General features: G+C 39.8%; 2 protein-coding genes across 4 annotated transcripts; one reads left to right on the top strand and one right to left on the bottom strand.

Moving 5' to 3' along the window:
- Positions 1–60,634: 60,634 nt before the first annotated feature.
- Positions 60,635–66,751, top strand: Abra (actin binding Rho activating protein). The gene is made up of 2 exons (XM_051159532.1): positions 60,635–61,379; positions 66,179–66,751. Exons 1-2 carry the CDS (start codon positions 60,721–60,723, stop codon positions 66,654–66,656), a joined length of 1,137 nt encoding a protein of 378 aa, XP_051015489.1. The 5' UTR covers positions 60,635–60,720; the 3' UTR covers positions 66,657–66,751.
- Positions 66,752–71,232: 4,481 nt separating this feature from the next.
- Positions 71,233–136,481, bottom strand: LOC127201155 (oxidation resistance protein 1). Of its 3 annotated transcripts, XM_051159528.1 has the most exons (15): positions 136,268–136,481; positions 127,793–127,875; positions 124,311–124,418; positions 123,289–123,402; positions 113,589–113,741; positions 109,212–109,396; positions 105,490–106,250; positions 101,366–101,534; positions 98,741–98,903; positions 78,684–78,764; positions 76,826–76,951; positions 75,906–76,058; positions 74,017–74,112; positions 72,302–72,375; positions 71,233–71,613 (listed from the first exon to the last, which is right to left on the bottom strand). In XM_051159528.1, the coding sequence occupies exons 1-15, from the start codon at positions 136,464–136,466 to the stop codon at positions 71,478–71,480; spliced, it is 2,601 nt and encodes an 866-aa protein (XP_051015485.1). In that variant the 5' UTR covers positions 136,467–136,481; the 3' UTR covers positions 71,233–71,477. The 3 variants fall into 3 exon arrangements, with proteins under 3 accessions (XP_051015485.1, XP_051015486.1, XP_051015484.1); XM_051159529.1 differs by lacking the exon at positions 78,684–78,764; XM_051159527.1 differs by lacking the exons at positions 98,741–98,903; positions 101,366–101,534; positions 105,490–106,250; ... (4 more) ...; positions 127,793–127,875; positions 136,268–136,481 and adding an exon at positions 93,487–93,839.
- Positions 136,482–144,179: the final 7,698 nt, after the last annotated feature.

Below are 144,179 nucleotides of genomic sequence, written 5' to 3'. Positions count from 1 at the left end.
TTTGTTCTGTTGACAGTGTCTTCTGCCTCATAGGAGCTTCTCAGCCTCATGAGGTCCCATTTATTAATTGTTGACCTTAAGGCCTGGGCTGTTTGGTGTTCTGTTCAGGAAGTTGTCTCCTGTGCCAATGTGTTCCAGGCTCTTCCCCACTTTTCCTTCTAACAGATTTAGTGTCTTTACAAACTGGGCTCTCTCCCAAGTTCCAATGCTTAGTCTTTTGAAACATAAGTCCACACATACACAGTTCGTTCACTCAGCCTTAATCTGGATGTGGACAAACTGTAGAGTCACATTGTACTTATCTTGTGCATGTAAGCTAAATAGTCTTTACTATACTTTACTATAACCACATCCACAGATGGCACATACACATGCACTGGTAGGTAATATTCCAAAAGAGCTTACTTTCAAAAACTGGAACAATTAATTTTGTCTACATATCAGGTTTCTAGTTTCTAATTTTGACGGCATAAACATTACAGTACAAATATTTGCATTTTAACTGGAATGACTCTGTGGTCTCTTTTTCTGCAAATCATGAAAAATTGTTTAATTTTAAAACCATTTTCAATCTGACCAAACCACTCAGTTTAGAATACTACTGGGTTCATGTTATAGTTCAAAATTCCTTTCATATCTTGGGTTTCTCATTCATTCAGCTCCTAGGGGACTCTATAGACTTATTATTATGGGGATTCTTCAAATGACACAAAGAAGCTCAAATGAGGAATGCAGGGAAATACCCAAATTTTTGTTTTCATGGACTAGAAAGAGGATGTGGCCTGTGCTGTGGAGCTATAGATATATCTTCTCCTCTCCAGTGAGAGTCCAGATCCCCAAGTCCAGTGGCTACAATGAGTGCTGAGTCTGTGAATAAAAGTGCCACATTCTCATTAACCTTTATGTAAGCCAGTTTGAATTCTACTAGGAATTCTTAATGTATGGTTGAAGGAGTTTTAGTCTTACAAATACAGCTAAGATTTGAGCCCCTTTCATTTTACACTGATCTTTTCTACTCATATTTGGCAGATGGAATGGATGGATGGCTGGGGGATGAGAGTGTCACCAAATGAAAGCATGACCTCCCAGAATCCAGCTCAGGATTATCTGAGCCTTATCCCAAGCATATGTCCATCTGTAACTGTAAGTGTCATAGAAATCTTTGAGTTAGAGGGGCAGGCAAATGACTCTGCTGGAGAAAGGAAGTGAGAAATGAACAGCTGAAATGCTTTCACAGGGTTTTTAGTTTTTAGAGCATTTTCAGGAGACAAAAGTATGGCAAAAATCCATGCATTTGGTAAACTGAGGAAAAGTTACTTGAGGGGAAGGGAAAATAGACTGTGCAAGGTTAGGTATATGAGAAAGACCCAATTCTAAATGTCCTCTCTCTCTTTCTCTCTCTCTCTCTCTCTCTCTCTCTCTCTCTCTCTCTCTCTCTCTCTCTCTCTCTCTCATTCTGCCTCTGTCATTTTCTGTGTAGCTGCTTTAAGTAACTTTCCTTTCCTCTCTGTTCTCATGAGTGTTGGTGATAACCTATTCTGTTAAATCTTTCTCTGATTTGTCACTTTTCCTGCCACTTAATAAAACATCTATTATAAACATGGGTACTTCCTACTACAAACTAACTTCACCTTCATTGTTTGGGAGTAAAGGCGTGTACCGCCATGCCAGAACTTAAGCTTTTCTTTACCTAAAACTTGCTCTATACCAGGCTGGCCTTGAACTCAGATCTGTTTGCTTCTGTCTCCTAGATTAAAGGCATGTTTATATTCCAGCCAGATCACACAGACCTAGAAGGTCTTTGGATGTGATCTCTTTCCAGAGCAGCCATGTTCTGAATTAAAGTTCCTCTACACAATATGGCATGAAGACCTAACCATAAGAATCAAAAGTATACAACTTGACTCCAGTCAGGAAAGCAGGTAGGCTAATTGCAGATCTTCATCTCTCCCTCTCCTCCTCCAAATCCAATACCTAAACTCCCTGCCCCCACTGCAGCTCTGGAGCACAGCATCGACTACAGCTTCCCTTTCCTCTGTGCTCCCTACTCCAGTGTATCACACCAACCTCCCTCTCCATAATTTCCCTCTTTTCTCTCACTGCTTTATCCCAGTCCCCAAACCCAGCAGGTAATCCCTGACAACTCAAAGGCAACTCCAGCCAAATAATGGGATAGACTAAATGAAGATCTTGCCCTCTTTCTTCATTTCTCCAAGTCCAAACCCTCCAGTTCCATCCCTTATCTCTTTACCAGACCACCTGCTGTGGCCTTTTCTCACCCTATGTCGTCCCCATTCCCAAGGGACTAAGCAGATCCTAATGAAACACCCTGCTTTCCTTCCCTGTTGTGAATCCCTTAAGGTACACTCTCTCCTAGCTGATTCCAATTTGTTTCAGCTCTCAATACCTAGAAATACAATTTACCAGTAACCACCAGTGGCCACAACTATCAGGATCCCAGAGTAATTGCCTACCAGGGAACACACAGCTACCACACTTTTCTTAGAACAACAGAGGATGAAAGAAATCAAGGGACAAAACAACCACCCAATGAAGACAATGCCTGACATCAGCACCTAGAATTATAATCTACACCAACCCAGATGCCTAGATGCCAGCATAAAAATACAATCAATGACATCCATGACAGTATGTCTCCTCTAGAGCCCAGAAACCCTACTACAGCAAGTTCAAAGAATTTCAACATGGCTGAACCACAAGAAAAATACCTTAAAATAGCCTTTAGGAATCAGATAGAGGTCTTTAAAGAGGAAATAAAAGAAATTCATTAAAGAAATCTATTAAAATTCCCCCTCCCCCCCCAAAAAAAAAACAGGGGAAGGAAATGAATAAAACATCTAAACATCTAGAAGTAGAAATGAAATCAATAAAGAAAACAAAACTGAGGGAAATCTGGAATGAAAACTTATGGAAATTGAACAGGAACCAGAGAGATAAGCCTCATCAACAGAATACAAGAGATGGAAGAGATAATCTCAGGTCTTGAAGACATAATTAAAATAATTGATACCTCAGTCAAAGAAAATGATACATCTAAATAATTCATGATATAAAATATCAAAAAAAATCTAGGACACTATGAAAAGATTAAATCTAAAAATAATAGGACTAGGAGAAGGAGAAAAAAATGCCACCAAAAACATTTTCAACAAAATCATAGAAGAGAATTTCCCTAACCTAAAGAAGGAAATGCCTATCAACATACAAGAAACATACAGAACACTAAATAGACAAGGCCATAAAAGCAAATCCCCTTAGCACATAGTAATCAAAATGCTAAACAAATATACAGAACAAGGAAAGAATATAAAAAGCTGTAGGGAAAAAGATTAAGCAACATATAATGCCTGACCTATAAGCCTACCACCCTACTTTTCAATGGAGACTCTAAAATCCAGAAAGGCCTGGACAGATGCTTTCCCATACCACAATATCGAGCACAACTTTCAATTACAATTAATGGACAAAATAAGACATTCTATAATTTAAACTAAAATGAAAAAAAAACAAACAAAAACAAAAAACAAAAAACAAAAAAGCCAAGGAGGCCAAATAATTTTAGCATAGAATTCTACCAAAGTTTCAAAGAATAGGTAATCCCAATTCACCTCAAATTATTCCACAACATACAAACAGAAAGAACATTACTTACTTTGTTTTATGAGGCCACAGTTACCTCAAAACCCAAGCCACATAAAGACTCAATCAAACAAGAGAACTACAGACCAATTTTCTTTATGAGCACAGATGCAAAAATACTTAATAAAATGCTTGAAAAGCATATCTAAGAATGCATCAAAAACATCCACCACAGTAAAGTAAGTTTCATCACAGAGATGTAGGATTGGTTCAACATATATAAACTGCTAAATGCAATCCAGGATATAAACAAACTGAAAAATGAAAACCACATTATCATCTCAGTAGATGCAGAAAAGGCCCTTGACAAAAATGTAACATCACTTCATGATGAAAATCATGAAAAGATTAGAGATACAATTGACATAGTACCTAATTACAATAGAGGCAGTTTACAGCAAGCCCATAGCCAACCAACATCAATAAGTGTATGCATTATCCTAAAAATTCTACCTGGCAACTCCGACAGCTGATAAACGCTTTCAGCAAAGTAATTGGATACAAGATTAAATCACAAAAATCACTATGCTATCTACAAGTTGAAAAAATGGACTGAGAAAGAAATCAGGAAAACAAACCTTTCACAATATAATATAAAATAATAATATAATATATTATACTATATAAAATATATTAGAGTAATATAAAATATTATTTTAATAATATAACATAAATATATTATATTTAAATAATGTAATGTATAAATAATATAAAATATTATTTTATAATACAAATATAAAATAATATAATATCAGTAATATAAAATATATTAGAGTAACTTAAATAATATAAAATAAATTAAAATAACTCTAACCAAAGAAGCCAAACACTTGTATGATCAAAATCTTCAAAACATTGAAGGAAAAAAATAAGAAGCTATCAGAAGATGGAAGGGTCTCCCATGCTCATTAATCAGCGGATTATTATAGTAAAAATGATATCTTACTAGAAGTAATCTACATATTTAATGCACTCTTCATCAAAATTCCAACACAGTACTTCACAAATATTGAAAGGACAGTTTTCAGCTTCATAGGGAAACACAAAAAACCAAGGATAGCAACACAATCCTGAATAACCAAAGAACTGCTGGATGTATCACCATCCCTGACTGCAAGTTGTACTGTAGAGCTATAGTAATCTAAAAAATGCATAGTATTGGCACAAGGAGAGAAACATAAGTTCATGGAATTGAATGAAGACCTAGACATAAATCCACATACTTATGAATAGCTGATTCTTTATGAAGAACCAAGAAATACACACTGGGGAAAAAACAGCATGACTTCAAGAAATGGTGCTGGTCAGTCTGGATGGTTTAGAAGAACCCAAATAGATGTGTATCACCAGAACAAACTCAGGTCCCAATGGGTCAAAGACCTCAACATGAAACCTAATACACTGACCCTAATAAGAGACAAACTTTAGTATAGCTTTGAACTCACCGGCACAAGAAAAGACTTTCTGAACAGAAGACCATTAGCACAGGCACTGAGATTAACAATTAATAAATGGGTCCTCTCAAACTGAAAAGCTCTGCTCAGGGAAGAAGACTGCCATTCACAAAAAGCTACAGCCTACACAGAGAAAAGATTTTTACCAACCACATATCTAACAGAGTGTTTATATTCAAGATGTATAAATAATTCAGAAAACCAGAGAAGAAGAAAAATAACCCAATTTAAAAATCGGTGCAGGTCAAAGTAGAGAATTCTCAAAAGAGGAAACTCAAGTGGCTGAGAAACATTTAAATTTTCGACACCATAAGTCACCAGGGAAATACAAATCAAAACTACTTTGAGATTTCATCTTACACTTATCAAAATCTAAGATCAATAAAACAAGTGTCAGCTCATGCTACCAAGGATATAGAGTAAAAGAACATTCATTCATTGCTTATGAGAGTGCAAACCACTCCCATTGTACAGCCGCTATGGGAATCAGTTCCTCAGGAAGATGGGAATTGATCTACCTCAGGATCCACCTATACCATATACCTATACCTACACCTACACCTACACCTACACCTATACCTATACCTATACCATATACCTATACCACTTAGACATGATACCCAAAGGAAACTTCATTCTACATCTAAGACACTTTCTCAACCATGTTCATTGCTGTTCTATTCATAATAGTCCAAATTTGGAAACAACCTAGCTATTCCTCAACAGAAGAATGGATAAAGGAAATGTGGTTCATGTGCACAAGGGACTAGTACTAAGCTGATTTTAAAAATAAAATCATGAGCCCAGCCAGACATGGCGACGCACACCTTAAATCTCAGCACTTGGGAGGTAGAGGCACGTGGAATTCTGTGAGTTCGGGGCCAGCCTGAACTACAAAGAGAGTTCAAAGACAGCCAGGGCTATAACACAGAGAAAGCCTGTCTCCAAAAACAAAACAAAACAAAACAAAACAAAACAAAAAAGAAAAGAAAAACAAAACAAAACAAAACAAAAAATGAAGTCATGAAACTTCGCAGGTCAAGGAATGAAACTAAAAAAAACTGTCCTGAGTAAGGCAACCCGAACACAGAGAGACAAATAGTGTATGTTCACTTATAAATGGATCTTAACGGTGAAGTCTACGATAATGAATGTACAGTCCATAGAGGCCCAGAGAGTAGGTATAGAGTAAGGAGAGGCAGATAGATCTCCCTAGGAAATAGAAACTGAATAAACTGCTATGGGTGGATGAGGAGTGGATGGAATGGACCAATTGGGAAGAGTTGTAGAGGGGGAGAGAATATGGGAAGAGACAGCTAAACTTAATGGACTATTGATGGATATTATAGAAGCCTAATATAGTAGAAGCTTCCTAAAATATACATATATGAAGCTGATGTAAATGAAAGTACTAAATAATGATTAAGACAGTCCCAACTGCCCATCTCTTGTCACCAAGTAAAACCTCCAGTACCAGATCTGGTTTACATCTAATTGAGTTGGTGATTAAAAGGGTCCCATGGGAATCCCCAAACAACCCAAGCTATTGCCAAGGTCATGGTTGCTCTCCACAATCTGACAGCAAGGCCCCATTGCTGAAGTCAACAGCTACAGAACTCACTGAACATGGAGACACAGAGTTGGTGCCTAGGCAGAGCTTTCACCCCTATGTTCTAGCAGTTTTGGTACCAGAATGTTCTCTGCATGCTACCAAAAAGGAAACGTAAACATAAGGCACACTCCACAAAATGGAACACATACTCAACCAGCACTTCTTGGGTAGCCAAAAACCTGAGACTAGGTAGCACATGGACCCAAGGTAAAAGTAAGTAGCAATAAAATGACTCTAAATGATATTCTGCCATATTCCTCAGCCATCTTCAGAGATGCTTCTTCCTGCAGCAGATGGGAATAAATTCAGAGATCCGTATCCAGACACTAAGCAGAGAGTTAAGAGACCTTGGAACACTCAGCCTTCAAACAGGATATCTCAATCAAATTCCTCCCCATAGGGCTCAGGGATTCCTGCAGAAGAGGAGGTGGAAAGGGTTTAAGGGCCAGAGGGAATGGAGACGTCCAAGAAAACAGGGTCCTCTGAATCAACAGAGCAAAGTTCATAAGAACCCACAGAGACGGGAGCAGCAAGCCTAGGGCCTGCCCAGGTCTGTACCATGCCCTTTGTGTATGTATTATGACTTCCAGTTTAGTGTTTTGTGGGATTCCTGAGCGTGTGAATGAGTTTGTCTCTGTTTCCTTTCTTTCTTTCTTTCTTTTTTTCTTCTTTCCTTTCTCTCTCTCTCTCTCTCTCTCTCTCTCTCTCTCTCTCTCTCTCTTTTTCTTTCTTGATTTGTATGTGGTGTGTGCATATGTGTGTGTGCCTTCTCATGGGCTTGCTCTTTTCCTCCTGTTTTTTTGTTCTGTCCAATCCTGATGCACTACTTTTGTATTATTTTATGTTACTAAAAAAGGAAAACATTTTATTTTGAAGTAAGAGCCTTCAGTCAAGCAGAGAAAGTGAGAATTCCACCTTATTTGTGTTTTATGTTTTATGCAGAGGATGCTGAACTGTGACAGTTCAGACAGACTGAGACTGGCATCTATTTCTTCTCAACCTCTTCACATCCCCCTCCGCTTCTCCCAGCACCTTTCCCTGAACTGAAGTTACACGTGTCTTTTCCCACCTCCCAGCCTTTCCTACTTCGGCAGTTTTTGTAATGGAATCTTTACTAATGTGTCCAGACACTTCACTATGGATGTTGGGAATAAATATTTGTCATGGGAACTTGGATGTTAAATACAAAAGTTTTGGCAAGAGACCTTTCTGTGCCATAGTAATGGTGTTGAGATTGTGGGAGAGTTGTGATGTTTAGCATAACTCATGTAGTGCACTTAGCACCCTGGCTGGGTTGGAGCAGCTCTCCTTAACTGTCTGTTCACCATTATGTTTTGTCATTACGTTAAAGTTATATTCAAATTACAAAAAAAAAAATTACACAATTATTCTTTGTGAGATCCACATCATGCACCCCAGTCCCACTCATCTCCTCATATCCACGTTTCACCCTTACAACTTCCTCCCAAAATAAAACACACAAACAAACAATAAAACAAAGCATAGAAAATATCTCATCATGAAAGTTGTAGTGTGTCACAGTGTGTCCCACAGTATATTCTTCTATCCACACATCTTTACTCACAAATGTTCTTGCAATGAGTCGTTGGTCTGGCTCAAGATCCCCAGCTTTTGTGACACTGTTAATACTGAATCCTTGTTGTCACTCCTGGTAATCTTGTTGTTGCCCATTGTCATAAAGATTCTGCAGCTTTGGATCAGCAGGATTGGCCCTTTTATGCATCCCAGTCATTCACAGATTATATAGATTTTGCGGTGGGCCAGCTCAGTGCCCTGGATCTGGCCCTGGGTAGTAGCTGAGCTGGTCAGCACACCAAAACTCACTTATCTGCACCATTAGGGCAAGCTCTCCAGCACTGCTCCCATTAGGCCACCCAATAATGACATCTGCGGGAGGCTGGGTCAACTCTCCTGCTCTCATGTCCTCATGGCCTGTTCTCCCCCGCCTATACCTTCAGAGCCAACTCTACTGCATTGCCCAGTCAAAACAAGGGATCCACTCTCCCAAATGCTGCAGCCTGCAAGGGGCTGGGCCAGCTCTCCAGCTCTTGCATCCTCAGGGCTGGCTCACCCATGCCTTCACCGTCAGGGTCAGCTCCCCTGTATTGGCAAGTAAGGTGCAGCACTCTGCTGAGTGTTACAGCCATGAAAGGGCAGAGCCCGCTCTCCCTCTCCCATGGCCTCAGGACAACTCTCTGGATACCACAGGGGGGAAAAGGGAGCACAACAGCCCTGAATCCGTATGTATGCCACTTTATGGCAGACAAGTGGTGGGGCCAGGTCTTCCACCCTCTTACCCTCAGCACCAGGTCTCCTACACCATCTCCACCAGGGCCAGCTCTATTGTGCTGCCCAAGGTGAAAAGCCAGATCTCCTGAGTGATACAGCCAGTGACGGGAAGGTCCAGCTCTTCCTTCTGCTACAGGTTGTGAGGGACAAGGCATCACCCTGTACCCTCGCCACCTTGTGGCAGACACATGGCAGGGCCAGCTCTCCTGCTCTGTAGCTGGCTTTCTTGGGGCTGACTCGCCAGTTCTGCACAGCTCATGGACATTCATGTGATGCTATGTGGCTCCTCAAACCATGAACATCCCCATATTCTCTAGTGGTATATGAGCCATGGACATCAACACAGACCCCTGCCGCTGACCTAGACATGGCCCTCAGAGGCAGCTGGGGCTGGGACCTCACCAAAGCCCCAGGTATTAGGGCTGGGCCCTCACAACAGGCTATTCCTCTGCACCCTTGAGTCTCCAGTTCCATCTCTCTTCATAATGTTCAAGCTGCTCCATTGCACTTTCTCTCCCCTCTGCCCGCCCCAGACACATTGTGGTGGCTCCTGCTGCAGGCTGGCCATGTAGCTGACAGGCCCCTGGGTGACATCCTCCTTCCCAGCTCTGAGGAAGCAGCAAGTGGATTATATTGCCTGCCTGTGCCATATAATGGAGAGCAAGTCTATGGGTGGCATGTTGGCCTGCAGGTCTTCATCTATTTTCCTCCTCCTGTGCCATGCTGCCTGGATTTGATTTGATTTGGTTTGGTTTGGTTCTAAGTCCTAGGCATAATATAGCTTTGGCCACCAAGCCAGGCATCAAGCTAGGATGAACAAAGGAATTTCATCGGCTCTGCCTCTGACTGATGGAAGAACACCAACAACAGCATTATCAGGGTTGGTTCTACAGCTCTTAAATAAAAAACTGACACTGAATCATTGGATTTGTCAACGACTTATTGGTTATGACTCTAACAGCTAATTTTCTGATAGGCACATCTTATAAATGATAGACTTAAAGAAAGTAAAAAGTAGCTCACAGAGTGAAAGAAAACATCTGTAGACCATATATCTGAAGAGAGTTCTCCAAATACTCCATATCTAGACCTTTTAAATTCAATAAAAATCAATACTCAATATATATGCCTTTAAATAAATGTATACATATTAGACTGTGTATATCTGTTAAATTTGTATGCTTACATATAATCATGTATAAACCAGATATTGTCTAATAAAGGGTTTTTATATATTGTAAACATTCCAAAACTCATGTATACATACAGTACATTTATATACATATATATTATGTATGTGTATAAATGAATTGAAAATGCATTGTATACAAATTTTAATAGTAGTCTATTGAGAGAAGCAAAAAGATAGAAATAAATAAATACCCATAATGATGTATAAACCAAGTATTAGTGCATGTATATAGTGGACATTTATTCACTAATAAGAGGAATGCAGTAATGTACATACTGTAGCATGGACAAATTGTGAAAGCATTATGCTAAGTAAAAGAAGTCAGATCTATAAGAGTACATGTTACATGAGTCCATTTACATGAAATATCCAGAATACAAAAAAAATCAGTGAAGTAGATTAATGGCTGTGAGAAGCTGACAAAGCAAAGAGAAGTGATGTCCATGGCTCAAATGGGGCAAAGTGGGGAAGGCACCACCCTGTACCCTCACCATTTCACAGCAGACACATGGTGAGGCCAACTCCTCTACTCTCTTGCCCTCAGGGCTTACTCGTCAGCTCTTCACAGCCCTGGGTAGCCACATGGTCCCAGGAGGCTGCCCAGACAAGGGGCATCCTCACGAAGAGATAAATGGGGAGCGATGGCAGCTGAATTTCCGCTTGTGGTGCTGAAAAAAACCTGATAGAACTAGCAGGGTGGCTTCCTATCAGGATGACTATGTTCATTGCACTGAATTTTATGGCATGAAAATGGTGAGCATAGCTCATTTTCTGTTGCATGTATTTTACCCCAATTTTTAAAATACAAAATTGTTTCCAGAAAACATGATGAGAATTAGAGAGATGAGAAATTATAGCCTAGTCATCACAAGGACAGAATATGAACTGTTGGGCGAGGGGCGGAGGGTAAATTTCAAAAGCCACCAGAAAGATACTATGAGACCAAATTTTATAGAACCTTGAGCATCATATGCAGGACTGTGTTATTACACTAACAGAGTAAAGAAACATGGAAAAGGTTTTACTCAAGGATCAGCTGGTATGAGAGTTCTAAAGTTCCTGCAAGATTTTTGAATGGAGAGCTGGAAGGCATGACTAATATAAACAATGCTTGAGGAAAAAAATTACAACTGTACTAATAAACATAGTTCTCCTGTGCTGTTTTGAGGAAGCTAGGACCAAAATGCATACATCCAGTGTATAATTTTTGGAAATTCCTCCTGCTATAAGCTAAAAGTTGTCAGAGCAGTGATCATGCCAATAATAAGGCTGTAAATCCCCCTAGAATACTCTTACAGGGAGTGCTACCTCCATATGTTATTAGTGGATTACGTTCAGAAGCCATTTTTTTAACAAAAAAATTTTCTCTTGCTCCCAGGCAGCCCTCAAGCCTCCTCTGAGCAGTAGGCTGATCCAAATGTGTAAGAACAAAGGTTAGGATTGCTGGCTTTTCATGGCCAAAAGTCAACCCTAATGCCTTCAAGTCTGGCACATAAGGCATATAGATCTATCAATAATAATAATAATAATAATAATAATAATAATAATAATAATAATAATAAACAACACAGACAGTTGGCATATTGAGCATGCCAAGAATGCAGTCAGGAATTCCCTATGATCTGGCACTGGATAACATACACACATGAACACCTGATGTTGAGAGACTCCTGGGCACTAACTAGTCTAAATGTACTCTACCGTAAGTCAGCAGTTGGCTGATCTCATCAGAGGCCTTATTGCATAGATTGCCACTTGCACACTTGACCCATTTCTACTTTAATGCTAAAGATTCTACTTCAGGTGTCCAATTAAGAGCTATTTCTTTTATTTTAAAGTGACCCACACAGCAACTGGTGTTCATGCGCAGCCCTTTCTGAGCTCTGATGCACCATGCCCATCTACACTGTCGTCTGTTCTCCTGTACTGCTTTCCCACTCCCTGGCTTCCTGTGTGCCTGCTGATATGAGAGACGCTAAGACTATAAGAAGAAAAGCATGCTTCCTGCCTTCAAGGCACTACAGCTGCCCCACAGACAAACACCACACCGTTCCGGGGACTAAGCTGTCTTTCAAATGTGCCATCCCCCAGCATTGTTTCACGCATGGCACAGTTCTGTGCCAAGCACCGAAAACCAGAGAAAATACTCCCAGTCTATGTTGGCTCTAATTTTGTTTATTCATACTACGATGGAAATTTAGGAGAATCAGGCAAGGCAAAAGGATGGTCTATGCTTGCCAAGATGAGTGCCAGCAGCGTCTAGCTGTTGACAGAACCCCACTTCTCTGAAGATGAAGGTATGCATCCTGCTGCCTAAGCAACCCCGGACCCTACCAACTTATATACAAAGCACAGTCAGTCTTCATGGCCATGAGCAGGTGATGACACTAAAAGGCAGCTGGATGCCATCTTGTTACCTGTTGAGCTTTAAATTGTACTATGGCACCCCAATCTTCCATTTCTTTTAAGTCACCACCAATCAGGCCTCTTGACAAAGTGTCCTACAAACATTAAACATTACGCAGAAGGTGGGGACATGTGGAACTTTGTGCCATTTTACAAGATGAACACATTCTCTCTCTATGTATAATAAAGCCACTATAAGACAAATCCTATGCATTTAAGATGCAGAGACAATTTGTAAATCTTAAGCTGTTTTCTGCTAAGTGAACAATGTGATAATAATCACATGTAAGTGTCAGGGACTCTTACTGAAGAGTGTCAATCGTAAATATGACGCATGGTCTAGGCCTCATAGAGAATTTATCGTATGTGTTTGCTGTGGGGGGGGGACATATAATAAATGAGTAGAGTGAGCTGGAAACAACAGGAGAATGTGGCCTGGAAGCAATTAGGCATGGCTATGCTTCTTCTATGCTGTTAATGAGCTCAAATGATTATAATAAATCCCAGTCCATCTTTGTGGTTTTGGTCTTATTTGAAAATTAGTGACTGAGCCTAATTTCCAAGATTTTCCTTTCTAAAAATGGTTTTTATCTATACCTAAACTGCATCTCCCACCAACTTCAGTCATTCATCTAAATTAATGATCCCTAGTCTTTTTTGGTCCAACCATTATATCTATAACCCTAAAAACACATATCTATATATGACTCTAGTTTGGGGCACATAATAGATACTTCATGAAGTTAGTAATTCCACTACTACATCTGGTCTCCCACAGACAAGTGCTAGATACTTTTCATCTAGCTCACTTGGAATCTCGCTGGGTTTGTCGGTGGGACTTTTCCCCCATGCCTGTTATAGCACTACTAGTTACATACAACAATTACACAGAGTACGTCAAAAGGTTTCAATCATGCTCACTTTGCAAACCAAAGTCAACCTGACATTTTGCATCAGAAGTGTCACTAAACATGCCTTCATGTCTACCCAATAAGCCTCCCTCTGGTGATGGGAGGGAAACACATGAGACACTCACCTGTTTCAGAGTGAGGCAGGGCGGGGGATGGTGGGGAGAGAACACACACACACACACACACACACACACACACACACACACACACACACACACACAGGGACACAGGGCTTTAATGTCAGGTCTCTGTGCATTCTGCAAGTCCAGCTTTCACAAGGCTAACCCAAAGTCTAGATTTATTTGGTGGTTCAAAACAACTTTGAGTTTTATCTTAATTACCAGGCAGAGACCCCAGAGACTTAAGCTAGAAAAATAAATTACTTTTGTGTGCCCTAGATTTGTTTTGTATCCATTAGTACCCAGAGTAGAGCAGAGATGACTGACTGGATCCTGGGAGCCAGACGGTTTAGAAGGCTCAGTTTCAGAGAGAAACTTTCCTCATGACTCCAAGGACAGAGAAAAATTGTCAGCTCTTCGTCCCTATAAGGACACATGAAATCCCTAACCTGTGACAATTTTTTTAAACCCAGGACCTCTGGTAGGGTAGTCAATATTCTTCACTGCCTAGCCATCTCTCCAGCCCCACATCAGTAAATCTTACAGGCCACCTGCTCTCTATTTCTCTTCCAAAGAGCAGGAGCAGAAGTCTATGAAAGTGCTATCTATGGGAAGAGACATAGACTGGTAACCATATGAGCTAGGAAAGTCATTCATCTTCAGAAATAAAGCAGTACTAGAGTAAGAGAGAACCCGAGCAGAGCAGAGAAACACAGGACCAGCAATGTGCCCACAAAGCTAAAAGCTGCTCCGTGGGGTCAGAGCGCTCTAGGAAGTCTGCATTTCTTAAGCAAGAAATGCAAGGTTTTGCACAAGCAGGATCCAAGCCAGCTTCACAGGGGGGAGACAGCAGGCTACCTGCTAACTAGGACAAAGCAAGACCGGCTCTTGCTCAAAGCACCAAAGAGGCCACCAGGTGTCAGTGCCAGCTAGGAAAACAGAAAGGGGCCTTTGAAACCATTTGTACAAATTCTCATGAGGCCGTACTATATACATATTTGTGATTCAAGAAGTAAAGGGAACCTTAGATATAGGAACTCAGAAGTGTGCCCAAAAGTTGGTTAATAAGCGTGAGTGATGCACTGCTAACTTGTCTGTGAAGCAGGAAAGCACACACTGGGAGGCATAAGCACAGGTTTGCAGTAAACAGTAATCCACTTTGACTAACTTGCCTGTCAGAAACAGTCCTCTTCAGAATTGGCATAAATACGACTTACAGAGACAGCTGCCTGATACACAGTCTCTGTTTAACTCCAAAGCTCCCACATAGGCCCCCTCCTAGTGAGTGGCCTTGCTTCAGGGATTTTATATGTTTGCTGGGTGTGGGGGTTTTTGTTTGTTTGTTTATTTAATAATTGAAATAGAATTGGTCTATTAAGACAGGAAAAGATGCTACTGAGGGTGGACACAGGCTGGTGAGTGGGAAGAAGACAGACATTCAAAAGCCCTGCACCACGACAGTCCTGATTCCGTGCAAACGATTGATGTACCACTTGCAAAGGCTGTGTTAAAGCTTGCCTAGGTGGGGAAGGGTCCCTACCCTTCTGCCAGCTGGCTTCTGTCATACAGTTTGTTCCTTTATTTGCTTGCTTTGCATTGTTTTAGAGGCAGACTCCTACTATTTAGCCCCAACTGCCCTGGAACACAATACATACACCAGGCTGGCCTCCAACTCTCACAAATCCTTTAAGTGCTGGGGAAAAAAAAGCCTGATGCAGCCACAATTCCTCTGCTTGACTTAGGGCCTCTCTTGTCACCCCTACAACATCTCCCTCCCCCCCAGAGATCCTTTTCAGGGAGCCGAAGGAAGTTGTAGATTCTTAGTGAAAGTGGAGCAATAATCAGTTCATATGGAGAACTGCCTCTACCACAAAGAACCACATAAAACAATCCACTTTCCTTTTCCACACAGAACCTGAAGTTACTATGCTCAGAATCGACGTTGTGTAACCTCACCTGTACTTTCATAGTTTTCATATTGGGCTGCCAATCATTCGCTGAAAAATAGAAACAACATTAACCCCAAGAAAATAAAAGCCTCTGTTTCCGTACCAGTTCACACATCCACAGCACACTTCGGTTCCTCCTGCCCTTTTGTGTTAACAAACATAACTGTCTTATGCAGTGAACTCCTGCCATCCCCAAAGTGTAAGCAAAGGAAAAGAAAGCTGATGGCACTGCGCCTTATCTGTTAGCCTCAACCTTCTCTCCATAAGTTCCTAAAGCAGATCCAAGAGCAAATGCAAATGAACAGATACATGGTGCTAGAAATGAACTGTTCCCAGAAACAACAGGGAAGCAAAACTGTCAATTGAGGCAACTTTTGGTCACATTTTTATCTAGGAAGATTAACACTGCTGCAATGCATGTGACAGCACTGCAAACAAAAACATAAAGTTGTTATTTTTTTTCACATCTTTGGACGGAATGGAGTAGGTTAAAGGTAAAGTTACACTTACTGTTTATTTATGAAGGTTAAATTCAGATTTTTCAAATTTATCATAAGGAAATAATGTAGGAAAAGCAAAAGCTATAGAAATGTGTGAAGGAATCCAGTCAAACAAACCAGTTACTTAGGTGGCTTCAGAACTGGAGCAGAGAAGCTGGGTAGCTGAGGCTGCAAATGCAGTTTGATAATAGAGCCTCTGGAGGAAGGGGAGTAGCTGTGGTTCCTAAATAGAGATCTCCCAGTCACCTAGAACAGACTCAAGACAGTAAAACATGTATAACATGCAACATGTTATAAGAATTTTTCCAAGCAAGCCCACCTAAGTGTGGGAGGGAGACAAAAGAGAGACCCGGAAAAGGCCCTGCTGTAAAGCCAGGTTGCAGCCTTGGGCAGCCCATATCTCAGCTAGCATAAGCATCTTACAGCCTGGGTCTTGTCTAGCAGGAAGCATTTTTATAGAAAGTACCTGGGAGAAAAATCTGTGTCCAGTAAGTCACATTTGTTTGAGGATAGCAGTCTTCATCCTCAACTTATCAGCATCCCCATTGCTTTGTATACAGAGCACAAGGACTTGCATGTCTAGGATATACCGCCACTACCAGCCCCCAAACCCACTAGCCCCGGAAAAGGGGAAGATAACTCTAATAAACAAATGTCTGGGCAGAAAAAGTGAATTCTGGGAGAAGAGAAAAGACATACTAAAACATTTATTGTGGCCTTCAAGTAGCGAGCAGCATAAGCCAAACATGTTGCCCCAGAGCAGGCACTTAAAATGAAGGTCACCACATGGCCAAGACCAGATGTTGTTAGGCTCTCTTGAGCCAAGGATATGGTGACTGAGCTGTACTTGTTTAGCTTGTCACCCAAATTCAAATCAGAAAAGGATGAGGTGCAAAGGGAAGCAGGAGTGTGTGCTGATAGAACTGGGGATTATGGACTCCTCTAACATGGAAAATTCTAGAAGAGCATGGGAAAGCCAAGAGGTATATATAGGTTTTAATCTTCTGGAATGCTTTCTGAAGTGCACATTTATACCTCTTGTTCTTTGCCGTAAAATCATGACCTGAGCAAGCCTCATCGTCTGGTTTGCCTTAAGCTTCAACAAGTAGTTAGCACCTTTTATAGAAAACCAGCAGGTATGATTTAGGCCGAAGAGATCGAAAATATAAAAATACATGTATTTGAGAGCCAACCAGCATGAAATTCTCATCTTAACATATGCTCTCCACGGAGAAGGAAAAAAAATCTATTCAACAATAAAAATAGCCCATGGAAAAATATTTTATAACTCCCAGAGACCAAGTAAATTGACTTTATAAAAAGTGAGACATGACTAGGCAAAATTCAATGCTGTGACTAGGAGATGACTTGCTGCAGACGTTGTCAAGGTGAAAAGGTTTGCTGCATTAGAGTGTATTTGTTCTAAAACGAAATACTATCTGGATATGGCCAATCAGCACACCATCCACAGTATTTATTTAACTAGCAAATGGAAGACTTTCTGGAATAAGACATATTTGTTAGGCCAAGTGTGTGTGTGTGTGTGTGTGTGTGTGTGTGTGTGTGTGTGATATTTGCATTTTTGTCTGTATACTATTGGCTTTGCATGAATATTATATAAAGCCTTTCAAGTTTATGAAAAGGTAAGCTAATCAATGGACCCACAAATTTCTCATATAAAAGCAAGTGGGAGCTGTGTGTATGAGAGACAGCAGAATGCACTGAGGACCAAGAGGATGAATTTACTCAGCATTGGTTAGATAGTATGGTGGTTTAGATGAAAATGGACCGCATAGGCTCATAGAGAATGGGACTATTGGGAAGGGTGGCCTTGTTGAAGGCCCTGTGCCACTACAGGTGGACTTTGGGGTTTCAGAAGCCTAAGCCACTCCCAGTGTCACTCTGTCTCATCCTGCTGCCTTCTGACACAGGAGCAGAACTCTCAGCTCCCTCTCCAGCACCATGTCTGTCTGCATACCACTAAGCTTCCTGTCATGATGATAACGGACAAAACCTCTGAACTGTAAGCCAGCCCCAATTAAATCTGTTTGTTTGTTTGTTTTAATGAGTTGCCGTGGTTATGTTGTCTCTTCATAGCAATAAAATTGAATCTAAGACAGATGCCCCTTCAGAGCAGGTGGAAGATTATGGAAAAGACAGGAAAGGCTTATGTTTAATATCTATTGCTGCATTACAAATAAAAAGGAACATCTTAAAATAACAAGAGTCAATTTCTTGTTAGAGTTTCTGAAGGTCAGGAATCTGGCCGGGAGAATCAGGTCTGTAGTGAGGTCACATTACAGTCGGGAGCCACAGCAGTAGCCATCTGATTGGAGGATCTACTTCCAAGATCACTCACAGGGCATCTGGCCACACCATAGACTGTGCTTGCCAAGTAGGCTTCTTCATAGACTCCTCACAGTGGAAAGCTACTTCTTTAGAAGTATACGCAGTAAGAGACACAGCTACCAAGAAAATCACAGCAATGCTTAGAATCAAAGATGACATAGAACCATTACTTCCCTTACATTGTACCAGTGTCAAATACCAGCCCTGAAACAACATAGGAAGGATCATTTATGAGTACTGATATTTACAAGAGTGGGTGGGAGATTAGATAAAATATAAGACAAGGACAAACCATAAGCATTGACATGAGAAAATTCCTATTGTGGCCAAAGAGATGAGCTCCTCATTCAAATCTTGCTGAAGTTTCTGGCCCTTGAGGCAAGACCTAAAGATGGTGAAAAAAAAAGTCTGACACATTAGAAGACATAAGCAATACAACCAAGAAGTGATAAGAAAGATGATAAAGAAAGAATTTGGGTACGAGAGCAATCAGATTCATTGTGAGCCAAGAATGAAAAGAGTATGCTCTGGGAAAACGCTGCCTGTCACTTAAGACATTTTTGTATCTATTCCTTAGGAGGAAAGGAAAGAAGTCTAGTTCCTTTTTCTCCTAGCACTGACTTGCACTGACTTGTATTTCTAGGTAGTTTGGTTGGCTTCCAGCTATGAATCCACACAGGAAACCTCAGGACCCACAGAGCCAGAGAGGCAGAAACCCACCTGCCGTCGCCTGCCAATGGGTTCCAAGCAGACAGACTAGCAAGAGGTCATCTTCAACAATCTCCACAGCATAAGTGATGCTCGAGCCACGGTTCACAAAATGTCACCACTGGGAATTGCACACTGCAAACAGAACCACATGCCTGAAATGATTCTAACAGCAAACTGTGTCTGTTATGGTCACTGACCTAAATTACAGGTTTGACCACAGCCAAAGTATTTGGGGTTTTGTTTGTGCTGAGATCAAGGCTATGCAAGTGAAATATGACTGTGGTGGTTGTAAAGGAGATCAGCAAATTCTACAATATTTCTCCCATCAGGGCTACAGTGGAATCCCTCTTGCTCAGAATATAAACCAGGCTGACTGCCTCCTAAGAAGTAAAATGGAGCTGCAGTGACTACTAGCCCAGTTGGCATGACTCCCAACTGGCCTTTTTTTGAAGCACATGCATCAGGCACGGTGTTCAATGTCCAGCTACCCTGAAGCTAGAAAGAACCCTTAAAAAGACCATCAAGGGTCAAATAAAGAATCTGGAAGAGAGCCTCAGATGACAACCACCTGGCCCTCAGAGGATGTGAGTGTAGAGTGTTTGCCAAGACCCTGACCCAGCGACTGGGAGACTATGGTGTCCTAAGAGGACTCTGTGAGAGCATCTCTCAGCTCCTTTAACTCTCAGTACTGTGAAAGACAGTAAAAAGTGATTCGGATTTTACATCGGAATCTGAAGCAGTCCTTATGAAAAATGAAAACATCATCAACCATGTATCATAGAGAAGGGATTTCAAAGATGATGCTTACTTGTATCCAAAGTACTTCCACGGGTTACACTTGAATTCTGGAGTCCCTGAAACCTCCTGATTGAATTTTCATTTGCTCTCTTCCTTTTACATGCAAGCCTCTCCCAGAACGTTCTCACCTGCAGAAACTTAGCCATGTCAAATCATTCCATGACATGACTTTCCAAATTCTGTTTCAAGCTGAGAGTAATAATCACATAAAAAAAAAGTGATCATTTAAGACCAGAAAACACCCAGTTACCAAAACTATGGTGTTTTACTGGAATATGACAATAATAAAAGCATAATTTTCAACACAGCCTTAATATAAACTTGACTATTGTCTTCCAGTGTTATTGAAGTCACTTAAATACACAGATTATTCTTTCACAAAACCAAGGCTGTTCTACATAGTAAAATAGACCAAATACAGGAAGTTATCACTCTGAGTTTGTTCCCCAGATCAATTTTTAGAGGGTGGTAGACATACAGACATGGGCATGGCCTCAGGACGACAAGCATAGTAACTGACAATAAGAAGAAAGTCCCCAGCACTGTTGTCAGGATGGCCCCGAGAAGAAAGAAGCAGAGGATTGATGGAAGGCAATGACAAATTGTGTGGCCAGGGATGACATCAGACATCTGAGTTTCTAACTCAAAAAAAGAGCAAATGTCTCTCCTAAATGTATGCACATCCCACCCGCAACTGGAGCAACCACATGTGGCAATTCTGAACCTAGTGCCACTGAATTCTGAACGTGGTGTCCCTGGTTCTTCCTTCTGTGCATGCAGAAACTTGGAAAGTTTTTCTCTGTAGGACTTGGTGGCCTTTGTACACTGGCCCTTACTTCTGGGTCAGCTCGTTTATCAATGACTAATGCAGTATAGAAATGTAGTCCCATCATTTTGGGTTCACAGTTATTCTGCACGTCAACTTCTGCTCTTTTACACAAGTACAGAAAGATGACTTGAAAATTTCATTATTTCCTTAAAAACCCCACTGTCGGGCCTCCCTGTCTTGGACTAAAGTAGGCAAATGACAGGAGACTGTTAGAGAAAATATGCATTCCCTTCATCAATGGGGCTGTATGACTGGGGCCTTTATCTGCATGGTTGATGGTCATGGTCCCTATAAAAGTGGCCCTGATGTCTGCAAGCCCATTAAGATCATCTGGAAAGCCTCCTAAACGTACTAATCCAAGCAAGCCCAGACTAATTATATATAAACCACTAAGAAAGGGTTCAGGCATTGGTGCTTTCAAAAGATCCTTTAATGATTCTAATGTGCAATTAGGTGAATTTCTGATCTATATTATTTTCATGTCTACCCAGACCTCCTGGGTTTGTTGTTGTTGTTTGTTTGGTTTGTTTGTTTGCTTCATAATAGGAGTTATCAGTGCCTTTTGGTACCTGATGTCTGTCCATTTCCATAAGTCAGCTTGAATACTACAGAAATACTGAAAATGGTTTCAAATCTCTGTTAAAAGACATTTCCTAGACAGGAACATAGAAGACCATGAAATAAAAGGGCACAGTGGACAATTTTTCTGTCCTTAAAACGAACATTCTATAATCAACATGTTCCCAAGTCTACCCATTTTATCTCAGTGATTTGGTAATGACTTCCAAGACTCTACATATCCTAAATACAATGGGGTGCCCTCTGGACTAGAACAGGGAAACTACAGCACCAACAAGACAACTTAGTAGTATTTCTAAAACAACTCAGACCATTAGTGTCCAGCTTATATTTCTTTAAAAAAAAAAAAAAAAGACAGAAAAATTAGATCCTAAATTGGCTCAAAGATACTGTCTCCTCATGACTGCATCACAATAACATTGGCTCCAAAAGCCCCTATCCTTAAAAATGTAGCCTCCTCAGGATTTTCAAGTCTCCTCTTTTCTTTACAAACTTAAGACTTTTGACTGTTATATAGCTTTCTATCTGTCTTCCCTATGATCTACAACCTCTATTTTTCATGCCCAGGATCTGTAATTTCTTTTCTTCTCCACTAATTAAAAACAAAATGTATATGCTCTTACTGACATCAGGGCCTTCTTGTGCATGCTTGATTTATGTACATATTATGAAGTGGCCAACTACAGCTAATTGTAGGTTCATTAGCTCACATGCTTATCATTTTGAAGAATAAGTACAAAGAGAGGATCAAATTCATTCTTTCAGCAATTTTCAAGGATATATTTAGTCATTAGGCTGTACAACATCACTCCAGAACTCATTTATCTTAACTGAAATGCCCCGTTTGACCAGCATATCTCAATCCTTGAGTAACCATAATTTCTTACTGGAGTAATAGAAACACTTCTGAAGAAGGACGCCACTGCCCACCTACCCGATTTGGGTAGCAGACCTTGCCATCCTATGCAGCCAACAGTGACCTCTTTAGCACCTGGCCTTCTCAGCCAGGCCAGGAAAGGATAGTGGAACATCCCAAGGCTCTTTATTCCAATAAATAAAATGCAGACAACACTGCATTCTTTTCTTCTGAGGATTCAACTTAGAAGACTAGATAGATCCATAAATGACAAAAATTACAAAACATAGAATTTGTGTATGAAAACAAAGCATGCTTACATGCGATAACATCACTCAAGTATGTTCATTTCAAACTTTTTAAGCGTTTAATGCTTAATTGTTTTCTGAAAGACTATGCCATGTAACACATACAAAAGACATTGAGTTACTTTAATTGATATTGAGTTAGTTTTCTATCATTTGAGATGAAATGTATGTAATACAGAAAGCAGTTCTTGGGGAAAACGTTAGTTGTGTCGAATCGGCAGGTCTGGTATGAGAGATAGTGAAGATACTCCTCTACATTATTTTTTAAGAAGTTCGAGTCTCCAAATGGCTATAGATCTTTCATCTAGTATATCAGGAACATGCAATGTACCTAACAATGTTAAAATACTGAGAAACTTTGCAGAAATAGTCTAGAGTCTGGGACTGTGACGGTTCTCCTTGGAATCCTCACTGAAGTCTAGCAAGAAAAGAGACTTGGTTTACAAAGGCACCTGGAGCCCCAGCCCACATAGAAGGGCAGCTCACAGTGTTTCACCAACCGAGAAAAACCTTTCTGCCAACTAGGAACAGAAAATGTTTTAGAGCCTGCTTATCTTATTTTCAGGATTACAAAGATACTAAATTCTCCCTTCCAGCTTAGTTAGATGTGAGACTAAAATTAGAGCAGAAGATAAGATAGGGACCTTCAAGGAAGCATCAAACATTTTCTTCCACTGGCTTTTTCCAAATGCGCTGAACTGTGATCTCCCTGACCACAAAGGAGATAATGAACTCAAGGAAGTGACTTGGTCACTGGCCTGGTGACAAGGAAAAAGTGAGGTCAGACTTCTGAACTAAATTGGGATAGAGACAAGCTGGAGAATATTAAGCAAATCACTACCCTAGGAGCCATTGCCTAGACAAGATGACTACTCCTGTCTAAGAGCCATTGGCTAGACAAGATAATTAGCTTTGTCAATATTAAGCTCACAAGCCTACTAAGCTTTAAAGGGACTTCAAAGAACCCTGAGTGCAGCCTTCCTTTCTTCAGTTACCTATGTGTTGTGAAAATAGGGACATTCCAGTTCCTCCTGGATTACTAAAATCTACAAGTAGTATTGCTTCCTTAATTTGTCAAGTTCACTCCTGTTAACCATTGGCAACCATCTAGTTTAGATATATCATATACCTAATGTGATATACAAAAATATATCATAAGTATATGATATGATATGTCATATACCATATATCATCAAATATTCTTGACTATACTTTTTGAAATATTATTTGGGTGTTTTTATTCCTTTTTTCTTAAAACACACCTGGTACTATGAAAATGGTAACATAGCCTCTCTGATAAGTTTAAAGAAACCAAGTGAGGATTTGTTCAGTAAAGGCTTGATGGCTTTCATAGCACCGTTAAGTATTGAGTTTCAGACCCAGATCTGAAGATCTCCCCTAAGGGAATCATCATGTACCTCTTGAGCAGTGGTCTTGGTCCAGGCTTTCATGATGAAAAAGCAGACCACCAGCACAGTGTCACACCCAGCCTCTTTCCTCTGGCTGGTTTGTCAGAGTTCCATGGTCTCCTAACACGCCAGCAGCATGTTTGCTTTTCATTTGTTTGTGGCTTATTAAAGCCACAGATGTGGGTGGGTGGCAGGAACTCAGCACTTTTCTTCTTTGGCGATAAGGATGGCCCTCAACAACGCACATATGGCTCCTATTAGAGTAAATGGAAGGCACGTGTCTAATTTGGAGGGTAAAATTGGCAAAATTGAAACAGCTGCAGCTAGTGACCCTCCTCTCTGACTGGATGCTGACTGAGGTGAATAGTGCCTCTGCCCCCAACATGCTTATGCTTATATGACTTCCTTGTTACATAACCGTGATCTCTCCTCTCTCTCTCTCCCTCTCTCTGTCTTATTCACAGGGCCTAGGGTTTTCTCTAAGCCTTTTGTATCCATTTCTTTCTTTCTCATTATCAAAGAAGAAATCTGGAAAAGTGCACTTCACATGAAGTCTATTAATACCAGTGGTAACTAGTAACACAGTAGAGCCAGCAGAAAGAGTGTAATGAATGATCAGCATATTTTAAGGGACAAAAATATATCATTGAGGCAGCAGGGTGAAGGTAAAATTCATTTTTCTCTCAATGATGCATGATTTGTGGGTTATTTCCATGGTTGTTAAACATCTCAGCATGGCAATAACTGGTAAGAACAAAGAAAATTCTCCTTCTCAAGGATTTCACATTCTAGGAAAGGCCACTAGGGCAGTTGTCTTTTCTGTATGAATAAAGCAGCTGCAACATATGTGAGAAGGCCAAGCAAAGAGACGGAAACAAGCTGCAATGTTGGATGGAAACACAGAATCTTAGGTCGTGAGACAGACCAGGAAGGATGTGTGCAGTCTGGCCAGCTTTGAGGAAGCTAACCTCTAAGGGACAGATACAGGATACCGAGAAGTCAAGGTGTTCAAATGTAAGGTGAGCAGCAGTAGAGTGATGTCACAGGAGAGAAAGACACAGAAGCACACACCTGCTTCATAAAGGGGATTTGGAAATGAAGAAAACCAGGCAAAAACCTTATAACACTAGACTAGGGGTGGAGGGGAGAGAGAGAGAGAGAGAGGGAATCTCTTTGGCCCATCTCTGTGGATAGAGGCTTCCCATGCAACTCTAAAAAAGACCCAACAAAGACTGGCAAAGTATTGCAGTTCACATATTATCTATGCCTCAAGTAGGACAAAGGGCATTATGTCACTAAATAAGACACTGGTATACTTCCCTAGTATTCAAGGAGGTTAAATAGGTTAAGTATGATACATTCTTAATTTAGTTTATCATGAACTTGAACTGGACCTTTAGCATCCATCTGCACCTGTTAACAAGTGCAAGTGGATGAGAGACTAAGGGAATAAAAAGTAATAAACATTCAAGAAAACTAGGAAGACATTAGTGATATAAGTTCAGTGACTTTACTTCATGTTTAAATTGTGATTTTATGTTATAAATGTAAAGTACTTTCTTAGGTTGTACATCATAAGTAATCAATTAATGCATGTTTCCTGGTGTTTTGAAAACTATAGGTTTGAAACCACAAAATTTGGACCCTCTCTCTCTTCCCTGAACAAGTTTGACAATGTCTAGCCTAATAAATTAATTCTCACAAAGTAATGAAAATCCTAAGTTGTGATTTTATATACATTTCTGTGACAAAATAGCAAAGAAAGGGGTGGTGAAATGCTAAAACTGAAAAATCAAACTATAGTATTTATGACTTTCATTTCTTCTCAGAAGTTAGGGTGAATACAGAACACAGAATTTTACCTTGATCCTAAAGAAAATATTTTTACCAAAGGTATCAAATAATCTAAAGTGGAATGTGAAAAGATCATGTGAGACTAGTGAGTCTTACTCATCAAAGAAAAACTGTAGCAGTTTTAATAACTATGACATATACACATGGGCACAAACACAGACACAACCACACACATGCATGCATCTGTGTACGTGTGCGTGCGCGTGCACGCTCACGCACGCGCACACACACACACACACACACACATTCTGTGTTGATATTCTCAAAGTAACGCAAGTAAGATACATGAGTTTTTTCAGGATTTCTTTTAGATGAGGCCTGGATTGTGCCTTTGGCTGTTCAGAGGCATCATGGCATGGAATTTATTATACAAAGTTATTGAGGTTAACTCCACTGCCTAGCTGATCAGAGCACTTCCCTCCAGATCCTCTCAAATACATCCTCCCATGTGCTTCTGGGGAGACTTCAAATCCTGGCTCGAGTCTTTATTACTAAATTTAAAAATAAGGCTTGCTATGTATCAGCAACAGGTGCGACCCATTTCTTGCTTCTCCCTAAAGGAATCCAGTATCGTGGCCACAGGAGGGAAATGTTCCCTAGGGAGGCAGACCTATGAGGAAAGCTATCAACATGCTTGGCTTATGTGAAAAAAAAAAAATCTCTTTGGAAATGTCCAAAGCTTATGGTTGTTTGTGTTCAATATGAGGAAGGAAACAGACACAAATCTACATCTCAAAATAACTGGTCTCTCAGTGTAGGGCAAGACTCTGAGGAAACCAAGTTCTTCTCACTCCAAGTAAAGGATGATTCCTCTAGCATTGCTATGTCATCACTGTCTCTGCGGTTGCCTAAGAAGCTGTGCAGACGTCTCACTTTTCCACCCTTGGAGAACACATAGACACTGAATTGATTTAGGAATCTGGACAACCTTTGCCACCTACATGAAAAATATTTCTCACGTAATTTTTCTCAGCTGTTGCCTTTTCTCCTGACAGGGTATCAAGGGCTCTGACAGGTGAATTCTGCACCCCTGTGGTGGCCTCCGGTGTTGGCATTTTAAGGCTGCATGTTTCTGTCATCACCCATGAGCTGAAGTACAGAAGAAAAAACACTGTGCACACAGAAGGACGGGCAGCTGTTGCCGTCCGTGGAGGAAAATGCAACTAAACCCTTTAGCACACAACCTCAGCATCTCCTTTCCAAGAATGATGGATGGAGTATGGGACAGCCAAGGGGCTTCTGCCTAGGCAGTGATAATATTGGGCCTTGGACTGGATACACTCTGACCCACAGCCTAACCAGAGGGGAGGGGTGAAAGGTCAGGGATGCCTGAGGTAGTACTCAGAGACCGCTTGCTTTGACTTTGTGTCACAGCACAGAGATGAAAAACATTTTCTAACACTGTTTATGCTACAGAGACAAAGGGTGAAGCTGGGGCAACAGAAGGAAACAAATGTGAAGAAGGTACCCTCCCTAACTCTGTTGTCTGGCAACTGAAACATCCAGTATAGTGCTTTACTGGAAGGCAAGGAAAGGCGTTTTCCATCTTAAAGAGAGGAGGGGAAGGAGGGTGGTAAGAAATAAAGAAGAGGAAGAGAAAAAGTGATATGTGTGTGCATGTGTGTGTGTGTGTGTGTGTGTGTGTGTGTGTGAGAGAGAGAGAGAGAGAGAGAGAGAGAGAGAGAGAGAGAGAGAGAGAGAGAGAGAGAGAGAGAGAATGACCCATAAAACAAGGCAATCCTTTATATACCCAGATTATGATTAGGTTTTGGAATATTAGAATCAAAAACTACTGCAACATTAAATTTTCTTTTTTTATTAATTTATTCAGATTAAAACTCAACTGTTATCCCATCACTTGTATCCTCCAGTTCCTCCCTCCCTCCCACTTTCACCCTATTCCCTTCCCCTAGGTCTATGATCAAGGGGGACCTCCTCCCCCACTATATGGTCATAGGCTATCAAGTCTCATCTTGGTAGCCTGCTTATTCTTTCTTTGAGTGCCACCAGGCCTCTTCACAAATGAGAAGTGGTCAAACATGGGGGCACCAGAGTTCATGTCAGAGTCAGTCCCTGCTCTCCACACAACTGTGGAGAATGTTCTGTCCATTGGCTAGAACAGTATAGGAGTTCGATGTTTACTTTCAGTTTTGATGAAGAGACTGAAGCTCAGTTGGATTCAAACTCAGCATTGTATGGAGAGTAGCTGTTAACTGCATGGTGATGCATGGAAGTGTGGGCACAAATGGAGGGAGTAATTACATTCTGTATTCCTGGAGCTAAGGGGCTCTGGCTTCCAACTGGGAATCCATAGTCATTGGTGAGTCATTGATTAATCTGGGAGGATAGGATCTTCTAGGCAGAAGGTGCAGAGGAAACACGGGGAACACAAAGCAGTCTCAGGAGCAGTAGAAGATCATCCAAAAGTCCACATGAATACCTTCATGCAATCCCCGCACCATGACCTCATAAACTTAAAAACATACGTAATCTTACATGGCTCTAGCAGTTTATATTAACCACGATAGCCACACTTACTACAGAACTCTGTGGAATCTCACACCTGTACAGCTCCTACATGGGAGATTGGGGTTCATATAATAAGTACCCCATACTTGGGACCTGTGAAATCACACTTTCTCTAGCATGCCTATCAAAACACCTAGGATCTTCTGATCTTCCAGTAGGACATCTTTGGCCAGGTTTTCCTCCAATAGTTCACGCAGTACCCTGAGTGCCCCAGTTACTCATCAAGGAAGATTCTGAGCAAAGTGGTACCAACACATACAAGCTATGGTGACTACTGTGGGCTCGTGACATTAGAGGCTGAAAAATCTCACCCTATGCCTTCACCCAGCTGGAAGCAGGTAAGCAAGTAAGTTGGTGCTGTGGTTCAAGCCAAGATGAAGGGCCTCCTAGGAGCTCTGTGCTTGAAGGCTGGATATAGTCCTCCCAGATCGACCTGTCTTTCTTATGTTTAGGCCTGATCTGCTGATAGTGGCTTTCCTGATTCAGTCAACTGATTCACATGCCAGTCACATCCTCAGAACATAACTAACACATCAGAAATATTTCACCTTCTATTCCCTATCATTAACGTAGCCAAATTGATCATTAAAACTATCATACTTTCCAAATCCTTCTTTAAATGGCCACCTGATTATGAAGTTTAAAAATCTTTATCTTTCCCTCCTAGGAAAACCAACCACAAGTAAACCAAGAGCTGTTTCCCCGTTTCTCACGATATTGTGAAATACAGATTCTGTTGCAAAGGAGAAAGAAAAATTTGGCCTGGCAAGATGGTTCGATGAGTAAAGGTGTTTACTGTTAAGCCTGAGAGCCCTCGGTCTCACATGGTAGAAGGAAAGCAAGTTGTCCTCTGGCTTCCATACACATGCCATAGCACATGTGTATACACACACACACACACACACACACTCATGCACTCATGCACTTAATAAATATAGTAAAAATTAAAGGAAAAAGAGTAAAAAACCTTTCCAAATGTACTCTACAGTTATTGCACTGCTCTGTCTGTGACCTTGGCAACGCAGGTTCACATTGTTTCTTCTATCCTAAGCCATTCACTCAGATCCATGGGTCGTTCCTATTCCCAACTGTTATGTGTGCTCCAGGCACACCCATACTTCCCAGTCTAGGGTAAAAGAAGACCTAGTGGGTGAAAAATGTATCCTTCTCACACTGCATTGGTACTATATTAAATGTAAAAAATATGGTGCCAGGCAACAGATACACTATGGAGAAGTTTATTTGTAGACGCATGGGAGAGCAGGAATGAGGGAGTGGTGCCTCAGAGAAAAAGAGAGAGACAGCAAGAGAGAGGAGAAGAAGAGAGGAGACAAGGTGAGTTTGTTCTTTTTATATCCTACGCAGCTGGCATACCTAGTGGTGGGCAGGTGATGATGTCATAGGTTGCTAGGCAGACTGGGGCAGATATGCTTACATACTAAAATATGAATTTTCAAAATAACTGGCACTCTGTGTGTGTACGTGTGTGTGCGTGTGCATGTGCATGTGCATGTGGTGTGTGTGTGTGTGTGTGTGTGTGTCTGTGTGCGCGCGTGCGCACGCGCGCGGAGATGCAGGCATGGAGAAATAAATAAAGGACTTCACCTGTGCTTCGCAGCTATACCACTGAACTACTGCCAGTCAATAACTGATTCTTGAAAAGTCTGTTCCTCAGGAGAAAAATCTACTTTCATTTATAAAACTGTGGTCAACATGTTCAAGGGAAAATTCTAGAATTTGATGGGACTGTAAGTGGTATTTTTCTGTGATAAACAGAATAATGCCTAGAAAGATTTAAATGTCCTAATTCCTGTAACACACAAACACATGAGGTGAAGGGTACTCTATCGATGGATTGAGAACCAAGAACTGAGGGTTTATCCTGGATTGCCCAGACTCTTAGAAAGCAGAGAAGATGCATTTTGTTGTGATCTTTGGGAGGGAGGGGTCAAAGAATGATGGGAATATTTAAAAATGAACATGACACAGCTTCAATTTGAGAGAGGGGCCCAAGCTCAGGAGTGCAGGTGGCCTGGGGTGGGGTCAGAAAAGGCAGGGAACCGGATGCTCCCTGCAGCCTCCAGAAGGAATACTGCTTTGCCAATAATCTCACCTCAGCCCAGGGAGACACAGATGACTTCTGACGTACATAACTGGAAGGGAGCAGGTGAAATGTGGTCTTGTTAACTGTTTAATTTGCTGCTTTTTTTTTTTAACACAGGGTTTTTCTAAATAACCCTGGCTCTTCTGGAACTATGTAGACCAGGCTAGCCTGGCACTCACAAAGATCCACCTGCTTCCACCTGAGATTAAAGGCACCTGCCACCACAGTTGGCTTTTCTTGAAATTTCTTAACCCATTCTCTTTCAGCCTTAAACAAATTAAGGTTCCATAACCCTTGGAAACCTTGATACAGTTTTTATGTGGATGCATCTTGAATGTAGTTCGGGGTACTCTAATGAGTAGTGCTTCTTTCCTACTCTTGGTCAACATGAGATTTAAAAACATTGCCAAAGACAGTTAATAAGTTTGAAGTCAACAGAGGACATATAAATCCATTTGGAATAAGATCTCAAGCTGGGTGTGACATGTCTTTAACCCTAGAACTGGGGAGGCAGGCAGATCTCTGTGAGTTTTGAGGCTATCCTGGCCTACATAGTGAACGCCAGGACAGCTAGCACTCATAGTGAGATGCTGGCTACAAAATGAAGAAGGAGAAGGAGGAGGAAGAGGAGGAGGAGGAGGAAAGGAAGAGGAGGAAGGGGAGGAGGAGAGAGGAAGGAGGAGGAGAGGGGCAGGATGGGGAGGAGGAGGAAAGGGGGAGGAGGAGAGGAGGAGGAGGGAAGGAAGGAAGGAAGGAAGGAAGGAAGGAAGGAAGGAAGGAAGGAAGGAAGAATTGTTTCCTAACCAAGGCATCCTTAGCCTCAATGTGACTGACAGTTTGAGCCTGTGTTGTGTTGAATAGAATAGGCTTGGCTGGCAGCAAAGGGCATGCGTTCTGCAGTCAGGAAGATGTGCTTGTAAATCTATACATAGCCCCTTAACTACTGTGGCTTGAGATGACGTCCTGTACATTTCTGTGCCTAATTCCTAAAATAGGAAAGTCAAGGATGCTGAAAGACCTAAGGTGGGATGTCTGCTACACTCAATGACCAATTGATTGTTAGACTTTGATCCCACCTCTAACTGGTTAGGACACCTGTTCAATGGCAATATCTGTTTGTCCCCTTACACATTTCCTCAACAGCATTAAAAAAATGTGTTCTGAAAATCTTGGTGTGGTATTTCTCAACACAACCCTATGAGTTATGACTTCACCATTTCTCTCTCTATTGTAGGTTTGGGAGCAAGCTCAGCTTGTAGGGTTGCAATCAACTTGCTTCGCCTTCTACATCTGTAAAACATTGGTTTAAACCTGGATACCTCCAGTCTCTTCAAAAACAAAATTTCCTTCTATTGATTTTTGTCCTAACATGCCATGAACAGGATAGAAAGTAGGGCTCTCCAGTTTCGTGTTATCTCTCAGCTATCCAGAGGCATTACGGGGTCTGAGAGCACTTGGAGCTCTACCTCGGTCCTTAACCAAACCAGAACTCAGAATGTTTGGGGAATATACACATGTTCCCCTTTAAAGTCAATTCCAACTATTTACCCTAATCTCAATCATATCATTTCTCAGAAAGAATACATAGTATTATCATCTTTGCTCTTTTTACTTCCTTTGTACACAATCTAATTTCGATTTTGCCAGTAGAAGTTTTCACTTACCTGTGTTCAGCTGAAGCTCTTACAAAACGAGTTGTGTTTGCTGAATTCACCACCCTGGAGACATTGCCCTGCTTTTATTCCTCGCATGAAATCCTTTTATCAAAGCCTTTTAAAAATTTTCAAAGACTTCAAAGCTGTCTAGTAGTTTATATAATGGCTACTTATACTCTTTAGACTTTATGGCTAAAATTCAAAAGCAGACAGAGTAGAGATGATGGCATAACTTGTGTGGACTCCAGCTGTCCATCATCCAGGCTCAGCAATCTTAAGCCAATGGGCAAGCTTGTCTTATCAACCTCTTCTTACCTTATCTTATGTGCTCACTTCCCTTCCGTTGTCAGGAGACACTGGAAAGAATACAAGACAACAAATCATTTTCTGATTAAGTATTTTAATTTTCCTAAAGTTCAGATATCTCTCCCACTATATTTTCAACATCATAACCAAGGCCCAGAAAAGCTGCTTGCACTAAGACTAAAGGAGGTTGTAGGCCAGGAAAGTCCATAAACCCTTAGTGAACATGACTAACAGGTGGTGGTAAGTAGCGGATTCTAAGAAAGCACCTTTGTGGTCACTAGCAAGCTGTGTGCTGTAGTGTGTGAGGAAGGTCTCTAAATAGGGATTAAAGAAATGGCATTGATAATAGCTGCATCTACGCACAATGCCCACTCTCCTACATCAGGCAGCCTGGCAACTGAGAGCAGAGAAGGCTAGATTGGATATTTGTCATTCCAGAATATTCTTTCCATTCAAACCCTGGATAAAAGATGGGGAGGAAAGGATGGGGGTCCTTTCAGCATGGAATAGACATGCTGCTTTACCCATTCCTTACTGAACATACACACTCTCTCTTGGTAAGTCAGTGCCTGAAGAATAACTAAATAGCTAAAAGTGAGCCCACACAACTGAATTCATTACTCCACTCTCCCGACTGGACATGTTGCTATGGGTAAGATTAGGATCAGAGAGCTGGCAGGCGGCTAGGAGGCCATAATGTCTTTCATCAGGAGGATTTCTCTGAAGAAAATAGAGGCTCCTGGAATTTTCTGTGGCTAATGGAAGATTAAGCACAGGAACAGTTACTGATGCTGCCAACAGTGTCACTTCTAGACCCTGGTGACAAAGAGTGGAGTATAGTGCCACATGGTGTTGTGTACAGAGACAACGTGGGCTGTTCACAGGATGCTGCAGTGGCACTTTCTCTGTTACTCTAACAGGCTCAAGGTGGCTCAGTGAAACAGTCACCAGAGCGGAAAGAACCGTCACTTGCCTTCTCTTTGTTTAGGCTCCTTATCTGTTCCTTGCCACTGAGCTGCCATCAGCATTTCCTCAGAAGTATGGAGGTCTCCTGATTTGGGGCCATGTTTCTTCCTTATTTTCTGGAGCTCATTTTTAGTCGGTTTTCCATTTCCTCCACTGGTCTCAGCTTAAAGACTCTGGAGTCTGGCAAATATTGGCTCACCATAATAATGAAAGTGAGTCACCATCTTCTCCTGCGGTGTTCATGCTCTGTGCCCTCTCTTACACTTGCAATTCTTGGTTCTCATGTGTTCTCCATTTGACTGTTAGTGGTTTGAAAGGAAGGATACCCCCTCCCACCCTCTGAAGCTTGCCCACTACTGTATTCTCAATGTTCCTAAAGTAGTGGACACAACATTTACCATGTGCTGAGTGAGCAAGTGATGTCAGTTTAAGAGCTCCTATGGTTAACAGCTTTGAAACAAATTATCAGTAAAGGTACCAATAAGTTATTGGTGCATCAAATGGATTACATAAACATGGCTTATTGCAGAGAGGAAAATAAGGGTAAGAAAGAGTGGGTATACACCATTCTATGGTCCCTGATCAGCTACGTTGGTCATGCCACGTCTGTCTGCTGTTCTAATGACAGTCTCTGCCATGGAGGAGAGGTGAGTACCAAGTTTCTCTGGGCACAGAAGAAGCTGTTGTATGGTATCTTAGAATCTAGGTACTGGAGGCACCCAAGAATAACCACCTTTATGGTCCTTTCCTGGAATGGAGACCACAGCTGTGTAAAGATGTTATTCTAAAGACCAGTATTCTAGTCTCGCATGTAAATCACAGCTTTCCTATGAACTACTTTTAGTACATCATGGTACAGCCTTAGCTGTGGGAGAACTTACATCAACCTCATTCTCACTCAGCAACATTACATTTTTTTCTGATAATAACTTTCCTAGGATGTCCATCTCTTTTGAGTTATGTTTAGAGAGACTCATAAGGACTTTATAGGCACTCAATATACAACCTTTGGAATATAATTGGGAACAAATCTCTGTAACATTTCAGGAAATTCAACCAGTTTTATTAATAGTTTGAAAGAAACATCCCACTTGGTTTTCTGTAGATTTGAATTTCAGGTCTCCTGCTGCATTCATTTATGTGTCTACCATCATGAGGAAGGTTATATCTTTCTCTAGCCTGACGTCTTCATTTTCAAATTGCTGGTGGTTGAAGTCATACGCTGACTTATTCACAGAATATAAACAAGTACCACTGTTGCTTTGCTTAGCTCCTAAATCACGCCCTATTTTTAGATCATTACTATAGTTGAGAAGAATAGATAACCTTTTATTTCTTATGTGTGACACAGCCTGAATTTAAGGGTATAGTGAGTCTTGTCCATTAAATAAATGCATGAGCCCTTTTTTTTTTTTTTTTTTTTTTTTTTTTTTTGAGACATCTAAGTTGATAAGGGATTCCATCCAGTACCATTAGTTTAAGTCAGTTTAGTCGTGTTGAGATCCCCTGCCTGTCAGTGGCTCTATGGTGGCATCCTACATTTGCCACAGTTTTGTGTTGTGTAACTTGAAGCATGATATAAGAAACCATGCCATGCCGTGCCATGCCATGCCATCCCTTACAAGTAAAGCCACAGTCTCTAACTCATTTGACTTTGCCAGTAAAGATAAGTGAGTCATGCAAAGGGATCTGTCACTAAAAGTGGAAGCATACAGAGAGAATTTATCTAAGAATGTCTGGGTACCTAAAGCATTTAGAAATTGGGTAATTGTGTCTCTGGCTCTGTTTGGTTCCAGGTACTAGATTACAAAGGCCTACGACTGATAAGTCCTATCTGTGTAATTGTCTCAGCTGAAAACACTGTATCTTTAAATCTAAATGTTTTCCATAGAAGACAGTAGTTTAGAACCAAGACCCTCAAGGCTCTAAAGAAAGATAGATGCTGTCATGGCAGTGTAGACCTCAATGAAGAAGAGAAGGCTGCTGTTTTTCAATTGATTTTAGGCCGGAAGTCTGCAAGGGCAATGTCTATAAGACATTTGTAGTTACTATATCTCAAAGATTGCTTCTGTAATTTCTTAGACAGATGCCATGGATATTTCACAGAACCCTGCAGTGCACATGAAAGCTTCTCACCTCAACAAATGATGATGTGGCTCAAACTATAGTTGCAATAAAAAAATTACGTTTATTGAATTGACTGGGTATGTGTGTATGTGCATGTGTATATATACATGTATACACATATATACATATATGTATATACACCTAAATCATATATATATGCACCATATACATATATACATTCAAAAAGGCAGAGAATGAAGTGACTGAGAAGCACCAGTTTTGGGTGGACTGAGGTGAGGCACTTGGTAAATTTGGAAAATAACAGTGTATATTAGATTGGAATACGGGATTTCTGGTAGAATTTTGAGAGTAAGAAGAAACAAAATGGTTGATCTAGGGAAGAAACAACTTCCAACACAATATAAAAAGTCAAGGTTTCCTCCAAAATTTTGGTTCTTTACGCCTCAAAGTGGGAGTGAAATGAAAGAAATGTATGCTCTATCATTTTAAAACACATTTTGTTTGCTTTATTTCTACCAGTCTTATTTAAGACCATGCCTGACTGCTGTTAGTAAAAGGCTCTTCCATTTGACATATTTAAAAATGATGATTTAATCAATAGCACTTGCCTCACCTTGGCCTTGGCTGATATCTTCAATCATTCTATAACAATCAGTGTACTGCTATTTCCTTTCCATATTTCGTGGACATCTTCTGTGTAATCTGGAAGCCCCAAAGTCATTCAGCATCATGAATGAGTTTAAACCCTACTGTACTGAGGTGCCTAATTAAAGTTCTTGACATGTTTAAGGCACATTGGATATACAGAAAGAGCTTGATGAAGGCCCACGGTGAATGCTAGCTAAACCACTGAGGTCACTTTTGTTTAACTGTCTTAGATCAGATAGAGGACTGCCTTTCCAGGTACAGCACATGGTGGCCGGTAAAGTGAACTATAACACAGTCTACCTGTTGCTAGGCAACGTGAAAAGAGGTAGCTGATCGCCCAGTCTGCCTCTAGAGACTTTGAAGAATACAGAGGTCAGGCTATTTAGTTACGTTTTTAGACTGAAATCTAGCACATTTTCTCCATGGTCAAGTCCAGTGCGGCAGCATAACAAGCAGGGGAGCACGAGATCCTATTGTCTACTCACTACCTCAAAACCCATGATGTAAGTTTTGGGATCAGAAAAGATAAAAACTTGCCAATACACGTCAGCAGTGGCATCTGAAAAGAGTTATGTCCTAGCCTGAAAGCTTCACGCGTAACCTGTGGATTCAGGATGCACAAGTTAATTCCCTCTTGAAGAAATACTTCAGTGCCCCAAGGAGAATATAGATTGAAACTAGCCTGTTCTGTGGGTAGCATATTTGAACAACCTGTGCTATGGACAGTGACATCTACACTTTAGTCTTTGTAGTGGTTTGCACAGGAATGGGCACAACAGGCTCATGTATTTAAATGCTTAGTTACAAGGGAGAGACACTATTTGAGAAGGACCAGAGGGATTAGGAGGTGTGGCTTTTTTGTTTGTTTGTTTGTTTGTTTGTTTGTTTTTGGTTTTTTGAGACAGGGTTTCTCTGTGTAGCCTTGGCTGTCTTGGACCCGCTTTGTAGACCAGGCTGAGCCTTGAACTCACAGCGATCCACCTGCCTCTGCCTCCCAAGTGCTGGGATTATAGGCGTGCACCACCACACCCGGAGGTGTGGCCTTGTTGAAGGAAGTGTACCACTGGGGGTGGGCTTTAGAGTTTTAAAAGCCTACACCAGGCCAATTGTGCCTCACTCTTTGTCACTTGGCCTAGGGATCAGAATGTAGCTCTCTGCTTTAGTACCTACGTGTGCGCCACCGTACTCTCCACCATGGTGACAATGGACTAAACCTCTGAAACCATAAGAAACCCTAGATTAAAAGACTTCTCTCATAAGAGTTGCCTTGGCCATGGTGTCTCTTCACACCACTAGAACCGTGATTAAAGCAGGCCTTAATCCCCTTCCCTAACAGTGATCCATGACACTGTGGCAATGAAGAGGGGACTTCACCATCTGAAGTGTAATTTCCACCCTGTCATGTCACCGCAGGACAGGAAGGAGCTCAAACATCGGTTACTAGTCTTCCATCTGAAAGGAAAAGCAATTCAGAAGCTATTTCTCATTTGGTTTATAGGCTTTATTTATATACCAAACACTCTTCTTTCCCCCCATGTTTCTTGATCCCTTGTGTGACACCCAGTATTATCTGTGGTTTTGGGAGCAGAGGCTGGCATTCTCGGAGACGCTATTCTGCTAATGTTTCTGATGTCCTCTGATTACTGACTTAAAGCATACACAAGTGCGCTGCTTCCTGCCCTGCTCGCTTTCCCGTCTCAGCAAGAGCTTTTTTTAGCAGATCAAATGAGGTCTTCAGATTTCCAAATCAAATAGCTTTCTAGGCTGGAAATTTACAGAGCAGAGTTGGATTACCTGATGTTTCAGGGGCCTAAAATGAAAACAGTGAAACACTTCACAGAAAATTTTCAAAGGAAACACATCATAATCCTTTGTAATATGGCCACAGGTCATGTGAGTCACCGAAGCCTCTCCAGCACTGCCATTACTTAGTAAACAGCTCTATTCATGATGACATTCAGCACTGAAATGTGGTGCCAGCTTGACCAGAGTTCAAGGTGTTGCCAGGCACTAGATGCTAACCTTTAACGTCTGGATCTGGGACATCCAGATGTCCCTGAGCAAGTAAGGGTGTTGGGCATAAGTGCAGTTTACCCAAATATAGATATTTGTGTGATCTTATTCCTGCTGCTTATTTCCTGTGAAGCCCCCACTATTGTTATTACGAGTTAAAACACAAGACAAATATCTCGGGTTTTATACTATTGCAGTATTTCTTTTATAATTGTCCAATTTAGTTATTCTCATGGGTCTTAGTTTTCTCTTATATAACATTTGCCACTCTAGGTCAAGACATAAATATAAAGAGTGATTATGAAAGCTTTTAGAAGGAAAATGTATCACCTAAAAGAGTATTTATTATTTTCTACTATTGTTCATTTCTAAAGATTATTAAATAGTTTTGTCTTTTGACTTTCCTAAACATTATCCATTCAAAATACATACAATTTACTTAATCTGGATTCTGATTTTAAACAGGTATCCTTGTTATTTTTACCAATATGGTCAGCATTGCATGCTGTCTTTGTTAGGATGGCTGTTGCTGTGAGAAAATACCATGACCAAAAGCCATTTAGGGAGGAAAGGGTTTATTTCATTCCATTTGACAATTCATCATCAAAAGCAGGGAGGGAGGAACTGAAACAGGGCAGGGACCTGGGGCAGGAGCTGATGCAGAGGCCATGGAGGGTGCTGCTTACTGGCTTGCTCCTCATGGCTTGCTCAGGCTTTCTTACAGACCCCATGGCCATCAGCCTAGGAATAACACAGCTCACAATGGGCTGGGCCCTCCCAAATCAACCACAAATCAAGCAGATGCCCTACAGGCTGGCCTATAGCCCAATCTTATGAAGGCGTTTTCCTAATTGCAGCTCCCTCCTCTCAGATGACTTTAGCTTTTATCAAATTGATATGGAACTACCCAGCACACATATGTTGGTATGATTTAGTTTTGTTCACTGTTAATAATGTTCTAGAGGAAACATACTTATTTCATCATCTGCCATGCAAGCACTTTTGAATTTGTTAAAAATATGCTAGATAGCTGTGTTGTATCAGTCGATGCTAGGTGACACACACACACACACACACACACACACACACACACACACACTAAAGAGGTCGTGGTTTTCTGTAACACATACATTGCAAAGAGAAATTTCTTTGTTTTAAAGGTGAGAAATACACCTATTGACGAGTATCAAGGTAAATATTTAGAATGTGGTGGAGAATTGTACTGGTTTATCCAATCCCTTATCCAAGGTTGAGGGAGCATTGTGGAAGAGAGGGTGGAGCTGCGGTAAGAACCAGAGAAAATGGAGGCCTGCTGTGAGTCTGCATCCTCTAGAAATGTCAGGCAAGCTGCACTCAGGCAAGTCTCACCAATATGGCTCACTAAACAAGATCTGAACAAAGACATCATCAGTAGGCATATTACCAAGGAAGAGAGAACTCTCACCAGGCACCAACCCTGGGCAAAGAAGTACAGTCCACTAAAAAATGCTGAGAGCAGGAGAAAACATCCTTGCCCAGAGAAGAGGCTCTAAGTTGGTTAGCTAATACTAAGTGGTCAGCCCTGGTATCATAAGTTGTATACATAGAAGTAACATAATATAAACTGACCATATCATATTTTCATTTATAAATATAGAACATTTTTTTAAAGTGTCCAGAGGCCATAAATTTGAAAGAGAGCAAGGGAGTAAAGGTTACATGGGAGGGCTTGGAGAAAAAAAACAGAAAAAAAAGGAAAAATTATATATATATATATATATATATATATATATATATGTGTGTGTGTGTGTGTGTGTGTGTGTGTGTGTGTGTTGTATATATGTATGTATGTATATATATATCAGTCCTTGTCACAATAAAAGTACCAAACAATATTGGCCATGTAGAAGCATCATATTTTAGAAATAGAGAGACTTCTAATATGAAAAGTATACATGCTGTTAATATCTATATGCAGATTCCTATATATTACTTGAGGTAAGTTAAACCAAGATTGTCATGTTAAACTGATTACTAAGAAAATACACAAATATTCTATCATGTCAGCACAAATATGTGAATCAATTTTTATGGCTTTCACAATGTGACATTCTGTAAGTGGGTTAAAGTGAGAACGGCACATTTGTATTAGCAACAAAACCTTAACTTCAACTGATAAAGGAATGAATACAAAGTAAAAGATCAGCCTGCTTCTACATTTCTTTCTTTTTTTATTTAATTATTTTATTCGGATTACATCTCCATTGTTATCCCCTCACTTGTATCCTTCTGTTCCTCCCCCTCCCTCTTTCACCCTATTCTTCTCCCATAGGTCTGTGACAGAAGGGGACCTCCTCGCCCACACACACAGCCTATCAAGTCTCATCCTGGTGGCCTGCTTATCCTTTCTCTGAGTGCAACCAGGCCTCCCCGCCAAGGGAAAGTGGTCAAATAGGGGGCACTAGAGTTCATGTCAGAGTCAGTTCCCACTCTCCACACAACTGTGGAGAATGTCCTGTCCATTGGCTAGATCAGAGTAGGGGTTCAATGTTTACTGCATGTATTGTCCTTGGTTGGTGTAGTAGTTGGGTAAGGGAGTGGAACACACACCCCTGGGTCCATATCCGCTCATCATGATGTTCTTCTTGTAGGTTTCTAGGACCCTCTGAATCCTTTTATTTGCTCATTCTCTCATATTTCTCCCACCTAAAGTCCCAATAGGCAGTCCCAGCATCTTTCCCAATCTCCTGGTAAGTGAAGACTTTCATGGGACATCTCTTTTGGGCTAGTGTACAATTATGAGAGAGTATATACCATGTGAGTCTCTTTGGGTCTGGATTAACTCACTCAGGATGATGATTTCTAGTTCTATCCATTTGCTAGGAAATTTCAGGATTTCCTTGTTTTTAATAGCTGAGTAGTATTCCATCGTGTAAATGTAAGAGCTGTATAAACAAGGACGTGAAAGCTTGTGGGGATTTGGTTGCATGTATGCAGAGGATGTTTCATGAAAGTTCAATTATAGAGTACCTCAATATGGTTCAGCTGCTAGGAGCCAAATGTGCATGCCTTCGGTAGAGCAAGAAAAAAGTCTACCTGATAGGGCTACAGACATGGCTCAGCAGATAAGTGCTCTCGCTGCTTGCTCTTCCAGAGGACCTGAGTTTGATTTCTAGCACCCACATCAGGTGGCTCACATGTGCCTGTAGTTCTGGCTCCAGGAAATTTGATGCGTTCTTCTGGTCTCTCTGGGTACTGCATTCATACTTGGCTTATAGTTACAAAGACACATAGATATAAATAAAATTACATTAAATCATTGTAAAATGCACCCCTAATGCACAGAGAAGAAGAAGAAGAAGAAGAAGAAGAAGAAGAAGAAGAAGAAGAAGAAGAAGAAGAAGAAGAAGAAGAAGAAGAAGAAGAAGAAGAAGAAGAAGAAACAACAACAACGTAGCAAGGGACTTGTAAATATAAGTATCCTAAAAGGATATTATCACTAAGTATATCTACATAGAATTCTGAATGTGAAATACAGTTCATTCCAAAATGAAGGTAATGCAGGCATTAACAGAAGGAATAGGATACTTCAACAAGAGTGTGCTTAGCACTGTGTGGCATCTGAAAGTTCAGGAAAAGGCAAAAGACAGAGGCAAGAATAGAACTCATGCTGGGCATGGTGGCGCGCACCTTTAATCCCAGCACTCTGGAGGGAGAGGGAGGTTGATCACTGTGAGTTGAGACCAGCCTGGTCTACAAAGTGAGTCCAGAACAGCCAAGGCTACACAGAGAAACCCTGTCTTTAAAAGAAAACCAACAACAACAAAAGAAAAGAATTCATCTCATATTCTAATGTTATTGTCACTACAGCAGCCATATTGCCATCCGAAGGCACAGAGACCTGACATTGCTTTTGGTTTATTTATACCTGCCAGAGAAGTTATAATCAGGACCACTTCACCAGTTCCCAAAGCTACTGTCAAGAAGGAAAACCTGGAATGATACATGGGTTGGCAGGTCAAGAGAGGCAAAGGGAAAAGAAGCATGCATAGGTTGGAATTTTGCTGAGAAGCATCTGTTTTATCTTGTCTGTTTCTCTCTGCAGAGCCTGTCTTATGAACAGCAAAGACTTTTATAGTGGAGTAAAACTCCAGGTTTGAAAACAGTGCTGAACACTTGTCTTTGCAATATGGCAGAGCGTCTTTTGGGTATACGCCCAGAAGAGAAATAGCTACGGATGGGCAGTTTGCTCTTCATGTAAGTCCCCTACTAAATTGAGTGGGTGTAGCTAGGACATGGACTCTGTTGCCTGCTTTCGATCAGCTGTGTTAGCCACCAGGACCCCATAAAACCGGGCTTTGCGTCATCTGTTTGAGCTCTTGACTGCGCATTTTCAACTACTTCCCATGCACTTGTCAAATCTCTCAGGACCAAATCTTGATTGTTGTTCACAATGGTTCTAGTTTTATTTTTGTGTTTATCCTTGGGATCTTAAGGTAATCAATTCAGTTGCCCCGTGATTGCTTTCTTTCACTTTTATGGAGTTTATAGAACACACTTTACCACCGTAACTTGGTCTCCTCGTCAAAGGTTCAGGCACACCTCCAGGAGTTCAAGTGTAGTGGTCAATCAGGATTACCCATTGATTGGCCCATTGTCTGGTAGATTAATAAAGATCATCCTGGGTGTGTCTGTGATTACTTTTTCCAGAGAGGCTTGGGGCTAGAGAATGGATCAATCCTTTGATGGATTCATAATACTATTGTATTATGGGAAGCAGTTAAAGGTGGGAGATGAGAACTGGTGGGAGGAAGTAGGTTAGTGAGGGTGTGTTCTGATGGTTGTATCTTCTTCTGGCTGTACCTTCCCCTGACCATATCTTCTTCTGGCTGTATCTTCCCCTGACCATATCTTCTTCTGGCTGTATCTTCCTCTGACTGTATCTTCCTCTGGCCGTATCGTCCTCTGGCTGTATCTTCTTCTGGCTATATCTTCCTCTGGCTGTTTCTTCTTCTAGCCGTATCTTCCTCTGGCTGTATCTTCTTCTGGCCGTATCTTCCTCTGGCTGTATCTTCTTCTAGCTGTATCTTCCTCTGGCTGTATCTTCTGTCTGCCATTCTTTTTTCTCTGTTTTCTGTCTACCAGAATGTAAACTCTCCTGCTCTGCACACAGTTGCTTTCTGATAGAGCCTAGACTCACAGAGACCATGAACAACATACATTTCATTGTGCTGTAAGCTTTTTTCTTTGATACTTTGCCCACAGCCATTTTTATAAGAAACAAACACAAGCTCCTTTAACCTGCTTTCTCAAAATATGACATCTACCTTTGATTAAAAGTGTCACTATCTAAGGAGAGGATTTTACCTGGCCAAGATACTAGGCAGTGATGCCCCAGTGTCTAGGCCATCACGTCTTTTTCCCAAATAGAAAGTGTCTCTTCTTATTCAAGGTGCTTTCGGTTGTATGTTTATAAGATGTTTGTATAAAAAGATGTTTTGCTGTGGATACGCCTGGTGACATTGCAGTCGCACAAATGTAATTATCATGAAAAATTCTTATCAACTTTAGAAATTGGGCTGTCTTTGAAAATTTCATTCAACTAAAATATTTGACCAGAGAAGAAAAGAATAAAGGGGTAACTATTGCTTGGTTTTTTTGAAGAGGTAAACATTCTCTCAGGAGAAATGATTTGCAAGGACTTAAGGCATCTTAACTGACTACAAATACCCTGTCCCTGGGTGCTATGTTGCAGGAGAGAATTATTCTCCCCCAAAAGAATTACAAATTAGTGAATGCAAGGTTCAGCAATCTTTCTCAGGCAGGAAGCTGTTATCTGTCCCTTTTAAAGTGTATTTAGACCCTTAAGGGCGGCTTAAATTTAGTTCTCAGGCAGCCGCTCCACTCTCCCTGTGGGGTATGAGTGGCATTAAATGCCTGACAGATGTTTAACAAAGATACCTCCCCACACAGCCCCCTTAGACTTTTTGAGTGAGCTCTAATCTCTACTCAAAAAGAGAGAGAGAGAGAGAGAGAGAGAGAGAGAGAGAGAGAGAGAGAGAGAGAGAGAGAGAGAGAGAGATAAGGCCAGTCAGAGGCCTCTGAAACTCTGAAATTAACATACCTTGGACTTTTATCCTGGGTCCCGAATCTTAAAATAGTGAATTTCCAGTTGTCTGTAAGGTGGCTTGCAAGTCTTTGAAGCAAGGCTAGCTAACTAGCATCCTGCAATGAGATTGCCTACAGGAAGATAAAGACAGAAAGAACCAGGATACATGCCTCCTTGTATCACTGCATGTTGAAAACTTCATGTCTTCTTCTGGTGTCTCCTGTTACAGAAGCTAATGGCAACGAGACAATCTCTCTGCATATTTATGGAGTTGTCCCAACAGCTTGCATCGTGTGCCTCGCTTAATCTTTACAATAATGGTGTCTAATGTGTACTCGTGGCTCTCATTCGGAGCCACGCAGGGAGATGTTAGGTAACACGCCAAAGTCACACAGGACTAGTAGGCTAGTCCTAACTTAACCCGAGGCTTGCCTAGAAAATACAGAGTGAACATGAGGTGTCAGGGTGTGTTGGTACCCCTTGAGTGACTCCACTTCCCTGAGAGAAAGAGGGGGGAATGGGTGTATTAGGGTGGGACTGGGAGAAGAGGGAGGAGGGAGCTGAGATCAGGTTGTAAAGTGATTACATAAATAGATAGATGATAGCTAGCTAAAACCTAATACCAATGGTATAACAACTGAGATGTAATATGAATAAATTAATAAAATATATTTAAAAAACAAAAAATCCTAATACCATGTGTTTGATCATACTTACGTATCTGGTAGCCTTTGCTATCATAATCCTATTCCTCTGAGATAGTATCTCAATATTCCTTCGCACTAGCTTCCCAGCCGCCACTGCCTTTTGTCTGGTTGGTTTTTTGTTTGGTTTTGTTGCAAGTACTGATAAAATGTCAGGTCTTATAGTATAAGGTAAGAATCAACTATCATTTCACATTTTATTTTAATTTGTTACTTTAATTGGACATAACTTTTAATAGGCTGCTGTAACTTATGAAAGCTATAATACAGTGCTGAAAGGTGGTTAAGAGGCCACCCTTAAGAAATGAGGTGGCAGAATCAGTCCCCGCTCTCCACATAACTATAGAGAATGTCCTGTCCATTGGCTAGATCAGAGTAGGGGTTTGATGTTTACTGCTTGTATTGTCCTTGGTTAGTGCTATAGTTTGAGCAGACCCCCCTGCTCCCCAATCCACCCATCACGATGTTCTTCTTGTAGGTTTCTAGGGTTAGGGTTCCCCTTGGTGGGGAGGCCTGGTGGCACTCAAAGAAATAATAAGCAGGCTACCAAGATAAGACTTGATAGCCTATGACCATATAGTGTGGGAGGAGGCCCCCCTCAGTCATAGGTATAGGGGAGGGGAACAGAGTAAAAGCGGGAGGGAGGAGGAACAGGAGAATACAAGTGATGGGATAACAATTGAGATGCAATCTGAATAAATTAATAAAAAAAAAAGAAGAGAAAGCAAATAAAATAAAATAAAATGAATTAAAAAAAAAAAAAGAAAGAAACGAGATGGATGATTGCCTGCCAATGCACATCCACTGCAGGAGTGTAGGATGTGACACTGGTTGATAAAAGAGGCTTTTTGTGGACACAATGAAATTAAAGCTCTCCATAGGCAATCACTCTTGGATTCTCAGCCCTCAGTCAGGTGACAAGTGTCCATCGAATAAGACACAGGAAAATGTCCTTTGACTAAGACAGACCTTGTAAGCACAGAGGCAGGGAAGGGAGTGATGCAGCCATAACACAAAGAAGCTTGAGCCATGTGTGACAAGCTGGGAGAGGTGAGGTAGGGTACCACAAACAGTGTTAAGAGCGAAGCACAGTCCTGCAGACACCTGCATATCACACTTCCCACCTCTAGCCTGAGAAAGAATAGATTTCTGACCTAAGTAAACAGATACTTGGTTGCAGAAGGAATATCTTGATTGTATGGATGCATCACTTGCCTATATAAAGCTAATGACCAACAGCAGAGACAGGAAATAGGAAGTAGGATATCTGATAAGCAGAAAGGATTCTGGGATACAGCCTGGTGCTGGATAGTCCCCTGGGAAGGTGTGAGGAGGGCAGATACATGGTACCTAAGCATAGGTAACTAGAAATGTGCCAAAATGGAGGATAAAATAAACAGGTTATATAGTTATGAGCTAGTCAGAGAAGAGCCAAGATATATGTCCTATGTATTTGTAAATTTATTTTAAGTCTCACAAGTCTTTATTCCTGGAATTAGGGCAGGGAAGAAAAACCACCACAACATTTGGTAACTTAATACAGTTGCCTCTACCAAGCTAACAGATTCATATGTGTGTTGGGGGAGGTGGGATCTGAGATTAACTCATACTGTCCCTTATAATTAACATAAATTCATGTCTCCTCCACTAGATTGCTTATTCTGAGAGGACGCTCACTTTTGCAGCTCTAGGTTTTACGGTGCTAATGTGCAGCTCAGTGAATGGTTATTGAAATGGAAATAGCTGGAAACCTACAAAGTAGAGGCTGAAGAAAGAGGCTGTGAGCCTGGAAACACGAAAAGCTCGTGACAAAAGGGATAGATATCTGAAAATATCCCTGTGACTCTTCCCTGATCTAATGGAGTGGTATAGGGATACCCTCAGGAGGCTCAGGACAGCTGGAATGTTCTCAGTGCTGGCCTAATCGAGAACAGTCCTGAAAATGGGATTAAATTCTATTAATTACAAAGTGGGGGGAAAAAGAAGTAGGAAATGGGTAACCTTGAGTCCAAACTATCATTTACTTTTGCCATTTCATTTTTAACATAATTTTATTTTTGAAATATCCTAAGCTACCCAATGAAATCTTGCTTCGCACAATCTGCTCATTTACTAAACAAATATGTGTTTAGTTCATGCATATATGTATTGTATTGTTCTTGCCTTCTGAGAAGGGAATAAAAAGAGAAGAATATCTGTCTTCATGGTCTTCAGGTGATCTGAGCTGTGGAGGTTATTACTGAGAGATGGGAGGATTGGCATGCAGAGCTAGGGCATGTCTTCCCTTACGGCCACTATGATCAGTGTTTCCCTTTGCCTCATGATAAGCCTCCTTGGCGTCATCTGTGAATGTGCCCTGTAGTCAAATATATATGCTCGCTTTTCATTCTTTTAACACAAGACACATTGAATACAGGGAGCACGGCGAGCTTTCTCCACTTTGAATATCTTGGAGCTTCTTATCATGTAATTGACAGGAAGTTACCCTTTTTTGTACATTTTTACTACTGAGATTGTGTATGGTGATGGCTAGGTGGTGACTAAATCAGCCCCCTATGATAGATTTAGGTTGTTTTCAATCCTTCACCATCTGGAAAAACGTATAACTTTGTACAAACATCATTTGAAGCTCTTGGATAATTTCCCAGAAGAGGAATTTCTAGGAATTATGTGTAACTTTGACAAATACCACCAGATGGCCTTTCATCAGGACTTTGTTAACACCACAGGGACGGTAAAAGAGAGGCCTGGTTTTCCCACAGGTGGCTCATAGAGGCAGAGGTCATAACAAACTTTGTGTGGGCTTGGGTCACAATGATTGGAAGAAAAATTATAATCTCATGCAATTTTTAATATTCACACGTCCTTTTCTGAGTAATAGTGAACATTTTCTCATGTGTTTAAGAGTCATGTGCAATTCTTTCCCAATGAACTCATTGTTCATATTTTTGTCCAATTTTCTGTTGGGAAGTTAGCCTTTTTCTCATCAATTTCTATCTGACTTCTACGTCCTATGAAAGATTGTCTTCTTTTAATTAATTGGATGTGTTCTCTCATGTGTGTTGCCTTTTGGCCTTGACATAATTTTCTTTTCCCCCACATAGATATTTTTATATGTATAGCCACATTTGCCATTTTTTACAGCTTCTTAATTTTGAGTTATGTTTTAAAAGATGATTCCACTCCAAATTTATAAAGAAGTTTTCTCTTCTAGTGTGATTATAGTTTTTATATTTCACAGTTAAGTCTTTGATCTATTTATAATATATTCTGCTGTATACTTCAAAAAATGACTCTAACTTTCAGCACCTCCCGATGACTTTATAGCTTTTACATGATATGTATATATATATGACTTCCTTTTATTGTACATAACATCATAAAAGTACTAAAAGGTGCCATGTAATGTTTCTATACAATAGTAATCAATAGTATAATCTATACTCAATAGTATAATCTATAAATCCAGGCAAATATATCCATCTTCTCAACTATTTATTGTCCCTTTATGGTGAAAATAGTAATACCTTTACAAGTAGTCTTTGAGAATTTCATATATGCATTCAATATATGTTGATCGTTTTTCTGCCCTTCCTTTTGGAAATGCACACTGTGGCTCTCTACAGTCACCTGCCTATGCAAACCCACAGCAGAGCATCTGCTTCCTACCAAGCGCAGGTTAGTATCCAGTGACCCAGAACATTCTGGCCCTCTTTCCTGAGCCACCTACCCCTGGAATCTGGAACCATCACTCTAACTCAACTTCTGTATGAATCCACGAGACTCTTTGAAACTGTCTGTTCCTCTGTTGGTTTCAGATGAAAGCCTCTGAGCATACTATGGTTCCTCTATTTTTAAGCATGATGCTGTATTTGCCTATGCAAGTAAATTTAATACTGTTCGATAATTGAACATCTTTTCTTTTTAAGTGTTTCTCTGACCAAGATATTTTTTGTCTTTTGTCCTCCCCCCCCCCCCCTCCTCCTTTTTGGTTGTTGTTGTATTGAGACAAGGGCCTGGGCCTAGCAGTTCTCTTCCTTCCGTCTCTGTGGTGCTGGTGTTTCAGATATGCTCCACTGCTTCTTGTTTTTTGGTGGTTTTGGTTCTTTCATTTTCCTTATGAACTTTAGAACCAGTGCATTTAAACTATGAAACATCTGACATTGTGTTGGAATAGGATTGAATTTAGTGTAGGGAGGAATGCTGCTTCCATGGTGGGAAATTTATCTTTTTCTTTGTTCAGTCCTATTTGTTTTTTTCTGAAATACTGCAGTGGTCTTAATTTAGCTTTAGGGTCTGCATCAATAAGTTGGTTCACAGGCATTTTATCCTGTTACCGCTGTTGCAAAAAGGTTCATTTCTTGCATTATATCCTCTTGTTTATATATATATATATATATATATATATACACTTATATATATAAGACTTTTGTGTAGTGATTCTTTGTATTCTTGTCCTTCCCAAGTATGAAGTCAGAGTCTTATAAATAGCAGTACTTTTATCACTTTATTTCCCACTTTTCTGCTCCCTGCTTTTCTCTAGCTTATTTTTCCTTTGATAGGCAGTGCTTTGTCACTTCTGCCATGAATTTTTACATTTGCTTATGCAATCCCACATTTCTTGTTCCTATCTAGAATAGTTTAGTACACAGTGACCAGTGCTCCAGCCTTATTTTTTAATATATTTTATTAATTTATTCATATTACATCTCAATTGTTATCCCATCCCTTGTATCCTTCCATTCCTCCCTCCCTCCCATTTTCCCCTTACTCCCCTCCCTTATGACTGTTACTGAGGGGAACTTCTTCCCCTGTATATGCTCATAGGGTATCAAGTCTCTTCTTGGTAGCCTGCTATCCTAGAAATCTACAAGAAGAACATTATGAAGGGCGGCTCTGGGCCCAGGGGTCCTACTCAAACTATGGCACCAGCCAAAGACAATACATGCAGTAAACTTCGAACCCCTACCCAGATCGAGCCAAAGAACAGGGCATTCTCCACAGTTGAGTGGAGAGTGGGGTCTGACTTTCACATGAACTCTGGTGCTCCAGCCTTCTTTCCTGCCTGCCTACATCTGGCATTGAGAACCATCATTCCACACCCAATGTAAGAATCCATGGGTACTCATTAAAATTCTGCTTTTTTCCTAATGATTTGTGATGAATATGTGTTGGGCCCCGTGGCCGAATCTGTCATCCCTCTGAGGCTTTGAGGACAGAACAGAGCCTGGCTCGAGTTTCAGCAACAGTCTCTGGTAAATACTTACTCATAGGAATGACTCAGCATGGTCCATCTGGTCACATCCTGGTGTGAACCCTGCCTACCAACAGCCACGTAACACAAACCATTTGGTCCCACAGTACCAGACCACTTTATGTCCTGGGAAACATCATTTCTCTTGACACCTTATGCCCCACCCACTCCCTATACTCTATATAAGAGAAACCCACCATAATAAAGTTGAGACCTCGCTCCAACGAGACTCCCGACTCAGGACTCAGTATATTTTTCCTCCGGGCGTCGCAGGAAAAGGGTGGGTCGATGACACTCACCATTGTGTTCAGCCCCCCCAGGGAGAGGAAACAGCAAGCCCCAGTCCCCTCCCTTTCCAGCCCTACCTGACGGCGTAAGATACCCAGCAAATATGACTGTATTTTTCTATTTTTTAAATTTTTATTATTTAATTAATTTATTCAGATAACATCTCAATTGTTTTCCCCTCACTTATATCCACCCATTCTTCCCTTCCTCCCTCCCTCTTTCATCCTATTCCCCTCCCCTAGGTCTATGACCAAGGGGGGCCTCCTCCCCTACTATATGGTCATAGACTATCTGTCAAGTCTATCTTGGTAGCCTGCTTATCCTTTCTCTGTGTGCCACCAGGCCTCCCCACCAAGGGGACGTGGTCAAATATAGGGCACCAGTGTTCATGTCAGAGTGAGTCCCTGCTCTCCACGTAACTGTGGAGAATGCCTTGTCCATTGGCTAGGTCTCAGTAGGGATTCAATGCTTACTGCATGTATTGTCCTTGGTTGGTGCAATTATTTGAGTAGAACCCCCTGGGTTCAGATCCACCCATCATGATCTTCTTCTTGTAGGTTTCTAGGACTCCCTGGGTCCCTCTATTTTCCCATTCTCCCATACTTCTTTCACCTAGAGTTCCAATAAGATGTCATCACATCTATTCCAATCTCCTAGTAAGTGAAGACTTTCATGGGACATGCCTTTTGGGCTAGTGTCTAATTATGAGTAAATATATACCATGTGAGTCTTTCTGCTTCTGGATTAACTCATTCAGTATGATCATTTCTGGTATTTTTCTATTTTTTAAGCATGGTCCTGTACTTACCAATGCACATAAATTTAATTCTGTTCAGTCACTGAACATCCTTTCTTTTTAAATGTTTCTCTGACCACTCTGTTTTTGTCTTATTTTTTTTTCCTTTCATATTCCCCTTTCTTCTTTCATAGAGATGTTTATATTTAAATTCATGCAGACAGCTCACATGTTTTTCAAAATTTTACTGCAACTCTTTTGGGTGACTGTTGTTGAAATGTTTAATGTACTTCTCCACAGTTTTCTTAGCTTTCTTAGGCTGGTCATCTACTCATCAGAAAACATTATCTGTCGTTGGATGATCTGAGGTTTTCTGAGCTTAAGTGATGGGTGGAATGGAGGCCTCCAGTTGTCCCAGCCACCTGTTAAGCTCCTGTAAACATGATGCAACAGACACCTGTTTGGGCAACCCTGATGTCTCTCCATCCTCACTCTCACCCATCTCTGCCACCAAATCTCTTCACCCATGGTAGCAAGTAAGTCACACAACTTTCCCACCAGCAAATGAACTGCTTCATTAAAAAAAAAATGTGCTTTTGCCATCTTTCTGTAACCCATCATTTCCAGGATTTCTTAGTGTCCTTTTTGGTTTCCTTATAGATTCTAATGGAGCTTGGCTAGTTTCAGCGGCCATCACAGATATGTTAGAATCTACAAATTATCCATGTGCTATACTTGTGAAGATAAGGTTTGAGAAGATTTCTTCTGAATTCTACTGATAACATTTTGAAGGTTCTAAGATATTAGGAGAGTGTGGTAGATAAAGTCATACCGAAAGAGCTATCACACATTTATTTTAACTAAAAATCCAGCCCCGCTCCCAAAAGAACACAATCTAGCTGTGAGGCGCTTGCACCTTTGTATGTACTGCATTCCTAGGCAGGAGCTCTCTGGGTGTGGTCTCACTGTGGACACCATTTCTGACTGGCTTTTCAATTACCTTTCTGGCACGATTCTCTCTTTCTTAACACACATGGGCAAATACATTCATATGTTTATGCACCTGTGTGTATACGTGTGTGCATGTGGATATGAACTTGATTATCAAATATTATAAAAGACTGAAATAATTGAGACTTTAAAATGTTTTTTGCATTTGGTGATGAGGTGGCCACCTACGATTAGACTGACTTCTTGGTGAAAGCAATAATTTCATTGGAAAACTTGAGACGTGAACAGGAGGTAAATCAAGGAGTTCAGAATGCTTTTCTAATATACTTGGCTAGTAAGTAAAGGAAAAATTTACAAGATCAAATTGAAAGTCACAGCTAAGAAATCCTATATTTAGATCTTCCTAAGACACTTGTTTAGAAAGTGGCGTCACGAGCTTGTGGAGTCCTGTCCTTCAAGGTGGGGGAGGAAAGCAAGGAGAAAGGAAGGACTTTGCTTAGGGGACGGACTTCAGCAGTGTCCATTCTGGAGTCACTGTGCACGGGCTTCATCTTTTGGAACTTTTCTTCGGGTGACTGACTTGAGTGACAGCCTTTGTGATGCTAAACAATGAGAGTAAGCAATACTCAAGACCGGTCCCTGAGCAGCCTGCCTATACTACTGAACAACATGCCCTGCGTGTCCTATAGGTAATTCAAAATCAGCCTATCCTAGTCATAATTTAATATGACTTGTACCTCTCTCCTCTAGGTTACCATTCTTAGGAAATATATAACATTATCCACCTAGAAACTCTAGTAAGGCGTCCATGTGTATCTCAAAGGCCTCCGTTTCTTTCTATATTTAACATCTGTATAATTGTGAAGGGCTCCTATATGTTCCACCAATTAATTTCTCCTGAAGTGCTCATGACCTATTCTACCCTAACTTCCACATTCTTGGAGTAAGTTATAATCAAGTCTTGTGTATAGTGTTGACACTGTTTACTGTTTTCTTGTCCTCTGCACATCCACATACCATCCTTATGTCACCTCTCATACCACTAAAATGGTGATTTTCTTTTCAAAATGCACCTGACTATGGCATTTCATTGGTTAAAGCTTACCTTTTATTATTTTATCTATTTTACCATGGCAGTATTCTTTACGAATCTGAGTGTACCTATTTACTTTTCCTGCTTCAAACTGCACCTACCTGACACCTTAATCTCCACTTTGGAGAGACAAAGTGAATGTTTTATCCAGACTATTTATTTTATTTTAGGGAGAAGAAACTTCCTGCTGAAGAGAATATCCTGTTTAGAACACTATTATAATGAATCTTTGTATATGCAAACGCAGAACCTTTAAGCTTGTTGGAGACTTTGAAGGCCAAAACAAAGAGATCTAGGGTATGATGCTTGAGGCAGGTGTGATTTAAAGTCTTCATGCTTGAGGCAATTCCTTGGCAAATGACAGGCAGCCAGGAATCTAATGAAAAGACAGAGAATTTGGCAGACCACTGTGAGGCATGGATTTTGCTCTATCTATGTGAGGTAAAGCCATCAAAAGGTTTTGAACAAAGTGATGATCTAAGTTTATAAGGATCTGGGTGAGGAGTACACTGTGGGCATGAGTGGGAGCTGAGGGACCAGTTAGGGGCCTCGGTAATGATTCATGCAAGAGTTGATGATAGCTTATGCATGGATGGTGGTTTGTGTGTGTGTAGGGAGGTGACAAGTCACTCACGCCAGTAAAGATGGTAAGAATCAGTCAGATTCTGAATATATCTTATGATAGATCCAGGAGGATATATTGGAGGACTAGATGTAAATTATGTGAGAGGAAAAAATAAAATATTACTCAATTATTTGAAAGGTTAACATTGACTTTAAGCTGGAAAGAGAATAATACTGTGAAGAGTTCAAATTAGAACTATAATTGAGAATTTAATATTACCAAAACTAAGGCTGAGTGAGTCATCAGACAGTTGTCCAGGAGAGATTCCTAGCAAATTGCTGACTGTATAAGCAAGACACATGAAAGACATCACCTTGAAGATGCTTATTTGGTAACTATCCCATACCCAGTGATGTAGAAAGAAACACCCCAGAATGTGTTGTCCAAGAATCCCAGTAAAGGATGTGACTGAAAAATGACCTCTTTAGTGTGTCAAAGGGTGTTGATAAGAACAAGTAAATTGAGGACAAGTAACTTCTCATCATCTGATTTAGCAGTGTAGAAATTACTGGTGACAGGGAACCGAAGTTTTAGAAAATAGTGAAGCTAACATTTGTTTTGATTGGGTTCAAGAGAGAATAGGAAGAAATTGGCAGACACAGCCTGTATATTAATTACTTCAAGACATTTTGCTTTTAGCACTAGAAAGAGCTATGCAAGCTGTTTACAGAGAAAAGCAACCAATATTCCCATATGGCTGTAATAACTACAAACCTCATAATGACCAGAAGGGTAAGATTTTCCCGGTGGTGTAATGGTGGCATGTACATGCTGGGGCTAACCAACAGCTATCTAATTGGACTTAAGGCTCAGGCAGTAGAAGGAATCCGTGCCTAGTACTGTAATAGTCAATTGCCTGTGGCTGCTGAGGCCATGGAACCTGAAGATAAACCTACTACTGCCATGTTCCTAACCCAGCATTGTCTAACTGCATTCCAAACACTTACCTTTACGTGCTTTTTATCCCAGGAGATGGAGGCCATTATAGAAATCTACAACAGGTCAAAATGCAGAGAAAAGCTATTCATGTGATACCTGTCCCCAGTTGATATATCTACAATACAACCCCGCATCTAAAGGGATCATTGGGGAAGAGGGGGTGGAAAAACTATAACCAGAGGACCAGGATGTCTGCGGCAAGACAATTTCTTCTACAAACAAACAAACAAACAAATGAAAGAAGTGAAGTGCAGAAGTAGAGGGAGGAGGAGGCAGGAAGGAAAATTTGGGTCTTTGAGGAGTTGGGGGAGAAAGGAGGGGGGAAATATGATCAAACACATATTATGAAAATTTTAAGAATTATTAAGACTATAATATAAAAAGGAACTAATAAAAAGAGTATTGTTTTTAATTTCTGAAAGTAAAATATAATTAACATCGTTTTCTCCCTCCAACCCTTCACACATACCTCCCACACTTTCCTAAATATATAATACAATCTGCTCAATGTATACAATACTATTTGTATGTATATAATTGCAAAGAAATATAGCATACTTTAAAAAAGAAAACAGATATAGATACTGATTTGTTTATATGATGGTGACAATAAAAAAAAAAAACAATAACTTAGAAGAAAGGTAGAAAAAAAAGACCACTTCCGTGTCTTCAAGGAGATGAGGATGCAAAGCTAGAGGGGTTCCTATTCCTTGGAGCATCTACAGCAAAAGTGTGGCTATGGACATGGTGCAGATGAGTGGGCCACTTAAGAGTAGATATCCTGGGATGTGCTGGTATCTAAAAAAAATGGATAGCAAGACTAATAGTTGGAGCTGAGGCCAGGGGAAGAAATAATAGAAGTTTAGGGAGACCAAATAGTCACTGAGATAACAGAAACATGAAAAGACAATAGGAATACAGAAGATAGCTGAGCAGCATATGCATTGGTGATCAAAATTTAAAGGCGATTCTAATGTTCTTAAGTGTTTCTCTAGTCACATTCAGCTGTTGCACATGGGCAAAAAGGAGGCATCAGACTGGAAAAGCTATACTTTGAGGCTCAAGGAGCAAAGAAGTTAGACAGTGGTACAGGGAGAAGTGGAGCTGGGTCAGCCTATCCTACAGGATTGAGATACCCACCCAAATTAAAGAAGCATGGACTTAACTAGAGACAAGTTAAACCAACTTAGTGTTACAGACATAGAAACACTGAGCAACCATTACTCAAAGAAAAGCAAACTTGAGTCATAACTATAAGACCACTTTCCCAAACTCTGTTTTTCATATTAAATTAGGTCTAATAACAGTTTGTGTTTGTTTTCTGAATGTAATGGCTAATAAAAAAGACAGGAGCTAAATTTTGGTTAGGTTATGCAGAAAAGAAATTCTGGTGAACTGTTGGTAGGATTACACATTAGAGTCCACCACTCCAGAAAGCATTGTGGAAGCTCCGAAGAAAGTTAAACACAGACCTACTATATGACACAGATTACAATCTTAAGTTATCTGAATTATTAAAAGCAAGAGACGTTGATGTGCTCAGATCTAAATGGGGAATCTATACACTGCCCCCCAAAGGCTCAGGGATCACAGCAGAGGATGAGCTTGAACGATGTTAAGCACCAAAGGTGCTGGGATGAGATCAAGGACACAGTTCTCCAGATACAACAAGCAGATGCTTCTGTGAATCCCCTGAGACTATGCTAGCTAGGCTGCACAGGCACTTCTCAAGCTCAAGCCAGACAAACCCCCTGCGTGAGGAGAGGTGGGGAGAACCTGACGTCCCTCCTCTAGCCAACAAGCTACTAGCATTTGATTGCTGCTAGGGGAAGAAAAATCAATTTCTTCAACAGGGTGACATCTGGTCTATTGGCCACACTGCAAGGCAGGTTTCATGCCCAGGAGCAGTCAGCCAATACAAACTGGAACTTACGGGTTTGTTGTTGTTGTTGTTGTTGTTGTTGAGAGAGAATTTGAAATTATATGGATAGGAAGATGAGAAAAGATCTAGGAAGAGTTGGTGATGGAGAATGATATGGTAAAATAAACTATGTAACTCTCAAAAATAAAAGCAAAATGATTCTTTTAAAAGGGTATTTGGGCTCTGGAGAGATTGCTCAACAGTTCAGACCACTGGCTGCTCTTTCAAAGGACCCTGGTTCAACTTCCAGCACCCACACAGCAGCTCACAACTATTTCTAACTCCAGTTCCAGGTTTCCAACACCCTCATGCAGACATACCTGCATTTTTATAAAATAAAAATAAATTATCGGGGGGCTTTAAAAAAAAGGTATCTGAACTCTCATACCTACTACAATATTATTCACAAAGAGCTGAGATACGGTAATGTGCCTTAAAGCTAGTAGGATCTTGCAGTTTGATCCACCATAAATGGACTCAGAAGAAAAGCTTAGCTGAGCCCAATGTACAAACATACATAGTCTCCAATCTGAATGACACATGGGAATCATAAAAACAAATCAATGTCAAGCTCGAAACAACAGTACTTACCAGTGGCAGTTCTGGAGAAACATACAGGGAAATACAGGCTAAAAATTCCCAAGTAGCAGGTATGGAAGATGAATGGGGCTACAGTTTAATACATTAGATTGGGAGTATAGGTAACAGAATTGTTCTCTGGATTTTAAAAATCAATTTTATATGCTTTTATCCAAAAAGAAACTATATGAGATATAATGACTTTTAGAAATTTTTTAATATATACTAGATAGATAAAGATTTGTAAAACATCTTTGGGGTAGTGACCTTATACTTCTGGCTATAAAAACTGGCCGCACTAGATTTAGAAGGAATGCATATGTAAATGCCTCTTTGCCCTTTCTACTCCCATTCATGTGATCAGGTAACGACTAAGCCAATACTGATTTTTTCTTGTGCGTGTATAAGTGTTCTGCCTGCATTTTAGGTATATTCACCACATGCATGCTCAGTTCCTGTGGAGGCTGGAAGACGCCATTGCATGCTCTGGACCCGGAGTTACAGACAGTTGTAACTTGCTACGCATGTCCTAGAAACGAACTCAAGGTTCTCTGCGAGAGCAGCGAGTGATCTATGCCACTGAGTCATCTGCCCAGCCCCAATGACCAGTATGTTTTTTAAAATGTACTCATATGGCAAATTTCTCAAGTGATAATTCCTTCAGGTCTTTCTGGCTTCATCAATAGTTTTAAATCTTATCTCATGAGGCTTTCAACATAAACTAATAAATACTAGTAAACACGATAAACTAGTACTAGCTCATATACAAACATTTGTCGCTTATTATTATTTTAATGTTCTGTACCACATAATTAATTTGAGGATATACAATTCCCAAGAACTTGGGCTTTGATTGAGAATGTGAAGCTTGCAATTTTATAGTTATCAAAAGACTGGTAACATGCAGACCTTACTTAGGGATAGGAATGCCAGAACTAGACAGGAAGAGGGAAAGAATGTTAAGCTCCTCTGTAAAAGTCTGGAGGGCTGCAGTCACCATCAAAGGCAAATCTCAAAGGAATGAAGAGATCTTTTTAGGAGCCACTCCCTGCCCCGAAAGACCATCTGCTGACAGCCTCAAACCTCAGGCAGCCGACTGCAGTGCCTGCTAATTTACAGCGCTCTGTTAACATCTTCAGTCTGTATTTCTTCTCTGTCAGGGTGGAACCTGGACCACACTGAGCAGGAAGGTAGAGCAATCCTCTGCAAGCTGGAAATCCACCTGGTCCCGGGTTAAGCTTCTGAGAGTCTCAGAGGAAGTCGTTCTACCCACGACCTTCCAGGGGGATGAACGGGATCCAATCAGAGCTCAACAGTGTTTAATGTGCCTTCGTTTGAGGAAGGAAGGCCAGGAATTAAAGCTGAGATTTAAATTATTGTTTACAATAGTCACTGCCCTTGTGAGCCCATTTCCCCCTTAGTTAATCAAGAGGGATTTTTTTTTTCCTCCGTCCTATTGATGTTATCACATGCTGCTGAACTCAGAGAAAACATCAGAGGGATTTCCAGATAGAGTTTTATAACATTCCCCAAACTGACTCCCAGGGCATGAATAACTGACACAATGAAAAACTGATGCCAGTTTCTTTCTCTCATTTTTATTAAAGTGAATGTGTCTATCAGAAGAAAGTAACCTTTATACTTTTCATAATGTTCACAGGAAACACTTTCCAATGTATGCCAAACTTAAGAGGAATGCATAGAACGTAAAGTCTAAAACAGTGAAGATTGAAAAAAAAAAAAAAAAAAAAAAAAAAAAAGCTCTTATTTGTCTTCTAGAAATTACTCCATGCTGAGTCCTGCACATTTTTATCTGGTCTAATTCACTGGACAGATGCTGTCTTTCTGTCCACATGACTTATCTTTAGAGTCCTCTTTAAAATACTTATTTACTTGATGTTCTGAAGGTTCAGACAAATCTCTTTGCCTGCTACCAAGTTCATATTATTAAAAACAAAGAGGAATGTCTAGTTTTAGACCTGACCATTTGGCGTTGGATAACCAACTGCTGAGCTCTTCCCTGGGGAAGATTATTTCGTCTGCTTTCAGCATTCCTTGGTTGCCTGTAGTGTTTTGTACAGGATTGAGGCCTCATACAAAGAACATTATGTAGACTAGCCGGTTTCACTTATTTGTTTAGCAAACACACACACACACACACACACACACACACACACACACACACACACACTCCCTTACTCACATTCACATGCATGTAACAATTGATGAAAAAATAGGCCAGAAAATTAAAAAACAAAAAGTAGAAATATATGGGAAACTTAGAGGGAGAAAAGAAAAATGTTGTAATTTTATTATAATCTCAAAAATAAAAGAAATAATTTAAAAATACATTAAGCTAATAGTTAATCATTAAAAACAAAACAACAACAAATAGGCAGCCAGATGTGATGGTACATGCCTTTAAGCCTAGCACTCTATGGGCTGAGCCAGGTAGATCTCTGAAATTTTTGGAAAAACTTGCTCTACATAGCAAGTTTCAGGCCAATTAGGGTTGCATAATGAGGCCTTGTCTCAAAATAAAATAAAAAGATAAAATTGAAAGCATGCTTCAAATAGTATCCATGTATTTCATCTTTATATGGATTAAATCATTTTGATAGTTTAAAGGATTAATTTTACAAATAATTTCTAAAATATTTTAAAATTTAATTTTATGCCATTGGAATAGTTTACTGTCTTAATATTAGTACATATTATATGCTAATGTATATTAATAGAACTTTGCCCTCAAAGAGGATGGAAAATAATAATTAGCCTTTCACAATCTGGACCTTATTTTTCCCTCTGGGCTTCAATGTTTCCATCTGGGAAATGAAGACAGTCAGACAATTTTCTACAATTTATTTCTAATGGTTATAGAATGAAAAGAAGCTAAAGCTTTGACTCTCTCGGGATTTGAATCTCATATATTATCATCTGCAGGAAGCTGAGCATCTTTTCACTCAGCTATCAAATGGGACCGAGTGCTTGCTGTATTGAGGGCTACAGAAGTTTAACTGAGAACAAGCCTTTAATACTCTAGGACACTTTGTGCACCAACTGTATGCTCCTATAAATGGTGGGATCATATTTTAAGGTCAAGGAAAACATAAAGCTGAGCACATGATTTGATCCAGTACTTTCCATTCTGGCACTCGGAGAAGAAAGAAGGGGACATTTCAGTGTCCTTTTGCCACCAGAGATGTCCCTCTGCTGTGATGAAATGGGACCTGTCAGGGTTTAAAAAGAGAACAGTGTCAGGGCAATGGCACCACATCTTGGCAAGAAATGCTTCGCATAGTTTCCACCGTCACAGGCGCTCCTTCTCACTCACACCCTGCTTCTATTTAAATCCCAGGCACCTCTCTCGACCACACTCTGTCTTTAGTCAGTGTCCAGACTGTCAGCAGAGAAGAAACAGGTAAGCATGGCTCCTGGAGAAACAGAGAGGGAAGCGGGAGCAGCCAAGAGTGCCCTCCGGAAGATACGCACGGCAACCTTGGTTATCAACTTGGCCCGAGGTTGGCAGCAGTGGGCAAGTGACAACAGCATCAGGCAGGCCCAGGAACCTGCAGGCTGGATGCCCGGAGCAACACAGGACCCATGCCACACCCCTAAGCCGGGCATATGCTCCGGTCCCCACCAGCATGCCCCCAAACCTCCCTCTCCACAGCCTGATGGACACGGAGAGGGACAACGCTCAGAAGAAGCCACAGAGGTCTCCCACATCAAAAGGAAAGAGGTGACCAGAACAGTTGTCAGCAAGGCTTATGAGAGAGGGGGTGATGTGAACTATCTGAGCCAGAGGTATGAGAATGATGGGGGCGTATCTGAAGCTGTTCAGCCAGAGAATGACATTGATAGAATCCTCTTCCGTCATGACTCGCCAACGCGGAGGAGAAAATGCACCAACCTGGTATCCGAGCTGACCAAAGGCTGGAAAGTGATGGAACAGGAAGAGCCCAAATGGAAGAGTGACAGCATAGACACAGAAGACAGTGGCTACGGAGGGGACCTGGAGGAGAGGCCTGAGCAAGATGCAGCGCAGGTGGCTGCTGCCAGGATCAAACGCCCCTTGCTCTCCCAGTAAGTGAATGCATCCTTCCACTCCAGTTAGGAGAGGATTTTAGGGTAGCACATCCCTGGCCTGAAAGGACAGTGCTAACTGCAGATGTGGCCCTTCTGGCTCCTGCCATTACTCTTTCACCTCCAAGTGGGAAGTGATGTCAGCACTCTCCTCAGGAGGCTTCCTGAATTAGACTCGCGCATGGACCCCTTCTTGGTGCGGGGAAAATGTATACAAGTGTAGAAAGTGAGACACCCAGAAACCAAGACACACCAAAGTCACAGGAACAGTAAGTGAGGCAGCTGAAAAGGCTGAACCAGAGCTTGTGTTATCACCCCTATGCTACACGCATTCCCTCAGCATAAAGCAAAGTGTCGGCATAATTCATCTCAGTAACCTCCGAAGTGTAAGGTTTTAGTATGAATATGTTGAAGAGCTTTAAAACATAGAGAAAAAAAAAAAAAAAACAACGGTCTTTTACTCTGTGTGCGTGTGCACATGTGTGTGAACGCAAGAGTGCATGTGAGTGCATGCATGTGTGCACATCTGACACTATGCATGGGTGTGGAGGCCAGAAAAGGATGTAAGGTATCTTGCATTGTTGCTTTCCCATCCTCCGTACAAGACAAGGCATCTCACTGAACCTGGCGCTTGATGTTTTGGCTCACCTGAGTGATCAGCAAGCATCTAGGAATCTGGTTGTCTGTTTTTCAGTGCTGTGATTACATGAACGTTGGCCGTGTGTTTTTATTTTATTTTTATATAGGGTCTGGGGATTCAAACTCAAGTCCTTGCGATGGCATAGCAAGAACTCTTACTCACTGAGCAATCTCTCCAACCTAGCTTGATGTTTACTCCCGCTCCTTTCCCCCATTCTAGTAAAGAGAGTGCTTTCCTTGGGCTTCGGAATAGTTACCGATTTGTGAAAGGAATCAGGAGCCTGGGTCTCAAGCTTGTTAGAAGGTGACCAAAGATCTTAGCTGCTGGTTGGCAATAATGGCACTGCTGTTTAGATGGTAACTGTGACACACATGGCTCCATTGATCCATTAGTCAAATTCCTGATCATCTCTGCACAGTGTCAATGCACAAAGGAGTAAACTCTGCCTGGCATTTCTGGGCATAGAGGGACGGGGAGCTGAGGTTCTTCAGCCACGAAGATAACTGGGCACCAGCTGTGTGGTCGGTCAGGGCACCACAACTCCCTTTCTTCCTAACTACCTCAAACACTTACTAGGAAATCCCCTCTTATGCCCCCTTGACATACTGATGCTGGGATTCAGGAGAAGGAGTCTTACCAGAGAATGTTCCAGTGACATTCCCCTTGAATAGTTTATAAATAAAACCCCTGGCTGTTTCATTTTTCATTAATTTTATTGCCTTAAAAAGTATTCATATATCTACTGACAAAATGACGCAAGCATGAGAAAATGGCTCCCACATTTTCACTATACTATTGATAAGCTGCATTCATGTAAGAAAGCAGAATAAAGCTCATGCCATTTTTAGAGTTGGAAAATTTGGAATAAGTTTGTGATATGTTTATGTTAAAGAAGCTAAACTTTCTAAGGTACTTTACCTATCATATCTGGAAGAATTAGTCACTTTGCATATTCCAAGAGAGAAATGGTTATTAACTATGGTAGGTGTAGGCTCTGAATTCAATGTTGGTCTCCTAAAATATGGGGGACACAATAAATGTTTTTCTGTCAATTTATACTATTTTTTTTTTCAACGAGTAGTCTAAAATAATGGTTCTCAACCTTCCTAATGCTGTGACCCGTTAACATAGTTTCTCATGTTGTGGTGACCCCTAACCATAGAATTATATTTGTTACTACTTTATAACTGTAATTTTGGCACAATTCAAAATGTAAAACCATACAGGATGTTTGTTGGTATAAAAAGATCCATTGTGGCATATATCTTCCACATGTTTTAAAATTGACTTATTTCCTATTTTTTTTCTTACAGTTTCTTTTATTTTGGGGATTTACAGTATTTCAATGTAATAAGATTTAGAAAATTTTCTCTTAAAAAATGATGGCTTCCTCACAGAAACAGCATTGAGTTCCAATACGTATAGCATCTAAGTTCATAATTCAAACTAAAAGACAGAAATTATACCTAACACACACACACACACACACACACACACACACACACACACACACACACACACATACATGCCATAGAACGTGCAGTTTAAACAAATCACCTCTGAACACTGGTGTGATGATTTTCTACTATACTTTCCTTTCCTTTATCAAAATAAAAAATAAGCATAACACTCATATAGGTTTAATAGTCATGTGGATGCCAATATAATGTTCTTTATTTGTGCCTAACATCATTACATTCTTGGTGCCTCTATGCTTTAGTTACAAATGAAACTCTATGTTACTTGAGCTATTTTTTGTGAATTTTTTTTTTCGGGTACTTTTCCCACTATGCGGTGGCTACCCAAACAGGGCTTAGAAAGTACACTATAAAGGCCAGATGGAGTAGCTAAGCAGTGAGGGCGTCTGAAAGGCTGAGCATATACTTTAGCATGGGACAGAGCTCCAGGTTTGTGCTAATGACTTTACTGCATCACGTGACATACTTGTCTCCTTGAGCAAAACTTAGAAGTAGCTACCTCCTGAAATATCCCATGCGCCATTCAGTCTTTTTCCTTAAGATAGCTGGGATCTTTAGATTACACCTGTCTTTAGCTCTGTGGCTTCCAGGGCACAGAGAGCTTGTTCTTCTTAGACTTTGCAGCCCACGCTGGGAAGGTGAGCACACAGCTGATGGCCAAGCAGTGGCAGTTCAATTGGGGTGGGCGGGGTGACATGTAGCGTACTTCAATTTGGTTGCGTTTAGCATTTTTTTTTCAAACCCAAGGGATTGCAATAAACTTGTATTGTGCATAGTATTGTGTGCTGTTTTCCCAAGTCAACCTTGCTGCGTTTTTCTCCACACGGCTATGGAAAAAGTGTTTTATCAGAGAATCCCTTCCCATTCTAAGAGTGAGGCAGTATAGCCATACGACTTTCTGCAACAAACATGGGAATTAGTGAAATTTCGCCATCTAGTGGTTGTTTTTTCTTTCTTTCTTGGAAAATGACTGTTGGGAGAGTGCATTTAAAACACATACAGGGTTGGTGTCTGCACTTGTTGGGCTGCCTATCCTCCTTACAGAAAACACATGTCCCCTGACTCCATGATGATGTGACAAGTCTCATACACTCAGGGCTACCCTGACAGAACAGAGCTCACGACCACAAGGATAGAGGACTGAAAAGCCTTAGAAACAGTAACTGTGATTCACTGACCCATTTGTTACCTGAGCAGAATTTAGGGCGTTTGCACATTGGCAGATAAGCCTGGCTCCCTCTTGGGCTTAGGGAGTCAACTATGAGTGCTCACAGGGTCCTGTCATGCCACTCATAGAGATAATTCAAGAACTGGTCACATCTTCCATTGCAGTGCGTCCAGACATGAGGCCACCGAGGGTTCTGGAGAGTAAAAGTGGGCACTTTGTAAAGATGGGGTAGTTTTCATTTTTGTTTCTAACAAAGAAAAGTGAGGGAAAATCTACTAAGTTGGAGATATAGAAACATCAGAGAAGTTCTTTTCAATGCCAACATTTAGCTATTTGAATATTAGGTCTGCATCCGCATAGCCTTAATGCAGCTTCAAAAGCTGGCTTTTAGTTTTGTGCTTATTAAAGAAAATGCATCCCGAATTCCAAGGGAGCAAGCAGGTGAGGTGCCCCACCTCAACACACACATCTCTGAAATACAACTCAGTCATCACATGCTACCCATGAGCACTGGCGGCATCACACTGAATTTAACTTTGGTTTTGCAGAATCCTTCCTCTGCTACAGGCTCAAGCAGTATTTCTTAAGGGCTACATCCTGACCTCCTGTGACAGCTTAACTCGGCTTCAAATGCCAGTCTTAGCCTACCACTTAACAGTTCTGTCTTTAGCATGCTCCTTAATCTTCCAAGCTTCAGTTTCTTCATCAGCCCAGATGAAATATTATCCATCTTACAGATGACTGTGGAGACTAATAATGAAGTGTTTGGAAGAATGCCAGCATATAGCACTCAAAAAGTATTCTTATTGCTGGCAAATGTTTTCTATTTGTGCAACCTGACCGCCTGAAAAATGTGTGTGCATCACTACTGGTATAAACAGGCTCTCATGAAAAACAAATGAGCGAAACTCGATGTGTAACCATTCCGATCTGTAGTCATGTACCCAATGCATGCTTGGGAAATGGCTGGTTTCAGTTCTGAAAACCGACTACGGTTCAGGAATGTTCATTGTGCGACGTTAGAAGCACACACTTTCGCACTCTAAGGAAGGTTGTGTGGTTTTTTTGTTTGTTTGTTTGTTTGTTTTTTAAGATTTATTTATTTATTTTATTATGTATACAGTGCTCTGCCTGCATGTGCACCTGCAGGCCAGAAGAGGGCATCAGATCACATTATAGATGGTTGTGAGACACCATGTGGTTGCTGGGAATTGAACTCAGGACCTTTGGAAGAACAGTCAGTACTCTTAACCTCTGAACCATCTCTCCAATCCCTTGTTTTGTCGTTTTGTGTGTGTGTGTGTGTGTGTGTGTGTGTGTGTGTGTGTGTTTTAACTTGAGTGATATTAGTGACTAGTTCACTAGTTACAGAGTAAGTGATCTATGATATATGTCAAAGTAAAAAAAATTTTTTTGATAAGTAGTTGACAGAAACCATACACGGGAAATATAAAGAAAGAATGGCACTACTTGTTCCTGTATTAACCCTGTTTCTTCGCCACCTCTCCTTCAGGGCAAACAGATACTCAGAGACACTCAACTGCAAGGCCCATCGGAAATACAGCCAAGTGGGTAACTTGAAAGGCAGATGGCAGCAGTGGGCTGATGAACACATGCAGTCACAGAAGCTCAATCCCTTCAGTGAGGAATTTGACTATGACCTGGCCATGTCCACTCGGCTACACAAGGGAGATGAGGGCTATGGCCGTCCCAAGGAGGGAAGCAAGACAGCGGAAAGAGCCAAGAGAGCCGAGGAGCACATCTATCGGGAAATTATGGAATTGTGCTTTGTTATCCGCACAATGGCTCGCCACAGGCGGGATGGCAAGATCCAGGTTACTTTTGGAGAACTCTTTGATAGGTATGTTCGTATTTCAGATAAAGTGGTGGGCATCCTCATGCGTGCCCGGAAACACGGACTGGTGCACTTTGAAGGAGAGATGCTCTGGCAAGGCCAGGATGACCATGTTGTGATTACTCTCCTTGAGTAAGCCCTCAGAAACTCAATTCCCCATTGCTCTACTGTCAAATGCTAATGTATTACAATTTAAGGGCAAGTTGCTCTGGAATGTTCTCAATAAAATGATTTTCTATAAATGGCTTTTGGTACTGTCTCTATGGGATGTCTACATGAAGATTTTGGCAGAGCACACTCAGAACATTTTAGAAGAATACAGACTATCACTCATAATCAGTATATTCATATTTGAAATTCCTCTTACCTTCTCCAGCAAAAATACTTGGCCTTCATTGAAATTATTACAGATTTAGAATCAGACATTACAGGCAAGAAAACTGACCTTGGATAAACAGCGTCACAATGTAAGACATTTTCAGGGGAAATTTTCCATTAAATTGTATACAATTAAAAGTTTGGCTTAAAAAAATCATCACCAGCCGAGAGTGCCTCCAACTTATTTAACTAGGGATGACTTCACACACTGCTACGCCAGCCTCTACGTCCTTAGTGCTAGGACTGTAGGCTACACTCAATCATTCCCACTTTGTAAAGTACTGGGGATTAAACCCAGGGCCTCATGCCTGCCAAGGAAGTACTCTATTTACCAGAATACTCTCCAATCCTTTGAAAAAAATATTGCATCATCTTTGGTGCATAACCAGTTAGTATTCAATAAGATGCTTAAGATCTTCTGTGTGGCTCAATCCCAGCAGGGCTCCTCTGGTCAGCCTTCCTCTTCTTGATCTGGACAAGTCAGGTAGGAGCAGATGCTATCAATGGCCTTATGACTAACAAATAACAGTACATTACCATAAAAGTGGGGTGCAAGTGGGAGATTTGGATTTGTCCTTGTAGAGCTTCATGAACACACTTTCAAGCACATACTTTCTAACAAGTAAAACTGATTATTCTCAGATTATGTTCTGTTTCCTCTACAAATAACAGTCTCTCTAAAGATGTTTCTGAATTTAGTTAGGTATTATTCCAAATAATTAATAAGCATCTGTTTTCTTAGCAGAAGGGGTATAGCGACCTTAGAATACTCATTTACAGAATTCTAGCTTACATGGAGTTATTCCTGGTGTCATTAGAAATGTTGATAATCAGGAAAGGAACTGGCATTTGAGAGAAAAATCCAGAAACAAGGCAAGTATGCATGTGACCCCACTTTGCCATACAGTATGGAAAGGATTTTCAGTGTCTTCTTACATTAAAAAAAGTTGAACTTTGAATAATCCTATGCTGGACCCTGCAAAAATCTTTCTATACAGAGAAAGCAGAAACACATAAAGCATTAGTTGAAATGCTGACCCTAGGAACTAGAAACATCCCAAATTTAACTGATTGTGTTTTATTTTAAACACACACACACACACACACACACACACACACACACACACACACTCACACACTGTTTTGGAATTTAAAAATAACACAAAAGATTTATCAGTTCTTACTCTGCTCTTTTTGTTATTTCCAGTCTGACACAGTTCTTACTGTGGCAACATGTGTACATGTTATACATAAGAAATTTTGATGGCAGTATTAGGACTAATGACACATCAACTAGTTTGGAAACAAAATCATGTATGTTTCCTTTAAAGTATTAGAATTTTCAGTTTAAAGCAATCATTCTTGACAATTTCTAAAGTAGCAATGTTGGATTCCTATTATATTGATATATAATAATTTGACATTTTTGCACTTAATACAAAGTATTATAACCATTTTAATTTTAGCAGCTTTTTTACATTAGGGGAAACTATTGGTCACTGCTAACACTGACTATAAGGAAGGCAGTGTTAACTTCCTTGTATTAAGTTAGGTTTTTCTTTACCACAGAAGAACTGATACTATTCTTGTTTGTTGTTTTGGTGACTTTTGTTTTATGGCATTTTCTTTGTTAGAATAGGAAGGTGTCTCAAGTTTTAAATTTAGCGATTCTATGAAAATTTTTCAACTGAATATTTATAGGATTTTTAAAAATTGTTCATTTATTGGCATAAATGTAAGCAACACTAATCATCAAGGCTCTAAGCAAAAATAATGACATACATACAAAACGTATTTTAGTCATACTTACTTTTAAATGCTGACACCAATTGGCAGCCAGCTCTTGTCAAGCCCATTTTCTAAAAATTTTTATATTTTAACTTATTTTTATTTATTCAGATTACAGCCCAAATGTTATCCCCTTGCTTGTGTCTTCCCACTCCCACACTCCTCTGCCCTATTCCCCTCCCCTAGATCTCTGACAGAAGGGGTTCTCCTGGACTCCTGGTGGAGTGATGAGAGTGGTTTGGGAGAATGGGGGATATAGAAGGACCCAGAGGGCTCAGGAGCCCCACAAGGAGACCGTCAAGGCCAGCAGATCTGGACCCAGGGGGATCTGCAGAAACTATTGCATCAACCTAGACTTCCTGTTCAGATCTAGCCAATGAACAGCTCAGTCTCCAGGGTTGTGTGGAGAGTGGGGACTGCCTCTGACATAAACTCTGGCGCCCCCGTAGGATAACTTCCCTTGGAGGAGAGGCCGGGCAGCACACAGACGAAGGGGAAGCAGGCTATCTGGATGAGACCTGATAGGCTGTGGGTAATCCCAGTCCTGAAACCTCTTTCACACTTCTCTCCTTACCATCTTTTTTTATTCTTATTGGGGCCTCATTTCTTTTTCCTCTGGATTTTACAATAAACTTGCTTATTTTTCCTTCCATCTCTAGTTTTTCCTCTATTAACCTATTTTTTTTTTTTCATAGAGAATTTTCCTAAAGGGCACATCTGTCCATGTTATTCCTCTACTCAAATATTCTCTAAAGCTCCATGAGATTAAGAAATAAGGAACTGGTTGATGCTGTGCACAAAGCTGGCTCTTCATGATACTGGGCTGTATGTTAAGCGCTCTCCCCCCTCGCACAACACGTCACACCCATCAAATCCCTTACATGTCTGCTGGCATGTGGCTCTCCAAATGCTGCCAACAGCAGCGCTGCCTCTGAGTTCAAACCTTGGCATGCTAGCAGGGCACTTGTCAGGAGACAGTAGTAGGCTTATTACCAGTTGTTAGATACGGAAGTAACTTGATTACTGAATAAATCCAAACTCATTTGCATTTATGCATTTCATTTTATTTGGTATTACATCTCTATGACCTTGTTGTAGTTGAAATCCATTACTGGATGTTTTAAAGTTTTATGATTAGTCAGCTCCACAAAGACAATAATACTGCTGTGGAAGACTAAAGGGGGAAGGGACACATGTATTTACAATTCCCTATATTATAAACATTTAACCTAGACACTATTACCTAACTTGTAATGAGAGCTTTACACAGACGAGGAAACGATGCCGTTTCTGTTCATCTTTAGCAACAGCGTGTCGTAGCACACCAGAGATTTTGATTAACATTATAGTTTCTTTAGATAATTATCTAAACTGTTCCCAAAAGAACTAGGTATTTTTTAAGAGTTATGTAACTAAAACTACTTAAGCCAACATACTTGGCTGATAATTTCATTTTCAGAATAATTTAAAGTGCTATAAGCAACCTGGCAGTCAACACTTTCTATAAGAACAAAACTATCTTTAAACATCAATTTACAAGATATACAACGTTGGTGTGGAACAGCTGAATTTTCAGCACGAAGTCACTGTCACAAGTAGAACAGCAGGATTTATTTTTGCATAACATGAAGCTCTGAAATTCAACTGATGAATTGTTGCCACAACGGCTTATTGTTGGTTTTCTACAAGAAAGAATACAACTGCTAGTTTATTCTATCTTTTCATGTTTGAGGCCACTTGACAGTAAGCTTGCACATTCACCAAGTCTACTGAGCTACAGTATTGTCTACCACAGTCGCTGCTCTTTTGTAAGAGCAGGTGCTAATGGTAACTGATAACATATACCACTCAAAAACAAGAAAAAAAAAGTTCTTATTTCAAAACAAGTTTTTCCTTTTGACCAGAAAAAAAAAAAACAAAAATGTATTTGGGGAGTTGGTATGCAACAAAGCTAAAACAACAGAACTGTGAAACGGTATATCTGACACAATATTGAAGAAATATGCAAGTTTTAGTTTTTGTACTTATGATAATGCCCTATTAAGCTATAAATATGTAAATAGTATTACTTAATATATTAAGTCCAATAGGATCATCGAATTCCAATTCTCCGCTGCCAAATTGTAACTCTTTACCTGACAATTAAGTGATGAAAACGTGAGCCCAAACCTGCAGACCATGTGTCTGTGGTCTATGCTGACCAGGCTTCTCAAATGTCATTGTCTTAAAATGAAACGGAGAATGTTTACAAAATGAATAAAGAGAATGCTGCAGTGAATTAGAACTGTAAGAGGTCTATGAAGCATGTATTATTTTGGCATTTGGTTTCTCATTCAGAAGAAAATGGTAAGCAGGCCAAATGTCACTTGTGTCAACTCCAGCAGATACAAAAGTATCCAGACCCCATTTCCTCAATGCCCCGAGTACACTGCTCTATAAAAAGAAACAATACAGGTTTAAAAAAAAAAAAGTTTGGACAACAGAGCACCATCCAATCAGGAGACTGAGATAACAGGAACTGGAAATGAGGTGGCTTCTATGATCTGCAATGTGCTGACTAAAGCTCCACCCAGCTGTCACACTACAGGAACCCAGGCCACTGTGTAAACAAAAGAACTGTGGGACAGAAACATGATTTGAAAAATAAACTCCAAAATTATAGTAAACGGCAGGACAGACTGATTTTAAAGCACGAGTGACATGTTAATTGTATTGCTTCTCGAACATTCCAAACTGTGCCTTGTTCATTCAGGTTTGGGCCCATGCCTTGCTATGGCCGAGAGCACTGTGTTTATTCAAAAGCCCAGATTTCAATGTCTTGGATAAAGAAATCTTCCTTCTTAGAAAGCGTATGATTCCCAAACGTTTTACAGGAATGGCTTCTTCCATGGTAAAGATCTCCATCAAGCCAAAGGGCAAATTCTCCTCTGCAATACACCAAAAACAACAGCTGTTAAATTCACACCATAAATTATAAAGTAATTAACTGGGCTTTCAATGTCCACTAATTCAAGGACTGTGAACTTCTCTAAACCTTCCCCTTGTCCCTGCAGCAGCAGAGGCGGGACCTTAACACCACCAGACTAAACAAAATTGGGACATCAGAATATGAGGGAAAAGAAGGTCTTTATAGGTATTTTAAGCTAAAGGAGTAAAACAAGTGGGCTCATACTGTTGAAGAAAAACAAAAACCCTGAACGTGGTGTCGCTGAATCTTATAATAGAAAAACAAACTTTTATGTTCATCCAAATAATGCTGAGAGAAAAACTAAAAGGAAGCTATTGGTTTGGTCCTACACGATGAGCAAAGACAGCAGACTATCATGGGTCCTTGAACATTCAAGACATAAAGGATTTAGAAAGCCAAATTTCAAAGAGCCAGAGCACAGTAAAGCAAGAGGTAGGTTTTAGTGGCCATCAGCAGCCAGCATTTTAAAAAGGAAGAAAAAAATACCAACTATGCAAAATATTATATACTTAAGCACCTTAAAAGCATACTTTGTCATAATAGACAAGTTTAGATTCTAATGCCAGAATTTCCAAAGATAAATTATTTTATAAATAATCTAAACATATTCTGTAGGAATCTCATAGTGAAATGTTCAAGAGACTTACCCTCCACCACCAAATGCTAATGAGTCCATGTCTCCTTTGATAAAAAACATATTATCCCCTGTCCACTTAAAGACCTATATAAATGAAAACAAACATGCTGAATATATACTTGGAAACAGTCAGCAATTAGTCCTCCCAAACTCAAGGGAGCTTTTATATGAGACACAACAACATGAAAGTTTAGCAGAAAAGGTTCTTGTGCTTTGGCTTTCAGTGTTTGATTTACTTTGAAAGTACACAGACAACTATGCCTAACTCTCCATCCTATTGGCCAGATGAGAACTCTTCATCAATGTCCTCTCTTCTGATATTAACTGTGCTTCTAATATCAAACTTAGATGTATTAAGTTGCTACAGTGCCAAGATCTTTTCTGTAGGTCCAAAGTTCCTGTTTGTCATTTTTAGATTAACAATGCTCATTATTTTCTAAGTTAAGACATTTTAGAAACTTGAAAGGAAAACTAGACTTAGCAGTCTTGTTGTGTCTGTGGGTTTTTTTTTTTTTATACACACAAAAGTATAGGTAGGGGAACAAGGCCATGAGCACACATGTTGAGGCCAGAATCAGACATCACTCTCTTTCTCTTTGACATTTAGACTTATTATACCGAGGCAGATCTCTCAGGAAACCACAAGTTTCCAGATTAACAAATCCGGCTGGCCACAAGCTGTCACGACAGGCCACCTGGATTAGTCCTCCTTCAGCGAGCCAAGCCCAGTTTTTATGGGTGCTGGGGGTACAAACTCAGATCCTCATGATTGCAGAAGACCTTAAACAGGAACTCTTTCCTGTACCCCAGTGCTATATTCTTATATATTTATTTCTAGTATTTTATAATTTTATCTAAACTAATTACTACACCCTCAGTGCTTCATCTTTATGTTTTTCAAAATTATTGTATACATGCCTACATACATAATATATACAGACATCTTTTTCAGTCTACTTTCTTTTCTGTACAGTAAGCCACGAGACTCATAGGGAATGATGAGCTCTTGTAGCTCAGGCTCCTTTCCATTAGTTCTCACGCTGTGTCTCTCTCAGTAGAGCGGCTGCCACTTCAGTTGCGCCAGTTTCCTTTCTCTTTGGCTTCCTTTTTAAAAATGATTTTCCTTTGTTCTTTTCAGGAAGCTATTTCAGCTCTTAGAGTGTTTAATATGCTCAACACACACATTAATTCTCAAGAATCTTGTCCTAAGCTTTGCCTTCAACAAAGCCGATAACATGCCGGGTGACACTGTGGTCTCCCAGTGTTCTGATAACATTATGGTAGATTATGTTATGAACAATATCCATTCCCTTGATTTTTAAACTATCACGCTCTTGTAGATTTGCATGTATGTGGCCAAAGGGACATCTTCATGTTCCCTAAAAGCTAGAGGACATATAGTGGGTAGTGCCTCTTTCCCTTTATGTTTGTTTTGGCAAGTTACTGGAAGACTGACTGCTATGGTCACAAGTTTCAATACGGCTGTGACATTTCCATTGCATATAGTTAATATACAATCACATTTATCAGACCGCTTTAAAGAACATCAACAGGACTGAGCACAAGCACTAATGCAGATTAAACCTAACGAGCTGTACATGGAGTTCTACACATGGACTCTACTGGTTGCTATGTCCTACGGAGACAAAAGCACTGATTAGTCTTCATGAGCTTTCATATTATCTCCTTTTTTATAACTTGCACTGTAGAAATTACTTTTCTTACCTCAAATTCTGGACAGAATGTGAAAACAAATGTTTCTCCGGTACCATAAAAGCCATCACTTACTTTAAATGGCTCCGATGCCAACGCACCAAACACCTGAGGGCACAAAGGGCAAGTTTAAGGCCACCAGCATGAGTTTATTTCATGTGCCTCCCTCTCCACACACATGCCTCAGCACAGTGCGCACAGTGACTGGGGAGTCCTTCTCCTCAGGGGCTGACAAGCTTCTGGGTTGTCACAGTCCTATTTGTACAGAGCACAGAGGCTTCTCAATGACTGGAGAAGAGATTTTTTATTTTTTATTTTTTTGGCTTTGATGAAAAAAAAAAAATAGAGTGACTATACTACCTGAAAGTGTTAAATACACTAAGAGAACAAACTCAGTCTGTTTATAGTATATACGGGCCTCTACTGGATCACAGTGTGAAGAAAACCGGAAGTCCTTCCTTTCCTGCACCATTCCACAGAGAAGTCCCTAAGGGCACACTCTGGTTTGAATGGCTGTGACTGTTGAAAGCTTACATTATATACCCTAATAAAAATCAGCTGCGGATGAACTGTGGATATTCTAGTGCTGTGAGCCCAAGCTTTCATATCAAGAAAGGACAGAGTCAGAGTTGACAGATGTGTCCAACATTCTATCTCACAGTATTAATTAAAAAAACTTACATATAAAAGGTTATCTTAAAGAAATGTGCACTGGATATAAATGTGCTGTTCAATTAAAATTATGAACCCCATGTACTATAGACTTAGACCAAGACAGAGAACGTCACTAGTCCTTAGAAAGCCCTGTGTGCCTCTTCTCATGAGCCCCACTTCCGGGAGGAAGTTACTATCTGACAATATCATAGGTTCATTTGCTCATTATGAATTTTCTATACATAGAATCCTAAGTAAAGAACTTTTCCCTTTCTGATTTACAAACCAGTACTATGCTTTCAATATTTATCTATGTGCTTTGGTATGTAGCAGTAGTTCTATTATTTTCACTGACTCTAGTGCCTGCCCTTGAGTAAATCACCTCAGGAGAGTTAACAACTCTAAAGCAGGGATGACTATTAATCTCCGCAGGTCTGAAGATTAGACACGCCCCCCCCGCCCCCCCCGCTCAGGCCATGAGTGAAGTCCCAGTACAGAACAAACACCAGCAAGGACTAGTAGCACCACTGTTGTCTGTTACTTGATACTGCCTTTGCATTCTCTCGTCACTGTCCGATGTTTCTCTTTTCTATGTGTGATTTTGCTTTTATTATTGCACAGTGACCTTTAACTCTTAAAAACTACCTACTGATTACTGATAGGGAAGGAGTCTCATTTTTTTTTTTTCCCGGTGGTAAGCCACTAGTATCTGTCCCATGCTCCAGAAATAACTCCCAATTTATGCAAACAACCCATAGTGGCACACACAACACCATGTCCCTCACATGACATGAAAGTAGGATGGGCACTTTTTGGGAAGAGAGAGGAGTTTAATTTAGTAAGAATAATACAGGGCTTTAGTGGGTGAATATGAAAAAAATACATCATGTACGTACATGAAGTCACCAAAGAATAAATGCAAAAAAAAAAAAAATACTTATAAACATCTGTTCATTCTTAAAAGCCTCACTCTTACTTTCCTCACAGACGCAAACACTTTCTCTGGGCTCTGATACACCTAGCATAATATGCTGACCTTTAAAGATATGCTATGATCAAGTTGTCTCTACCATACAGTTTTCTTTCAACACAGAACTCTCACCCTACTAATGCTTACATTTAGCCTCTAGACTATGCAGTATTGCCTTGTGCCATGAAACAATAATAATTATGCACTAAGATATACTGATGAAATACATTTTATTAGGTAAATATGCTGAAAGGACAGAGGATCTAGCTTTTCATACCTGCCCATCACTGTCTTTAATCACCATCAGCACTGGAGTGTCTAAACCTGTCATTGTCCGATAAAGGGTCTTCAAACTCGTGCCGTGCTTCCCAGTGCCGTACACAAGAGTCCATGGATAGCCGATGGTTCTTGGTGGAAGATGCTTAGTAAGCTTAGGGAAACAAATGTACTATTTACTTGAGTGCAAGCATCAGCAGCTGCAACTTAATCACACATATACAATGCAGACTTAAAAAAAAAACATCAGAAACTGTCTCCTTACTGATTCTGCGATATTGCAACAATAATCACACACTCCTCAGTAACGTCGAATCAAATTCGCAACAGAGATAAGAAATAGGGCTTGCTTATCGCTTGTGCTATACCAAATTAACAAAAACAGTGGATCAACTTCTAGCCCAATTGTTCAAATGGACTAGTCATATTGAAAATCTTTTATAGCTACAGGACACTGAACAAATACATGATTGCTTCTACATGAAAAATTTCTTCACCTACCAAGAATATGCACAACAGTATCTGTAATTTCAAGAGCTTTGATACCAAAAGCATGAGATAGCACACACAGAACACGTAACTGGACACATAACAAACCGATGATTGCCAGGAGCAGTGAGGCACTCCCATCCGAGTGCCAGGGCTGAGGGCAGGGAGTCAGGGGTTTGAAGTGCAGCTTAGGGTCCACACTAAGACCCAGCTTTAGAGACCAGAACAAACAGCAAGCTTGGCCACCCCAGTGCCTCACCTAAGCTTCCCTTCTGTTAGAACTTCAGCACCTGCTATGGGAGACACTCTGCTCCACCCACTAACTCTTCATGAGGAGGAAGAGCAACAGCAGGAGCCCTGTGGCTGCAGTCACTGAGGGGGCTGTTTCCCTCTCAGTGCACATACTCAGACGCTGCAGGTGACATGGCATACCTTTTCAATCTGATCGGGCAGTAAGAGGTCACTGGGGTCACTTAGGTTTGGTCGGAAAGATTCAGGCTCCAGGTCTGCCTTTGCTGGAGCAGCCTGCTTTGAGTGTACGTCTTCCCTTGTAGTAATCTAAAGAATAAATAGCAGCAGTGTCAATATACACTTGGGAGAGGTTCTGCACATTTCAGCCTTTTGAGTTCACCGAAACTTTATTAAGCACAGGTGGGGAAAGATTTCACAGGGCAAAGGATGCTCCATTAAAGGACAGACAGTGTGCCCGATGCACAAGAGGTTAGAACAAGTCCACTTCATCCAGGATACGAGGAAGAACTGGCAACACGTGCTGTCTCTCCTGTGTCTGGGAGACAGGAAACCTGCATGCGCATCTCAGTCATTAAGGACAAGGGGAGCCAGACAGCTGTTCAACTAAGTGCTCTTTAAGATATGTGCTATTATTTTTTTTTTTTTACACAAAATACAAAGATTGTCAAAATTATTAATTCTTGCATGAAAATTTTAAAGAATAGTAGACTAAGTGAATAATTTCCTTTTCATTGGGATGTATTTGTTTGCTTCATTGACGCAATCATTTTGTAAAACTGCCTTCTATTTTTTAACTTATTAAAACTATTACTTTTCATCTACTGGGACCAAACAATAAATATTAAAATTAATTTGTTCACAATTAAAGGTTAGATGAATTGGTTGTGTTTATATGTAGAAATCAGCACAGTGGTATTCAGAAAATGACAAAAATGGTAATTAAAAAACTTACTTTATATTCTATCATTAGAGCTTACATTTTTGGTTAGTTTTAGGATCTAAAACACAGTAATCCTAACAAATAAAAACCATAATTATTGTTGATGAAACATTTCAACTGAAAACCCCACAGAATTCTGTTGGAGCAGATAACTAAAATGCAGCAAAGCTCCGAGCCAGGTGCCACTCAGGAGTGGAATCCTGGTCCTGCAGCACATCTCTTGCCAAGGCCGGACAGTTTGTATTTTCAGCCAATACATGTTCTAGAATTGTATTGTTTCTGATGAGAAGCTAAGTATGACAACTTTCACATCATTGTATTACCTTTATTTCAATGATGTGAAAAGTTAAAACAGAACAAAACACAAATCCAAGGCAGCATTGGGAAAATTAAAAGAGAACTAGTCAGTCTAGAAAAGCAATGAAAGCATAAAGCATACTTTTATAAAAAGGAAACACAAACTGAAAAAAATGAGTTTTCAATTTTATTACCTTGTTTTTTTTTAAATAACACAGATTATTTTAGAACATTTTAAATAATGTACCTAGCTCAAGCGCCTTCCCTATATTATCCCAAAGCATTTCTAAACCAACCAAGAATGCCTCAAGAACAAACCAATTTGTCCATTAAGATTTTTATCCATAGGTTATACAGTTGATACAGCCTTGAAGAGAAAATACCTAAGCCTTACTTTCCATTAAGATTTTTTATAATTTTCCTACTGTCTAGTTTCTTTCAAACTTTAGTCAATATAGGTCCATTCACAAAACCCAATATTCTCCCAACGTCAAAATTTAATGAAAACTCATAGTTCAAAGAAATACATAATGCTGAGAATAGTTCTCACGTGGCTGAATTGTTGTGAAAACTTTCTAGTGAAAGATGATAGCAAAGAGGAAAAGAAAGAAAGAGAGAAAATGGAGTCCTACAGCTCTCCAAGGCGAAACCATTTTTGAAGACAAAAAGGAATTTCCTGGTGGCTTATTTTAGTGCTTCATTCAAGACAAATCCCTTTAATATGAGATTTGTCTTGAGAAAGGACACTAAAAACAGGGAGCATTTCATCTCCAAAGGAGTTTAAGCTACAGAAGGGGGCACCTGGAGGCGTCTGCAGAGTGTGCGCAGTTCTTCAGTGTTTAGAGCGTCGATCCTGCGGTGGTACTCAGCCACTGACACTACCTGAGTATGGAAACAGGAAGACAATAATTCCACTGACAGTTGAGAATATGTATATAAAAAGAAAAGACAGGCGAGAAAGAGAAGGCAAAGGGAGAGATTTAAATGGGAGAAGAGAAGCATTTTTTTCCCCAGTCCACACCAGAAATCAAAGAAATTTAAATGGAAACTACAGTTAAAATATACATGACTGTTTTACCAGTGCATCCAACTAGTAGAAAATATGTTTACTTTAAGGACAATTTAATGCAGACTGGACTTAAAGCAGATTTCTTAAAGCAGAAACGTACAAGATGCTGTACTGACACAGGCGGAATTTAACCAAAACCTACAAAGAGAGTGGTAACCAACCATGACTGCATCCAAACACAGCATACTAAGGGCCATGGTCCTAGAATTTCTTCTCGGCCCCTGTGACAAGTACACCCGTCTGTGTCACAGGGGGAAAAGGGCAAGCAATAGGATAAAATTTATTTATGGAAAAATGAAGCAGAAAAAAAAAATCTATCAAAATAGGTAAGCTTTCAGAAGTGTGTCTAATTTACAAATTCTTAAATTTGATACAAAAATTTGGACACAGTAAAATGGATGCTTAATACAAAAAAACAAACCAGAAGCCCGATGTGTAATAAAGGTATTTCAGGCAGCATTTGCTGGCTACTTTCTGAGATTTCCCTTCTGCCAGCTCTGAACACACAGCATATGAATGTTTGACTGCTCTCGCCACTGCACCATGCTGACAGCAGAGGCCCACAATGCCCCTGCTTGCACTATTCTGTATTAGGAACTGCAGTGTTTACTGTTTACTGTATACACAATGTCTTCTGGTTTTAAGAAACATAGTGGCTTAATTATGGAAAACATAGTTGTAATACGCCCCTACCACCATTTCCCAGCACAAGAGGATCAATTTAATATATCTCCGAATTTTACTGTTACAAAATTTTATTTCAAAAACTGCTGTGTAAGCAGCTGATGAGTTGAGCACACTCAATAAATTTTTGCTTAGAATTAGGACAGAATTTTCAAAAACTTCTGAAAGATACCTAAACATATTTTGGTCACTTTGTTCTAAATACTTATGTAGTGTCTCAGAAGTGACAATTATGCAATCATTAACTGAAAAATGTTATATTGTGACATTTTATGTTCTAAATTAATAAATGTTCAGCCAAGATTTAAGCCCTTAAACAAAAACAAGCACATCTATCTCATTAGTATGCAGATTTCTTTTGGTTTTTATAAGTCACCAAAGGATTGTTTAAAAATAAATTTATGATTTGTGGTTGATACATGTCTGATTTATAAACCCATTTTTTTATAGCAGGTCATATAGAAATTTCTGGGGCAGGAACTAGTTTGAACAGCCTCCCAGTCTGTGCACAAGCCTCTCCCTCCCCACCCCATGTGTGGTGTGTGCAAGTGTGCTCACATGGAGAAGCCAGACACTGATACTGTCCTCATCTCATCTGAGAGGGTCTGCCTGAGCCTGGAGCCTATGGCTTCAGCTGACTAGCTGGCCTGGACAGCCCTGGGACGGCTGCCTCCCTCCCACTGCATCCCCTCAGCTTTGTCTTGCTGAAGGACTGCGTCTTCTCTCAGGTCTTCTGGCTTCGCTTCACTTCTCTGGGCTCGGTCTATAGTGGTTATTCATGACAAAAACTTTACTTCCCACATTCTGGATTCCTCTGGGAAGTTCTTAATCTTTTAAAACTGCTTAGGCTGCTCTTCCTGCTTTGTGCTGAATTTGAAAACCCTTTATTACAGGTAAAAACTATTACAGAAAACACACACAAAAACCTCACAAGTTTCCTCAGGTTCGACACAACAATTACAGACCTTCCAGACCACAACATAATTACAAGTTCCCACAATATAGTAGAGCTAACACAGACACACGGTGATTCTTCTGAGCTGTAATGCTTCTTGTGATTGACCTCAACAGGTTACACTAAAGGCCGCACCTGCAAAACCCAGCCAAGCTAACTCACACATGATAGGCTCTCGTTTAGTTATTTACAATGTATTGATGACCAGTAAACCCAGAACAGGTCCAGGTTCAGTGGCTGCTGATGGCTGTGCAGCCATGCGGCTAGAAACGGAAAAGGAAGCCGCGATCATGGGGATCATCCCCAGCAGCTGCTGCTGTCCTGGGCTTGGCTCAGAATCCTGGGCCTGGCTCTGGTAGGTGGTTCCTCCCACAGAGAAGTTTACCTTCCGGCCCTGACAGGGTTTCACTACAGTAGGCTTTAATGAGAACACAAAGCAAACAGTTCGGAGTAAAGCAAACGGGATGTGTTTACAGAAGCCTGAGGCCTGCCTAGCAGTGTCTAGTGAGAGCTCCATCTCTTACCACTTACCTAAGGATTAAATTAGAGCTAGAATAGCCTCTTATCTGTGGCTTTCCTTTGAGGTTTAAGGTGACTATTTTGAATATCTGGGATGACTCTCCTGAAATTTAAATTTCAGTTTCAGACTGACAACAATAAAGATCTACCAATTAAAAAACACTGAGGTACTTAAGTTATTTTTTATTTTTGAGACAGGGTAGGTATCATTATGTGGTCCTGGCTGTCCTGGAAATAATTGAACTGACCTCAAACTCACAGAGATCTATCTGCATCTGCCTCTGGAGTTCTGGGATTAAATCTGTGTGCTATCATGCCAGAATAATACAATTTTTGATAAGGATGAAAGAAAACTTAAGATATGAAAAATGAGCAGTCCTGGTCTTGCTTTACTTTTCCATATTCTAAATTCATTTGGGGCAGAGGAGTCTACGTACTACCCTGTGACGAAATGTGCTGTTAGAGTTAATCATGAGTTTCCTCAAAAAGAATTTTCACAGGCGGGCATGGTGGTGCATTCCTTTAACCCCAGCACTAGGGATGCAGAGGCAAGTGGATCTCTATGAGTTCGAGGCTAGCGTGGTCTACAAAGGGAGGACAGTCAAGGCTACACAGAGAAACGCTGTGTCAAAAAACCAAGTAAATAAATAAAATAAATAAATGAATAAATAAATAATCTTGACACCGCGACACAGATGTACTGTGTTCCTTCATTCCCACTAGTTAGCACTATTCGTATAGCTACTTCTAAGTTATTACTCCTTTGTGTATAAATTAAACACACTTCCTGAGGGGGAGTGAAATAATGCTTATAAAACGATTGGTTTTATAAACATTCTTAAAAACCTGTTTTGTCAACATTGCTGAAATAGGAGTCATTAATATAATGAAAGACTGTCTAATGTGATGAAGATCCGGTTTCTTTAATGTCAGAAGCCTATCTTTCTCATTCATATATTTTATTACATTAAAGTGTGTATTTGAGAGAGATAGAGAGAGACAGAGAGAAGGGGGACATGTGTCTGACTTGGGTCTGACAATTTGCAGATGTCAGCTCTCACCTTCTACCATGTGAGCACCCAGTGACTCAACTCAGGTCAATAGGCTTGGCAGCAAGTGACATTTTTATCTGCTGGGTCATCTGTCTGGACCACTCTTATTAAAAAAAAAAAAATATATATATATATATATATTTTTTTTTAATATATATTGTGTGTTACTATATACATATATATATAGTATGTACATATGTACGTATGTATGTATGTATGTATGTATGGTTTGTGACATGATGGCACACAGATTTAATTCTAGAATTCCAGAGGCAGCGGCAGTCAGATCTCTGAGTTTGAGGTCAACTTTATTTATATAATTACTTCTAGGCCAGCCAGGTCCACATAATGACCCCATCTCAAAAATAAAAAATAAATTTTAAAAATCCAGTATTTTTTAATTGGCAAGACAAATTATAAATTTAGTTTTTAAAATATATATTCCTTCCTTCCCAGGTCTTATAAATTCATTGGGTCTTAATTTATTCTATTTTAATTTTTTTAAAGAGAAAGTCTAATGTAGATTTGGCTACCCTCAAACTTGATATGTAGCTGAAGATTCCCAAGAACCCTCATCTTTCTGCATCCATTTTCAAGCGCTGGGGTTATCACGGCATCACTTGGCTGGGACTACAGAGGGAACGCTTGGCTTCATGCTCCTTTAAATGCTAATATATACTTATACTATGGAGAAGAGAAGACAAAAAAAAAAAAAAAAAAAAAGCTGTCATAAATAAAGCCTGTAAATTGACAAAGAAAAAAACTGAGTATAGAAATGCATTTCTTTTAAAATATGGATAACAATGAGATAAAATTTCCAATATAGACTATTAAATTAAGGCTTTCATGAATGTTAATGTTTTGGTAACTCATGATCTATACACAGAAGTATCCACAAGACTAAGCCTAAAAGGAACAACCTGCTCCGTTTTATACTGTGTGTCACACTGTTGATGGTGAAATATAGACTAGTAAGGAAAACACGAACTTCTGCTTAACCCCATGCTCACTCCAGCTAATGTCATGTCTTCAGTTGTGGTTTGGATACAACACTGAGGTCAATCGAAAGAAGCATCATGACTTCCCTACACCACAGAATTAAACAGCACCTGCAGTCTCTGGAGTCTTAGAAGAAATTATTTTTGTAAGCATTCATTTCCATAGTTATCAATGTAGATGCAGAATAAAATTTATAAAACTCTATTCTAGAGGGACAAAGAGCAACAAGAGTAGTAAGTTTGGGAGTTGCTCTCAATCCCAATCTCATGAACAGACCATGTTCATCTTCCTGAAAGCGCTAAGCAGACAGCACCAAAGGACTTCTACAGGCTTACCGCTAGACTTGCAGATCAGAAGGCCTGTCTCTGGAGGCCTCTCTTGTTGACACATGGTGACTAACCAAGAACCACAGTCCACAGTCAGTCAGTGGACAGAGAAGAGACTCCAGAGTGAATGCTCAGTTCTAAATGTGATGTCTTATCACACCTCTCCCCCATACGGCACAGGGATCCCAGGGAAGATGAGGAAGAAAGATTATAAGAGCCAGAGGTGCTGGATGACTTCAAAGAAACCATATCTTCTGGACATAACAGGGTTGATACACAAATAGCTCGCAGTGATCGTTACAGTGTGCACAAGGGCTGCCTAAGTTAAAGCCGGCAAAGTCCGGGCACATGGTGGGACAGTTTAGCCGAGGAGCTGTTGCAATACCTTAACTGGAAGAGGGAGAGCCAGCTTTCTCCAATGGCGTGAGCCTTGCTGGTCTATCATATTCCAGGGCAGACCCCATTCCCCAAAGGTAATTGGAAAACACAAACTGAACTTGATAGGGAGAAAACAGAAACAAATTAAAACCAACAAAGAAGAAAACTCCAAGTTGGGTAGTCTACAGAGTGAGTTCCAGGATACCCAGAGCTTCATAATAGTGAGACTCCGTCTCAAAACAACAACAAAAACCCAAACAAACAATGGCCCAATAAATAAATAAATAAATAAATAAATAAATAAGACTTCCTAATCATATTTACAGATTACTTAGATTCTCCTAAGAAAGCAGAAACTACTCAAAGCCTTTGAATTACAAAATATGAACGCTGTAGTGGCTTTTAGGAATTTTAAATATAAAAAATGAGTCTCATAGAAGGGATAATCCTGTTTCTTCCAATCAGGAGAGAAATAACACCACTCACACAATATGCTGTCCTTGTTGTTTGTGTTTTCAGAACGAGACGACGGTTCTCAGGAAGTAAAAATACAGTTTCTAAGGCTCTTTTGGATTTCTTTGTTCTTTGGTAAATGAATGTGAATTTATTGAGGAGTTAATGGGATTTTGTTAAGTTTTTAAAACACTTAAAGAAGTAAAGGGGTTAATATTAAACAACTTGATTTCAAAGGCTCTATTATATGTATGTATCGTGTGCACACATGATTTGTGAGTATGCTATATACATGCTGCTGCACATATGTTGTGATCAAAAGGAAACTGCTGTATCAGCTCTTCCACTGTGTGAGCTCCAGGCACAGAGCTCAGATCGTCAGGGTTGGTGGTAAGAGCCTTAACCTGCTAACCCATCTTGCTGGCTCCCAGCTCAGTTCTTTTATTAAATACGGAATGATTTTAAATTACTGATTTTTTTCACCGATAAAGTTCGTTTAATCACTATTATTTCTGACATCAACTAACATTTTTAATGAATCTACTTATGCCATTTTCATTTTTAAAAAGTGGTAACTATCAAGGCCAAGGTGGTTTATTCCAAGGGCTGAGGTCAAAACAGGAGAGCTGTTCCACTGATACCCTCAAATGCAGAAACCCTCAAACTAGGACTGTATGGTCCCATACATATAGCATAGTCTGTTAAGAAGACAAACTCTGAGAGAGACAAAATGCTTAATTTAGGACCTCAAAATCCTCACATATTAAGATAAACCAAATATTGGCCATGATATACAATAACTTAGTATTCACAAACACTAAACCAACTCTAGATGCTAAAATTATCAGACAGAACTTGTATGCGATTTGTTTTTTTAACTCTAAATTAAGCGGACAGAGATGACTAAGCATATCTATAATATAACCAAATAGGAGTTTTATACAATAAATGTAACTTTGACACAATCAGTTATGCCAAAAAAGCAGATGCCCACAGTAGCTTAGTAAACCAGGAAACATTCCTGCAGCCACACACAACACGTTACTAAGAACAGGAGGCTGAGAGGCTGAAGAGCTTAGTGCAGGAACTAGACTAATAAGATATTTTTAACTTCAATTAAGTCCCAGCTAAAAGGAAAACACTTGAAAGGGTGATGCTAAGACATTTCCAAAATTGATTAAAGATGAATCTATAGATTTAAGAAGCATTCTATTACCTAAACAAGAAATACACACACAATACACCTAGTAAAACTTCATAATATTAAAAAGATAGGGTTTTGTTTTTGTTTCATTATTAAATAACCACTGAGAAAACTCACAAATCTCAAAAAAGGGGCAAACTTTCCAGGAGCAGATACAAACCCTCTGGAGTGACAGCCTCTTCAATCAGGTCCTAAAGACCATAAGTTATGTAGGCAAGCGTGAGCCCAGAATAAATTATCAAACAAAAGATAACAACATGGCAGAAAACAAATGGCCAATCTATGATGCTTTATCAAAGCAAAACTATTTTGCAAGATGAGGGGGGAAAAAAGAAAAAAGAAAGAAAACCCAAAACCAATCAAACAAAACCTAACTGTGCTGTGGCTATCCATGAGCAACTGGGTCAATGTGTATGCCCGAACTCTCAGGTACTCAAGTATATGCACTCCGATATACTATAGACCATCCGTGACGTTCTTCAGTATCCAACTCAATGACAATGCTAGATAATAGCTAGTTGTTGCAGTATATTGTTTCAAAATAATAAGAAAGAAGTCTGTGCATGTCCAGCAGTTTTTTTTATTTTTATTTTTAGTGTATTTAATTTTTAGAAACACACAAGCTAGAGTGTTAACCATCAACAAGTCTTCGGAGAAGAAACTCACAGAGCAAATGCCAACAAGAAGGAAAGTGACTCAGAGAGTGACCTAAGGTACAAGCAACAGAAAATAAAAAAAACATCTGTAATGTGTCTGTATCTGAGCGTTGTCTCAATAAGACAGTACCAGTGTGATTTGTGAGACAAGAAGAGTGAATACAGACTTCAATAGCTCGTAACTGGGAGCGGGGGTGGGGTGGAGTGGGGATGGTGGAAAAGAGAGGTACCAGGGTTTCTTTTTATTGCTTAGAAAGAGAAACCAAGATATTAACAAGACTTTTAAAGAACAAGAGTCTTGGAATTCTATAAAAAGCCCAACAACAACAACAACAGAACCTTAATACCAAACAGCAGATTCCTATCAGGCTGGGAGGGGGATAAAGCCAACAGGGGATGCAGCACAGGGTGCCCTTAAAAAAGTAGGTCAATTAAACTTTGAGTTAGAACAAGTAATTTTGCATACTGAAAAGTACAGACATATGAAGGGAGTTCCCTTACCTTAAACTATACCTTAAAGATATTTTGCAAATATTAGGATAAGCACTAGAAAAAAATTAAAATGAATATAATTGAAATGCTAACAAGTGAAAACATAAGCTGTTTAATTAAAACCAGAGAAGGTGGAAAAGAGTGGGAGATCAGTTCCCAAAAGACATAAACTACCGAAAGTCATACAAGAAGGGACAGATATGATTAGGCCTATCGCTTAATTAAATGGATTCAAGGGTTAACTTCCAAAACAGGAAGCACCAGGCCCAGATGGATTTACTGATAAGTAAATGCCAAATGTGGAAGGAAGAAATGAAACTAATTCTCCAGTCTCTTGTAGAAAATAGAAGCAGAGGAAATACTTACTAACTCATTCTGTGAGGCCAGCATTACCCTAATAAAAAAACAAATAAAGACATTACAAGAAAAGAAAACTACAAAACATTATCTCTCATGAAAATACATGCACACATATTTAACAAAATGTTAGCCAGTGGCATCAAATAATGCATGAAAATAAATACATGATGATCAAGTGAAATTTCTTATAGGTATACAAGGCTGGTTCAATACCTGAAAAGCAAATGATATAACCCAGAAGCTAATGAAAAATATTGTGATTATAATTATCAATAGGTAGAGAAAATCCAGTATCGCTTATGATGAAAACAGTCAGCAGTCTAGAAGCACAGAGGATGCCAATTTAATGAAGAACATATAAAAAGATTAATCCTATAGTTATTATCACAAACAGCAGGGGGAAACAAGATTCTTTTGTATTAAGACCTGAAGCAAGGCAAGGAGATTCCCCTCATTACTCCTGTTTTTCCTTAAAAAAAAAAAAAAAAAAAAAAAAATTTAAAAAGCGCCATGATTTGTAAATAAAGAAAATCTAAATATCAACTGAAACACAGCTGGGATTGAGTAAGTGTCTGCAGTGTTTCCAGCATATCAGGGTAATATACAAAAATCAACTACTTTCATTAACATTATTTTAGTTACAAATTAAGACATATTTTAGGCATAGACCTGACAAGGTGCACAGAAGCTCTGCATGAAGCGAAGAGTGACGCTCTGATGAAGACAACAAAGGTTAAGTAAATGGAGGCGTTCTGTGTGCATGGGCAGGAAGATTCGCTCAGGGTCACCCACGCACCCACCACTCCCATGTCATCTGCTGTTGCAACACAACTCCAACTCTAATTCCACCATGTTCATCTGCAGCTTAAAAGTACGCTAAGGTGGATCTGAGAGGTTTCTAAGGAAAGACCCAGAACAGCCTAGAAAACAGTGACAAACACCTTGGGCACCAACACGGCTATTCTTTACAATTTACATTAAGCTGCAGCAAGCAAGAGAATGAGGCTGCAGCCAGGAGACAAATCAGTGGAACAGAAGAGAAATATCCCCATACAAATATGGCAACTGATTCTGGCAACAGAGGAAGGTCAGGGACAGAAAGAAGATGGTCACTATCCCAGAGATCAGGATGGGAGAATGAGGAAAAAAACAAACAAACAAACAAAAAAAAAAAAAAAACTATCTTTTTTTTTTTTTTAACAGAAAAATTAAAAATGGGTCATAGACCCAAGTGGAAAATGCAAAAACTACATTCTTTAAATAAAGATTCCAAATTCTTTGGAAAACTCAAGGTAACTAAGGGTTTGAAGAGCTATTTTTAAATGAAATACCAAAAGAATAATCATGAATGAGAAATCTGAGATGCTATATATGATTAAAAATGAACACTTCTATGACATCAAGCCACAAATGATATCCTTTTTTCAATATATAATTGAAAAAGAACCATTATCAAAAATAAATGAAAATAAATCAACTTGACAGTAAGATATCATTATGTGCTTGTTAGAATGAACCAACCCCAAATAACTGACAGGATTTGCGCTTACTGCTAGATCAACACCAAATGCTATAGCCGCTCTGGAACTCTCATGAAACTAAATATACTCTTAGCGTGTCATCTACCACTTGGGCTACCTAGGATTTATCTACTTGTTTATACAGAATCTGAATCTCAGTTCCTTTTTTGATAAATGCTCATAATCCAAAGCACAACAAAACAGGCAACGAATAGCCATGCAATGGAGTATTACATAGTCTTTTTTTTTTTTTTTTTTTGAGTATTACATAGTCTTAAGTGCATATTCCCAGGAATGCCATCTGTATTATTCCCACTATATGACTCTAAAAAATAAAAACTTACAGAAACCATTAGAGAGATTACTGGGTGCCAGCAGTTTAGAGAGGAGGTGGGGAATGAGCATCTATTGCCCAGCAGTGTTTAGTGCAGTTAAAGTGTACTGTGGTCCTGTAACTACTCATTTGTCGGTACCCATAAAATACACAATATAAAAATGAGTTCTCATGATACTTGAGGGCTTTGAGTTATCATATCTCAATACTAGCTGATAACTCTTAGCAAACACACCCCACTAATGACAGGCAGATAGTAGGGGAAACTGTACAGAAGATACTTTAAAAAAAAAGTATGAGAACAATGCTTCCTTTTAAAATTTTGTGTAAACCTAAGTCACTGCCTGCAAGACAGGCTAGGGCAATGGCAGCAAAAGCTTGACTTAAGACCCACTCCGTGAGAGGAAACCCATATCCAACACTGCCTGGGTGACCAAGAACCCAAGACTAGATAGCCCGGGGACACAGTATAAAACCAAATAGTACTGTGCCTAATGACATTCTACTGTACTCATCATCAGTGCTTTTCTTGCTCAACCATCATCAGAGTTTCCTCCTGCAGCAGATGAGAACAAATGCAGAGACCCACAGCCAGTCATGGGAGTCTTCATCAAATCCCTCCCCTCACGGCTCAGGAAATCTCACAGAAGAGGAGGCAGAGGGAGTGCCCTCTGCCTATATATTATGGCTTCCAATTTATATTGGATTCCTGACCATGCAAATGATTGAGTTTGCCTCCGTTTCTTGTGCCTTCTTTTGGGGTCTTTTGTTTCTTTCTTGTTCTCTCCAATTCTGATGTACAAGTTTACGTTATCTTACTGTGTCATGTTTTTATTATACATTATAATAGTACCATAAAAACTGAATAAAAGTAAACTTTGTTCACTAAAACAAAAAAATGGGTGAAATGATAAAATATTCAGGGTGGTGGCTATCAATTTGGGGAAGATAACATAAGACAGAAGAAACCCACATACACAGATGTAATGTAAAGTGATGTTATAATTTTAATTTTGGGTAGCAGAATCAGATTTCCATTTTATTCTTATGCCCTATAATTTATATAGCTAAGATAATCCTTTTCAACTACTAAGTCAAATACAAATACAAAAGTCTAGTGCCAATATGTGTAAGTACTGCCAATGAAGCCATGACTGTCCACAGAGCAGAAGATGGGTTTCTGGTAGTGTGGCACCCACTAAAAGGTCATTAGTACAGCACTCATCACGCTACAGGAAGGCAGCACAAGGCAGAAAGAATAAAGTCTTTGGGACAGAGCTCTGATTTTCACTCACCTTCTATAGCTCTATGACCTTGAGCAAGCTCATGAAAATAATATTCAGACATAGAGCATTTCACAAGGAATAAACATTATGTGTAGCCCACATACAGTAAAATAGATACAGCAGTTAAATGTTAAAAAAAAGGAAAAATAACACGAGAACAAACCACCTTTCCTTCGTTATACTCTGAAGATTGAGGCAGGTAAGGCAGAGGCTTTGCCCACATAGACCAGAGCCTTACTCCAGATTTCAGCACTGTAATAGGATGTCCATGGACTCATGAACAAAAGACAAGATGACATAGTGTTTGGTGGGGCTGGAAAAGTTAAGGATAGTTGATGGCCGCTATTTAGAGTAACACTTAACGTAGACCCAGCTGCAGTCATTGTCTCCATCACTATTACAGTCATCTCAGGCTGTGATGGCCAACTTTCACTATGAAAATGCTGCTTCCTGGGAGTGGGAGCTAACCCTTGGACACCCCAGTAATTCAGCAGCAGCAGCAGCAGCAACAGAATGTGCTTCCCCACACAAGTACCAAGCAACAAACAAACCCTGTCTTTTTCACATGAGGACAACCTAAAACAATTAAAAATGGGGAAAAACTGAATTATTAATAGAGATAATAAGAAAACACTGATATCTAGTGACTTTACTGCTGCTGATGAACTGGATGAAGTGTAAGTTTTTATCAAAAACTTCCAGGCAAATTACAACTTACAGACACCAAAAGGTAAGAATTGGAACAAGTGTCTATAAAATCCATGAATATCTACAAGCACATGAATGACTGGAGATTCAAGTTGAAGATGTCATGAATTTTAAAAACAGCCTTAAAGCTACACACATGAAAAGAAAAAACCAGAAGCTAAGCATAATTGAGGACTCTCATGAAAGCTAAGGGTTCATTTCATTGTAGAAATTTTGTATGCGGCATCTTTATCTATTCTTATTCATGATTTTAAAAATACTTATTTACTGTGTGTGTGTGTGTGTGTGTGTGTGTGTGTGTGTGTGCGCGCGCGCACGCACGTGTGTGCCCAGGGTACATGTGTGGAGTCAGAAAACAACTTCCTCTTCTTCCACAACATGGGTCCTGGGAACTGAACTCAGGTCCTTAGGTTTGGCAGCAAGTGTTTTTACCCATTGAGCCATCTTGCCAGTCCTGTTAATATCTTTGAGTTAAATTATCTCATTCATAAAATGAAACCATCTCTTACTAAAGTATGGGGGTAACTATAGGAACAGACTTGCACTACCTATACCAGCGTTTAGAATACTGTCCGTGCTGAGAAGCAGATGACCACAGTGTCACCAGCACTGTAACAGTTGGAGGTCTGTAACTATGGATCATCTGTGTAAGACATGAAACGAAACGTGCTAAGAAGCAGTGGCACACAGAGAGGAACCATCAGTGTTCCTGCATTCCCAAACGCTGCTCATCCTCTCAAGGGAAACAGGTTTTGCTTTCAGTTTCAACACAGAAGAAGAGCCTTGGTAAGGAAAGCCCAACTCAGGCACTCTCGGCCATCTCTCGGCCATCTGCTACAAACCTACTTTACACAAGGCCTGCCCCTGGCCTATGTTCCCAGAAAGACCCACCTCAGGTAGGAACACCGGGAACAGTGGCGAATGAAACCTGGCTGGCTTCAAGCTCAACCTAGGCCACCACATTTTACCTTAGTCTAGGGAACATTCCATGCCTGCTTCATCTCACTACTACACTTTGAAAGTTATGAAGAAAATGAAATAAAATATTGCATGTTTGTCTATACCATATACATACGAGGGGCTAATGACCAGTCAGAAACATAATTGTTTAGGAAAAATCACCTGTGAAAAATCACAAAAGAGCCTCTTATAAGAATGACAGGAGCCTTTAATCCCAGCACTCAGGGAGGCAGAGGCAATCTCTGTGAATTCGAGGCCAGCCTGGTCTACAGAGTGAGTCCAGAACAGCCAAGGCTACACAGAGAAACCCTGTCTCAAAAAACAAAAACAAAAAACAACCCCCACCAAAGGATGACATGTCTTAGCAAGTGTAGTAGGTGCAGGATGTGCAGTACTATGCTGACCTATAAAATTCAAAACATTTAAGATTTGCCTACATGGTAATTAAAATATTTTAAAAATTAATGATAAATATTTATTTAAATTATAAATAAGGACTATAAATACCTTTATTGTTCTTGGTCAAAAACTAAAAAGGCTGAGCTAAGTAGTTAATCTGATAAATCTTGTTACAAATTTTAAAATTAGTATTTTTGGCCAGGTGTGGTGGCGCACGCCTTTAATCCCAGCACTCAGGAGGCAGAGGCAGGTGGATCACTGTGAGTTCGAGGCCAGCCTGGTCTATAAAGTGAATCCAGGACAGCCAAGACTACACAGAGAAACCCTGTCTTGAAAAACAAAACAACAAAACAACAACCAAAGAAAAAAAAAACAAAATTAGTATTTTCAGGTGCATAAACCACTCAGTGCTGATGTGATAGAAAACTGAAAACCAAAAATTATGATTAAATAACATTAACTAAAAGGATTTTGTTATTATTGAGATGTTTAGCATTTAGGAGAGTACAGTGACTTTGAGACATTGTCTGAAGAAACTCCTGATTTTTTTTTTTTTTTTTTTTTTTTGGTGTGTGTGTGTGTGTATCTTATTTAACTCATCCTTAATTATAGCAAAATAAATCACATTCATTAAGGAAATAGTCCTAAATTACCACAGAAAAAAATCTAGCAATATATTTTATAAAACAATGTTTAATGATATTAAAAAACATCTAGATTCCTTAAAATGTGATTTAGTTTCCTCTACATAACTATCTCTAAAGGCCTGTTAAGCAGCACTGCTCAGAAACTTTCCGAACAGCTTTAAAAACCATCTCAGAAGACAGAATAATAGCATTTTCTCAGACCTCCTAAATTAAATTATAACAGAATCTAGTTTGTGATCTATTAAATATAATTTAGTTTTTACTCTCTTCTCTTCCTCCAACCAAGGAAAAAAATTCTGCATCCTTTCCTACAAGATTACATTTAGATGAAAACATTAAGGCAGTAATAAAAATTTGCTTTCTTGCTTTTGGAGTAGATGAAAAAAAAAAACATGTTTGTACAAGGCAAAATTCTAGTGACATATTCATTCCCATTTAAAACATATTTAGAATTCTAAAATATACCTTAAACTTTTCTGCAATCATATGAATTTTTAGTCCCTAAGTATTCTGTTTATATATTCAAATACTACATAGCTTTGCATAATGGCATTGATACAAGACTGGCAGATATAGAAACTGCAGTAATTGATCAAGATTTACCAGAGTGTATTTATGATTAACTGGCTGATGCCTTCTTCCTTTTTTCCCATACCAGAGACGGGACATTTCCTTTCCAGGTCACATTAAGCTTCAGCAAATCACGGAAGAAACTGTTTTCAAAAGCATTCTTCCTCTGTCAAAGATAGATTTCCAGCACCAGAGCCCAGCTACACTGACAAAACAGTTTGCTAGCGACAAAAATTTGATTGACAAGACAGAGAGCTAATCACTAAGTAGTATCCATTGAACAGATAGTCCTGAGTGGAGACTGTAAAGCTGGGGAGGGAAGAGAGTGTTTCCCATGCTTAAGTTTGGTTGCACTGCACTCAAATGTGCAAAGAAAGAGCTCAAAAGTTTAAAGAGGCAGAGCACATATTTCCATGGCACTTACAGAGACACTAAAAGTGCCATGGTACAATATTTCCAGAATTCCTCCCAAATCACATCTGTGACTGCAAAGAATAAAATGTTCTTTTTTATTTCTGTTGCTCATAAAGCTCCACAAATCTGTTCTACTTCTTTTCTGTTAGACATTTACTCTTTAAAGCTAATTATTCTATAAAATTTAATCTTTTTAGAAAATATTGATCGATAGTAAAAAGTTCATTTAAAAATGTTTTCTAGCATATTATTTACTGAGAGATACTTATATTTACTGTGTCTACATTAGTAGTATATGGAATATAACTAGAAGCTTATTTTTAAAACTTTAAGTAAAAACTACAACTACATTTAATTCAGAGGTAAACTAAAATCATCTAGACCTCAGTTTTATCTATGCTATAATTATAATGTGCAAATATTTCTTCCATTTTAAGGCAAACTTATTCTACTATTAACTTACTGTGTACAGTAGTACACAAGGCCTCCTCCTCAATACACACTACGTTTCAAGAACACACAGCACTGTGCCCCCACAGAATTCGGCACACTCTGCACTTAGGACACTCCTCCTGGACACCTGCTGTGCCACTCCCTGTTACTCTCAAACACTTTCCTTAAATATAAACCACACTGTGGCCATAGTCCATCCTCTCACCACAAGCTCCCCGTAAGAAAACCATCAACAGTACTATAAAAAACTCACATAAGTACTAGAAATACAAAACCTTCCTTAATTTCTTTTTTTGTTTGTTCGGATTTTGTTGTTGTTGTTGTTTTGTTTTTGTTTTTCCCGAGACAGGGTTTCGCTGTGTAGCCTTGGCTGTCCTGGACTTAACTCTGTAGACCAGGCTGGCCTCGAACTCACAGCGATCCGCCTGCATCTGCCACCTGAGTGCTGGGATTAAAGGTGTGCGCCACCATGCCCGGCTACAAAATGTTTCTGAAACGCAAAAATAGTGTTTCAAAATGAAGTGTTATATGAAAAACAAAAGGCCCGAGGCACAGCACCGTCTATTCAATAGCTATACCTGAGAGATGTGATCTCCCTGTGTTGACTGCAGACATAAGATTCCCTTAATTTTTTTGCATAGTTTCAACTGAGTGAGCATTTCATGACTAGGCTGAGAAGAGACTAAGAAACATTTTTGCTTATACTTTAATATATCAACTCGACTTTAATTCAGGATTACATAGTTCTTTAATAATCAATACTACGATGTGTTGAGGAAAATAAAGGTAAGATCCGTTATGGCCCAACTGTTGAGCAGACACCATGTTAAGGAAGCAGCTACAGTCCTTCGCCCAGTGCATACTGGGAGCTTCAGCAGTGGTACACTGGTGTTCTCTGGGAAATCTAATGAGTGAGTATGGCATAAACTCCTCTAGTGACAGCTGTTCAAACAGAACTGAGTCCATACACTAGGGAAAAAGTCCAGTAATGGTGCACTCAAGCTTAATGGCGTAGAAGACTAACATTAGTTAAATATTTACACTACATAATCAAACTGGATACCACTGGAAGTTATAATCAAAATCACCATACCAATAACTTGAAAAGTGAAGCCATAGTAGACACTAAAATGTTTGAACAGTCCTTTGGGGTTAATGTCATAAGCAGACAACATATCACACTTACACTTAAATGGACGGCCTGAGCTTTGAGTAACATCAAACGCAGAAAAGAGAATCAGGGTCTAAGAAACTATACAACACCAATTTATCAACGCTCGGGCAAGCGACAGAGGTAGAGAATCTCCCACTAACAAAAATCATTTTAAAACTGAAGGTCCAGCTAGGGCGATGGCACAGTTGGCCAAGCTGTTTGCAGCCCGACGACCTGGCTCCCAGGACCGGGAGGAGAGAACCAGCTCCTCTAACTGTTCCTGTGATGTCAGCACACAGAATGGATGCGCTTCTCAAATCCTTCTTCTTACCACAGTGGTTACTCCGGCCTATCCTCAGGGTAGCTTACTGTTGAAATGTGGCTCCCTTTCCCCCTTCCTCACGGGCGAGAGCTTCTGCTGGTCAGCTTGCCTACAGCTCACTCCTAAGTTTCTAACACTGCACTTTCCTCCCAGTTCTAATTCTCAAATTCCCGCCTTTTCTATTTACAGTCACAGGACTTAACCTCTCTGTGTTCTGCAGGTGAAGCTCTTTTGAATACGTTTTTAAACTTTTCCTATTGAAACTGCGCCGCTTAGCAATTTGGGCTGCCACGATTTATAATGTTCTAACAAATCTTAGAATAACGATGAAGGTAACACAGGATCTAGGAGGAACCTATAATGGTAGACAGCGGAGCTAAGGAAAATCATCCTGGGAAATTATTAAAAGGAAAGATCAGTCAGTCTCTCCACATTATTGTCATATATCCAAAATTTGGCCTTTTTTTTTTTGTTTTTTGTTATTCATGTTCCCCGGAAGAAAGAATAAAGACAAAGAGATGAAATGCAGTAACAAAGGACTTCCTGACAGAATTGTCCTAAGAACGGAAAGCATTTGCTCTTTCAGGTCATACGTGTTCTATTGCTGATGTCAAAGCAATAGACTAGTGTAAGACGCAAAATGAGAACACCAGAGGGCAGTAGATTACACTTCCTAGCTTATAAACTCATATTCATAATGCATACAATTTACAGCTTGAAACATTAACCACGCACACCAACTGTCCACTCTAAAAAGGGACACAACTGGCTTTTTAGTCTTAAAGCCCCCTTTCCCTAGCCACGTCACGCATACTCAAGAGCTCTATAGGCACAGAGACTTGCATCAGACCACACGGTGCTGTTTCGAGAAGGTGTAGCAAACAGCACTGCTTACAAACCAGACTTTTCCTATCACTTTTTATTTTGCTTTGGGTAAATTTTCCTGGGAAAAATGAGGAGGTACGTAGATTTTGTAAATTGTAATTCACAATGTTTTCCCCAGAAAGAGAAGCCATTCTTTTGAGTTAAAACAGTTATTAGTGGAGACAGGTAGATACCGCAGGTTAAAGTGTTCATCAGGTTAAAAACTAAATAAATAAAGATCCTAAGTCTGGGAGCTTGGCGCCCCAGACACCATGTAAGGGCCAGGTAGAAGTGGAGGCTGCTTATATTGTTAGCTTCAAATACTGAGATGGGGAGGCGCAGAGCAAGCTGGCTATGGAAACAAGCAGCTCCTGTGAGCTCTGGGCTGGACTGAGAGGGGCTGCCTTAGAGTAAGGTAGAAGAGCAATCAAGGCAGGTGCACCTCAACCTCAGATTCTGCACGTGCACACTCACACATATACTCTAGTCCACACATGTGCAAACATACATACACATCATGCACACAACACATGCACCCACGTGAGAAGAAGAAAAGATAAAAAGTCAGTGGTTTCGTATTTCCAGACTTAAGTGATCCAACTATAATTTGGGAAACGTTCACAATTCTCTTTCGTGACTGAAAAGCCTGCCAGCCACCGTCTTACTGCCCTGTTTGGAAACTTCATCATGACTTAGTTGTCCTCAACCCCATCACTTGCAGGCCGTCATTTGCTAACTTATTTCCTCGGGTTGTAATCTACCTTCAACTGTTGCATCTTAAAACTTGTACACATTTTGGAAACCTAGACAAATTCACCTTCTAAAACTCAGAGCCCAGCTTGAATGGCCACCATCCACAGAGAGGACAACGCATGTGCCCAGCACTTCCCTTCCTGCCCATAACTACTCCCCAATTTCCAGGAACATGAAAACCCCAAAAAGCTATGCAATTCAGCCATTTTTACTCTTTTGACATCAGGCTCTTGTAGTCCATACATTATCTATGAGACTCATCCATATGGTTACTGATATTATTAGATATTTCTTTTTTATTGTTTTATTACTTAAAATTTTATAAATATCTGCAAATTTATCCTTCTGTTATGCTGATAGTAACTCAAGTCATTCCTAACTTAGAGCTATTAAAAATAAAGCTGGAATTAAGATTAATAATTTTATTTAACTATTAAAATAAATGTGCAATATGTTATTTCTTTCCCTTCGTTATACTGATGACGAAGTTATATGTAACAAACACAATGATGTTAGACATTTAAAACCAGGAACACAGCTTTAACAGAAGACATGCCATGTATACCTTAATCATTGTACATGCTAAGTACATGCACAGTAAATTCATACACACAAATAACCACAAACTTTAACCACATGGATAATAAAATTTGACTCCATTTATTATCACATTTTAGCATCTGCTCTATGTTTTCTAATAACATCAAGAAGAGATTAAGACAAAAATACCAAATAATAAAAATGTTGCTGCACTATCAGTATCTAAAGACAAAGCATATAAAATGGCATAATCTTAGAAATTCTTATCTACTGGGGATTTGAAAAAAGTTTATCAATATTAACTTGGACACATTTAAGCATATAAAATTTTTTTGCTTGGTAAAATTAGTACCAACTTATTGCCCTAACATTAATATCATCAAGCTGAAGTCCAGATAAAGCTTGTTAGGTGTGAGACTTGGGAATGACAGCTAATTTTTCTAAATGTGCTAAATGAGTGTTCCTTCATTCAGGAGAGAAAAAATCCAGTTAAGTCAAGTTGGGAAATTTTACGACAATAATGGCAAATGTTATTTTCATCCTTGCCATATTATTTTCCTTTAATATGCTAAAATATATAAAAACCACTTTAATGTTAATGATCCAATACTTTAATGTAAAAGCCTCAGATTCATTTAATAAATACTTTTGTGCATGAACTACAAACTAGGTCACCATAAAACTCTTTTTGTGAAGTGACTGCTTAGCTTAGGGAGTGTCATAAGGGTATCCATTCATACAAAGAAGAAAGAAGCGGACAAAACTGCGGGCAGTCCTGCTGTCCTTACCTCCCACTCCCTGGCTGCCGCGTCACCAGTAGGATCTTCACTTGTTTCGGGCTCTTCCATCTTTTTGACTACTATAAACCCAGGCTCTCGGGTATATTCACCAGTATCTTCTGCATATATCTCTGGACTCCACTGAATGAAGAAGGCATACAAGTGGTCTGTCCTGTTAGAACAAATGACTTATTAGTAGGCCTGGTATTATTTATTATTAGCTAAAGGTAAAACTCTCTTTGGGAAATGTCTCAATAGAAATTAAAGACTTTCAAAATATATTAGAGTCCGTCATCAGGAAGACATTACCTTTAAAAACTGGCTTGGCTGTGATTTGTCAAGTGCTTAAAAAAAAGCTGCACTAAGAATATCCTTGGAAGACTTTTCACAACAGAAACTGCAGTGTCATGCTTTCCTCTGTAAAGACACTACTAGGAGGAAAGAAATCAACGTGCAGCATTTGAATTGATAGCAACAATGCACAGTGAATTCTCACTTCAGAGGTTGATGATCTTTTAAAAATATGCTTCCCTTTCTGGCATTTTGCTAACTGTAGTAACCCTTACTGATTGCTACACTCTGCAATCAACGTATTTAAAATGCAAACATACATTTCAAATACCTATGTATGTATTGGCTTTAATTACCATGGATTATTGAATCACAAAACTCCCAGCTTAAATGTAATGAACAATAGCAACGGTCCAAGAATTATGCATCCACAGCATGACATAAATACTATGTGATACTTGACAGAGTAAAAGAGTAAGTTTTACCTTCTGGTAGTTAATCACTATCAACAATTCTCTTAAGCCTTCTGTCTATGATAAAGTTCAAAATTCTAGCAACGTTAACATTAATGAAAGCCAAGTATATTTATTTATATTTGCATTGACATTCTAAAGATGGTGGTGGTGGTGGTGGGACAGTCCTGGTTTAATCAAGGGGACCTGACAGCCTTTACAGTTAAAGTTGGAATGCTGAAGTCTGGAACCAATAACAACAGGAAGAGCAAAATTCCATGTAAAAATTAAGAAATAACAAAAATGAGGAAAATTAAATTTTTGTTAGGTTTGACTCATTATATTTTTATTATAATCACTTTAATATCAGTGGCTTAATCAACTGGCTCTCATTCTTTCAAGTAGTGAATTATGTAAATCAAACTATTTTAATTGTTAAAATCCCATTTTACAGAAGAAATGTACATTGTATATAGGGGTGTAGAGGAAGAAGGAGAAGTTTGCCATTAGATCCTTAAAGTAACAATATTCAAAACAGGCTACACAGGATTCCCAAGGCACACTATTCCTTTGACATCTGTTACTCTTGACTCGTCCTCTCTGGACTGGAAGGCCAGGGAACACTACAGATAACCTATCTTCTGCTTCCACTGGTGTCTTTTTTTCCCCAATGAAAGAGCGAGAATTCCCTAATACATTCAGGTTTTTATGAGGACATTTTTGAAGTATAAATACTCTCAGGCTGCTGCAGGCTAGTGATGATGCTAGGAATTAATTCTACATAAAAAATCTTTCTATATATCCAGTTGCTTCTAATTCACTGAGAAACAGAGAACTGAAGGAGTGCTCAATGGGTAGTTCACTGCTAATCACTAAAATTTATAAGAGCTGATTAAATAATTTTTGGGAGATACACAGAAACATTCAAAGAGCTGTGTGAGGTTATTATAATGACACATTATTAACTTTTAGATAAATGAACCTTCTCAGCAATTAAAGAGAAGTAAAAACGGGAATGGTAGAGCCAACCCTGAAATCCACCCACCCTTATAGAAAACATTTGTCAGTGCTCAGGACCTGCACTGCTGTGACTTGGTTTTCTGCCAGCATGCATAAAACTGAAGAACGCACGCTAGGTTGTGAGTGTCCCACAACAGGAAAATCCTTTCCTTTCTTGTCAATAGTCCTAGCAAGTTAGAAATACGCGATTTTAGTATATCCAGAGAAATATATAAGTACATGCAACTTGTTGCAAAATATTAAGAGGAGATAAAAATAATTTAAAAGATTCTGTAAGAAAACATAATAGAAAATACAAATTTAAAGATAAAATGTCAAATAAGGAACTACACTTCACTATTTCCCTCCAATAGAAGATTCTGTAAGAAAACATACTAGAAAATACAAATTTAAAGATGAACTGTCAAACAAGGAACCACAACACTTCATCATTTTCCTTCCACAAGGCTGTATCAGCTAATGTATTCATGACTCTTTATGGCCTAAGTTATAAGTCCTTTACTAATAAAATGTTCCAGTGGCTTTGCAATAAACTTTAAATATGCAATTTTTAATGCATAAATTAAAAAGTATGAGTTAGCAGCTAACTGCAACTAGACATAAAACTAGTTCTTATTTGCTGCTTTGCTTGTAGATAGTCCTGCAACATAGCACAGGCTGGCCTTGACCTTGCTGTGCATGTCAAACCGTGCTCGGACTTGTGGCGCTCCTGTCTCTGCCTTCCTGGCGCTGGAATTATAGGTGTATGCCACCGCGCCTACCTCATATCAGCTTTTAATGAGGAACTGTAGGCTTTTAAGGTATTTTTGCTTCTGTTGTTCTATACAGGAATCTTGTAAGGAAAATAGGTATTTTGAAGCTTTTATTTTACCTTTCTTGTGGCACTGCAAACCAATATTCATGTTTCTTATCTCTTTGTGCATACTGCTGCATCATAGCACTTGCTTGAGAGACAAATGTTTTCCTCATCGGTTTTCCAACTCTGAGACATAAGAATTTATGTAGTCGATGCCGTCTCTTTTCCTTTAATAGTGCAGAGCCTAGAAGTGATATGTAAACAGCAGCCGTTCAGTTCCCATCCAGCATACGTAAGTGGCTCAAGTGAAGCGATTTTCTATCCTAGTTTCTCATTATAAAACACTACATTTTATTGGCACTTGGGCACATTCATTTAACTATACTTTTTTTAAAAAAAAATGGAATATAGTTACTGAAATAGCAAGATTAAATGAAAGAGCCAAGTTAGTGAATTAAATTTTGTTAAGGGCTACTAGGAAAAAATGCAAAGCTCAGAGACTTTTCAGTAAGTTGTTAATAATGTCTATGCTGAACTACATATACATGTAAAAATGTAAAATGTTCTGTATATTCTCTATTAATCTTTAAAAAAATCACATCTAAATATATATACAGAATTTCTAAATGGTATTTTAATACAGCTATTCAAGTAACACATTTAATGAGATCACTAGGAGAGAAATCAACATTATACTACTAGCTGCAATGTAACGTTTGCACACTTAATTATGTCTGAGTTACCCTCCAGCCAGAGCCATATGTTATTTGGAGTCTGACAGTAAGATTATGTCCAGGAATGAGGACGTAGTTGTCTCACTTAGGCCGCGGCCCTTGGAGGAAGCGTGCACTTGTAGGGAGATGCCCTACTACTAGCCATGTTCCCGCCCCGCCCTCCCCACGCAGGACTGTGCACAGCGCCTATTCTACACAGCCCCTATCATTAGTGGCTGGTTACACGAGGAGATGTTTCCCATTCTTCCCATCACTGCATCCTACAGGTTAATATTTACTACAGTGCTTCTAGCTCAAGAAGTTAAAAAAAAAAAGCTTTAATATCTCCACATTATACAGTTACTGAAAACCAATCATTTAAAATTAACACCTACTTTATTAAAAGGAAGAATCCAATAGTATGACCCAGAGAAAGCAATCTAAACTATCTACTATTTACTTTCCTTTCAGTATTTGGTTATAATAATCTATTATATACTAATTCTCATAACTGTAAAAGTGTCTACCACATTATTCATGAATAGAAACTAGTTTTTAACCTTTTTCAAAGGCTTAAAAAAGAGAGAGAGAAGCCAAATACCATATACAAAGATTGTTATGTCAATGTTGCTTATATCAAAGGGAGAAATTTCCTTCATGATATGAATTATTAAAAACAACAGATAAATGGTAGGATAAATTATAAAAGCAATAAAAAAAAAAACACATACTGAAAACACAATGAACATACGAAAGTATACACCACACAAATGGTAAATGAAAAGAAGCAGGAAATAGCATTATATATAGTACAGTCATGAGTTTACATTAAAATCTAATGTATAGATAGATGCAAATGAATATTGGTCCAAACCAAAATGCCTTCCAAAGATCTGTAAGAATGTTAATACTAGAAGATCATCCTTGGTAATCAATTCCAGGTAATTTTAAATTGTGTTATAAATTCCTGTATTTGTCAACGATTCCTATTAAGTATCCACGTGTTCTCAATAAAGGAAATGCAGCACAAAAGAAACAATTCACGTTTTACAGGAAGTGCTTTCATTAAACACTTCTATAATAGCTAATGAATATGATCTCAGGTTTTCATAGCATCTCAGTTGGAGGACACAAAGAAAATTCAGTATTTTAAAAACTGAAAGTTGAATGTGGCAGTACGTGCTTAAAGCCCAGTGTTTGGAAAGGGAAGGACCAAGGCCTGTCTACTTGGGACATGGGAGAATCTTGTCTCAAAACATTAATACTTCTGAGGCTTTTTGAAACAGGTTCCTGCTACGTACACAAGGCTGGACTTAAAACTGAAGGAACCTTCTAGCCTCTGCCGACGAGCTACTGGAACTGCAGGCAATTACAAGTGTTTGCATCATCTCCTATGGAGCCAGACCCTTGTGACTTGCTGGCCGAGCTGAGAGTGACACACAGCACTATGGAGACAAGTGGGCCCTCAGTAAAGGAAGTACCTATGACATGTCTGCCAAGTTCTATTTGGTATATGCTCCCAGCTCCAAAAAGCAGGGACTCAAATAGATATCTGTACAGCATCTGCTCACAGCAGTATGGTTTAGAATACTATAAATATGACTACATTTTCTTTGCATTATACATAGCTACCTTGATACTACTGGAAGATAAAATGTGACACATTATATACACAGAAATGTTAATTCTTCAGCTGTAAATGATAAGAAACTCTTGTTACATACATATATGTGAATATATATGCCTAAGTACATAACTATAACCTGCTTGATCTGTATAGAACAACAATTAATGAAAAACCATGAGTTTGAAGGAGAGCAAGAAGTGATAGGCTCGGCAGGAGGAAAGTGAAGAGAAAATGATGTAATTATAACACTAATAAATAAATAAATAAAAATTTAAAAGACAGGAAATTCTAACACTTTCTATAACACAAATGAATGGTAAGGTAAAAGCATGATGCTAAGTGCAATATGCAACACAAACTGTGTAGGCTGCATATACATGAAGTGCCTGGAGAAACACACGGCAGTGAGACCAGGGGAAGGGAAGAGTGGCGGCTGACTGCTTAGTCAAGTATAGTTTTGCTTTGAGAAGATGATAAAATGGTACATTTTATGATATGTCCACTTTATCACAAAAAAGCCAAAATGTTAAATTTTACTTTGTATATTATTTCAGTAAAATTTAAATTTGAAATTAAAAAAGTAAAAGGGCGTGTATATAAACTGAATTAATATGAGCAATACTTTACTAGCATTGAGAGATTGTCGACTAAGATATTTGAGCCATAGCTACTTAGTCCATAAAAACACAAGCATATTACAGTAGAAACTATTATGATAATTCTCATATTAACAAGAAGTAAACTAAGACAAAGTGGTAAATTTTACCCAGTGCTTATTTTTAAACAAAACCACCTAATCAGATGAGGATAGGATTTTTACATAGGTAAAAGAATTCTAGAACTAGATTTTTATGTCTGTTGGAGGTTGGTCTGGTTGCTGCCCAAACGAGCAGACTCACATACCCCAAAACATTTGTAACCTTGCCTAAGAACTTATTCCTATTTGACCAATAAAAAGCCAGCACACCTGGGCAGGGCAAATGGGTAGGCGTGGCTAACGTTCCTGGGCTGGTCAGACACAGGGGTTCTTGGGAAAGGAAGGAGGCAGAGAGAAATAAGTTAGGAGGCAGGGAAAGAAAGACAAGGAAAGCTGGTGCCATGGGTCAGGTGGAGGAAGAAGGGCACGGCTGATATGGATGGAGGGTTCGGCCCAGATGAAGAACATTAGCAACTATTTGGGATTATGGATGGGAGGTAGCTTGATAGAAATTATTAGAAGCAGATGGCATGGGATTTGGACACGGTATGAGATACCTGTCCCAATATGGGAGGTAGTTTAGGGGATCAATATCTTCCCTGCCCCAGGTGAACCAAGGCTATTTTGAAATATAACAGGTGTCTGTGTCTTGATTGATTGCTAGTGCATTATACTGATGTAAAAATAATAATCGTAAGTCAGATAATATACAATTACTATGCCAGTACTGATAATAAAAGCAACACCGCTGTAATACTATTAGGCCAATAATAAACATTTATTAGGCCATACTTCTAATTTAACGACAACATATGTCCTACAGTGTTTTCTAAAAAAACTACGGGATTAAAACTTTGGTAATTATTAATTGTAATTCAGATATTATATATGCAATGGTAAAAATCATACCAAGGTCCTAAAAACAAGATGTGGGCAATACTGTTCCATAAGACAAACCTTATAAAATATGCAGTGAGCTAGGAGTGCGTAAAACATGGCAGGAAAAAATGTTCAGAGAGCAGGTACTGTACAGCCATGTTCCCAGAGTAAAGGTCACGAATCATTCAGTTCTCAGACTGACCTAGCATAGCAGCCTGTGGTCAGAAGGGAACAAAAAAAGCAATATGGAAGAAAACAAGCTGCCTCCATCGCTGACACTTACCATCTGCATGTCCCTCCGCAGGTGTCCTTTCCTGTTTACTTTCCTTCTGTGACACCTGCTGAATAGTGTCCCTTTGCTGCTTAGCTTGCTGCATAGAGTGACTTTTCCAGAGTTTGCGCAGCTCTTCCACTTCTGTCTCTGAGTCCCGCTTCTGCTCCGTCCCTCGTTTACTCTTCTGAACACTTTGCTTTTGTTTAAGTTCTACGGTTTCTCCAGAAGGTACATTTTCTTCCCCTCCATCTTGTGGGCGTGAATTTTCACGCTGGGAAGAATCCTGGTCATTGCGACCTTTTACATCTGGGACCTGTTCTTTAGGGTCTGAGGCTCCTTGGAGTTTTTCTGTAGCTTTATTTCCTTCTTTAGTGGCTATTTCGAGACTACTTAAATCAGTTTCATGAGAGAAAGCCCCAGCTTTATTGGAAGAATGTCCAGTGTTTGAGTTACTGTCGTTAGGAATACTAGCAGACTCTGCCATGGCTGTCAAAGGCTCTACTTCAATCTGACTGACAGTTTGCACAGATTCTGATGACGCGTCCGATGATTTGTCTTGTTGCAGCTCTGAAGAGAGGAGCTCCTCGCGGATAGGAGAGAGTTCTGACTCTGTGAACACGTCTTCCGAGAGAGACTCCTCGGTGCTCCTGGGGGCAGTGCTGGCACTGTCGTTCCCTGCATCACGGACCCTCGAGTCTACTTCCTCAGCACCGGCTCCTGTCATTTTCTTTGAATGGCAAAAGCCCCTTCCTGAAAACTGATCTATTTCTCTGTTGTTAAATAAAATAAAAAAATCATGAGACATTAAAAACTGTAACATTTTACCTCCCACAACCAAATAATAAAATAATATCACAAAGGAGGCTTTTCAAAAGAGCCAAAATATAGCTCTCAACAGAATACAGAGATACCATGTTTCTTATATACACCATGGAATTACAGCAAGATTTTTCATCAACTGTTTACTACTTGGGAAGCATCAATGGAAGAGCTCCTTGTAAGTAAACTACAACAAAGTCCAATGACATAAATTCCTGGTGAAATTGTAATGCTGACCTAAGATGTTCACTGGTGAATAAGGACAAGAGAAAATTTCCATTAATCACACACATACGCAGTGCTTATTTATATGCAAAGAGATTGAACTAAAATACATGGATAATACATAGATTAAAATCAACTTGAAGCAAAACATGTAAAGAAAATCTATAAGCTAACAACTCAGAAGAGCTCTAGGAGAACTTGTCCAGTTAAAGAACTAGATGTTAGACTGTGCCTGTTTCCAACCCATCTCACACCCACCTTCACTGGCATTTGTGTGTGTACTTATCAATGTTCACAAGATGGAAGTTCTGGAAATAAGCATCATTTTAAAAGTCAGCTTCATGGTAGGTGGAAATTACTCAAAGTCTCAGTGGCAAAGCATCAATACATGGCTAGAGTAGAAAAATATGCCAAATCCCCACGAAAAATAAGTCAACACTAAGAAAGTGGCCTTCTGTGGATATTAAAGCCGAATAAAGCCTCCTCTTTAACTTTCTTGCGGTTTTCAAGTTTTTGTAACAAAATACATAATTTATCTAAGTGATACATGTAAAAATTATTTATTTTAAAGATTTAGTTTAAAGTATCTTCTGACTCTACAGTGTTTGAAGAAATACTAACAGGTGATACTGAAGACGCAATTGAGCCATCTACTGGCCATTCACTTTAACTGCACCTACAGGGTTAAGGAACTGAGTACAAACTATTGGAAATTTCATCTACACATATAACAGAACCCCACCCTACCCGTGGGGTGCCTTCCCAGCCACAGAAGAAGAGGATGCAGGCAATCTTGATGAGATTTGATAGGCTGGGGTCAGATGGCAAAGGCGTAGTGCTGCCTCTTTCTGAGGACTGGAGGGGGGTGGGTGGGAGGGAGCAGCAGGGGGCTACAATCAGGATGTAAAGTTATTTATTTATTAAATTAAATTTAAAAACCCACATGACAGAATAAAGAGACTAGTTGTTAATAGATTTACACACACACACACACACACACACACACACACACACACAAATAACCTAACAGGAAATGTACTTAGGTGAGTTTTCTAGCCTGTGAGTTAATATTCTGGAAAGCTAAACATCAATACTAATGGTCCTACATTACTCAACACAGTGCAAACAGTGCCTTAGAAATGAATTCTCCACGCATTCCAAAGAGGGAAATGCATTAACATCTCTTACCTTACCTTTGCAAACAAAACATTACTTTGCAAAGCCATTTGCTGCATTTATCTTGTTTGAAGCCAAATTTTGATCTCAATTAATATATAAACTAAAAGTTAAGGATATTTCTTTCTGGTGACACTGTTTAAAATCTTGGACCCAAGTCCCTTTGCCTCCAGGTAATAGGCTGAATGATACAATGGCCATTGAAAGGCAAGGGACACCAGATCTTCCTTGCAGAGCAGCCACAAACCATACAGAATAAAATTTAACTCTGAAACAAAATGTCTGGGCAAGACTCAGCAATGAGTGGCACTCCTGTTCCCTCTGAAGCACATCCTCTGCTCTGTGTTTCATCTTAAGCTCAGTAACTGTGCTGTGGTGTTTTCTTTTTAGTTTGTTTTGTTTTCCTGAAATTGGCTTTGACTGTTAACTTAAAAATATATCCAGTAGTTTAGAATACTTTTTTCTAGAAATTATTTATTATTCTAAAGACTGTTTTATACCAAGCCAAAACAGTATCTGTCACGAAACACTAAAAATGTACCATTTTTCAAGAAGGAATTTTATCCTATTGCAGGCATCCTCACAGCTTTTATATATATATACATATATACCTGAGAAAAACATAACTCACTCCATTTCCTTGGTAACTTTTCTTTTTGGCCAAGGTCTAATTTTCAAACTGGCCTAAGACTGTAAATTGTCTGTACTCGGTTAAGACGAAACCATTTTCAAACAGCTGCCAGTCACTGCACCGAGTGGGAGGAAGGCTCTTTCCTGCTACACACCCCTGTCTTTGCGTGCTCCGTCCTTTGCTTTCTCAGTCCTTTCCTTGGCCGCTCACCACTTTGGTCATGCATACCGCTGGAAGAGGTTTAGTCTAACATTGTAGTCTCATATCTACGCCATCCTATCACACAAACTCCCAGAGAACAGTATATTCCAAAGTCAACTCTTTGTTAGTGCAGCCTGGAGGTTTTTCTTTTGTAATATATACTTTCTGCATCCAGAAATACAACTGAAAATGTAGACATGAAGCTGTTCTGGCTATTACAATGCCAGGTCCTTAGCCAATGCCACACTCAAAACCCCACCCGTAACTCTGTAGGTGCTATCCTGGTAACCAGCAGTCACTATCTTTGCTAGTAACACAGAGTACGTAAAAATTTTTGATTTTGTGTCTAAATAACAAAGGGCTGAGAAGCACTGAACTTCATGAGTACTACAGGTTATTTACTTGACAAATATCTTATTCTTTGACCAAATAAATATAAACCTAATGAAATTACTATCTATATAACTAGGCACACGAAGAATCCAATATTAAATAGTGCTTAATTTTTTTGTTTCATTAATGACAAAATGAAAAGCAGCTACATAATAAAACTAATAAAATAATATTAGAGAAGAGTCAACTATATGGATGTAACAACAACAACAACAAAAAAAAAAAGGAAGGAAGGAAGGAGAAAAGGGGAAGAAAGCTACAAAGAAGGGCACGCCAGCACACTTACGCGGGCAATGACTCCTTTATTTTGCTATCCAAAATTTCCTTGTACATGGCGGCTGACATCACCTCTTCCATTGGGCACATGATGCCGTATTCCTCACAGCCATTCTCTTGAACCAAGGGGTCTGTTTTATGTGGATCAAACATTATATTATTTGGTGTGACTAGCAGGACGCCACTGACTGTGCCCTAAGGTGGAAAAAGAAAGTATCATTCAATCTTCAGTGTTCATGATTTCAAAACAGATTCTAGATACCTCCACTATGTTTTTGTTTTTTGTTTCTTTGTTTCTTTTGTTTCTTTGTTTCCTTCTGATTTCTGGTCATCTACTTTATACATACACTAATGAAAACTTGGTTTTCCAGTAAACTCTATTTTTTTCCCTCAGCAGATACAGAATGCAGAAAAAAATCATGTTCTACCTCAAATAACCATGTGAAAAATTAACTTTTAGAAAGTAAAATAATGGCTAGATTACAAAGAGAACACTGCACAGAGCCTCATTTTGTAGGAACCCACCTGCCACCTGCTGTGTCCTTCCCCAGCACAAGCACCAGATATGGTTACGTGAGCACATGCACGCTTTTTTTGTTGTGCACTAATAACTCTTATCAGCGGTAAAGAAATAATTTTGTTTGAAAAAATAATTATTTTTGTTTGAATTTGCTATTCATCAGCTATGGGACACACTTCTTTATCTATAAAGTTGGTAGATTAGATATTAAACCATAATTACTTTTTCATTCGTCATTAAAGAGTATAATTTTATTGAGTTTATATAAGCAGTGATATAAGTGTTAAGAATCTACTCTTTTTTATACATTTAGGTTTATAGACAATTGATAACTTTGTATGAATGAACATTTACTGCTTCGTGTATATCATATTCTGTATGTACACTGTTAACTTGCTGCTCACAATCCTAGCTCTCATTATAGAAATGAAAACAAAGGCTTAGACAAGTGGGCAACTTGTCAAAAAACAAAAAACAGAAAACAGAAAACCAACCCAACCCACCCCAAACCCAAAGCAAACAGGATGCACCGTTGGGCAGTAAGTTCTTTCCCCATACTCCTTAGTGTCCAAGTCACAAAATATACACACTCCAAAGCACTTGTGAAACATCCCTTATTCTCAGTTTCAAACTTTTGTTCCAAGAGTTTTTGTATGCCTAACGGTAAAGAGCCTGACAAATTCCTGAAAATGAAATGGTTTGTAGCAGTCACCTTGCTTTTTCCTGACATGCCAGGGAAAGGGAAAACAGGCATCCTGCATGATTGGGTATCACACCATCTTTCAAGCCAGACACAGCATAGTGTTCTCAAACACAGCAGAGCGTAAGTTAGGGCAGACACTGCCTTTTACAGGACTAAGTAAAGAGAATTTGAAAGAATCTCCTCACGAGATCTCCTGGATAAGTGAGAAGTGACTGCAGCAGGTATCACGGTATAAAAGACTTACGGTAAGCCTATAGAATATTGAAGTAAGAAGTATGTACGGGTGCATTCTGATGAAAAACGATTGAACAGTTCATCTAGCACTTCTTCAAAATACTATTCACTGTGTGTGGGTGAGCGTTTCTATGCACATGTCATGTATGGGCATATGTGCTACAACATGTGCAAGGAGGTCAGAGGACATCTTGCAGAAGTCAGTTTTCTGCTTCCAAGGGTCTTGCCCAGGGGGCCATCTCACAGGCACCTAGCTGGCACTTCTTTTCGACCAGACAATGAACGTCCTAAAGGAATAACTTAAACTTTACCCTATTTGGCCTTTGAACGGTATTTTCATGACTCTTTGACAGCAATTTCTACTGCTAAAGCACATACCAACACAAGACAATGAGAGCCAGTGAAGTGTTACAGAGGACATCTACACTGCTGGGGATAACGCAACAGTACATAAACACAGCTGCAGTAATGCACTGTAACAAAAGATTTTCTTTTAAATTTTAATTTATTATAATTTGTTCTAATTATATTCTGATTTTTTTTTGGTTTTTTTTGGAGGGGGGCGGTTTCGAGATAGGGTTTCTCTGTGTATCCTTGGCTGTACTGGACTCACTTTGTAGACCAGGCTGGTGTTGAACTCACAGTGATCTGCCTGCCTCTGCCTCCGGAGTACTGGTATTAAAGGTGTGAGCCACCGAGCCCAGCTACATCCTGATTCTTAATCCCTCACTTGTTTTTTCCCATTCCCACCCTCCCACCCTCCTTCCCTCCTTCTCTCTCTCTTCCGTCCTATTCCCCTCCCCTAGACCTCTAACAGAGGGGACCTTTCACTCCACCATATGGCCATAGCCTATCAGGTCTCATACAGATAGCCTGCTTCACCTTCTTGTGTGCCCTCCAGACCTCCTCACCAAAAAGAACTGATCAAACTGGGGCCACCAGAGAAATCCTAAAAGGTTTCTAGCTTTTTGTTCCTTTTCCTGCTTCAAGTTCTATAAAGTAAAGATTTTTAAAAAGTGAAACTAAGAGATTTGCTGAAAATAAGCAAGTATATTCCAGGTCATTTGACAGATATTTTGTTAAGTTTTACTTTGTATATGGATTTTAACTGATAATTTTATTTCCTGGGTTTTGTCTTTGTCTACTTTTAGAAATACTGGGGAATGAACCGAGAGCACCGTATCCCCAAGGCAAGTGTGCTCCCCCTGAGCTGCAGCCCCAGGCTGTAGAGATCTGTTCACAGCAGCAGCGTAGCGCATGCTACAGTTTAGAGTACTCTCAGGAGCTACAAATGAACAACAGGTCCCATACAATGAAAATGCTTCAAGTACTGCGTACGCATTAGTACTACCCAAGGGATTTCGGGGTGCTTCTATTTTCTAGATTAAACTAGGGGACACGTCACCCACTGGATTAGTCAGTCTGCTTTCCCTTCCTAGGAACCCACCCTTGGGGCTAAAGGTCAAACTTAGGAAAATCTCAAGAACCTATCATTTTAAGCTCATTTGGCTAAAAGCCTAAAATCATATACTACCCATAAAAACACACTTTATAAGCATAGGAAGGCTAAGCATGTTCACACTTCTCAAAAGGAAGTGGACAGACTATAGCAGTATCAGCCATGGTGGAGTCAGGACAACGATTCCCAGTCCCGAGGCTAATATGCGTTTTCATGATGAATCAATTCATCAGGACAACATAAGAACCCTAAACATGTGTTCATAGAATAGCGCTTTCAGGATCATGAATTAGAAACTCACAGAACTGACAGCAGAAAACTCCACATTCCTGTCAATAATTTACAAAAGAAAGAAAGAAATAGGGAGGCAGAAAATTACCAGCATCACTCAACTTGATTTCAGATACTGCAAAATATTCCACTCTGGAGAAGCAAAATATATGTTTTTTAAGCATGCACTCAAGATTATCTAGAGATTCTGGGTCAGGAAATGTCACTCAATAGTAAATTAAGCCTAATGGAAACAAGGACATCCTCTGACCACATGGGGACCAATCAGAAATGAGTTAACAGAAAGATACCTACAGCTTGGTAGTGGTGCATGCCTTCAGTTCCAACACAAGGAGGCAGAGGCAGGTGGATCTGAGTTCAAGGCAAGCCTGGTCTACAGAGAGAGTTCTAGGACAGCCAGGGATACACAGAGAAACCTTATGCCAAAAACCGAGAGAAAGGAGAGAGGAGAGAGGGGAGAGAGGGAGGGACGGATGGAGGGAGGGATAGAGGGAGGGAGGCAGGGAGGGAGGGAGGAATGAAGGAAAGGGGAGAGAGGAGAGAGAGAGAGAGGGAGGGACGGAGGGAGGGAGACAGAGAGGAGAGAGAGACAGGGAGAGAGAGAGAAGGGGGGGGAAGGGACGGAGGGAGGGAGAGAGAGAGAGAGGGGAGGGACGGAGGGAGGGAGGGAGAGAGAGAGAGAGAGAGAGGGAGAGAGATTGATTTACAGCAACCCTACATAGTTGGAAACATATCAGAGCACTTCAAAAGGTAATGTACTTGCCCACAGTAGGAGTGTTTATTCCTATGATAATAGATTAAATGAACATGCCTCCAATACTTTCTACCATATAGTATATATTTACTAAAGATGAGTTATCTTTCAATTCCTGCGTTATGTCAACTTTTCCAAAGCTAGCACTCCTGCTATAATCAATGAATCAATTGTATTTTGAAGATGTATTTAATTTCCTAGGAAAAATCATTTCATGTGCTCTGTGCTAATGGATTTTTTATTGCCCATTACCTTAATAATTGCCACAGATAATCAGACTCTACGTCATGGGCAAGGTCCATCCTACCTCACGCACACAGCTATCAACCTTGTGCAGACCCTCAGGAGTAGCTGCCATGACTGGCTTTCGTAGTTCAGTAGAAACTGAACCATGATGAAGGCCCACCCGACGACATCGCTCGGTACCTGGCCATTGGTGATATATCTGCAATTGATTTTAAGAAATTTCTCAGTAAATGCTTCTTCTTCCTCAGATGTTGAAGATACAACTCTTGCAGGCCGGATCCCACTAACAGTAGATGAAGGAGGTGCTTCTTTTGGATGGACTACATCGGGAGTCTAAGCAAAGCAAAGTCAAATACAAAGCGTGCCTTAGGAAACTAAGTGCAAACACTGTGAACAGCAAACAAATGACTGTCGCCACATTAACATAAATACCCCAATGTCATTTCAATCACGATTTTAAATACAGCATAAACTTCCATTTTGAATGCTTATAGTGCAAGGATGCATACATATCTATACATTCACACACACACACAGAGAGAGAGAGAGAGAGAGAGAGAGAGAGAGAGAGAGAATTAAAATCTAAGTGGTTTGTATCCCTCCAAGCTCAACACACATGCTGCGCTGCTTGAGAACTAAACCACTGTTTTGACAACACAAGGCAGCACCCATGAGATGCCAGAGCTCAGAGAAGACAGAGCTGGCCCGTGATATCTAGTACATAGCAAGCAAGATGACGTACTTAACAGAAGAGTATTTTTCAGCTTTTTTTTTTCTTTCTGTAGTTTTCAACTGTGTCTATGGCTGTGTGTGTGTGTGTGTGTGTGGTACACATGCAAGTTTGCAGGTACGTGGACATACGTGTGTGCACATGTGTTACTTGTCTGTGTGGAGATCTGAGGATGATGTTCTGCCCTGAATCATTCTCTCCTGCTTTTCCGTCTGATTCACTGGGGACGCACCCCTCACTCAAACCCAAAGCTCAGACATGTGTGGCCAAACAAGTAAGATGAAGCTGAGATTGTAGGCCTGATTTGCTGAGGCACAACTAGTGCACTACGGCACACTTTCCCTTCAAACATTCCACCAGATGACGGGTACAATGTTCCACCCCCAAAAAGTACATGATCTGGGACCATCAGCAGTTCAATTACTCCTAAATTATAGATTCACTATCTTCTATGAGTATTTATATATACAATGAAACCATGTTAATCACAGAACATATATTTCAAAACATATTGTTAAAAGCTCTTAAATGAAGGTGAACCTCAGTGAGCTGTGGCTCAACTCTTACAATTTGGCATCTTTAACAACCCCAGTATCTCAATGTAATCCTATTAAAAAGAATAGAGGAGTTAGCTTAGCAAAGGAGACGATTTCTTTCTGAAAGAGTCAACGTTATTCAGAGAATCATGACCAGACTTTAGCACAACTTCCATACTCAAGAACCACTCAGGATGTATCATCTCTATGTGGAGAGCTTGTCTGAGCAGAGTCTGGCCCTTGATGCATCTTCTGAAGACCACTAGTGGGCTTTCTGGTAGTTCTCTGTAATTTTGCTTAGCAACAAGGATCAGGAAGGTACTTGACTAGAAATACAGCTACCTAGCCAGCATCAGCATCGTCCCAAACATTCTACTGTGAAAAGCCAAAGGTTTATAGTGAGTGCAATCTCTCCACGTCCTTTTCCTTTTCCCTAGGCTGTACTGTGTCCATGCTATTACAGGGGTTGGGGTGGAGCGGGGGACTTCAACACACTCTCTAGTACGTGTAGGTAAAACACAGGACTTCTGAGAAAGAAAAGCCACAGTACAGATAAAACAGATGAAAACAACATGTATTATTTCACCCAATATATACATGGCATATACATTTAAAAATATTCAATAAAATATTTTTATCTCTTTCTGTAAGTTATATTTACTTACAGATTATCTCATTTGTATTTTACTTAGAACCAAGAAGTTGAGAAAGCTTTAAAACAAGATGTAGAATGACATTGGAAAATTAATTTTTTTTTCTTTAGATAAAAAAGTAAGGTGCAATTGTAAGGGACTCATGTTGGCTTTAGATCAGACTGAGCTTTTCATCAGTTTAAAGGGAGAACACATTTCCTGGGATTATAATTACACCACTTTCCCCTTTCTTTTCTTCTCTCCACCTTCTCCTATGCTCTTTCCCTTTCAAATTCATGCCCCTTTTCAATTGTTGTTACATATACTTGTATATATGTGTGTGCATATATATTTCTAAATACATAAACACACAGGGCTGTGACTTTTCTTTCTCAGAAGTCCTGTGTTTTACCTACATGTTACTAGAGAGCGTGTTGAAGTCCTCCACTCCACCCCGACCATTGTAAGAGCATGGACACAGTACAGCCTAGGCGACAGGAAAAGGATATGGAGAGACTGCACTTACTACAAACCTCCGTCTGTATGTTACTTGTAAGTATATTTCAGGGATGGCCATTTGGTATTGGATAACCAATCAGTGTGCTCTTCCCTGGTGAAGCTTATCTCTCCCACTCTCAGCATTCCTTAGTTGCCTGCAGTTCTTTCTCTAAGGTGGAGGCCTGGCTTTTTAAATTCTAATTACAGAATAAGGCTCCCACTCAAAATTCAGAAGAAAACTGTAATTTAGTAATTTATCCATTTGTGTGGTGTTGCACATATGGAAATCCCTTCTCTCTAAAGAACGGGTTTCCTAAAGCCTAAGCACAAAGTCCTATTGTAAAGTTGTTTAATCAGAAAGTAGCATGAGGTTTTATTCTGATGTACAAGGCCAAGATCTGACTGCAGCATATTACAGAGGCTTTGATTTCCCACACCTATAGTGCAGCTTAAAATGGTCTGTAACTCTAGTTTCAGGGGGCCTAATACCCTCTTCTAACCTCCGCAGGCACAGGCACATACAGGATGCACATGTATACATGCATATAGATACAAAAATACTTTACAGTAAAGGTAAATAAGTCTAAAATAAAAATGTAAATATATTTTAAAAGTATGACTCCCTAATAAATTGCTGATTTTAAAGTAAGTTGAAAAGTAACACATCTAACTGATGTAATTTATGCATTTATGATCTATAAGCATTCATTAAAATAAATTATAATAATTGGCTTAGATTTAATATAAAATGTATATATTCTGAGATTCAGATTTATGCTTAAAAGCATTTAAGTTAAAATTCTAATATATATTAATTAATACTCCTTAGTCTATGGCCATGCCAACAAGAATGCACCCAATCTCACCAGGTAATATAGACAAATATATTTTATGAGTAATATATTTTTTAAAAAATAGGGATTAATCTTTTTCACTCTGAGCATAAAAATAGATTAAACAAAACAGGAGAGGCTTTTGATCTAAGAATGACATGAGGAAGTGAACTCTTCAAACAGATGCAGTGTTGCGCTTTCACCCTGCTCTGGTGGATCCAGAGTTTGTAATCTGTGACTGTCTGCCGTTATCTGCAATCAATGTACAAGCAAGCACACAACTTCAAGATGCAAGATCACAGTGACAGAAAGATACAGATATGTCCTGCTTGAATTTAAACATAACAAGCATGTGCGCATGTGTGAGAAGTTAATCTTACTTCTGCATGCCTTTTATGCTTTAGTAAAGAGTATTTCCTCGATGCCTTTAAACATTCCTAGTACTTCCCCAAACAGAAACTAAGCTAAAGTCCTTGTTTTGTTAGAAGTAAAAGTGATTAAAATATATGATAAACATTAAAGTTAAGATACTTTATAACATTAGGTAATGACTATGTCTCCCAAAGGATGCAGTGAATTTCCAACTCCCAGGACTCCCAAATGGGGCCTTGACAGGGAAATGGGCCTCTTTTGGTTTAATTAGTTTATCTAAGGGCACGTGGAAGCAGAGGAGCCCTGAAACTAGATAGCAGGGAGAAGCAGGCCATGGAAATCAAAGGCAGAACCTGGAGTGATATATTCCTGCCAAAGAATTCTATGATGCGCTAGCAAACATTAGCGCTTAGTGCTTGCTAGATAAGCAGAAGACGGACCCGCTGTTCCTAGAGGAGGTAATGGTCCTGGAAACCACTAGAACTGAGGCTTCTGGCTTCCAGAATTGGAGGACGGTAAACTTCTGTTGTTATAAATACTCAATTTGTTGTCTTATATTGGACAAACACCAGAAAACTAACAGTATCACTGAGTAAAATTTAAATAACTTAGAAAGAGCACATTAAGCAGCCCACAGGGGCTACTCTTCTAGGACTATGTGTCAGTTGTCACCACCTAAGTCAAGAGGCTCTCAACAGCGTGTAAAGTGCTCAGGGAGGAGCTGGAGAGCTGGCTCAGAGGTTAAGGGCACCCACTGCTCCTCCAGAGGTTCTGAGTTCAATTCCCAGCAACCACACCATGGTTCACAACCATCTATAATGTGATCTGATGCCCTTGTCTGGCCTGCAGGTGCACATGCAGGCAGAGCAATGTATACATAACAATAATAAATAAATAAATTAAAAAAAAAAGAGAGAGAGAGAGAGCTCAGGGAGATCTGCTAGCCTCCCTGGGCACACACATGCGTGTGCAGACAATCAAACGCATAAGTAACCAAGGAGACAATCCTTAACAGCCTTAGCTACTGTGAGTTCGGAAAGAAAAGGCATTACTTCTGTTGTCTCCATACAGTTTTAACCATCCTTCTGAATCGTCCGCCAACTATACCATCATTTTTATTTGATTGAGAAAAATTTTGTCTTTCACTTTTTACCTCTATGAATGCTCTGGTTTCTACAAGCTGGACAGATATTTTAATCTTAAATCATATGTCACAGCTGCACAGTATTGGCTCTTGTTAGTTCACATGTGGATACTTAAGGCAACACTCAAGGTGGCATGGTGACTTAAGAAAGAATGTCCCCCCAGAGGTGCATATACCTGAGTGCTTAGTCACCAGGGATTAGCATTATTTGAAAGGATTGGGATTGGCAGGTGTGGCCTTGTTAGAGGAAGTATATCACTGTAAGTGGTCTTCGAGGTTTCAAAAGCCCATGCCATGTCTAGCATCTTTCTCTCTGCCTGTGGATCGGAATGTAGCTGTCAACTGCTTCTCCAGCACCGTGCCTTCCATGCCTGCTGCCAAGCTTCCTACCATGATGATAATGGACTAAGCCTCTGACACTATCAAGACCCCAATTAAATGCTTCCCTTTAGAAGAGGCGCAGTGACCATGTTGTTGTCCCTTCACAGCAACAGAACGGTGGTTAAGGCAGGTGGCTAATCCAACACAGGATCTAGACCTAGATGGTCAGGTGTGACCCTGACCTGTGTCACCTAGTACCTGGGACTTGATTCTGTCCTTAAAGAGGATCTTTATTTATTTATTTATTTATTTATTTATTTATTTATATGGTTTTTCGAGACAGGATTTCTCTGTGTAGTCTTGGCTGTCCTGGACTTTGTAGATCAGGGTGGCCTCAAAATCACAGTGATCTGCCTGCCTCTACCTTCCAAGTGCTGGGATTAAAGGTGGGCGCTTCCAGGCCTGGCTTAAAGGGGATATTGTAAGTACTGCAAATGAAAGCTCTGTGGTTTTGAGGTGAAAGTGAGGGGCAAGTAGTAGTAAGTATGAGGTAGTAGTAACAACAGCAACACAACCAGATGACTGGTAACTACTCTGAGTATGCTTGTACCTGCTGCTACCTCTGCTTTTTCCTCTTTTAGGACTGTTGAGGTCTTTCCTAGGATCTCTTAATATTTTTAAAGCTATTTTTCCCTTAGTATGCTGCACTTCTATTCTCATTGCACTGCTACCCAAATGGTCTGCTCTGTTTTATACTGACTATATTATGAAGTATTTTATGTTAAGCAAACAATAACTATTAGCATACTCAATCTTTATGTAAATATGCTTCAGCATTACCCCATCTGCCCACATTATTAATTAAACATTTTCCCATTTTCACCATATAGTTTTAACCTTCAATAGCACCATCATACTGCAGAATGATAGACAGACTGCCTAGAATGCCTCAATGATAGATGATAGCCTGGAAGTGTAAACCAAATAAGCCCTGTGCCCTCTAACCTGAGTGTTTTATCGTAGCAACACACCAACGCCAAAGAAGAAATGGTAGAAAGTGGTAGCTGTTTCCATATTCACTAACAATGGCTAAGTATTATTTCTCTTCCAGGATGAAATTATTTACTGAATTGAGTGATCAATTTCCAGTATAAAGCAGTAATTAACATAGAACATAGGTCATGGACCCAAACTGAGTAACCCTAGATGCAAATTAGTTAATATATTCTCTATAATTTCTTCCTCTGTACAACAGATATAATAATGGATTGGTACACACACACACACACACACACACACACACACACACACACACACACACACACACACACACACACACACACCCCACCCTTATTTAAAAAAGTCAACACCACCAACCAAACCCATTTACTGAGCAGTAATACACAAAGTTAACAAGAAACTGAGTGGCTCTAAGACAATTGGGTAATGGAAATTTTTCCAAGGGTGAGAATGGCATACACCAGTCTAAGGTGAACAACAGCAGATTTTATGACCTATTCCTAAAGAGGCAAGGGAAAACAGACGGCCAGTCAGGAGACCAGTGAGGGTCTCAGGGAAGGGTGGTCTGGCGAGAGGATAAAGGATGTGGGTATTTCATGTTTACTTCAGATGGAGGGAGTCAGGAAAACAACGCTGTCAGTTAGGTCTCATTTCTTCCCTCTCAACATACCCACACCAACAGGAGAAAAGTGGGAAAGTGTCACAAAGTTGCAGTCAAGTCAGAGGTACGCACAGTGAGCCCAAGGGACATAGACAAAGATGCAGAGGACTAGTGCTTCTTAGATCTGAGGTAAGCAACAAACGAGAACTCGTTAGTACTTGGGGTTTCTGGGCATATAGTTCAGCTGGTAGGGTACTTGCCTAGAATGCATTAAGCCCTGAGTTCAATCTCAGGCACCCATAAAACCAGGCACAGTGGCATACACCTGCAATCCCAGGACTGGGTATGGGGCAGGGTGGGAGGGTGGAAAGAAGAGAATCAGAAACTAAGCTGGCGACACAGCACTTCCAAGAATAGACAGGGGCTCATGAGAAGATTTTAAACAATAACAAAACAATCAAATAAATATACTTGTAACTTAACACAGTAAATTCTAGCTCCTTTCACCAGTTTCATTCTATAGTTTCCTGTTTCTCCAATTCACATGTAAATAAAAATTAATAGTTTAAAAATTCAAAGATAATATTTCTATGTGAAGTAAATTACTTTAAAATATAAATGAAAACATATAATAACAATGTTGTAAACATAACATTTTAGCCTACACAAAACTGAACATTCAGGAAGCTGACCGATGTTTATTTGAAATACTGACTGACAATTTCTGCAATAAACATATAGTAGAAATACTTAGACATTCTTTAATGTGATGCTGCTACACACTGTATTTAATCAAATATAATATTACTTTTTATAAAAATATATATTAGGAAAAATATAACAGTTTATGGGCAAACAGTACTTATAATGCAAAAGTGTAATCTACTGTGATATACAAAATTACAGTACGGTTAGGGAGTTACTTACAGGGCTTTGTTATTCACCCCATTTTAAGCTTACATAGCAAAGTATAGATGATCATCCCCACATGGGAGGGAATTGTGTGTGCCTGCGTGCGTGTTCTCTCTCTCTCTCTCTCTCTCTCTCTCTCTCTCTCTCTCTCTCTCTCTCTCTCTCTCTCTCCCTCTCCCTCCTTCCCTCCCTCCCTCCCTCCCTCATTCTCTCCCTCCCTCTCTTTGGTAGAAAGATGCAGTCTGAAGGGAATCCCACAGGTTTTTAGTTAGAAAAGGTGTTGCAATTCACTCCATATAATTCGAGTTTAGGGCTAAAAGCCCAATCTAAATACACCTCCAATTACACTCACCTTTATTATTTTTCCTTCTGTTTCAAACTTGGCACACCCTCACCAAAAGGTAGAAACGTTTTCCAAATTATTATTGTGTTATTAGTTAATATATCCACCATTAAACTTTCACTCTCATCCATGAGAATAGATATAATGCCGATTGAGCTCTCTCAATCTCAAAATCTGAACCGGAATCCAAAATGTTCTCCATAGTGAAGGTACAGGCAGCCAAGTCCACAGGTGAGCTTGGGTAACAGGCTGCTCCTGAAGCCGGCACACCAGCGGCCCGTGTCCACAGTGTAGTGGATAGAATTCTGTGTTTGCGATTGCGTCTAGTCCCAAGGTTTCCATCTCTCATCTCTCTCACTTTACCCATTCCTTTCTCCCTTCCACACTCTTGTCACACACAAACACACACACACACACACACACACACACACACACACACACACTTATGCGGATATTTCTAAAATGTGAAACACCGTGGTTGAATCTTTTTCTGGAGAAGGGTACTCAAACTCTCTCCATACTTTCTCCATGTGACACCACAGGATAAAGTACTGTTTCCATATTTGTATAGACAAGAAACCCAACAAATAAACATTTGAAAAAGACTCCACTTCTCTCACACGCACAATAAAATGTCCCAGGACAGGGGTAAAATAATCATCAATGTGACAATTTACCACAGGCACACCCAGGGTGGGGGGAGCTGGCGTGCGGGATGCCTGTGTGAAGGGGTGTCTCTGCATACCCCACTATTAGTGCGGCACCAGCAGGGAGCCGATTCCTAGCTGGATCTTGGTATTGTTACTCTTCTGATCTATCACTGGCCTTCTATTTTGTAAACATCCTCCTCATCCACCTAGTGGCCAAAGTGGAGATGACAACCAATGGCTGGGCAGGAAAAGGGAAGGCAGAACTTCCTTACAGAAAGATGTCTGCAGAAGAAGCAAGGGACACAGGATTTGCCAGTGTGACATGGGAAGGAACAAACATACTGGGGCTGAGAGAAGTAAAGAATTAGCCACGTGGCAGTCATGGGCTAGCACAGTAGGGATGAGCTAGCTGAGTCTGCTTTTAAATATTAATAAGTCTCCATGTCTTTACTTAATGGTTGCTGGGTCCAAGGAAGTCCTGTTATACTACAGCTTAAATAATAGTGAGGGAAATTAATATATAACTTGTGTTTGATTATCAGTTTGCCATGTGAAACAAATTCCAAGTTCAAACTGGGACAGAAAACAAAAAGGTTTCTTTTCAAGGCCAAGAGATCACAGCAACCAACTTCCTAAAGACTAAGTCACCTAATGAAGGAGGAATTCTTTAATAAATAACCAGTAAACATTACAGAAATGGAAACTGTAATCAATATTAGTTTTTTGTTTTTGTTTTGTTTTTGTGATCAGTATTAGTTTATTTAGAAAAAGTGTTTTCGGAGAGACTTAAATTTTTAAATGCAACTTGATTTCTTAAAACCCATTCGTTTGTAAATCTAGCATACATAGAATATTCTCTCTGTACAAACGCTGAGTAAATTTACCCTATCATATTAATTCTGAAGGAATAGTTAGGATGACAAAGTCTTATTTTCAAAAGCAGTGCACCAAAATATGAGCTCAATTTAAAGAGTTCCAAGTACTACTAAGCAGTACTCTCATATATACCCTCCCTCACACATACACACAAATACAGAATCCAAAAATACTCAAATTGGATATGATTTTTATCTCATGCTTGTTAGGTATAATTCCATTAAAAAGTAAATTTCACTCGATAGTTCTAAGATAGAAATGATGAAACTCTTGGACATTAGTTCCAAGGTGTATCAATTCCAGCTAAGCACTTTAACAAACTAGAAGGACCTCCTGTAACTTTAACCATTGTCAAGTGGAATGCAACCCAGTGAGGGACACACAGACTGAGCACTGAAAAGGAGGCACTCACAGTGGTTTTGTCAAATTCTGCCTCGGATGATGTTGGTGACAGAGGACTGACCGGGCTTAGGGATGGGGAACTCTCCACACTGGAGACATACTCAGGATCGGGAACATACAGAACCTGGAAGAAAACGTTCATGTGGCTTCAGAAAAACAAATGCTAACGGCCAAGTCCTGCTCTATCAGCAAACATTACTTAATACTGATTTTTAGCGATAACAAGAAAGAGACTTCAGATTGACAGGGTAGAGCAGTGTCTTAAATATCATAAAAGTATGAACAAGAAATACTCTAAAATTAATTTTAAAATGGTTATTAAAACAAGCTATTGAGAAACAAAAACTCACAATTAGTGTAATTCTGTATTACAGTGCTCAATTAGTGCTCATCTGAAAGGCAGCTAGCTTAGCAATAACTAGAGAAATTAAATTTGTACATATTTCTTTGACCCAACAAATGTATATATAGGATTTGTGCTGTGAAATATATATAGTGGACACCTACAGGTGTTCACTATGACAGTGTTAACATTAACAAGACAGTAACACAACACTTACTGTGTGGCTACTCAAACAAAAATAAGTCAATGCTGTGCATCATTACAGACAGGGAAGGTTCTGAGAGCTCTCTACTTAAACAGAAAATTTTCTAGGGATCACAGACAAGCTTAAAGACCCTAACAAAATCCCCTGATAAAGGCTAGACTAATTCTGCAATATTCAATTTGTTGACTACAAAGCAAGTTTGAGTTGAAAGGAGAGCGTACCTTTAAAAACACTGGAATTCTGTCAATTTACATGAATTGCTTTTAAGTGTTTTAAAAATTCTTTAAGACTATATTTGAAACATAATTAGCATTACTTTCAGAAAGGAATTAATAGATATAACTGGTACTTTTATCTGGCCAACATAATTTGTTCCCAGGACACAAAGAATTATTCTCATATTTTCTACATTGTTAACTATGTAAAAATGAATATATCTTACCTAATGACTTTAAGCATCAACACATTTAAATAATGACAATACCTGTCCAGTGACGACTGCTCGGGAGAATAACTTATTTAACTGAACAAGTTCATTGGGTGTGGTATCAAATTTCAGGGCTATGCTATTCAAAGAATCCCTTGATTCAACCTGTTAAAAACAAAACAACAAGTTGCTTTCATCAGTTAAAAAAAAAGAAACATAAAAGACTTGAGTGATTATACAATAGGAACACATTTGAGAACAGTCATATTTGATACATAAATAGTAATTTTTTGAGAAAAGTCAAGAAACATCACGTTCTACAATGATCTCAACCTACAGAGACAGAGAAGGTATATGTTAAAATAAATGCCTGCTTTACCACAGTCCATACTAGCCAACGACTCAAGCAGTTTCCAGACACAAAGTAAGAACTTGAAAGCCTGCTCACTTAGCAAAGGCACTGGAAGGTCTGAGGTGGAGAGTGGCTCACGGGCTAGGGGCCTGCTCTGGGGGAGGACCAGCATTTGGCTCTCTGTCCCAAGCCAGCCAGCTCACAACAGCCTGTGACTCCAGCCTCATGGATCTGAGTGAACACGCCTCGTGCGCACATGCCCTCACCACACACGTGCTAGAAGCCGAAGGGAAACCCAGTGTGGTAGGTGGGTGGAAGAGCACAGCTGCAAGTTCATAAACAGGACATGGCAACAGAAAATGCAAGTGTCTCAGGAAGCCAGGAACAGGGAAGAACAAAATCTGGGCTATCGTCATGAAGCTGCGGAGAACACATTAGAGGGGAGAGGAAGATCTTAAGGAAAAGGAAAGAGAGGGCAGATAGGCTGCGTGGGACATAAAGACATGACAGGGAAGATTTGAGGGAGGAAAGGAACTAGGTAGGAGACGGTAAAGGGTGCATGGGGAAGAGCACCCAACTAGAACACAACCCAACGACACCCATGTATGGACGTTCCCCAATGAAGCTCATTATTTTGCAGGTCATTTGAAAATTTAATAAAATGTAAAAGAAGGAAGAATGGATGATAAAGAGGAGCAAAAAGAAAATGTCAATTGAATTAGTAATTGAAAAATATATCAGTAGAAGGATATACTAAATTATCAAAACTGATCGTGTGTAACAGTATGTGCGTGTATGAATGTGCATGTAGTTTGTAGACACATATGTATACATGCGTCTGTACACATGTGGACATGGATGGGCAAAGGACAGAGGTCAATGGCCAGTGTCTTCTTTGATCGCTTCTCCAGCATATATCCTGAGATGGAGTCTTCTGCTGATGTTTAAGCTTATTGATTAAACTATGCTAGCTGGACGCAAGCTCCAGGGAGCTGCCTGTCTCCATCTGCCTTCTGCTGAGACTACATGCACACATTGGGGCCAGGCTTTTTACACGGGTCTAAGCATCTGAACGAAATCCCCGTGTTTGCAAGGGGGACCCTCAGTTTGCAACTGAGCCATCTCCCAGACAGTCTACATCTGTATCATTTTTATGGCCCACTTTAAGTCCCATTTAAGGGGCTGGAGAGATGGCTCGGTGGTTAAGGGCACTACCTGCTCTTCCAGAGGACCTAAGTTCAATTCCTGGCAACTACATGGTGGCTCACACCCATCTATATGGAGATCTGATGCCGTCTTCTGGCATTCATGAGTGAATACATGAAGATAGAGCACTCATATACATTAAAAAAAAATAAATCTTAAATCCCATTTAAAGTGATTTTATGACTAAAACTGTAGTTAGTGTGTATGTGTGATCTGATTTTAGCTTTTAGGCTATATAAAATATATTGATAAGCTTTATACCATATAAGGTAGTATTAGGCATATACTTAAGCTATATAACACATATTTTTCAAACGGCTTGTCTACGTTCCTGGAACTCTTAGATTCAAACAACCCTGCCTTGCTGAGGACTGCAGTTGTATACAACTCTACCAAGTATGAAGTGTAAGTGTTTTAAGGTATGCTGAGATATAAAAAGTTTATCTTAAGAGAAATAATATGGAAATACATACTACAGTCAATACAAAGTCATGTTAAGCGATGATCTGATAGACATCATTAAGCATTTTATAGATTATAGTAAAAATAGAAAATAAAACAACAATATCTTACCTAGCTTTGAAATTTACGTTTCTTTTATAATTTGACATTCGTAATAAAAAAAAAAAGAAAAAAAACCTAAAAATGACCTGTTAGATGTTTTTATATGATTTCTGGTCGATACGTGAGTTTTAAGGAGTCAATCATAAAGAAATAAAATTTTTTCCAGCTTTTTAATGGCCTCTCTTCACTCCACAATAAATGTTTTTTTTCTTTTCCTTCTTTTTTCTTTTTTGGTTTTCTGAGACAGGGTTTCCCTGTGTAGCCTTGGCTGTCTTGGACTCACTTTGTAGACCAGGATGGCCTTGAACTCACAGTGATCTGCCTGCTTCTGCCTCCCGAGTGCTAGGATTAAAGGTGTGTGCTGCCTATGTGCTTATTTATTACATGCCAAGAATGGCAAATTCCTAAATTTAAAATCAGTAAAATTGTATAGTTCATTATCATGACATCAAAAACTATATCATACACATCTTTACAGCATAAAGATATATTATGTCTCAAATCTTATGCTTTTGTAACCACGCAAGAATATACTAATTGTATTATTTAACCTTTTACTATCTGAACACATTTTTCACCTCAACCATGCAGGCACAAACATGTATAATTTAGAGTTGTAATGGCTTCAAAATCCAATTCTTTTGATAGTAGTTAATTCAAATGTACCTAAATATGTAGTTTCTAGCCCTTTGAAAATGTTTAATATGGTGCATGCGCGTGTGTGTGTGTGTGTGTGTGTGTGTGTGTGTGTGTGTGTGTGTGTGCGTGCGTGTGTTCTATATAATACTAAGTAACAGTTATGGTAGAAAAACACCAAGTAACAAAATTAATCTGAATTAATATATTTGTTTTACAATGTTTAGCACCGTCTAAGTCATGTTTACGTTCAGCCCTTTAAAGTGAAATGCCACACTCCAAAATTAGTTTGTCACTTCAGCTGCCCACAGTATCCAAAAATGAGAAACACCCCATAGACATCTGACAGTTTTTCTCAAGAATAGAAAACACCCTGCTTTCACAGCTGAGGAAGCTCTGCACTCAGCTTAGCTTGTAAGGGTCCCACCTGTCACTAGCACTAACATTAGCCCCAATGGGAAGCCGATTGAGAGCACATTTTAAAAAAGTAAATAGTAAATAGTTTCCTAAAGGCCTGATTTAATAAAATTATTGCAGCATAGGAACTCTGACTCTAAATTATCATCAATATTAAATTTAATTTGCCAGAATACCTGTCTTTGTAGAACACAGTAAGAAAAATGAATCACAAAATGCAATTAAGAATGGGAGGATTATTATTAAGGAAAGTTGCATGAAAGGAGCCAAAGTTTTAAGACGAGGCAGTGAACAATCCTTCACTTATCTGCAGTCAAACAGAAAACACCGTTAGTAAGATTGTTACAAAGATAAAGGAACTTACAGTGTACTCGATAGTTCCTTTAGGCTTCTGAAAGGACATCCTCCTTCCATCTTTCTTGTCTAAGGTCTTCTTTTGGCCAGTATCTAAGAAAAGGAAAGCAACCCGCTGTGACATGCATTTCCCTTTGAGAGTGACACCAACAAGTACAGGAGGAGCTCACAGCCAGACGTAAAGTTTCCTAACTTAGAGAGGCGCTGTTATTATTGTTATAACTATTATTAATGGATGTCTAGAGAGGGTACCATTAATATAAACAGGAAAAAATCTCTGTAGGTCATAAAGACAGAGCCAATAGGGTACAATATGAAAATGCATAATTTTAGATCAAATGTTGTATTTTCATTTGTTTATTAGGATATTTCATGTGGCTCTTTTATTATCAGCAACAAGGGTTAGACAGAGGTCTCAGTGGCTTAGAACAGTGGCTGCCCTGCTCTTCTAGAAGACTGAGCTCAATTCCCAGCAACCACATGGTGGCTTACAACCACCTGTAATGGGATCCGATGTCCTCTTCTGGTGTGCAGACGTATATGCAAAGCACTCATATACATAAAATATATAAGCAAATAAACCTTTATTATCAGCAACAGTAAGCTACTGGCTTCAGTCTGAAATCTGTGTTTGTTAATTTTCTCATCTATTCTCCCTGTAACAATGACTACAATGTACCAAAGTAATAAAATACCACCCTATCTAAACATCTTAAATGATTAATATGAACCCCCCTGAAGTACTGGTTCCAAGTGTCAGAATTAAGTTAAGACGGTAAACATAGCAAAATACAGCATTTATCCAAAATTAAAACTACAACTTTCCAAGAAAGATTAGTTCTGAAACTAAGATAATCTGGAAAAACACAGGTCCCTCATTCCCCCACTATCTGAACTTAACTGACACATTGACTACAGCAGAATTTATTGACTTGTAACCAAGAGATCACTTACCTTAGATTAAATAATAATAAACCATGTTTGAATTTCCCCCTAAACCAATTCAGAAACAGTTAAAGATGCCCTTAAATTTCCTGACAGGTAAAACTAACTGCCTTTAATTGCACAACTTTCCATCTTCATTTCATCTGGTATACTTTAAAAATTGCCACCTGTGTTTTTAATCTCTCCCATGAAACTATAACCTCCAAAATAAGTGTTTGCTTCACTCTTCAAATTCTCTTCAATACCCAGTGATATATTCTGACACAATTTAAACTAGTACTACCTTAAGTCTCGTAACTCCGATAAACTTTCCATAAGGAAGTTAGATGTGGGCAAAGGAAAGAGCTTGGCAGCTACAAGAGCTTTTCTCCAAGCCTGGTGAGCCACCAGACACCCACACAGAGGACACACCCACACTCATCATAAATAAAGAAAGAAATGTTAAAGGTTAGACACAGAGTTAAGGTGTGTACACCACAGAGGCACCGGAGCAGATGTGTGGACAGAATCAGATTCATCTTCTATCACCTTTCTATCCGAAACATCTCAAGAACTAAAAGTGGAGGAACTATTAAAACTCAAGAGTAAACAAAGGGCAAAAACAAGGTCAGACAATGCAAAACCAAGCCTTCGAACATACTCAAAGATTTTTAGGTTCACAGACAACTAGTGGAGTGCAAATTGAAATCACAGTGAGAAACCACTGACTGCAAACCAGACTGGGTAAAAATGCAAATGGTTAGCTACATACTGTCTGTAGGAAAACTGGCACTAACCCTTATTTCTGGTGCGTGCAAAATGCTAGAGTTCTTAAAAATAATGCTAATCTTGCCCACAGAAATATTTTTTTGATCCTCCTGTATATATCTGAAACATACAATTGCTTTTCTGAGTGAGAAAATAATTTAAACTATTTTATAATAATCCTAAATTTAAATAAAAAATTATTTCTGCTGATTCATAAGTAGCCAATAGAGGGAGCCAAAATTACAATGCAAAATAAACCTATAGGTCACAATCTCATATCCCTCCCTACAGTGAAATATAAAATAAATTTGATCATTCTCTTGATGTCAGATAGAGCCATGACTTCCTTCAGTCAAAGGAACAAGGACAGAAATATGTCTTTCCAGTGTATTAAGTTAGAACTGACATTTTTATAGCTTTCTTTTTCCTGTATTGCCAACCAGAGCTGACTCTCACATAGTTGCTTCTCCATCAACACAAATCCTGGAGGAAAGATGCACGTCCTAAGAGATTACTCCGCCCACACAGTATGCACGCTCATGACCAGTTCCTATTTTTGTTCGAGGTTAAATCACTGTACATGAAATATCAAAGAGTTATTTAATAATTCATGCATGAAAAGCAAACTGTCACCTAGAGGGAGGTGAACAGTCTGGATTGCACACATATGAAACGATCATTCAGTGGTGCAAGACTGAAATCATAGCAGTCTTATCAAAGTAAGAGCCCTAGATAAAGACCATACAATAAAAGGTCTATTGCCCCAACATGGTGGTTGATCAAACTAATTGTGAATGTTATAAACACACAAATTGTGAAACTAACAGTGAGTAAATCAGCAAGTTAGAAGAAGAAAGAGTGGCAGATGAAACGGCTCAGGTCACGAATATCATACTTAACATGTTCCACTAAAATTAAGTAAGACTGTAACATGACCGACGTGCTGCTGCTTTGGAGTCTGACACGCCCCTTTAGGAATGATGTCTTAGCAAACAAGACTGAGCCTTCCCTAAGACCCGCCCTCTTTTCCCCTAAGACCCGCCCTCTTTTCTAACTAGCCACCATTCTACATTTATTTCCACTCAGAAGAGATTCCAGCAACAATGCTTATTCCAACACTAATGTCTCTGAACGTTCAGGTTAAATTGATTTACAGAGTGCAATATTCAGAATGTATAGCTTCTTTATAGATAGGTCAGTTACACACACACACACACACACACACACACACACACAAAAGTCTTGTACCTCCTCCTCCTCTTCCTCTTCTAAAATCCAGTTTTAGAACTCGGCTAAGTCAGTTTAACAGCTTGTTAGGACCTGCCACCCCAGCCCCTCACTCATGCCCTGCCCATCCAATCACCTTCCACAGCTCGTGAGGTTCTTCTTCGTGCACAGTTGCCTGTGCAGCCTGGTCACAAGGGTACGATGAATCCTCCTCAGCCTTCGGTCATTCATCCACCATCCTCCTTCCACCCTACCCTGATCATGAATCCCACTTACTCTGCTATACCAAGGAAGGGTTAAAATATCCTGCCTCCTGCAAAATCTACTTCTGCGGTTCCTAAACTTATGTAATGATTCAAAAATAAAGTTTCTAAACACTCTTGAAAAAATATTTTTGAATTTTTCCTTTAACATCAGCTGTCATCATATTCACTGAATCCAGTATGTGTGACTGTGTAGGTATATGTCAGTTACCACCGAAAATACTAAATAGAGAAGCCTATAGAGTCCAGAAGCCAAATATCTTGATGTAATTTAAGAAAAAAAATCAAACTCACCACATTTAAAACACTTATAAATCATATCTGCGTAACAGCTATCATACTGTACATCAGAAATACCACAAAACATCCCCACTGGTGGGAAGTCTAGAGGTCTGCTATACAATCTAAAGTCTGTAACTTAAAATCTAAACACCCCAACCCGCCTTCCACTTTGGAGACCCTGAGATATGCACACACCTGAACTGTTTTGTCCCTATATAAGGCTGTTAAACCATCACCACGGACTGTTTGCAAACAGACCTTTGACAGGGCTGGGGGTGGGCTGGCTAGCCAGAAAACATGCTTCTTGGGCAAGTGTGAGAAGCTGAGTTTTTAATCCCCATCAGCCATGTAAAGGACAGGGTTAGCAGGTATGGCAGCCTACTTGGCATCCATGCTGTGCGAAGTAGACCGGAAATCCTTCAAGGCAAGATGGCCAACCAGAGTAGCAGAAATTGTAAGCATAGGGGTACTGCCTCCGTAAATCAAGTGGAAAAGCATGGAGAAAGAGACCCAACACTGACTTTGGGCCTCCACACAAACTGGCACACACACTTGAGTCCACACAAGCAAACAGGCACACACACAGGCACACACATTACATAAATATATATGTGGCAAAACAAAAGACAGAGCTTTGAAATTGGAGTCTTTAAGGATAATGAGGGTTCTTTGGGGGTGGTTGGTTTTGTTTTGTTTATTTTTGCTAATCTTAAGGAATCCCTGTTTATCCTGGGTGCACAATCATGTTCATCTTTGTCTTAAGAATACTGATTTATATCTAATCACATTTTCCCCTTCTGATTAATTGCTAGTAAACAAAAACAAACATTTCATCTCTAACATTTGTTCCTGTTCTTAAAACATGTTCCCTTTTTTCCAGTAGCACCAAGCATGTAGTAAACAGTATGGGGAATCTGTTAATAAGAAGTCTGCTGGTGATTACACAAAAGGGCCTTTACGGAGCACCCTCTTCCATTATCCTCACTGTCACTCTGTTAAAGTCAAACAATGCCAATTATAGCCTGAATATATTAAATAAAAAAATGCAAAAATATATAATGGGATATATCACAGAATTTGTTGCAGTGACCTTGTGGTTCAAATCCAAGGCAACAGAATATAACCTATTCTTTGTTCCTCACATGAAGCGCGTTGACAGCTATGTGAACCATTTCAACTCAGCTCTATCTCCTTCCTAAGGACAGATATAAAATTCAATAAACATTTTAGCAAACTGGAAGACAAGCTAAATTACTCAAGTTAAACAAACAAAAGCAAGCTAAAATTTTTTTTGAAACAGAAGCATTAAGGATGAAATAATGCAAATGCTCTGGGTTATTACCCATCCCTTTTTATTGGATGATCATTTTTTCATCAGCTCTATACATAGACATAACACTAGCACATGTCATAAATGGCTTAATGTCCAGTTCAACAGCTTGCGGCTGGTTGATAGACAGGATTAAAGATACCATGGCCCGCTTTCAAGGATGAGAGAATTGCTCACCATTGGGGTCAGAACTTACAGGCATGACAAGAGCCACTTAGCAAAAATGGTTCCATCACTACTGTCACTTCTGCTATCCTCTACTCACCCCTTCCCACCCAGGGGAAGGAAAGGACTTGGATGGTCCAGGGGACCCTGCCTCAGTGTCCCCTGGCCTTCACCAGCCAGCTAACAGAGGACCAAGGAATCGGAGAAGTAAGCCACACCCCTCTTCTGCTCTAACTTCCTACAGCAACTAGTGCAGTGAGAAGACAGGTGGAGCGTTAAAGCAGCCATCCAGTGGAATTGTTCGCTTTGAATTCAGGGCCTGAAGTATATCTATTAATCAAGCGTTACACCCCTAGACTTTGAGATTGAGATTTTTATTTTTATTTTTTTTTCTCCCTTGGTAGTTTTTTTTTTAAATTAATTTATTCTTGTTACATCTCAATGGTTATCCCATCCCTTGTATCCTCCCATTCCTCCCTCCCTCCCATTTTCCCATTATTCCCCTCCCCTATGACTGTTCCTGAGGGAGATTGAGATTTTTAAATAAGGACAGTTAAAGAAAGTCTTTTAGATACGAAAAGGTAAATGAAAATTTAAATGGTGCTACTTAAAGGATTCTGTCATCAACTGGGAAAACAGAATTGATATAACAGTTTTGCAGCTTATATTAATTTAAAAATATAAACTTGTCAAATTCATTGATCTGGATTTACTCCCTACACTATGGTTTAGTAAATATTTTTAAAGGTTATACCATGAAGGCTACTGTCCTAACCCTTAGAAGAACAAGGCTGACCGTGAGCTCGTGTTTTAAAAACCAGATCAAAGGTACGGTCACAATGTTGACTTCCAACAGCAATGGTGGTGATCCCATCCTGACCATGCCTTAACTGTGTCTCAATTACTGTTTTCCTAAAGAGACGTAACTCAAAAGCCAGCAAACAATAAAAACTGACAAATGTGAAGGCGGCTGCCCTGAGTAGCTCTGGAAGCCCAATAAAGTGGCTTGTTCGTACAAAGCGTCAGATCAGAATGCATGGCCTAAGTTTTCTCTGGTCTTTCATTAAACCACCAAAGGCAAAACTGCTCCACCCTTATAAAAACATGAGCTGGCAAGGAGCAAAAGGTGCAACAACAAACAGGGCTCCAGACTGCAGACAACCTAGGAGATTGTTAAGTGTCTGTAACAGGAAGCATTGCCAAAGGACTCAAATATTTTTCAAGGTAGAAGACAGACATGTGGAAATGGCAGCTGTTGAGTATTTTTGCATCGATGTTCATAAGAGAAATTGGTCTGAAATTTTCTTTGTTGGGCCTCTGTGAGGTTTAGGTATCGATGTGACTATGGCCTCATAGAATGAATTTGCTAATGTTCTATCCATTTCTATCTTTTGGAGTAGCTTGAAGAGTATCGGTATTAGCACATCCTTGAAGGTCTGGTAGAATTCTGCACTGAAACCATCTGGCCCTGGCAGCTGTATAAAACAAACAAATAAACAAAAATCTATCTAAATGGACAGTAGATCCAGAAGGACACAAATGCAAGAACAACTCTATGTAGTAGCCCAAACCCAACTGCAAGGTGCAAAGAAGAAATTTTTCATCCTAAAAGACTGCTCAGAAATTATGCAGTTTTGTTTTATACAAACGCATGCACGCTGTGTCTTAAAATCTGGAAAACTTGGGCCAGGCACAGTGACGCACGCCTGTCACCCTGGCACTTGGGAGGCAGAAGCATTTGGATCGCTGTGAGTTCAAGACCAGCCTAGTCAACAAAGTGAGTACTGTCTCGAAAAACAAAACCAAACTCTGGAAAACTCAGGGAGCTACACTTCCTCTCTATGTATGCTGGCCAGGTGCTTTACTTCAGCTGTGTCCTCAGCGCTCACTCACCCTTAAGGCACAGAGTCATCAAGGTTTCGGTTGGGCATGCACTTTGTATATTGACTCGAGAACTCTGTATCATAACCAGAGGCATATCATATTTTTAACTGTTACGTGCTATTCTCAAACTGCATCTTCCATTATTTTTTTTTACCAGTTTTGCTCCCACTGATAAAACTCTGGAGCTGAAAACCGCTGAGATTATTTAACCCAAACCCATTCACAGACAAAGGAAATACAGGCCCAGGGGAATTTGGTAACTTGTCTAAGTTCTTTCAGGAGTTAAAGGGAAGGCTAGCCCACCCACTTACTGTGATCATATCACCACCATGGCCCCTCAAGGCCTTGCAAACATGACAAGGGATGTGCGTTGAAGGCATAAGAAGTGTCAACAGAAGGGACATCTGTACCGCTTCTGAAGCTCTAAGCGGAAAGAAAACTGCCAGCTCTAGTGGTGTGCTCAATGTAGGTGTTCAGGAATGAAAGATCTGTATGTGTTTGTGCATATCTGTTACATATCAACTATACACCTTTCTGGTTGGGAAGCCCCACGGATTATTTAATCACTCATCCAGAGGTTGATCAACAGCAAGTGTCCTCAAGTAAGAAATTGATTTTCACTCATTTTAAAAATTCTTTTACTTAAACGTTTTTAAGTATCGTTCTTCATTCCTGGTCTCAACTTTTAAAAGATACTTAACTTAGCCAATAACTTTACAAAAGAACCCCCCCCCCCTTTAATTTTTTTTTTTTTTTCTAATTTCAAAAACAAGAAAACAGAAGTTCTAATAAAAGAGACTAACTGGGCAAAAAGTAAGGGACGATATATTTAAAGGAACATGCTAAAACAAGACCTTTAGAAGCCCAGTTTCCTCAAAGCCTAGGTTACACAGCCACACACAGGCAATGCTTACTCACTATGGCAATGCTTATACATGAGTGGTGGTGTGGGGTTACGGACAAATTTTATGTACTTTGTGGTTCTTCTCTGCTTTTAAAGCTGAAACACTTACAAACCCACCCTTAAAGCGCCCACAAACATACGAAGACAAGCTGCAAAAAAATATGACTGATCCCACAGGAAACCCAACGACACTGGGAAAACTACCATATGCATTACGCCAAAACGCGTGTGCGCTGGCGTGGTGGAAGAGAAGGAACACAAGTTCCGTACAAGTAAGTTAGGAAACTTTCCACGTTCGGCCTCCGGTGCAAAACTCACGTAGGTTCCCAGAAGAGGAGAGCGCTTCCGATTACAAAGTACCATTTGGGTGTCCCATTTGGGTGTTTGTTTTGTTTTTGTTGTTTTAAGTTAGGAAGCAAGTCCTCCCAGGTGGCTCGATCTAAGTAAAATGCGTGGCCAGAGCAAAGGTAGAGCAGACACAGCGTTCTGAAAGTCTAACTCCGTGGACGTCACAACTGGTTGGACCAGGCGAAAAGGACCGGGAGGCTCACACACCGAATCGGGACACGTCCGGTGACTCCTGCCTCGGGCAGGAAGGGCTACCACGCAGCTGCAAGCCTTCGGGGGGCCCCCTCGCACACCTGCGCGCCTGCACACCTGCCCGCGCCCCCTCCCCGGTCCCCGTCCGCGCGCGGGGAAGGCGACGCACCGCAGGGAAGGGGTGCTGTGGGGACTCACCGGGTCCCTCGGGACTGTCGGGCGACGGCGGTCGGTGTTCCGTGGGCCCGCAGCCCGGGTCGCCCGGAGCCGGTTCTCTCAGGTAGTCCTCGAAGCGCACCTGCCGCGCCTCGCCGCCGCCGCCGAGCCCCCACAGGCGGCTGGCCGTACCCCGCAGCAGCCGGCCGCTCTTCCCGGTGAACGTGGTCAGGTAGTCCATGCCGCCGCCCGTCGCCACGGTTCTCAGGGCCGCGGCCGCCGCGCGACAGCGCCCGCCCAGCCTGCCGACCCGGGGGCGGCGGCTCCGCGCCTCCAGGCGACCGGCGCGGGCCAGGCCTCCTCCGGCCCCGGGACGGACCATCGGCCAGCGCGTCGGGGGAGGAGAGCACGCACAAAGTTCCCGAAAAGTTCTGCCTGTCGCCCCCACATGGCGATCCCGGCAGAGCTTAATTTAGCAGAGTGTTTCTCTTCTTCCCAGATGGACCTGAGGTTAGAGACCCCGGGACCTTTAAGTTTCCCGCGCCGGTTCGAGCCGCCCTCCTTCCCCCCCCACCCCACCGTCCTGCCTGGGTGGAGCAGGCCTGCTCCCCACCCCCCCCGCCCCGCCCCGCCCCGCCCCGTCCCGTCCGGGACACAGCCGGACTTTCTGGACTGCCTGGAAGGAAGGACCCTTAGCCTTCTCCCCGAGGGCAATGTGGGGCCCCGCAGCCAGCCTAGACGCTGCTAGACTTACAAGGAGTTGGAGGGCCTAGCAAAGTTTTTACTAAAGGTGTTGGAAACTGTGTGTGTGTGTATGTGTGTGTGTGTGTGTGTGTGTGTGTGTGTGTGTGTGTGTGTGTGTTATGTATGAGTGTGCGTATGGGTAGTAGCCATATAAAGACTTGCACAGTAAAAAATATTAATAGCGAAGTGTTGGGTACTTTGTTAAGGCCGCAGTCATAGTTTAAATAAGGCAGTGGCCCTGTTTAAAGTTCGCTGGGAGTTTCTGAACTTTCGCCAGATTGACTTTGCAGGAATCCAATCCAGTGAAGGCTCTGATGACCACGTCTTCCTTTTAGGTAGAAAACAAGGAATTGAGAGGGATTGGTGACTTTTGGCACACACGTAACACTCGCTTTTGCTTCCTGTGAGATCTGGTTAGTCTTTTCCAGTCTGTTTATAGTTTTGCTAGTTTCCCCACTAATTATATGAGCCTTCTTTCTTGGAATCACCAGCATATTAAAACATTTGAGGAAAAGCTGTGAATTGCTAAGGACGTTAAAAGGCTAAGGGCTCGGAATAATGGAGTTAAGAAAATGGGGAAGTTATTTGCCCAGTTTCTTAAGTATAACATACAGGCCTCCTGCGGCTGCTGCCCTCTGAGCAGTTTTAAGTCTGCTGACTCATCTTTTTTTTCCCATGCCCTCTCCATTTTCAGTTTAAATTCTGACTTGATTGAATAAACTTCAGGATCCTAACATCAGCATCAACTTTATACCTGGTTAAAATTATAGAACGTGTGGGCAGAGTCCCCAGAGTGCCTAATTTACAGTGGTTATGGCAAAGAGGCCAAAGCACTTGCCTTCTCAGCAAGCAACCCTATGTGGGGAACTATTGCTTGGTTTTAAAACTGCTCTCCCCTTCTTTCCTTCTGCACCTCTTAAGGACTATTGGTTAGGCCGCATAATTGCAGTGTTTGTGATTCTCAACTCAGGTGTTCAAATCCAACCTCCCCTCCCACCCCCCACCCCCACCCACTCCCGTGATAGTTTACTGAGGATATTAAGTCAGGAGGGTGAAGTCCTCTTGAACAGCATCAGTGCCCTGGTAAATAGAGCCTCAGAGAGCTCTTCTACCCATGTGAGGAGGAGGCTCCTGCCATGTGAGAAACCATGGCTAAGACAGTCTGCAATTAGAAGGAACTCTCAAAAAAACAAAAACAAACAAACAAATAACCTGGCCTTGATCAGCATGGCACCTTGGTTTTGGATTTCTCGCACCATGTGAAATAAATGTTTGTTTTCCATTAACAGGCCAGGAATGGTTCTTCCTTTAGTATCCTGACTAAGAACAGCAGTTTGTTTGTTTTATCTGAGAACTACATTTCAACAGAAGGCACTGCTCAGTTCTGACCCTTCCCAAGCTTTGAGAGTCTCAGCTTGCAAGTCAGGTTTGCTAAGCACAGTCCTGCAACCCTGGCTCTAACGGAAGACAAGGCAAGGTTAAAAGTTCAAAGCCAACCTGGGCATCTTACCAAGACTTTGTCTCAACATAAAAATTTAGAGAGAGAAGGAGAGGGAGGGAAAAGAGGACAGAAAGAAAGGGTTCTTCAAAAACTATTGTTGTTTTTGAAAATCCTGATAAACTGAAATTACTTTTCTAGGGTATGTTTTCTATGTCCTATTAAATGTACTTGCATTGTGGTTGGCATGGCATTAGTTTTCTCAGCACTCACCCACCTCCCAACAGTAGGAATCAGCAGTTAACAGCTCTCGGTTTTCTACATCTGTATCACAGAAGGCAAGAGCTGCTGGCCAAACTGTGTGCCGTACAGACTGAATAGTTTACAATTTTGATTTAAATTCACTGGAACCCTAATATCTTCTATCCAGCCAACCTCTTGTTCTGTGCTCTGCATTTACTGTCGGAGCTGTCCTCATCCTGGTAAAGTACCAAGTTTATCACCTCAAATGTTACGTTGCCTTCTGCAAGACGCAGAGAATCATAGGCCATCAAATATGAATGCTTATTTTCTTCCCCGTTTCCCTCTTAAACTTTTATACAATTTCCTTTGCATATTTTGACTCAGAAGGAGGTTCTTACTCCTGCCCCTGCCTCCCCCTAAAATCTACTTCTGATCTTGGTCTGGTTGGCCTTGTCTGTGGCAAGCTGACCTGTGAGTCTCTTCTTACCCAAGGTCAGCAATGTAAATTTCTGTTGTCCATAAAAAACTTTCCTTGCGTACCATGTGCGCGTGCAGATTACCTTTGACCTCATTTTTAAAGTATCATCACATACCATAAAATCTACCTGTCCAAAGTGTAAAAGTTGAGGAACTATCACCAAAACGTCATCTTTAAGCATTTCCATCATGTGAAATTATAAGTCAGCTGTTTGCCTGACACTCCCCACTCTACTTGCCACCCCAAGCAACCACTAATACACTATGGATGGACTTGCTTTTACAAACATCTCATGTAAAGGACTCGTATAATATTGATCTTTGAGGTCCAGCTTCTTTCCCTTCATGGTTCACCCTCAGGTCTTTTTCATGCTGTGGATGTGTCTGTGCCACATGATGCTCCCCTGGACAGAGACCACATTTATCCACTCATCAGTTCTTGGAAATTGGGATTTCCCTGATTTTATGGTGACTGTCTCTGTATCTAAGTTTCTTTGATGATATAGTTCACTTAATTATATACAAAAGAATGTTAAAATTACAGTTTTTTTTAAATCTGCATATTGATATGTTCTGTATTAAACTGCCAACTATTGTCTTTGCAAGTAATGGACTGATCTATCCTTAAGTTCATATGACATATTGGTTTTCAACAAGCAGGCCAAGGGCATGTAATGTGGGGGTGGTGGGGCTGGCAATATTGTCTGCAGCAAACAGTTCTGGAGTGACTGGTAGCCACATGACTCTTTCCTCATACCAAGCACATAATGTGAACTCAATATGGCTCAAAGAAAGAACTGTAATAGCTAAAAATTTTAAATTCTTAAAGTAAAACGGAAGGTGTAAGAAATCTTAAGGGCCTTGGACTTGGCAAAGTTCTCTTAGCAGTGACCCCTAAAGCTCACTTAACTTAAGAAAAACTCCTTACTAGAAGTCAATGAAATGCAATTAGTAATCAATAACTACCAATTTCTTCTATTAGAATAGTGGAGTCAAAAACACTTCAATAGTGTTTTGTTGACAGTGAGCAGAAACGCCTGATTTTGTACATGACAGTCACATGGGGATAAATGGTTGTATTTCCTGCAGAGGGCATTTGGCAGAATACACGCACACATTTTAAAGCACATACACTCTGTCAGTAAGCACACTTCTCATCATAAGTCTTATTTATGTCTGAAGTGATACAGTTTTCTGTTTGCATCAGCAAAATAATGGAAACACTTTAAATGGTAATGAACAAAGAATGGAGATGCTGATGTATTCAGAAATTAAAGGCCATTACTTCTTGCTGGACATAATAACGCATCCCTGTAACACAGTACTTGGGAAACTGAGACAGGAGGATTGCTGAAGCCAACCTGGGCTACATAGTAAAACCATACCTTCCTTTTGAATCAGTTTTACTATGTAGCCCAGGTTGGCTTCAGCAATCCTCCTGTCTCAGTTTCCCAAGTACTGTGTTACAGGGACGCGTTATCATGTCCAGCAAGAAGTAATGGTTAGTAAAAAGAGTCTTGAAAAAATATATTTAAGGTGGAAAGCAAGGTTCAAAATACCTCCTATCTTGTGCTTCCATTTTGGAAAATGGAACAAAGCATACGTTTCCACATAGAAAATTTTGTTAGAACATATGAAAAACTAGTATCCCTGGGGATTAAAGTGTAGTCTCAGCTACTTGGGAGACTGAGGCAAAAAGTTAAAAAGTTAAAAAAGTCTGTCTGTCTTACAAAAGGAATTCAAGGCCAGATCTGACCACTGATTGAAACTAGCTTTCAACACACACACACACACACACACACACACACACACACACACACACACCCCACACACATGTGCCTGAGTGTGCATGCACACACAAATGCACACACACACACAAAAGTATCTGTAGAGGGATGAGGACATAGCACAATCAAATGGGCCCTCAATTCAATCCCCTGTATCAAAAGGAGAAAAAAGGAGGCGAAAGAAAGGCATCTTTGTTGCTTCCTGCCACAAGTGACTTAGGTTAGGGGAGGAGCTGACTTTTCATTGTTGTACAGTATGTATGCATAACCTATTAAAATGTTTTTGTAACTTGAAAATATTCCAATGAGTCTATCCTGTCTTGTAGGAAGTTGTGAGATTGTGCAATGTTGAATTAACTGTTACTCAGTTCTAGCCGAAACATATTTAAAATAAAACAGCTGTGTTTCTTTTTTGTTTTGTTTTGTTTTGTTTTTAGAATGTGATTCAACTGTATTATTTGAGGATGATAAAATTATTAACATAGAAAACCCTAAGAAATTTACTGGAAATAATGTAAATGTATCAGGGAAGCTAAGGTATGGAATCAATACATGGGAAAAACCAATTGCCATTGTAGAGATCAATGAGAATTGAAAATGAAGCTGAGAGAAGATCATCAACAAACTGCAGGTGATTGTGGGTAACTTTAGTCAGAGGTGTAGACATGGACAGTGAAAAGTATAGGCTTTACTAATTTAAAACAAGCATGAATAAGTAGAGTTATATGCAATGTTTGCATATTGAAAAGATCTAATATAGATCTAATATAATTAAGATATTCCTCTGCCACAGTGATCATAGAGTTCATAGAATTCAAGAATTGTGACTGGCTACCTCCTCCTGGGCCTCCACCTTCTCTTCCTCGTCTTGGTTTTTTTTTTTTTTTTTTCTAAATAAATGGATTATTTGGTGCTGCAACGTGTATTGATAGCTTACAGTAGCCTTTAATTGTCTAGCAATGTGTATTTATAGCTTAGAATTTGCCTTACAGTAGCCAAGGAAAGTTTGGAACTGAGTTAAACTTGAAGATAGGAAATATCTGATTTCAAAATTTTTATTTAAAAAACTTTTATTAAATAATCAAGAAAATGTTAGCAAAATACAAAAGTATTTACTACATACCTACACATGTATTGTGATGGCTAATGGCTGATTTGATTACTCACTTAGATGAAGAGATATATATTTAATCTTTTTGTGTGTTTCTGTGTGTGTGTGTATGTGTGTGTGTGTTTATATGAAGGTGTGTGTTTGTGTGGTTTATGCACATGGGTCTGTGCCAATTCCTTCCTCTATCACTATTCCGGTTACATTTGTTTGTTTGTTTTTGAGATACTGTTTCTTCCTGAATCTGTATGGTATAAGGCTAAGCAGGCAGCTAGCAAGCCCTACTTCTGTCATGGGACTCATGACCATTAGTGCTGGGGTTACAGGTGTGTGTGTGTGTGTGTGTGTGTGTGTGTGTGTGTGTGTGTGTGTGTGTTGGATCACACCTAGCTTTTAGGTGGGTACAAAATTTTTTGTTTTGGTTTGTTTTTGAGCATATGCATTCAAAAAAAGCTCTATTTCTTAATCAGTAGTTTGTACTATAAAGAGTGCGATCTATTCTTTCTCTGCAAGGGTAATCTTTATATCAGTTTAGGTCACAGGTATACATGGCTCAGAAGGCAGTGCTGCCTCATCACTAAGAACACAGACCCACAGCCTGCCTTACGTTCCGTCTTCCCACAACTAGTGTGCATTGGGAAGCAACGGACTGAGCATCTCTGTCCTTTGGACCCCTAACCCACCAAACTAGAAAGGTTGAGGAGATTTCATCTGAAATCATGAGCCAGGGCTGAGGGAGAGAGCTCAGTGGTAAAGCATGTGCTAGGCAAGCATGAAGAACTCAGTTCAGTCCTCACCAGCCACTTGAAGAGAGGCCCGCAGCGGCAGCCCAGGGCCTTGATTGACAGGTGGATCCCTGGGGCTTGCTACTCGGCAAGTCTAGCCTAACTCAGGAGTCCCAGGTCCCAGTGAGAGACCTGGCCTTAAAAATAAAAGTGTATAGTTCCTAAAGAACAACTCCTACCATAGTACACATCCATGAACACACACACACACACACACACACACACACACACACACACACACACACACAGAGAGAGAGAGAGAGAGAGAGAGAGAGAGAGAGAGAGAGAGAGAGAGAGAGAGAGAGAGAGAGAGAAATAAGAGAAACTAACACAGAAGACACCATTAATCCTGTTAGTATTCTGTGGGCCCAATTTTAGAATCATTACGATGAATATGTAGAATTTCAAATCAGGAAAAAGTTGCTTGTGAAAATGTAATCAGGCAGTAAATTTTACCCTCTCGCCTTAAGTTTCAAACACAATGGCCATATTTTATTCTCAGAAAAGCAGGACTACCCTGCCTTCTCCTCAGTGATCTCTTGCCTCATTGAAATCATTTGTTCACTAACATTTACAAAGAAAAGGGAAATACATACACATGGTAAAACAAAACTTCAAAGAGGATAAAAAGCTACATAGTAGTGACTTTTCACTTCTTTGCAAAGTCAAGGCTCTGGTTTCTTTCCTGTGCCTCCATGGGTTCTTTGTATTTATACTTAAAAACAGCCAACACAAACAGCCAAAACACTAGGAGTGTAACATTTATACAATTCCTGATTGTTTCGTGGTTCTTCTTGCTGTAGAGAGTTTATTGTATATATGTATAATAATATAAATGTATATGTTAAAAAGAAAAAATAATTAAAAATGCATGCCAAAAAATCTCTTCATAAATGTGCACTGTTGTGGGCATGTGTGTCATCTTTCATTTTAGAAAAGAAATGGGACTTTATTGTATACACTGTTTAGCTTAAATTTATTTATACTGAAGGCTTTTTTTATACTAAAACATGTTAGAAAGTGGAAAATGGGAGGGAGGGAAGAATGGGAGGATACAAGGGATGGGATAACCATTGAGATGTAACAAGAATAAATTAATAAAAAAATTTTAAAAACCAAGAAAAAAATTAATTAAAAAAAAAACACGTTAGAGAAACTTCATTGGTGATATAGTTTTAGATTTGAATTTACTGTGATCTATTGAACAAAGAGTATTCAACTACATAACATTTACTTACCAAAAATTATGATGTGAAAAAAAAAACCTCACAGAAAAGCATTTCAGTCATTGGTTGGAGTGGTGTGTGTGTGTGTACTGAGGTTCTTAACTAATTAAACAATAGCTCCTAAATAATATCAGTATTTACCTTTA

Source organism: Acomys russatus, chromosome 17, assembly GCF_903995435.1.
Source record: "Acomys russatus chromosome 17, mAcoRus1.1, whole genome shotgun sequence".
Lineage (NCBI taxonomy): Eukaryota > Metazoa > Chordata > Mammalia > Rodentia > Muridae > Acomys > Acomys russatus.
The sequence above is the reverse complement of the archived record's forward strand: the minus strand, read 5'-3'. Positions and strand labels throughout refer to the sequence as shown.

What these genes read in the sequence shown, in the direction of transcription:
- Abra (XM_051159532.1), top strand. Translation starts at nt 60,721, where the DNA reads ATGGCTCCTGGAGAAACAGAGAGGGAAGCGGGAGCAGCCAAGAGTGCC. An exon ending in AAACGCCCCTTGCTCTCCCA is followed by an intron (nt 61,380 to 66,178) that starts GTAAGTGAATGC and finishes CCTCTCCTTCAG; the next exon opens with GGCAAACAGATACTCAGAGA.
- LOC127201155 (XM_051159528.1), bottom strand. Translation starts at nt 136,466, where the DNA reads ATGGACTACCTGACCACGTTCACCGGGAAGAGCGGCCGGCTGCTGCGG. An exon ending in CGACAGTCCCGAGGGACCCG is followed by an intron (nt 127,876 to 136,267) that starts GTGAGTCCCCAC and finishes TCCTTTTCTTAG; the next exon opens with ATACTGGCCAAAAGAAGACC. An exon ending in TTAAAGACAGTGATGGGCAG is followed by an intron (nt 74,113 to 75,905) that starts GTATGAAAAGCT and finishes TTGTGCCCTCAG; the next exon opens with GTGTTTGGTGCGTTGGCATC.